The sequence below is a fragment of the Malus domestica genome, chromosome 12 (genome assembly GCF_042453785.1).
Source record: "Malus domestica chromosome 12, GDT2T_hap1".
In the NCBI taxonomy this organism is placed as follows: domain Eukaryota; kingdom Viridiplantae; phylum Streptophyta; class Magnoliopsida; order Rosales; family Rosaceae; genus Malus; species Malus domestica.
The window spans coordinates 27,292,208-27,432,448 of NC_091672.1; the positions used below are offsets into that span (position 1 = coordinate 27,292,208).

Below are 140,241 nucleotides of genomic sequence, written 5' to 3' on the forward strand. Positions count from 1 at the left end.
GGTATCATAAGCATACTCTCAATGAGTTCCTCTGCCTCCTTGAGCATACCGCACGTCCCAAAGGATCAACCGTGCATCCGTAATGCTTAACATTTGCGTTCTTTCGTGTCCTTGGACCATAGAATCAATATGTCGACCCCCTCATCTACTGACCCCATGTTTCGACAAGCTCCAAGAACTCCCATAAAGGTTATCTCATCATCTCTGAAAATGTTTCAAGTGGCTTCTCCACCAAGCCATTCATCGCCAACCCAAGAATAAGAGCATTCCAAGAAGAAACTCCCCTTTCTGCAGTCCCCTCGAAAACTTCCAATGCGTTTTCCACGCACCCACATTTCATGTACATGTTTAAGGGTTGTACCCAAAAAGGCATTGATCTTAAGGCCATATTTCCCTATGTAAGAAAGTTTAAATAACCTGCTATGAAATGATAATACGTGATAGATTTGTAACATCCTAAATTTGGAATATTTGTAGTGTTTTATATCAATAATACAAAGATATATGTTAATTTTGTTTTCATATGCTCGCATTATTTACACGAGATGCCAATATGTCAGACAAGTTATTATCCCAAGAAAAAATGCTAACAAGATTTTCTTAAAAACGAAAATTCTTTATAAATTCGCTAATACTTCACAATTTATCGTGAATTTTTATGTCAATATATACCAATATATGAGCTGGCAGAAACACTACTTATAGACTCTCGTATCGCAAAATTGGCACGATATAGGAAGCTGAAAGTGAAAAGGCTTGACACTGACCATTTTCCTACTCTTTGAAATTAAGCATCAACCCAGAGGACCCCAGAAGAATGCCTCGGAAACGCAGAGACAAACCCGATCCGAATTTCGACACGCGATCCCCCGGCAAGAAACGGGCGGTTCCTCTGGAAGAAAATGGAGGAGAGGTCAGAAAATCTTTTCAGTTCTGGATTTTTTTTTTTTTCTTTTGTGGAGTTATTTTCTAGGCTATGCTGCATGCTGGTATCATCTGTTTGGGTTGAAAGAAAATGGCCCAAATAATGTAATTTCCTTTTATTTGTTGGAAATTTAGTTACAACTCAAATTTCTTGTTTCCTTCTTTCATTGTTCTGGAGTTTTTAATTTTATTTTTTGTATTTGTATCTTGAAGTTTGAGTGTATGATTTTTCAGTGTTTTCATTGATCAATTGTAAAAAGTAAAAGATGAAAAATTGAAGCAAAATGTATGTATATATAGCTAGAAATAAGTGGGATTCGGGTTCTTGAGCTCTAGTTTGATCAAATGTGGTAATGTGTGGGTAAAAGATTGCAAGGGATTTCTTGAATTGTGATCACTGAGTAGCAGTGTAGCACCCAAGCACCATGCACCCGATTTCGAATCTTCCTCCTGTGGATTAAGAATAGACTAGTTTAAAGTATTGCTTTGTCAAAAAGAAGAAGAATTGAGGTTTCGATTATTTGCTACATTAAAAACATTTCGTCTTAATAAAACGGCAAGTGGTGTCTAGAGGTTTTAAGATTTGAAGCTTCAGTGCATCAATTTGGATGGTTATGAGTCGAAAGAGTAAATAGAATGATAAAAGTTTCGTTCTTTGGTGGATTTTCGATGCCAATTTTGGTCTGCTAGCCTTTGGCTGTAAAGAGTGTCGATTTTATGGGGGACGTTCTTTTTACTGGTGGCCGTTTTCTATCTCATTTGTGTTTAGTTCACAATTGACGTGTTAAGATTTTTGAATTGCAGAAAGTGCCAATTGTAACTCACGAGAAATTTACCAAGGGAATGCTGGTTGAGGTTTGCAGTGATGAAGATGGTTTCCTTGGTGCTTGGTTTGCTGCAACCATAGTGGAAGCGGTGGGGAATGACAAGTTCCTCATTGAGTACCAGAGCCTGAGGACTGAAGATAATTCAGCATTTCTGAGAGAAGAGATTGATACCCTGCACATACGACCTAATCCGCCGGAAACTGCTTTTGAGCATTTCAGTTTGCTTCAAGAGGTTGATGCTTTGTACAATGATGGCTGGTGGGTGGGTGTGATCTCGAAAGTTCTTAGTGGCTCAAGGTACATAGTCTACTTCAGGAGCACCTATGAAGAAATCGAATTTCAGCAATCTGAGTTGAGGCTTCATCAGGACTGGATTGGTGGAAAATGGGTTATGCCTTCTCGGGTATGAATCTATCCCTATCTATTTTCAGCCAATACTCTTATTGCCGAGAGAAACTTACATTGAAGATGCTACTCTAGCGGCATCTGAAGCCAATCAGCACTTCTTCCCATTTTAACCTTCCTACATGACAATGTGTGATTGCTTGAGATACTGCCTTAGTAGCATCCCCATTCCATGGAAGATCTTCTCCTTATTGATACCAGAGTTTTACGTTGTTTGGTTGTTTAATGGGTTGTCTGCAGAACTGAATCCTGGCCTCAGTGGCCTGGCAACTGAGCTGCACGGACACTCCAATATACTGCCATGTCAAGTGTCGGGCATGCAGAAGGACACAACTCAAGTAGGATACAGAAAAATATGTGTCCGACATGCCACATGGAGTGTCCTAGTTTGTAGAAATTTTCTGTGTCTTCGTGTTGTGTCGTGTCATATCCTGTTTTTGTGCAACTTAACCAGCCAAGCCATGTGCAATGTTCTTGACATTGAAGTATTAAGTAGAAGTTTTACCACTTCCCAATATGTAGGGGAAATAGTAATATAGATCATAAAACTTGGATATTCTTTAGAATCTAATTAGTTTCTCAAGTTCTTTCCTAACCGTTTTACATGAGATCCACTTTATTGGAGAGTCCATGTGGATCCTCCCTTCTCTTGTGGAGTAGAATTTCCTGCACCTAGAGATGTCACGTTAGCGGTATCACAAGCTAATTGCACTGCCATGTGGTTTGACTCTCACATGACAGTGCATGATTCGGTTAGGAAACTACCGCCGTGGCATCCCAGGTGTATGTACGTTTCTCACCCTCATGTAAATCAGTAAGAGATTTGGGAAAATGGTTGAATTCTACTTCTGTAGCATCTTCCAAAACACTTTTACCAACCTGAAAATTATAAGAAAGTGAAGGCACATGTCCACAGTTATCACACTACATTTTTAGCTAAACAAACTGTGGTCCAGGTCTCAAAGTTTTGCTCCTATACTACTCATTTTTTTCAAGGAAAGTGTATTGTTACTGAAAAATAGAAGGAAATGCATGATATTTAAAAGCTTAACTTCTATAAGCGTGCATGAAAGTTGGTTCAAACTTACCCTATCATTCGATGTTTCAAGCTAAGTGATGCATCACAGCCCTGTTTCCATTATGTAAATCATATTGATCCCCCTTTTTGCTAAACTTGGAGCCCTTTACCTAAATATCAATATTTAAGAGATGCAGCTCCACCTGCCACCCGAAAACTACTCCATCTTTCATGGGTGCGGTTTCAGCATCGAATGCTGATGATAGTAATGGCTGACTATGAGCACGGTCAAATATATCTATTTGTCGTTGGATCTTTGACTAATTGTTGGCTGATTGTGTATTCTTGACAGGCTTTAAAGACTAATCACTGATTAGGGGTGAAAACGAAAGATTTCCCGAGACCAGTTGGAGAATCAGCTACTAAATGGTTCCTTGGTGGTTGATTGCATTCCATCTCAAGACCTGGACTTGTTATATATGGTAGTGGAGGTTAGGTTTCCTGTCTTATGCCTTAACATTTGTAATATCTAGTGATCATTTTGCCTCAAAAAAGTTAATCTTAGACCTTCTAATCAAGCAACCTTGAACTTACTCTAATCAATCGACCTTGAACTTGTGAAACCATAGTCGGAACTGTAAAATATTTTTACCGGCTATCGGAATTTGGCAGAATGTATTTTCCGTTTACCGGATCAGTTGTTCTAGCTTTGTTTTTTGCATATGAGAACGGCTTGGTGTTGCCTCCTTGTTGTTTTTATTACAAGCAGTATTACTACTATAAGTTGCACTAAGAGGAGCGGGGAGAGTTTGAAACTGGGATGCAATAGGTGGAAGAGGAATGACTTATCCGAATGCGTTATCCACCAAGACAATCCACGACTTGTTGCGTCCTTGTCTTTAACTTTTGTGGCAAGTGTAGAGTCGGTCGGAACTTTATTTTGGATGAGTCCTGGTATCCCCGCACGTAGGCGATGACTAATCCCTCGAGCCGGGTCGGACCCCATTCGGAGGGCAATGCTGAATTCTCCATTCACAAGACTCGAACTCAAGCTCTTGCTTAAGAGGAACAAGCTCATTACCACTTGAACCACCAAGCATTGGCAGTCGGTTGGAACTTTCCTTTATTGTGGTTACATGCATGTCTGCCTATGAATTTATTGAACTGCAATTTGTTACCAGGCATTGAATGGGTAACTGGTTAAAGGTAAAGTGGTTTTTTATTTTTTATTTTATTTTTTCGCAAAAGGTAAAGTGGTTAAGTCAACAGAATTAGTCCTCGCAGTCTTTTTGCAAGCAGTCTCTACTTAGGAAAGTTTTCACTTTAGTGGTTGTTAACTTAAACTTTTGATTGAAGGTCGCAAGGTATTTATGCTAACTAATTTGCAAAACAACAACAAAATCTTCTCTCACTAAGTAAGGTCAGTTATATGCATCTTAAAACACTATAGCACTCTATTTTGGATCAAGTATTCCGTTAACTCCAAGTTCTCATATCTTTTCTTAAAGTCTCTTTCCAAGTCTTCTTAGGTTTTCTTCTACCCTTTTTAACTTGACCTCCGTGTCATAGTTGCATCTTTTAACCGGAGCATATGTAGATCTTCAATTCACATGTCCACCCAACCCCTTTAATTAATTAGCAAAAGACTTAATAAAAGATGTATACTTGTGCTTGATTATAAAGGAGCAGGTTGTTGGGCATGGAATAAATAGAGATAGGCAGGGAAAAAAGAGTAATAGTATTTATACATTGTTTTTATATCACATTTGTATACCATCTTAGGTGCCATCTGATGTGGATGACCACATCATTTGAAAAATTTGCAAAACCCAAGGAAATGAAAGAGCAAGACTCCTCGTATACTACAATCATAATTTAATTAACTAGTTTTTCTTAATTATTAATTTATTAAATAATAAACTAAATTTAAAAATCTGATTAATTCAAATGATGTGGCTGTCCACATCAAATGTCACCCATGAAAATGTGGTACAAAAACATGATATGAATAGCATTATTCGGAAAAAAAAAAATAAGTACGGAAATTATTTCTCTACCTTAAAAGTGACTTAGCCATAAAGTTGAAGCAATAGGCGTTTATTTTCAAGATTTCTTTCATAAATACCAATAATAAAAAGGAAAGAAATAGAACCAATAACTGGAGAGGTCAATTGACAAAAACACCGTTATCTTTGTGCGTGGTGAGGTCAATTGATGAAAGAGAGAGCGTCGCAACTCGCAAGGCGTCGGTTGATCAGTTAATCAAAGCAGTGACGTCGGTTGATCAAAACAGGGCGTCGTGAGATGAGTTGATCAAAACAGTATGCGTTGTAAGGTCAGTTGATTAAAACAGTACATCACCTAGATTGCAAGTATAATTTAAATAAATTAGAACAATTTAAAATATCGTATTAAAACACTAAAACTTCATGTGATCATACTAAATAAAACAAAGAAATTGTTCATAGAAAAACACTAAATTTTATTTCATTACTAGTAAAAGGACTTTCATGCAAACAAGAACAACATAACCACAACAAAAAATGCAAGAAACCCTACAAATCCCAAAGACCCAAAAGCCTTCCCATTCAGCTACAAATTCTTGCACCCATAATCTTCCGCCTCATCCCTCAAACCTCCACAACTCCCTTGGCCTCCTCCTTCACCTCCTTCTTCTCCTTCCCGTCCTTCCCACAAGCACTTTCCTCAACCTCAAAAGCACTTACAGGAAAAGTCCTAAACAAACCAGAAGGGGTCTTGAAGGTGATCTTCCCAGTTGGAGGGTCATCAGTGTAAATGTCACTCAGCTGCACCCAAATCAAAAGCTCCTTGGTCTTCACCCCTGTCAGCTTCTTGATCTTGCCCTTCTCAACAACGGCCGTGACCTCAGGGGCATAACTGACCAACTTCCCAATCTTCTCAAACTTGTGGGTGCAGCTCTTCTTTTGCTTGAGCCACACAAAGCCGGTTTCTCTCACGATCCCGCACTCCTCGATGTCTTTGAGGGGCAGAAGGCCATTGGGGAGGCAGATTTCTGAGAGAAGCTCCTTTGATTTCTGTTGGCAGATTTCATCTCCATGGTAGAGCTCGTCTGCCTTGGACTTGATCTCTGCTGTGATGAGAGAAGACATTTTGGTTTTTTGATCTGCTTCTTTTCAATTTCTGGAGGTTTTTTTATTTTTTATTTTTTGTTGGGTTTTTTTGGGTTTTCTGGGAAGTGGAAAATGTGTGGGTGGGGATGTTGAAGAGGGAAGTGATGGGGTTTATGTAGTTGTGGAGTAGATACTTTGCCCTTGTAGGGGGTTTAAATTACCAAAATACCATTGGACTTTCGCCCCTGTATGTCTTCAATATTTGCAAGATGTGCCATTTTGTTGTTGGGGCAAATTGCAGATCAGTAGTCCACACGTTTGTTATGCGTTCAATTCATAGCGCTGGTGAATCATACGATAATGACAAAGGCATACTGAAATGACTGAATTTTTTATGTTAATTCTTTACAAATATTTTGGTAAATGTTCATGTATACTATAACGGGGTAATCATGTCAATTAAGTATCAAACTAACAACTATAATTTGTTTACTTATTTCAGATGTGTATGTCACGATTGAGTACCATTTTGATTATTGATGAATCTTGCAATCACAAAATAAGTGGGCCTCACATTAAATCCTATTATCACGTACATGAACAACCAAATATCAAATCACGGAGAAAATGTATATCTCACATCTGAACAATCAGGTATCAGTCCAATTCATAATGTCTTGACATTTCTAGAAAAGAAAGGTGGCTCTCAAAAAAATGTCGACTCCCAGAGACAATTATCACCAAACCAAAAGATGATTGAGTTGAATTAAGACAAACCCAACTGAATTCAATAAACATGGGCAGCCTGTAATTTGGGTGAAAGTTAGGGCCATTGAAGACCTCATGATGCAAACGTTTACGGTACGGTTCGGAGGACCTACGGCGAAATTACTAACAAATCTCCACGTGCGTTGTGGATGGGGAACGATAACCTACACCACCTCACCTATATTCCCCTTAACTCACCGCCCCTCACCCCCACCTCCTTCTACTTCAATTTTGCTGCTACCTCCCAACTAACCAATTCCTCACTTGACATGTAAAGAGCTAGGGATTATTATATACAACAAAAATTGAGGGAAGAAATGTAATAGTTTGAGAAGTGCTTTTAGATAAAATGTTTTCAAGTTTTAGAAGCACTTAATGTGCTTTCTGCAAGAAGTGGATTAACTTACTCTTTTACTAAGATTGGTTTCAAAACCATTTTCTTTAAAAGTGTTTTCAGTCATTTAAAAGCACTTTCTGAACGAGCCCGTAGTTTACATGCATCTACTAATATAGCACATCTCATATATCAATTATTTTTCAATATAAAAAATTAAAAACATAGGCATTTAGAAAATGAAGTTACAATCTTAAGGAATTTGAACTTACGAATTTTTTTCAATATTGGGATATAAATTTTCTTAAATTAATTTTTTGTTGAGCAGGAAATTCGAATTTAGATTCAGAGAGGTAAAACACATTAGCTATAATCAACCTGGATATGCTCACGTTTGACACTGGACTAAGAATTAGTTGGTGACGATCCAAAAATGAGGCAACTTAGAAAGTGAAGTTTACAGTCTATTCCATGAGGAAAAGGTCTGCAAATTCCACATTTTGTAAAATTATTACTTAAACAAAACTTTGGAGAAACTTGTAAACTTGGTTTACCCAAAATGGTCAATGCCCCATCTCTATACATTTTCTTAGCCTACACGGTTTCTTCCTTTAAGTTAAATCACAGCCTAGGATGTTCCAATGATATGAGTTAAGTTTTCTTAATTTGTAAGATTTTATTTTTGGAAGTTTTGGCATACTTTGTAATTTCGAATTTGTTTCGCGTTACATTTTGTTTCAAGCACACATTTTTGCTATTTTGACGAGAGTTAGTTCAAACTTCAAAGCCAATAGTTGTTCGGGAAAAAAACAAACGAACAAACAAATCTTGTTTCTAGCTTGACTACAAGAGAAATGTAAATGATATTGTGTAATATATTACGGAGAGTGTTATTCACATACCTATTTTTACCTCTCATATTCACTTGTTAATTTTTTGCGATTGATTTTTTTTGCATAGAAAAGTCGGGTCCAAGGAAGTCGATAGACAAAAATAGAAAATGTACTCTACTAAATTTTTAGAAGTTTAGAGGAAGATTGGCTACTCTCCCTAGTCACTACCACCGCTAGAGTATAACCATAATCTCAAGCCGGAAAAAATGCATTTTACTAGTTGGTTATTATTTTATAACTCAATCATGTTGGATCCATGAACCTGCTGTTGTGAAGTGCATGAGTTAAAAATCACATCAAGAAAATGTTATCATCATTCACGGAAAGTTTGGTAAAGATAACGTTTTTCTTTTTTTTAATGTCAAAACATTTATACTTTAAATTGAATATTTTTTAAATATTTTTTAGAAATAAAGACAATTTTATCGGATGTCCCCGAAGTTACAGATTTTTAGTGTCCCTATAACAAGGGGTGGAATAATATATGTAATTATACAATTAGAGATACACTTAAAAAAAAAAATTTCTCCAATTTTATAATAACAAGTAGCATACCATTCCGTATTCCGAGCACACTGAAAAATCTCTCAGTCGAAGGGACTAGAAATGAGGACAATGGAGAAGAAATTTTTTAATATGGACTGATTGCGTATAATCATGGTCTCACAACATAAATTAGCCCTCATCATCTAACTTGCACTAACTTTCCAGTAAATAATAAGAATTACTAGTAAATTTGAGCGTATCCAAATTAGCTAGAGTAACAGACGACATATCCACTTGTACTCAAGTTTTATCCCTTTCCTCTCTACCTATGCCTTGTAAAGGGCGAACCAAAGCCAATAAAGCTTCCCATTTTACAAGAATCATGAGAGAAAAAAGTGTTTATCGTCCACAACCTTACTCTTACTTTGAAATCATTGTTTCATAATTTAGATTAAATTTAAATATCCCTATCTGAAAAACACCTAGTGCAACCATCAATGGAGCATAAAAGTCTAAAAGTCGTACTCAGTGCACAAGCATAAAAGTCTAAAAGTCTAAAGCCCAAACTATATTATAGTTGACTGTAGTACTCAAGCATTTAAATGCACATTGAATGAATTGGACAATTGCCTTGAATCAATGGACTTTTCAGTTGGTCAACTCCTCCAAGCAACTTTTATTAAAAACGAGTGGGACATAAAGATTTGGGATTAGGTTTGGCATGTGCCATAAAGATTTATGCATTGAATTCCAACAGAGACAATATATAGCTGGTAGCATTATTGGTTCAAGCAAATGTAAATTACGCGAGTTGGTTAGGGCAATACGTTCGTCATCTTACACACAAGTTTGAATTCTTTGCTCTTCAATAAATTAGAGTAGTTTAAAATATCACTTTGTCATCAGCAAAAATACGAGCGCACGTCAAAGTTATTACGGAGAGGAGCAACTGTCATCATTAGCAGTTTGGAAGCAAAACTTGCTTTGTAGACTAAATGGATACAATACGATCTACAACGCCGTCTACGAATGAAGTATGGACATAATAACATACGCCGTACGTTGAATCAGCCAATGTTTATACATTCTTGGCAATGACATACAGAAATGATAGTAACAGAACGAAACGGAAACATATGTAGATTAAAAGTTTCGATACACAACAATTAAGTTATAAGCTCCTTGCATTTGAAACGAGATGAATGTCTCGGAAAGCGCCTTACGAGTGAATTCCTCCCGTCTGTATTGGCTTTGTTTGATTTACAAGGGAACATCAACTGGATGAAGCTCCCTCGGCAATGTGGTTCTCCATTACACTTCCATGGGGAAAGTTGTTTAGCAAGGATTCAATATGTTTAACTTCTTTCGGCATTGACCCAGTCAGAACCTGCCATGCACAAAAATGTCGTACTTGTTATGGATTTACATGTGCTCGAAGTGAATCGGATCGCCAATCAATAATTACTGCATTGTTAACCTCGAACAAACCGGAGGATAAACACGGGGAAGGGCTAGGAATATGATAATCCACCCTCCTATTTCTCTAGCAAGTACAAAAAGATCGAAGATAGAGAATGTCTGCAGCTACTTGGAAGACAACTATGGCAAAGAGACAGAATCCTCTCAGAAAGGCCTCGGTCATAGACAATGGTTATAATATATACCTCCTAACTAATCCCTCTACGAAATCATAATCCAATTCATATGGCTACTCAAAGAGGCATTAATAAAACAGAAAATCAAGAAAATAGGACAATCAAACGAGACTAGGGGATCCGATATTACCCAGATTATTAACATTAAATAGAAATCATAACAAGTTAAAAATTAATGCAGTTACCAATTTCTCTTCTTAATCGAACGACAAAGATCAGCTTACTAGAATCAAACCAAATAAGGAAAAAAAATCAATGCCATATTGAATACCAAGACCCTACTGCATAAAGATGAAATATGGTTCATGCAAACAATTTGAGTTCAGTCATGGTGAAATTCAAAGCTGCAAACATTAAGGATAACACTAGCATGAATTTTAGATCATGTAAGCCTCAGAATGACCATATAGTGCATCGGAACCTATTAAAAGTTATACCTCATAACCCGTGTCTGTAATGAGGACCTCATCCTCAATCCTTATCCCGATGCCTCGGTACCTGCATCATATATCTACAATAAATCAATTTGTGTATGATAACATTTAAAGCATGAAGGTTGGAAGACATGGTAACATGATAAATTCCCCATGTATGACGTGAGTGAAAAGCTTCACATTCCAATTCACCACTGCAGAGCAGTAGAGCAGAAAAGTTAAACAAATGTATGATTTTTGCGCACTGAGCTTGTCCGATTAACAACTTTTTCTGGGATGGACTGGTCAATTGAACCTCTTTGAGATCAACTGCTTGTTCATTGTGTATAAGTGGAACTCATGGGCCTAACTTGTAAGGAATCTGATTTTTAGCATTTAAAAGTTGGAAAAAGCAATTGTTTTGTCGACAAAAGTATGCCCAAAAATACCACTCAGGACAGTTAGAAGACAATGGGATGTAGATTCCTGGTTCAATTGTTATGACCTGCAAAAACAAAACAATTTGGTCAAAAATAGAAAACAAAAATTTATGTTTACAATGAATGACTCATTCAATTTGCAAATATTTAGCCGTAGCTTTTGTGCATACAATTGGAGAAAGGCACTCTTAACCTCAATTTTTGCATGCACATGCACACGAGATTACAGTAGTAAATACAATACCATCACACAAACAATTTGAGAAACTAAGAAGGAAGAGAAGTTCTTGTTCTTAAATAAGGGAGAGAACTTACAACGCCTGGCTTCAACGGACGGTCATAACCAACCGTAGAACAATCATGGACATCCATTCCTAGATAGTGGCCTGGACAACAGAAGAGAAAATTTATCATCAAAAAATGTTTTGGTGGCACATATCATCATGATTGACCACCTTAAACCTTGACAACTTAAATTACTTGAAATATCTTTGTTCGGAACTTAGGATCTAAAATAATGTTATATACCAAGTTGGTTGTACGTAACATCTTGACTAGCCAATTCAGAGTTAGACAAATGAAGAACGTATCTTCATTCATGCCCTATAGCAAAACAACAAACTGAAATTTCTATTTAGCAATGAAGGGAGAAACCTATGGAAGTTGGATTCAGCTGATGGTAGGAACTGATTCTAGAATCTTTCAGAATTCCAATCTCCTTGAGTCCTTTTTGAAGCATTTCAACCTACACATGAGAGAGTGATTGCAGCAAGATAAGGGTCTTGTTGATTATGTGAGGGTGCAATAAATAGATATTTCAGGTGAAATAAACAGACAAAGAACAGCTTCACTCAAAGGAACATACTGAAAAGTTGTGTATTTCTCGAATGCTAGCACCAGGTTTGCAAAGCTCCACACATGTCTTGTTTGTTTGCAGAATAAGATCATAGAGCTCTTCCTGAAATATAGACCGAACCTTTCATGGATAAGCTTCATTAATCAATAATATGCTACAATGCAATAACAGAACTAAAAAATAAGATAAAGTTGAAGAGTTCAAATACAATCTAAGAAGATAAACTGAAAGCTGTGGCCAAGTTTTGGCTCCTACTCATAAGACATCGGTGGAAAAATAGTTTGATGTTGTGTTCAAGGAGATGGATATAAACAATATTAGATCTTCTATACCAGCAACTGTTTGATCTATAGCATATCTCTGTTCTAAAGAGATGGACAAAAATGATGGCAAACAATAAAATATGCACAAGTAGCCTAACTGGGTGGGTTTGAATTCTTAGTGTGCAGCTCCTGCAAGATTATATCTAAATATAAGACATGTGACTGTTTAAGTGAAACAAACTTTGTAACAGCATTAACAGATGTTCCACAATGTCCTGGACAAGCTAGAAGCATTTAGCCACCATTACCTGAGCTGAAGAGAAGCTGCCATAGGGTGGCCAGGTGCGAGTAAGATCACTGACATAACCATGAAGCTCGCAACCAACATCCATCAAGACAAGTTCCCCATCTTTTATCTGCAAAAGATTGTATACACCTTTGTATGAATAAATGGTTATGGTCTACACAAAATAAATAATATTTCTGCTCTTAACGTTATATATTGTGACCACAAAAAGTAGATAGTAGATTCGATATTTAGCTCACTTTCTGATCATTCCGAGCATAATGTATTACACTAGCATTGGGCCCGCCACCAACCACAGGATTGAATCTGGTAACAGAGAAAGAAATCATAAATCCTTACGATATTTGAAGGACACTGAAGAACATCTATCAAACAATAGCATCAAAATCTAAATTTCGATTTCAATCTTTTGTCATTCCCCCACACATTTTCAAGTGTAAAAAGTGGATATAATCAATAAATTACATTTTTCATGTCCGATCATCCAGAAAGGGAAAAAGCTTACGCCATTCTCTGGGCACCCCTCATTTTGCATTCATATTCAATCTTAGCTGCTAGCCTACCCTCATAAGGGTGTGTCTTTGAGTGAAACATTGTCTGCAGTAGAGCCTGTCCAAGACCAATATATATCGGTAAATATAAGTCAGGGAATAAGCCAATGGACATTAAATTTTAACCTTATTCAGAGATATCGAACAATTGTGAACTTGTTCAAAAGCTACGACATGAGTTACAAGTAGAACTTTTAAACTCCAACTGTAATACCCCAACTGAGTTCATAGATACAGGATCGTGCAATGATTTATGATACTGTAGGAGATATGGGCTCATGAAATGAATAGCAATACAATAGATTTGGAAGTACTTGGCAAGCAATTGATGCTGACTCTCTCATTAACTTAAGCTCTGCCGGTGACTTTATTAACCGTAACTCATGGGTGAAAACCGAAGAATCTTTCACTTTTCCAGAGTAAGCTGCTTTCTGAAATGGATCCAATTCCATATATGTTGGTACAGCCATCTGCACATTGTGGAACATTTCGGACGATCCCTTCATAATATCTGGCAGGATCTGCAGTCAGTAAAAGAAAACGCAATGTATATATAATGATAGCATGCCTAAGAAAGGAAGTCCAGTGCCTGTTACACCACCACTTTTGAAAAAAATAAGATTGTTTTCACGCATAACAAGGTTGGAGGACAGTTTAAGGGCATAAATACTTGTCATCCCACAAATGCCCAGCAATTAGAAGTTCAAATTTTAAAAATTAATTCAGGATGGAGTTGTTCTGGTTAAACAAGTTAACATTTTAGTACAGCTACGACAATGTTATATTCATTTTTATCAGTGGCACTATTTTCATTATAACAATACTGATTATATGAAATCTCTATGTAGTTGATTTTAAGAAATATTACAAAAGGGGTATGGTTAATCCTGACTGTTACAGAAATGAATACAAGTATATTTTCAATAAGTTATTCGGCTGCACTCAAATTCTTTGTTATTAATTGGAGTATTTCTTCAATTTTCAAATTGTCAGAGTATTCAACTCACCTGCCGTAATCTGTTCATTGGGTATGCTTTATCAGCCTTGAATACTTCCAGTGCTGCACGAACTCCCGCAACTTCCCCTTGCCAAATAACGTCCTAACCAAAGAAAAACCCAAAAAAAAATAAATTGTTTATTGAATTTATCTATAGCTTAATCATTGTAAAATAGGTAGCAGCAACTACCAAACTATATACGCAAATTGCAGCCTTGCCAAATGACAACTTTCTCAGCCACTCTACAAGAACAGTAGCAACATCATACATGCATTTTTCAGAATAACATTTCAAATTAAAAATTCTTCCTTGAACACCAAAACTAAAATAAAGATACTAATTGATGTGTGATTATTATTCTAACAACATGTCTCAAGTTGCTACTTTTTTCGTAAGCATATCAAATTTCAAGTCTTTTTCTTATAAGTGTCTGGAACCGCTACTCTATATGACGATAATAACAGAAATGTGAAGCCACCACAATTGAAACCATGTAAGATAGAACATAGTGTTAAATATTATCAAAGGCTGGGCATACATGAGTCGTTGCTTCTGGCATGAACATGCAAAAACCGCATTCACGACCCAAAACTGCCACTCCACCGGGCTGTTGGCAGCCAGTAATATACAAATAATCAGCATCTTGACGATAGGTATAAGGCACGACATCAGTCATCATCTTTACAGGGGCAGCTGCAAAAATGGCCAAACCCTTCTCCGGGAGCACATCCAACAACTTTTTTCTTCTCAATTCGTATTCCTCCGAAGTTATCCCAGGTGTAATCTCTCCTTCCACCAACAACTGTAATTCCATACAACATTTATAACCAAATAATGTATATCGAACAATGAATGCTACGATGAACAGGCGTGAAGAATCAGCAGTACCTGTGGATGAGATGCAGCAGTTGGCTGTCCAACATCAACAATTTTCTTCGTTGAATATGCGCGGCGTCCAATCGCCTGTAAACCCGAATCATAAAACACAAATGCAGCATTACTTCACTTTTATTAATTCAAACGATCATTTGAGCAACACCCACATGGAAATTTCGATACAAAAGATTACGAAAACCAAAAAAAAACAGCAGAACCATATGAATTAAGTTAAAGAACCCATTTTTATCATCAAAATTCAATAAAATTTAGGCCTTCGAATCACCATTTCATAATCTTCAACTGAACAAAAATTGGATGATTTGGATTCAAATTGACAATTTGAGAAGTACCCATTTGATAATTCAGCTTGAAAAATCAAATAAAAAAATTAAAATACAAATTAAATACAAAACAGAAGTGTTTGATTGTATTGAAAGTGGAAGGTAAAGTACCTGTTTCAGTGGCATCCTCTGCAGAAGTCTTCCTAAAACAATCCTCATTCTTTTTTTTTTTCTTTTGTCAAACCTTAAACCCCACAAAAATCAAAAGGTGGAGTATTTTGTTTGTTTGGATTGAAGATGCAAAAATCCTCGTGCTTCAGAATTCAGAATTCCTCCGTATTAGGGTTTAAGATTTTCAGAGAAGTTTGGGGGTTTAAGGGAAGATGCTTAAATGACCAAAATACCCCTGCATTTTGGAGCTTCATCTTTCCTACCATTTGGGCCTTATTTGTTCAATGGACCATTTGGGCCTTTTGAACAAGGTTTTCGGGCACAATTTTTTTTTGTCTGTACTCTCCTTTTGTTTTAGTCTGTTATTTTTTTTTTATTCCTGTAATTTAATAAATTAAATGAAAAAATAAATATAAACATGTGGGGAAAAGAGAGAGTAGAAAATCGAAATCACTGCTCTTCCGAGGTTAATAGATTTTAGAAAGCCATTACGCTTGATTTTGCATCTAGTTTTATGTTAACTTCAATTTCATATCGTTTTTTAAATTTTCTTATGTCTTACTGTATCTTTTTTGTCTTTGAGTTTTTGACTCATACTTGCGTTTTTTATATTTAAAAGAAAAATTATTCTTACGATATTTTCGGTGTGACGTAACAGTTGGCAATAAAATATTCAAGGTGAAAGGGGAAATTAAATATAAAAAATAATGAAACTTACTAGAAGGATTGACTTTGGGATATAAGTAGGGACAACAAGATATGCAATCAGAGAGAGAGACAGGATGCTTTGTTTTTGTTTAATATAAAAAGATAAACCATAATCTTATCTTAATTGCCCAAAGTAATATATAGCACTTTTCCTTTATTTTTGTTTAAAGAATGCATGCACAAAGCGCATAATTAGTCGCTCTAATTACATTAATTAACGACCCAATAAGTCATTAGTTTTCTTTAAGGTCAAGTCCAGCTCAACTTTGCTTTTTTTTTTTTAATACATCCATATTTTTACACTAAGGGGAGAGAGAGAGAGATTGGTTAAACCACACAATGGACAACCTAATTCTGTATCGAATTCACCATCTACAAGATTTAAACTAAAGACATCTCATTTATAAATAAAGAGGAATACCACCAAATTATAATTCTGAATTACTCCACTCCACGTTAAGTCGCATTTATTCGTCGAATTTGAGTTCTGTTCCAAAATTGAGATGAGAAGACATATGTCACAAGGAAGTGAATTTGGTATGTTTCAATATGGGGAAAAATCAAGATAAGAAGACAAATGTCACAAGAAAGTGAATTTGGTATGTTTCAATACGGGGATAATAAAGACCGAGACTATTGACTAGTTTGTTCATTCATCGAACTTGGAAATATGGTGATTAGCGTTACAAACTGTACCGTATACCAACTAGTTCCTTCGTTTTTCGAATTTAAAATTAAGACGAATAGTGTTACAAACAGAAACATACACCAAACGGTTCACTCATGTATCGAACTTGTAACTAGGGCAATTAGCGTTACAAACCATATTAAGCAAGCTAACAAATGAAGATAATAACAATATAACAAGTGATGCATACAACATCCCGTCGTAACACATTTGACATACACACCATACAAACCATATCAAATATGATCTCTCTAATATTTTTCTTGTCTCTAATATTTTTCTTTTCACGCATCTTGAGACTTCCAATTAAATGGCAAGGAGTAAAACAATGCAAAACTTGATATGCACAAAAGTCTAATTCATTAAGCTGGAGTAATGAAAGGTCAATACACCATAATCAAAAGAAATTAAATTAAGGGAACAAAACAAAACACTAATAACCAAAATTAATTAAAAAACCATATTAATATTAAGTCATACAGACAACAGAGATACGTCATCGTGCACATCACCGCCCACGTGTCACATGATGGTTCGTCAAAGTCAAACGGATCTCTACCCACACTCACATGACCTTCCACGACTCCAAGGTGGGAAAGCTCGCAAACGAGTCAAAACCTAATCCCCCAGACGCAACGCCACCGCTAGAAGCCACGTCGACGCCACCCGTCCCGCCAAACGACACTGGGCTAGACCCGGTCAACGTCGTGTTGGGCCCATGCCACGGCCCAGTAGCTATCCTCGTCGAAGTGGGCCCCATCAGCTGCTGCTCATGATTGTGATGATCCAAAAGATAGGCCGACGTATCGAGTGTCGGCATGCAGACGCCAACCCCTCCGGGCAACAGGCTACCGGGTCTGTGTGGCTCCGGCTTCAGAACCGACTGCATAGTGACCTGTCCGTTACCGAATCTGACTCCGGTCACCTGTTGCACCATCTGTCGGAAGTTGCTCGGGTCCGCCGTGATGAAAGTCGTCTGGGACCGTTTCGACGCGCGCGACTTCCGTTTCGAAACCTTACCACCGCCATTCGCCACCGGAATCACGCTTCTCTGCTGCTTTTTCAGCGGTGCGGCCACGGACTCGAGGTCGTCCGAGCCGGAAAGTCCAGAAACGGTGGGGGTGGGTGCTGTCTCGGGTGTTTGGAAGATGGTGTTGAGAAACGGCATGAACAAATCGTCAGAGGAAAAATCGAGCAGCTCCGGGTTGCTGGAGATGGACTTCTGGAGGGCCATGGTGAAAGTTTTGGTGTCGCGAGCGAAGGCGTCGGAGATCCAGGAGTCCGCGAAGGTGTTGGGCCTCAAAGCCCACGGCTCCATCATGCTCGCCACGTCTTCCGACGACGCCATTAAAGCAGCTCAATCAACTCAAATTCTCCAAAAAAAATCGATATTTTGGGAAATTGGGTTGTTGTGATATCAATCGGATTTCAAGATAATATTTTGAAAAATTGGAATTTGGGGAAATGGGTTTCCGCAAGGGATGAGCGGGGAGGAAAGTGAAGTGTACTACGGGAATTGACTGATTGGGAAGAATTGGGGGGTTCTTATCGTTGATTAAGTAAGCAGAGGAGAGAGAGAGAGAGAGAGAGAGAGAGAGAGAGAGAGAGAGAGAGACTGTGTGGAGGTGGCGCTGGTGGCCCTGGAAGTGTTGAGAGGAGTAGTGAGGAAGAAGACGAGTGCATAAATAGGGCGGTGCGGGGAGAATTAAAAGGAGGAAGAAAACGCGTTGTTTGCGGTGACACGCGTCGTCTTATCCGTACGTATTTTTTATATATATAAACAAACAAGCTGCTGCTGCTGCTGCTCACCTTATAATTGAATAATAATTAAATTTATTTCAAATTTGCTCCCTCAACTTAAATGATATTTTCGTTTTGATCCTTTTGTTTTTAAAAGTTTCTAAAGCACGATTATAATGACGTTAGTTACAGAAGCTGACAATACTAGTGGTAGGCATCCTTCAAGACTTTTTTTTTTGTTGAAGAGAATCACAATGTCAAATATAGTGGCAACGGACTTTTTTCTTAACACTAAATAAAACATAGATTTTAATATTTTACCAACTATGAAGATATTATAAAAACGGAGATGTGTCGGTGGAAGAAGATGAACTACAATTTTTAGTTGATATTTGATAATGAGTTTCGTGAATTAGAGAAACATTGAAACCACCTTTCAATATTTCAATCATATCATTTGACCCTATCGCTTGTACTCAATTTTCCAAGGTAAAAATTAATATTATGTTCCATCAATTTCAATTGATGACGAAAAATAATAGCTCCGAACCAAAACGACCAATTTAAGTTGGTTGTTTTGTTAGTCCCTTAGACAAATAAACTTCAGTCAAGTAGTTGAATTATCGAAATTCTCTTCGCAAGATACTAATGTGTTAATTTGTCAACTCTCGTAACGAAAGTCATACCCTATCGTTCTTGATAGATTAATAACTTCACGGTCAAATTGAGACGAAAGAAAGTTGGACGACCAAAGTGAAATAAAGCACAAACGTTTAGGGGGAAAATAGAAAACTAACCCTAATAATTAGAAAAGCTTAGGGAAACGGTGGCTGCTAAATAACTCAACCATGGTTGTGGCTGTGGGTTGACTGGTCAGTGGTCCAGGTGGTGACTGCCCATTGGAAGGGAATCCTCAAGCAGTGAGATAGACAGAGAGAGAGAGAGAGAGAGAGAGCGTAGAGAATCTCTCTATCTTCAGAGACTGACGGTGCAGCCGCGTCATGCTGATCAACTTAACGCGTAAGCTCGTTTCCCAATTTTTTTCAATTTGTTTCCTTTCGATTGTTATTTCTTAAAAATTCTGCCCATTTCACTTTAACCTTTAGAACTCGTTTGGGAAGTATCGGATGCTTCTTTTAAAAAGTATTATTTTTAGTATTTTAAAAATATTTTCGATCATTTTAAAGGCATTTTAAAACAAGTTAATGATGTTTGATAGATTAGTTTGCTCGTGATGAAAACCCGAGGTCTTTATCGACACATATACAAGTGTTCAAGAGAAAAACGAGTGTTTGAAAATCACGTCTTACATCAAATGTGTAATGGGCCAACATTTAGAACCCTACTAAAAGAACCAACAACACACACGAAGGCCTATTAAAGCCCAACTTCATGCAAAAGAACAATTTCCATTAATTTGTCGCTTGAATTTGCTTCTATTCTAAGAAAATGATAATTCAAAGCATTTGAAGGGAGATGAATTGATTTTCAAATATTATTTTTAGTTTCTACTCACGCCTCTTTATTTCTACATGTCGAATTGAATAACTAAAAAGAAAACAACAAACATAATCAAAGAAAATAATATTTGATGCAAATTACATGAAGTCAAAGAAGAATACATTTCATGTAAATTACATGCAGTCACTTCATCTTACTACCTATGAAGAGAGTATGAATTGTGACTATATATTAATCTATTTCAATTGATTTATTGTTCTCCAATTATATGTATGGTAGTACTCTACTTGATTTGACTTAGGTATTGGAGTAAACTAATTTTTATTTTCAGTGTTTTTTATAGTGGCATTCGGATAACTTTCCCACCAAACCTTGCCTATGAGTCACAATGTTTGCTTCTCTCTAACCATACTAAAACGGACATGAGGAATGAAATGCGAAAAAATGTCATAATTGAGTTTCCCTAAAAAACAGCCGAAGCGTAGCCACGTGCAACTCATGGAACAACAGGTAGCGTTCTTTGCTGCAATAACTTCAACATAAAGGGGATGATTACTCCCACTTGATGCCCAGCAACAGCCGCCATAAACCTATAATTCTTACTACAGAGTTGAAGTTATTATATAATGGATTGGTTCAAATCCTATAGGTAAGGAATTCATTCTACTATTAATCCTATAATTGAGGGATTATGTGCATTTACATATTTATAACAATTTATAATTTTAGGGGTATATTGGTATGAAAATAAAAATATGCTGATGTGTAATCCTAGTTATTGGACATATTTCAAATAACTGGACTATTCGTGCCTCACAAAATTGGATCTATATCAAGTTTTTTTTTTTTTTTTTTTTCTACTCAGTACGTTGGTGGACAATTACAGGCCTAACGACAATCTTACAAAGGTCTATTCTTCTTGAACTCTACCGTTAAATTGGACAAGGATAGCAACAACCGCAGTTTATCTTCCTCTTCCAACAACAGAGTCGTCACTTGAATTATGATCATCTATGAAGAAAGATTTAAAACATCATCGCACACAACAACAAAGAACATAAGGCATGCCCTGAAAATAATAATCCATGACGAAGATTATAACCTATAATTCTGGAGGATTAAGAAAGATGCTGAAAATTTAAATGGCATTACACTCACTCCAATTTAGCCGTATCAGAACCAAAATTATTATCTTCTTGAGTACCAACCGATGGAATCAAGATTCACGTTGAATTCGGCGAATTAGATCGTATCAGGATTGGCTCTGACAATGGTATTTCAACTTCGGAAGTATTGTCGGAAATCGAACTCTTTAATTTTTTTTTTTTTTCATGCATTGAATCAAACTCTTTAATTTTTTTTTTTTTCATGCCTACTTTAGGCTGCCACCGGTGCTTATTTGAAATGAGCATGCAAAATAGAAATGTGAATGAAGTGTTTCTAAAATAAAAAATAAAAAAAAAACTAGAAAGAAAGAAGAAAATAGAGGAATCTTTTGAATTAAGAAAGGTTTTTTTAGCCAAAATGGTCTCTGAGATTTGCATAACTCATCACTTTGATTTCTGAGATTTGAAATCAATAGAAGTGGTCCTTGAGTTTGTCCACCATCAAGCATTTTGGTTATTCCTTGAAAAATTATGTAAAATAATGACCAAATGACAAGAATACCCTCAATTTGATAAACAATGGGCCAAAATGATTTGACAAAATTTGAGGGTGTTTTTGTCATTTTATCTTTTATTTAATGGAGATTTTTTGAGGAATGACCAATTATGGTGGACAAATTCATGGACCACTTCCGTTGATTTCAAACCTCAGGGACAAAAGTGAGGAGTTATGTAAATCTCATGAATTATTTTGGCTAAAAAGCCATTAAGAAATGATATGTCGCATATAACCAATTCCACCATGCATTGCTAGTTCATTGTCTTGTGACGACGGCGACAATGTCCTCTGGGTTTCTGATATGGATGTAAAAATGTCAACAAGAACAAAGAGAGAGGCAGGTCAATATGAGTTAATTGATTTCGAACTTAATATATGTAAGAAGACCTGGTTTTTACATTTCTTCACCCCTCACACTTATGGGTCTTCCGTAGCTCTTTGCAAAACAACAATACAAACAATTTGTCACTTGACACGCACAACAGTTCTAAGCAAATGACAATTCAAAGTGATTGTCGCTCGGCGCATGACTGTCGTGCCCGCTGCGAGCTTTGGACGCTAAAGGTCGTTTGTCTCGGCGCATGACTGTCGTGCCCGCTGCGAGCTTTGGATTGCTGCCGGTACTATAGAGGATCAAATGGATTCTCTCCCATTTTCCATTCGAGGCGAGGGCTTAGCATCTGAATTTTGTAAATACTCTCACGACCTTTCGATCTTGTTGCATTTTGTCTTCGAAATTTTCAAATTGAATTTTGCTAAGAAGACGAGGACGCTTTTGATTCGGAAGCCAATCTCCCCTTCTCTCTCTCTCTCTCTCTCTCTCTAATGAAGACATTGATCAGGAGCAGGAGCCATCTTGTTTTGAGCATTGGAAGGATAAAGATGGCCAAGTTCAACTTCACTGCTAATTTCCGACTACTATGCAGTTCCATTAATTGAGGAAATATTGAAAATTTGGACCGTTGGGTTGGAAAGATGTAGGGGAGTCTGATTCTGCGAGAGATTAAAGGGAGGGTTTTGGGGAAATTGGAGGGTTTTAACTTTTAGGGAAGAAGAAGGAAAAGAGATGTGGTGGCGATTACGGAGACACAGGAGGGTGGAAGAGGAAGATAACCAATTTTCAAAGTCATACACATCAACAATGTTATAGGTTGCCTGACGGAGTGTCTGGCGTTAGTTGTTAAAAGGTGCTTCCAACATGTAATTTTAGAGAGTGATTCTCTCCATATCGCAGAGAGGTTTTTCAGTGTGATCAGTATACGGGATGGTATACCATATGTCATTATACAAATGGTAAGATATGTGTGCTAAAAAGTTAATAATTTAAAAAATAAAATTTCTCACCACTCATATTAAAGCACATAATATACCATTTTTTTCCGTCACAGTTAAAAATTTATCTATATCGCTACTACTTTGCAGGAGCATTCGATTAATAGATCTCTCATTGGATGGCCCATCGCCTTGCTCGGTCTCGGTTCGAGGAACCCCCGACATGCTGGCAGACTTATTTGAAGACGGGTTGTAATGCCTTTTGTTATTTTGTTGTTTGTCTGGTTGTTTCTGTTGTGATGGGACGAGGCACCCGGCCGTATTCCTCCCTCCCTCCCTCCCTCCCTCCCTCTTCATTGCTAATTTCCGACTACTATGCAGTTCCATTGATCTATGCACTTCCAACCCCCTCCCTCCCTCTCTCCCTCTTCATTGTTAATTTCCGACTACTATGCGGGTTCCATTGATCTATGCACTTCTAATTGATTGATGATGACGACGAATGTTCTTGATTAGCATATCAGTTTTGAACATAAGCAGGCATTGTGCAAAGATTGTCATCATCTTTTCACCCAAGAGATTATCCCTGATGCTAATTGGTTAAAAAAAAGAAGGGCAATTGCAAGCTATTCCAAGACCAGTAAGTACAATTAAGCACAAACCAAACACAAAGTCCAGAGACGCTGATGATATAACGATAACAAATTAGTATCTATCCATCTGCCAGCCACGGATGACGACAGAACAGGTCTGAGCTTATTCAAAGACAGACTCACATGACATATGAACAGACAAATACGTAGTGGCTAGTGCTGAAGCTACTCAAAGAGAGTGCATAGGAAATTAATTACCGATCCACAGTCCCCGAAGACTAGGGTCTGGTCTGCGCCCAAGAGTAATCTTACGTCCATATTCCATTCCATTCTTCACCGAACACGCACCATTCACGTGGTGGCCTTCCACTCCACAACGAGTACATGCAAGTCGAACAGCACGCTTTCGTTGATGCCTGCAGTCGTCGCCAATGGCAGAACAAAACTGACACATTATAACAAAGCCCTTGCCAACAGTATCTACGTTCCACGGGAGCCACCTCAAATACGGGCAATTTGCCCTATAATGGGAACCCGCAGCACCACAGCAACATTCACAATAAGGATTAGCAGCCTTTTCTTCTCCTTGTTTTGCAAGACAGTGTGAACGGGGAGAGTCTTGAACAGCTTTTACTTGTTTCTTCTCATCTGTACATTTGTTTGAGGAAATTAATGCACGTATTAGTAGTATATACATATAAAGCCATCTGGATTGATCACGCACTTAACTAAAGACCCTTAATTACTGGTATGTATTATCGATCATTCTCATTCAAATCATCAATGCTTCACGTTCAATTACGTCCAATTCCTTCTGGATTAATTGGTAAGGAGGATAACAAAGCCCCGCATATGCATGCCATACGGATACTCCCAACGAAACGAATTTTGTTGTTCCTTCCACCTCACAAACCCTAACCCTAAAACAAAGTCTAAAAGCGTGGATGCCGAGATGAGTCCGGATCTCACCTCGTAGCTTCCGCTGTTGGGCTGGATTCTTCTTATGCCTGGATCCGCGGAGGTTCCTGGCCTCGAATCTGGCTTTGAATCGGCGTTTCATTGGTTTGCCCGTGGCTGAGAGAGAGAGAAAGTGATAGAGAGAGGGTTTCATCGCTTTGTTGGGGAGAGAGACAAGTATGGGGCTTGGGGACTGTGAAGGTCAAGGTTCGGCCATACTCTTCCTTTTTGTACTTTTTCATGTGATTTGACCATGCTACCCTTCGTATAAATACTCTGTTACATACTTTTTTGGTCCGAAATAACTGTTATATTGTTGAGGCATTTTAGTGCGTATACCAAGTAACCTGACCAACCCATCCAATATGAGTTGGATTGAGTTCTAAGCACTACAAATTTATTTTCGGTAAAAAATTCGACTACCAGTCACTTAGTAAAATGTTCTGGTAGTATTTCTCTTCACCTTGTAGTAAAAGATCTTAGATTTTAATCTCGTGAATGATGAATTTAATACCAAATTAAGTTATTCATTGTGTGACTTAGTCGAACTCACTTTCTCCTTAATATAAAAATATTGATGTACTCCACAAAAAATAAAAAAATAAAAATCTCGACTACCCGTCCACTAAGTGGGTTATGTTATGTAGAATTATTATTAACCCTATTGAAGCTTGCCCAACAGACACTAATTCGTAAACATACATACATATTAGATAGATATTGTTTAGACTCGAAATTGCACCTTCGGCCTGTGCAATTAAAGGTCGTTGAGTGAACATAACTTCTAATCGTCGGATAGAAAAGTGAAGATAATTTTGTTATTGTTAAATGATAATATTAGGGTTTTTATCATAATAATTATTTGATATAAATTATCTTGACATCTTCTTAAACGAGATAAATAAGATGTGAATTATATCCCCAAGCAAGCAATACAGTTCAAATTGATTTGGGATGTCTGGTGTGTGGACATGTGGATTGGATCAATTTGGTTTTTTTTTTTTTTTTTTTGGAGAATTGGATCAGTTTGGTTTGGCAGACAGATTCAAGTGGTATGCTGCAAACTGATATTAAGTTGATATTGGAATGTTGTTTATTTGCAGACGTCACTTGGAAGCTACTAATAGGGCTAGATTTTGAACTGATTATTATCCATTTAAAATATGGTGATAATTAGTACAAATGAGTTTGAAATTCATTTAGATAGCCATCAGGATGCATGCATGGATGGGTTAAAGGTGATGAAATTACTGTGATGTGATAAGCCTATGATTTGATGGTTTTGGGTAATGATGAGATAAGAAACCTAGGTAGGCTAGGCTTTTTTGCATGGTGATGGGTGTTGTCATATGAGTTTGAAGCGATAAGAATTGATGATGGGATTACAATATGCATGCCGTGTGAAAGGGTATTTCGAGATTTCAAAGGGACACCTGTTGTTCCTTTTGTAAAAGTCTATCGGCATAAGGAGAATAGGGAGATATTTGCCGAAATATATTAAAGATAATATCAGTTATTGTTTTTGGGAATATATTCGGAAAAGGTCTCTATTGGATTGGCGATCAAGGAGACTTGCTGTAAATACAAAGATGCAAATAACAAAAAAGGATCCATTCAAATTAACAAACAAATTACCCTGCGTACATCTTCTCAACAACCCTGAGATTTTATCCTTCTTCCCCTTTATTCCCGCCAATACATCTTCAGTTTGGATATATAGCATTGTAAAGGCAACCGACGACATCTTCAGTTTGAATAAACATCATTAGAGTCGTAGAATCAATCGATTGAGAAGCACATTCAGTTTGGATAAACATCACTGCTTCGAGACTAACTGGTTATTTATCCAAATCTCGGTCAACAAGGATTTCCGAGTCTTTATTGGTAGAGGTCCTTATTGAACTGATTATTATCCATTTAAAATATGGAATTTTAACGAAAAGCTCGGTACTGTGCACTTTAACGAAAAAACCATATTTTTATACTAAAAAGTCAATCTTAGTACTATTTACTTTACCCTTTATTTTGTCATTATCGTTAAAATTCAAAAATTTTAAACATTTTCATTAGTTTTCTTTTTAACATATGGTGATAAAAAAAAAGGTCGTACCCAGTGCACAAGGCTCCCGCTTTACGCAGGGTCTGGGAGAGGTGAATGTCGGCTAGTCTTACCTCCATTTATGGTGATAATTAGTAAAAATTCATTTAGACAGCCATCAGGATGCATACATTGATGGGTTAAAGGTGATGGAGTTATGATGATGTGATAAGACTAGGATTTGATGGTATTGGGTAATGATGAGATAAGAAACCTAGGTGGGCTAGGCTTTTTTGCATGGTGATGGGTGTTGTCAGATGAGTTTAAAGTGATAAGAATTGATGGTGGGATTACAGTATGCATGCTGTGTGAAAGGGTACGTCGAGATTTCAAAGGGACACCTGTTGTTCCTCTTGTAAAAGTCTACCGGCATAAGGAGACTAGGGAGATTTTTTCCCAAATATATTAAAGATAATATCAGTTATTGGGAATATATTCGGAAAATGTATCTCCTGGATTGGCGATCTAGGAGACTTGCTATAAATATAAAGCTGCAAGTAATAAAAAAGGACCCCCTCAAAATCAACCTACAAATTGTCCTACTCAAAGTTTCTCAACAACCCTGAGATTTTATCTTTCTTCCCACCAACACATCTTCAGTTTGGATAAACAGTACTATGAAGCCAACCAGTGACATCTTCAGTTTGGATAAACATCATTGGAGCCGTAGAATCAGCTGACCGATGAGCATCTTCAGTTTGGATAAACAACATTGCTTCGAGACCGACTGACTATTTATCCAAATCTCAATCAACAAGGATTTCTGAGTTATTGTTGGTAGAGGTCATCTCATCAGCCTTTTTGGCGAAGTGAGATGTTACCAGGTTACTACATTCGACACATTGAAAGACGAATTGAAATCGAACTTCGCATAACTAGCAACCTTGTCTTCAAGGCCAAGACATATTTTTTCCTTGGTTGTAGTAGCAAGATCGAGAAGTCAGTAGCGTGCCCAACGCAACATCAACACATTCTACTCCCCGGCCGAGTTGCCACGCCCCACACACAATTGAATGATGCAGTTAGCTTAATAGTTACTCGGTATGTGCGCCACGTATTCATGGTAGTTTTTAGGGTCAACAGATATATATATATAGAATTTAACAACTAGATCCTTTTCCTAGGGATCCTAATGATTCCGTGATCATGACCGTTCATTGTATATCGTGCGGTCAGTTTTCGTTAGATACTATTTATATTTAATTTCAAATTTCAAATTTTGAAATGATTTATGACCGTACAATAAACGATGAACAATCACGATCACGGGAACCCTATAATCCCTTGCCGAATCCTTTTCCTTAAATATATGTGTACTAGATTTTTTTATTCATATGGTCCAATATTCTAGTTGATAGGGTATTGAGCTTCTAAACATACTATGGATTCAAAACTCCTCATTTCATAAATTATTGTAATAGTTTTAAATCATTTTCAAAATTTCCAGTTAGCTCAAAAGTCACATTCTTTATCAAACAATTTTGAAAGAAAAAAAAAAGTGATCGACAAAACATCGGTCTAGGGGAAATGACCTGTATACACACGCATCTGGGAACTATAGTTGGGACCTGAGAGTGTGATTGTCTCGTCAAGGAAGTAAATAACCTGACATGTGCTTTCAAAAAGGAGGAGGATTCTCTTCCCTTATATTCTCATTCATTTCCTTCATTTTCTCTCACACATATTATTTTTTATCTTACTATCTTTATAAAAAAAAATCAACATAAGATGTTGATGTAGCTAAATCGTAACCGTTCAAATAGAAGGGGAAAGAAAGGGAGAGATTAGGAGATGAGGGAATCTCCTTCTTCAAAGAGTCCGACTACGAGGCGAAAAGATAACACTGCATACTTCGTTTGTAGCACTTTGACATGCTGCTGGGATATCCAATTCAAAGAATGGCAGAAAATTAACTCTAGTTTTATGCTCGATTTGAGATATTCATGTTCTTAAGATTCTGGAGTTTTATCTCAGGTCGCTGTATGTCAAAAACATTCATAAACAAAACCTATATCATATAGCCTTTGTTCTTCGCCCGCCCGGATTGGCTTCCGGATCAAAAGTGTCCAGTCCTAGTCTTATTTACCGGCAGTCCCCCCGGGCAGGGCCTAGCAGTTAAAGACTTATCTTCGTGGAAAGGATAGTTCATTCGGATCAGGACCAGGAGCCAGCATTGGAAGGAAAAGGATAGGCCAAGATCGATTTCATTGCCAATTTCTGGCTACCATGCACCACGATCAATCAATGATGATAAATGTTCTTGATTAGATCTAGTTTTGTTGACAAATTCCACCCAAGAGAATAATACCAGAACACTGAAAGTTCTTGCTTAATTAGTCCAAGAAGGCATTTTGAGCGAGCCCAACCAACCGGGACCGGCTAAGACCTACAGAGACATTTCACATGACTGCAGGCTAAGCCCTACAAGCATATGTCAAACGACGCTTCACTCAGTGCGGCTTAGAAGGTTCACCATTTAATGTTGGTAATTAAGTAATTGCCAAAAAAGAGCCAACGTTAGCTATTCCAAGACCGGTAAGTACAATTAAGCACAAACCAAACCCAATTAGTATCTATCCATCCACCAGGCATGAACGACGACGCATCAAATCAGACATATGAACAGACAAGTACGTGCTTGCTAGTGCTGAAGTTACTCAAAGAAAAAGACAGGAAATTAAGCAACCACCGTGAATGACTTGACAACGACGATGTCCCTAGACGCTGCCTGCAGCTAATTTCCTACGTCTCAATTCCATTTTTTCCTTGAATCAGCATTCACCGTGCGAGTTGTCACCGATCACTCCACAACGAAAACACGTAGGTTTATGAGCACGCTTTCGTTCATGCCTGCACTCGTTATCAATGGAACCACAATGCAAACACAGTATAACAAAGCCCTTGCCAACACTTTTTACTGTCCGTGGGAGTTGCAGAAGATACGGGCAGCTTACACTATAATGGGGACCCCCGGCATCACCACCGCAACATTCACACTCAGGAATTTCTTCTTCTTTCTTTTTTTCCAAGACCGTGTGGACAGAGAGAGTCTTGAACAACCCTTACCTCTTTCTTCTCATCTGTAAATGTGTTTGAGGGAATTAACGCACAAATAGTTAATAGTATATATATCCATACATAAGTTATCTGGATCGACCACGTACTTAAATAAAGACCCTTAATTACTAATTTGTATTCTCGATCAATCTCATCCAAATCATCAAATACTTACTACAGCGCGCTTCTTATTCACTTATTCCTTTGATTTAGTCTGGGTTGATTTGTGAGGAGGATAACAAAGGCCAGCATATGCATGCCAAACTTGAAATTAATACCCCCCCCAACTAAACGAATTTTGTTGAGAATTAGAATTCTACCAGGTAAGATACCCCGGCCAAACAGACAATTAAATTACTACTCAATCAATCTTTCTATATTTCCTTATACCGAAAACTAGTTACAAACGGAGATAGCCAAATTAAGCTGCAAATTCGAAATTATGAATATTCTTCCTTACACCTCACAAACCCTAAACCTAAAACAAAATCCAAAAGCATGCAAATATACCAAAGACGATCCAGATCTCACCTCGAAGCTTCAGCAGTTGGGCTGGATTCTTCCTATCCCGGGATCCTGACCCGGATCCGCGGAGGGTCCTGGCCACGGATCTGGTTCTGGCTTTGGATCGGCTTTTCATGGGAAAGAGAGCGAGAGAGAGTGAGAGTTTCATGGGTTTGGTGGGGAGAGGGGGATACAGAGACGAGGTTGGCGATAGACTATAGTAAGTAACGTAGATAGGGTTAAGGTTCGGCCAATTCTTCTCCAACATAGTAGCTTATTCATACCATGTTTTTATACAAAAAAAGGAAGGAGAAATACTCCTCGTATATTATAATTATCATTTAATTAACTAGTTTTTCCTAATTATTAGTTTATTAAATATGAACTAAATTTAAAAATCTAATTAATTCAAATAGTATGGCTATCCAAATCAAATGTCACTTAAAATGGTATGAAAATATGGTACAAAAACATGATATGAATCGTATTACTCTTAACTTTTTCATATTATTACACCCTTATATACCTTTTTTTTGTCCGAAAATACACTGTTATACACTGTCCACTGACCATGCTGCCCTTCATATAAATACATTGTGGGACCTAAAAACATGTTAAGTCTATGTGTTTGTTTCTTGTTTATTTTTTCCAATATTTTTAAGGTTTAAATGGAATGTTTGAGGGGAAGTCTAGAAAGCATTGGGAAGGTTTCAACTTTCAATAGAACAATCATGGGAACTGATTTTTGTAAAACTGTGCTTCAACCCATGCGCGCTCAACTTTGTTTATTTTTAGCTTTTGGATTGAATAAAACAACTGGATTATCAGAGGACAAAAAAAAAACATGGATATAGAATGACAAACAGAGTCGGGGTTTAGTTATTGAATGCAACCCTAGTCATCATTGTTACGCCTAAAATAAAGGGTTTCACACGAGCTCCCATTTTGTGGTTATGCAGCGGGCTTTTGCAGCGGTTACATAAGATTCTTAATTTTCTTGGAGGCATAACTAGTGTCAAGCCATGTAAGCACTTTGATGGTCTGTTTGGATTTTCTCAGCGAGCGGCAATGGCAACTGCTGTAATTCATGCCTTAAAAAAGGAGACTGTTAAAAGCCGGTAAAATGGAGTTTAGATTTGTGATTCTGTGCTCCGGTTTGGGCTCACGAAACTAACCAAGTCTGAGGAGGAGGAGTAATACTAACATATTTGGCAGTGGAGCATGGCAAGGACAGGTAGATTGCAAACCAAGCAAGCGTAGAGCTTGCTTCTTTATTGGACACGACTCCGGTCATATCATCCACACTCGTCCTCCTTACACTGACCGGATTAAGGACTTTCTTGGCAGCTTTCTCTAAACGGAAGACAAACGACCTTTAGAGTCCAGAGCTCAATTTCTACGGATAAGGATCTTGACAACCATGAATCTCTCGACTTCGCAGTGGTTAAGCTTAAAAGAGATGTTAATGGCAGTACTAGTACTACTGATAGGTAGGAAGGTACTGAATCTTATTCGATCATGAAGAAAGATGAGCGGAAAAAAGATACAAAAATGGTTGTGTTAATATTAGTGCTGAGTGCTAGCCAGAAAGTTATCGAATCATCCATGACCAAGAAGCAGTCGGAGTTTGGAGCCACAAGGCAACATGTCAAGATCAAGTTCAGAAACTTTCAACTTTTCAAAATCCCAACTGCAAATGCAAGATGTGCAAGAACTTATGTTCAAAAGAGATTAAGATTATGGACCTTACCCTGTCTCCAAGGCAGCTGAGGTGAGGGCTCAGCATCTGAAGAGAGTCTCAGTCTCCATTTGTTGTGGTTCCTGCAGTACATTATAGGCTGATGCCATTTCACGCCTGATTCCTCCAGTACATTATAGGAGGACGCCATGTCTGAGGAAATTCTTCCCTTGTATACTAACTTTTTCATGTTCTTTGACCATGCTGCCCTTCGTATAATTACACCCTTATATACCTATTTTTTATCCAAAAATACACTGTTATACACTGTCCTTTGACCATGCTGCCCTTCATATAAATACATTGTGGGTCCCAAAAACATGTTAGTCTATGGCTTAGTTAAGCATCGCACAAAATGCTTCACAAAATTTTTATTCAACTCACTTCAAGTCAAGCCAATTCAATTTAGAGCAACTCCACCCTTAAAAATTGAGTTGGCCCAAAGTCCCTTTAATCGACCTAAATGAATAGTAATTGACTTCAATAAACAATAATTAGCCAAATGCATTTCAACTCCTTAAAAATGAGCTAGCCCAAGGTCTAGTCAATTCGTATTAAAATATATATTTTAAATAATAAAAATAATTATATTTTTAATTTTGGATTGGATTTTTAACCAATCTTGTCATGTCACGTGTTATTATCCGAAAGTACTATTTTTGTGGATAGATTTTCGATCAGATTTTAAACCAATCACATCGCGAAATTTTAACTAATCTTGTCATGCCACGTGTCATTATCCAAAAGTATTATTTTTGTGGATAGATTTACAATAAGATTTTGAATCAATCTTGTCGTAGATTTTTAACCAATCTTGTCATGCCACGTGTTATAATCCGAAAGTACTATTTTTGTGGATAGCTTTCAGATAAGATTTTGAGCCAATCTCATCGCAGATTTTTAACCAATCTTGTCATGCAATGTGTCATTATCTGAAAGCACTATTTTTGTAGATAGATTTTCGATAATATTTTGAACAAATCTCGTTACGCCACGTGTCACTATCTGTTTATAATCCTTTATAATAGATTCGATAAAATTTTCAACCAATCACGTAGTCTCACGTGACATTATCCACAACCTCATTCTTTCTTTTTTTTGTTCATATAAACCCCACATTCATCCTAATTCATACACTAAACTCAAACTAGTTCATATTCTTTCTTCATCGTTTTTAAATCTTGAGTTTTTGCAGTGTGTTCTTCAAGAAGATTGTATGAAATCGATGAACAACAGCGCACCCCCAAATGGTCAACCTTTCTTGCTGAAACCATGGCCAGAGCAAAATATTCTACCTAAAACCATCACAAACTCAACCATTTTTTCTTTTTTCTACCTTCGATAACTTCAGAAACCTCCTCCATTCTGATTTATGTCCTCCATTCCTCTCCCGCCCCATTTCCAGATGGCGACTCCGACGAAGAAAGAGGGTCTCCTATCTATTGTGAGATCGGTCTCCACCGTTTCCACCAAGAGACAGGTACGAATTTTCCAAGCTGAAATTCCATCTGTTCTTGATACTTTGGGTGAGCGACTCGTTCTTTAAATCTCTTTCTTTTTACTCCTCCGACTCACACACGCACACAAAAAACCACATGCATAAACTTGGATGTTCAAACAAAAGTTGGATGAATACGACATGGGACGATATTTAAGGATGCTTTTACATCTAGTAAGATTTGCCGCGCAAACAACCAAAAATTACGATTTTTGGGTTGGTTCTTATTGGATCTGGTCGAGGACGGTTGGGCTTGATAGTTAATCGATCATTAATCACCTCTTAATCATCTATTAAGGGCGGGGATGTTTTTGTAATTTCAGATATTTAAATACTATAAACAGGAAAATAAATAAATATGTGATGAGGGGATCCATCAATGTTTGTTTACATTTGGTAAAATTTGTAAAATTTTGGGGTTTCACTTCCGTGTTATGGAGAAATTGTTTTTGTGTGCCAAAAATACAGTTAAGTACACCAAATTTCATAACATCATTAGTTAAAAAATTTCATTTTTAAAATTTTAATCAATTGTATTGTTATACTAAATTTATGTGCCTTATTTGGATATCATCATTTTACTAAATTGACAAATATGGCCAAGGGCATAACCGAAAGAGTTGCTGTGTGGTGGGACTATTTAACCAGACAGTGTTTATTAATTTTATTTTCTATTTTGCTAATTAAATTAAGGGAACTTTCACAAAAAACTTCTGGTACTGTTTACTTTAACAAAAAACCATATTTTTACACTAAAAAGTCAATCATAGTACTATTCCTTCAGTCCGTTGAGGTTTCAGTAAAGGCTTTAATTACGATATCATCAGTAGCTCTACCTGCATCTCCAAGTGCATCGACATGAGTTTTGTTATGCGCTCATCACCCACACTTGGTCGAAACTACAAACGGAGATGCAGTTTAGAAGGTAAATCTTCATCTTTATCTTTTGTTATTTGAAAAAAAAGAAGAAGGTGTTTTTCATTATGTTGCTTGGTTTAGCAGGTTTTTCTGTATCTCCTTTCTAATCTGAAAGCACTTGGCCCAAAAAAAATATAATAAGGCAATTGTTTCTCTTCTTTTTTAAAAAAAATTAAAAATGGAAACACAAGAACGGATTTAAGAAGCAAGTTATTTTATGAACAAACTTGAAGTTCATAGAAACCTATTTTCTTCTTGTTGTTGGGAAGGAATTAGTTATGAGGGGTAAGACCTTCAATAGGTCTTGGATGATTACATGTCAACCAGCATTCCTGCTGAACTTGACGATTAAGAAAACCAAGGTACTTGAAGATTACTTCTCTTCCAAGTTCCATGCAAGGCTCATAAAATTCTTGAAACTTATAAGGGAATTGCGTCAATAAAGTTTTTGGTTATGTTTACACTACAAGAAAAGTGGGCTAAGAACACAATTGATCTGTGTCCTTTTCATTTTCATTGAGCACCAATACATATCTGTGCGTTTTGAGTATCATTGAACACAAAACTATTTTATATGTGCCCTCTAAGCAAAAGGAACACCGGCGTGTGCCAAAAATGAAGTGTATTTGTGCCTACTTGCATGTGTCACCCTTAAATGTCAGAAATGAGATTTGTTTATTAATTTACTAAAGCACAATAAAAGTTTTCGTGCTCTCCAATGTAATATATTTAAATTAAAAGTAGGCCTTCATGTCCTTTGGTTTTACTTTTTCCCATTCTCAATTCTTTACATTTAGTTCACGCCTTTCCTCTCTCTCTCTCTCTCTCTCTCTCTCTCTCTCTTCTCTTAGAGCTGGTTTGGTATTGCTGTGCTTTGAAAAAAAACTGCTTGAGAATAAGCGGCTGTGAAATAAATCAGCAAAGTGTTTAGTAAATTTTTTTGTAAAAGTGATTTTGGAAAAAAAAAGCAGTCTAATAGTGGGTCTTTTCATTAAAGAAGCACTGTAGCTCCGTGTGCTTTGAAAAAAAGCCAGTTTTCCAAAGCTGCAAATAACAGCTTCAGCTTTTTCCTTTGATTTCAGCTTATTCTCACAGCAGCTTCCAAAATAAGCCTTTTTTTTTCAGTTTACCAAACACCTAAAATCCTCACAATTTTTTTTCATGGGTGTTTTTTTTTTAATCACCTCACTCCCAAACTAGGTCTTAAACTTAACTCCTTGTCCTCCGGACCTCCTCAGCAATCTTCCTCTCTCCCCCATTCGCTCTCTCCCTCCTCTTTCACGCAACAAAGCCTCTGTTCACCCGTCACCAACGACCGTCTAATTATACCTCCAGAATCCTCTTGTCGTCCTCTTTCCAACTCCCAAGTTTGTTTCTCCAAATTCTTAGCCGAATTTCCTCAATTTCAGATCTAAGCAACGGAGATCGTGGGCTTTCCTGCCAATTTCCGGCAAAGGCTGCCGGAATTGGACCTCGATGCAAGAGGTAAAAATGATCTCTCTTTCCCCCTCTCTCATCTATCCTTCTCCCTACTTTCATCTTCTGCTCTGCCTCCCTCAGACTCTCTTTCTCTCACCTCTGTCTCTCTCTCCGACTCCCTTTCTCTCTCTACCTTCCCAGATTCGGTCCGTCTCTCTTCCTTTTCCCGATCTGGTGGTTTTTGATGAACCAATCCAAAGCATAACTCCCAGATTCGGTCCATCTTTATTTTCTACTTTCCCAAATCCTAGATTCGGTCTCTCTCTAATTCTCTCTTATTTGATTTGATTTTCAAAAAATATATAGATCTATTTGATTTTCTTTCCTACTATTGTCTTCTTCAAGCTACATTGATCCGGATTTGATGAAGGAGAATCTTCGAGTCAGAAAGATGTGGGCAAGCAAAAAAGGAGGGCCACCGGAGGCCACCCTAGAAACCACCATTGACATCTTCACCATCGAGGTAAATTCTCCTTTTTCCCAAACTTTCCCTTCAATTTTCTTTCACTTTCTCAGTAACCAAACGGACAATTCAATCCATAAAGTTTGTATCTTTGACATTATTTGTGTTTTCAAATCGTTAAAAATAGTAGCTTTATTACAAACGTTCGCCGAGGACTTGCAAGAACTTCATGGGGCTCGCTCGCAGAGGATATTACTCATCCAGGTTTCATATTTTCTGCTTTTGTAGTGTATTTAATTATTATTATATATATATATATATATATATATATATATATATATTACTGACGGTTAAATTGGAATTGGGGTAGGATTTCATAGGGCAAGGTGGTGATCCCACTGGGGCAGGAAAGGGTGGCGAATCCATTTATGGGTGAAAAAAAATTCCCTTGAATTTCCCATAATGTATTGAAATTTGCCTTTTTTTTTTACCCCCGATTTTAATTAGATTTGAGAACCATAGTGAAGAACTTGTTTTGTATAATGGGTTTTAGGGGAAAGTTTGAGGACGAGATAAAACAAGAGTTGAAGCATATTGGAGCTGGCATCTTATCGATGGCGAATGCTGGTCCAAATACAAATGGAAGCCAGTTCTTTTTCATGTTGGCACCGTGCCCATCATTGGATGGTATGCTAACTTTTACCCAGTAATGTTAAGACTCTTTTTTACAACGTTGTACCAAATCTCTCATTCTTATTCCCATGTGCATGTCCATGTGTAGACCTTTTTGTAGCTTTCTAAGTTTGGGTTTTTCTTGATGTGTGCTTACGTGGTTTGGGATTACTTTCCTTTGCAAGCCTGGGTATTATATAAAGCTTTGCGCTTTTAGATTAAGGTGAAGTTTGATTATATCTTATAGTTAATTCTGATGCCCATCGCAAGGTGTATAATTTTTTTCCATTACACTTCTGTGTTCTATCTATTAAACTCCAGACCAACTACTAATCTCCTACAACAACAACAACAACAAAGCCTTTTCCCACTAAGTGGGGTCGGCTATATGAATCCTAGAACGCCATTGCGCTCGATTTTGTGTCATATCCTCCGTTAGATCCAAGTACTCTAAGTCTTTTCTTAGAGTCTCTTCCAAAGTTTTCCTAGGTCTTCCTCTACCCCTTCGGCCCTGAACCTCTGTCCCGTAGTCACAATCTTCGAACCGGAGCGTCAGTCGGCCTTCTTTGCACATGTCCAAATCACCGGAGCTGATTTTCTCTCATCTTTCCTACAATTTCGGCTACTCCTACTTTACCTCGGATATCCTCATTCCCAATCTTATCCTTTCTCGTGTGCCCACACATCCCACGAAGCCTCCTCATCTCCGCTACACCCATTTTGTGTACGTGTTGATGTTTCATCATCCAACATTCTGTGCCATACAACATCGCTGGCCTTATTGCCGTCCTATAAAATTTTCCCTTGAGCTTCAGTGGCCTACGACGGTCACACAACACGCCGGATGCACTCTTTCCATCCAGCTCGTATTTTATGGTTGAAATCTCCATCTAATTCTCCGTTCTCTTGCAAGATAGATCCTAGGTAGCGAAAACGGTCGCTTTTTGTGATCTTCGCTAGATTGCTCCAGTCATTAGTGTGGATAAGTATATAAATGGATAGAGATAGGAAAGCAAACACAAGATGTACGTGGTTCACCCAGATTGGCTACGTCCACGGAATAGAAGAGTTCTCATTAATTGTGAAGGGTTTACACAAGTACATAGGTTCAAGCTCTCCTTTAGTGAGTACAAGTGAATGATTTAGTACAAATGACATTAGGAAATATTGTGGAAGAATGATCTCGTAATCACGAAACTTCTAAGTATCGGAGTGTGGTGTCGTCTTGACTTGCCTTATCTGTCTCATAGGTAGATGTGGCATCTTCTCTTCTGCATCTTTCTTTCTTTAGTTATTTACATTTGAAAGAGTGAGAATTATATTATAGGGACTTTGGATTCTATTTTTATGTCCTAATTTGTGTGAGGATTGCTTGCCATCCATATAAGAATGTTATTAAAGTGTCAGGCAAAAGTCTTTATGTTTGAATCACAAACAAGTGCGTGTATACATAGCAGAATTACACCAATTAATCTGTGGGAGGAAGGATATACAACAGCTCATGAGATAAAAGATAAAGAATCATAATTTGAAAATTTGGAAGCCACTACATACTCATTTCTTGTTGCTCTGTGTAAATTTTGAAGGGTCTGACACTGAGGCACTCAAGCAACATTTTGGAAAGAAAATTTTGGAACTAGAAGATGAGAAAAGAACTGTGCAGGTTCACTTAAAACCTTAATATTTGATGTTCTTATTCTTGAGAGAACCGATATTCACTTAAACCTTTATAATTTTAGTTTTATTTTAGTTGGGGATAGAATATGTAAAATTATAGTTGTTTTTATATATAATGGTTGTGAATATCTTTGTAAATTGTAATATTATAGATGCTTGTGGTTGTGGGCTGTTTTAATTTTATGAAAAAATAATTTTTTGTTTAGCCTCAAATCTCAATTTGTAGGTGATTTGGGTTTTTAAATATTTTTTTAAATAGTTGACATATTGGGCACAATAACAATAAATGTGCTAACATGGGTGGTAGCAGTCACTTGACAACTTTGTCAGAATTGGGCACAAAATGACCTTTATTTGTGCTTACACTTTTCAACACAGCATACCTTATTGTGCCATTTGACAAATGGTGACGCCCATAGAGGGCACAGACAATATTTTAGTTGCTGCATTGTTGCTATTGGTCTATGGGCACAATTGTTGGTGCTTTTTGGCCTCAAAGGGCACAGATCATTTATTGTGCACAGTGGTCATTTTTGTTGTGGTGTTAACGAGTCGTGACGGTTATGTTTCCTTTCCCTCATTTACTGGTAAAAACTATCCGCTCATATTGATTTTTTATGCCTTCCTACGCTAATTTTCATCTATTGTGGCATAGTGAAATCACGTACGATAGCATTCTTAGCTGATTGGATTCGTCTCTTGCTTTTCAGAGGCTACAAAAATATATGCATGCACGTAATTTTGACATCATGAGCATCATTTTGGCTGATTTGGAGAATTTGTTCAAGGTAAACCAACTATTTCTTTCTTTTTTTGTTCATTTCAGTGGATGGATTTAATCTTTGTTCATTAAGAATCACGAGATGGATAGAGATAGATCGATTTTTTGCTTTAGTACATCCTGCATTGGTGATTGTTGCTCTATCAGTTGATAAAATCTCCATACAAACTGCAGTCAAGCAAAAAACGTGTTCCAAAGATGCATGAACTTGAAGTATACTATTGTTTGTGACATTCACACATACATTGGGATCAAAAGTAAACAAAAACCACAAATCAAATAGCTTTCAATTTGGGAACCATGGTCCATGTAATTTCAATCCATTCATTTACTGTGATAACAATCCTACGATCTACCGCAAATCCTACTTTTATTTATCCTAATATTAAATCCTATAATCTACCCCAAATCCTACTTTTATTTAACCTAATTTCAAACCTACACTTGAAAATCCAAGTGTCTCATATCTAGTAGTCACTATACTCTATCAGATTGTACACTAAATCTGTTAAGTATTCCTTGACAAATAAAGTTTATGTGCCACTTTCAGCCGCTTTGTTCCTTTCATTATGTGAACTGCTACATAATAGAATCTTAAATCTTTACAGTCATCTGAATCATAAAATCTTGGTGATTCTTCAACCATTTGTAATCTTCTGGACTTAAAAACCTTCTCAAGTTCACTTTTGCCTGTAAATGTCACAATTCGAAGATAAAAGTGTCCTTGGAGATAAGCCAACGCATGACCCATTTAGAGAGAGACTTTCGTGCAATCCTTCATTCACTATAAACAGTCAAAATAAAAATATTTTCTTTTTATTTTTTAACATACGTACATAACCAATATAGTATTACTTGCCAAGAATCATCCTCAAGGATAATATTTCCATTATCCTTTCGGTCAAGGTCAGCAGGTTACACCAAAAATAAAGCAAACCACCAAATCTAAGAGCACCAAATTTTTTATAAGCATCAGTGAAAGTTTAGATTTGAAGAGTCCTAATACCTTTTGAAGTAATCTTTAGGTTTAAAAAATAACATATATCATTTAAATATAAGACAACCATGATGTTATAATTAACAATAAAATATGAGATTTGTTATGTTACCTCTAAACGGAGGACCATAATCTGGATTGTCCAACGCAACAATAAACAAAGTATGAAGGCATTTTCTTTTGCTTGAACCAATTCGACTGCTATTGGGACTTCCTCGAATTGATGGTTATTAGTTCGTCTATCCTTATAATACATTTTTTCATATAAAGAGCCGAGATGCGTTATACCACTGCCCATCAGTTGAAAAAATGTATCTTCTTTTGGGTTATAACGCATCTCGGCTCTTTATATGAAAAAATGTATTATAAGGATAGACAAACTGATAACCATCAGTTGGAGGTAGGCTCAATATCAGTCGAATTGGTTCAAGCATAAGAAGATGCCCTTCATGCTTTGTTTATTGTTGTGTTGGACGATCCGGATTTCGATCCTCCGTTTGGAGGTAACATAACAAATTTAATATTTTACTGTTAATTATAACATCATCATTGTCTTATATTTAAATGATATATATATATATATATGTTTTTTTTTTTTTGAAACCTAAACAATAGCTGAGATTACTTCAGAAGCTACTAACACTCCTCAAATCTACAGTTTCATTGATGCTTATAAAAAAATTGGTGCTCTTACGTTGAGTGGTTTGGAGGACAAAGCTTTATTTTTGGTTTACCCTGCTGACCTTGACCTAAAGGATAATGGAAATATTATCCTTGAGGATGATTCTCTGTAAGTAAATACTATATTGGTTATGTATGTTAAAAAATAAAAAGAAATTATTTTCTTTTTGACTGTCTACGTGAATGTAGGATTGCACGAGAGTCTCTCCCTTTATGTGTTGTCTTATCTCCAAGGACACTTTTATCTTCGAATTGTGATATTTACAGGAAAAAGTGAACTTGAGAAGGTTTTTTTAAGTCCGAAAGATTACAAATGGTTGAAGAATCACCAAGATTTTATGATTAAGATGACTGCAAAGATTTAAGATTGTATTATGTAGCAATTCACACAATGGAAGGAACAAAGCGGCTAAAAGTGGCACGTAAACTATATTTGTCAAGGATTACAACAGATTTTGTCTACAATCTGATAGAGTATAATGACTATTAGATATGAGACACTAGGATTTTAAAGTGTAGGTTTGAAATTAGCTAGGTTAAATAAAAGTAGGATTTGGGATAGATTATAGGATTTAATATAAGGATAAATAAAAGTAGGATTTGCGGTAGATTGTAGGATTGTTATCACAGTGAATGAATGGATTGAAATTACATGAACCATAGTTCCCAAATTGAAAGCCATTTGATTTGTGGATTTTGTTTGCTTTTGATCCAAATGAATGTCATCTGTTCTGTGTTTTTTCCAGTGAGTGCACGTTTTAATGTGGTGTCTGGGCTTAAGGGATTAACTAAACATGTTTTGAGTAATTGTGCATAATGTCGAATCATCAATAACTGCTTTAGTCATTTTAAGTGAGAGGAGGCTGATATATATTTGATTGTTTCTATGCAACGATGGCTGTAACAACCCACGACATCGTACCACTTGAATGTTTCTCATAATCCTCTTTGACATCATGGACACCGTTGTTTGTGACTCCTTTTACCACGATGTCCCCCTGCCTTCTTTAGGTAACCCCAATCCCTATCTTTTTCTGTTTTCTTCAATTGTGTTGTGTTCTCTTGTTAATTCAATTGGGTTGTATTATAATCAAGAAAAGGAGAGCAATTTATCAACTTTCACTGGTTTTATGGAAATTGAAATTTTTGATGTCATGCAATGTTGTACTTAATATTCAGCTAATAACAAGTGGGATTCTGTGTGCAGAATGTCTTTTGAAGAATAAATCAAATGCAAGCACCTGACTGCGTGAACGATTCGATAAGGGAGTTAGTGATGAGGTACACTTGTACTTGGTGATGTAAAATTATGTTTACTAGGACTGCTAAGTGAATCCAATGTGATATCAGTGCATGTTTTTCATCTTTCAGTCAACAACTTTGAACAGAGTTTTAAGATTCAGTTGGTAGTTTGGCTTCTGAGAAGCTTTTGTGAAAATAAATGTTAGAACTCAAGTTAAAGTGTATAGTTTTGTTCAATTTGAAAGGAATTGAACCAAAATTGGACATTTTAAGTATGTATTTTTTGTCCCAGGTATAGCATGTCAATTTGTGTATCACAAAATTATTTTTACCCCAGGTGGAGCTAGCAAGAACATTCTTTAACGATGGAAGGCCTCTAGATTTGGAAGGTTGTTTCTTACTACTTCCCAGCCATGTCAGTGGTCATTTTTGTATGTCAAATACTGCATCACTCGTTAGTTTTTACTTTATTCTTAGCTGTTAGAATGTACTTGAGAATGACTTTTCATTTTGCTTCGTTTTTTCTGCTAATAATCTTGTGTAAACGGTTATTTTTCTTGCTGTATGAAGTTTGGCACTGATAGTGAAGAACAATGGTTTACGAACTGTGGGGTTCTAGTCTGTGAAAACCTTTTGCAGCATAAACTGTTAGCCATTGAAATCTCAATATATCAATATTTTCATGACTCTCAAGTACGTGGTGAATGTGAAACAGTATCCTGTGTTTAATCCGCATTTTCGGGGAACGGTTCAACTTGCAATCACAGTCTTCTGTTAGAGTTAATCATTTGTTTCAAATTCGAAAAGAGCAGGGAAAACGATATACTATTGTAAAATGCTGGTGGTCAAGATTGCAACATGGTATATATCCTGTTGAATGGTCACAACTGCTACGTATGACATAGTTTTTATTATGAATTACATTATCCTGCAAAATGTAGATACGTTGTGCTGATTCCAAAACCATTACCACAGGAATTGTTACTTTCTTATTATCTCCTTTGTTACGTTTGAAATCTTCATCACAAATTGCTTCTGAATGACTTCCAAAATATTGTCAGTTGTATTGATTGGAGAGACTAAAGAACTGAAGTCTCTGCTTTCACATGATTACATTCTCATACAATTTGCTTTTATCTATATGCGCTCTTTCTTTCTGGAATCTGAATCTTACAGGAAAGTATTTCATTTAACTTTGCAGGCCTGAAAATATGAACAGGGAAAGGATACTCCTATGTTAAAGGTGTTAAAGAATTGCTTGATGTATTAAAACATAACAACTACGAGAGATGCATGCCTTCACAAACTATCCCATCTGATGAGATGAAAATTCTACAATCTTTTTCTTTTAAGCGAAGCAATTCATCGTTTTTTAGGAATCCCTTCTTTTCTGAATAGGTCGTACCCAGTGCACAAGACTTCCGCTTTACGCAGGGTCTGGGAGAGGTGAATGTCGGCTAGCCTTACCCCCATTTATGAAGAGGCTGCTCCCAAGTCTCGAACCCGAGACCTACTGCTAATCTAGTTCTATACCCTTGAGAGCATAATGTCATTTGAAATCTGCTCCTTTGAACATTAGTTCTTGCACATCCTGCATTTGCAGTTGGATTCTGAAAAGTTGAAAGTAGAGGTCAATATTTATGCTTCTGAACTTGATCTTGACATGTTGCCTTGTGGCTCCATACTCCGACTGCTTCTTGGTCGTGGATGATTCGATAACTTTCTGGCTCGCACTCAAGACTAATCATTTTTGTATCTTTTTTCCCCTCATCTTTCTTCATGATCGAATAAGATTCAGTAGCTTCCTACCTATCAATAGTACTAGTACTGCCATTAACATCTCCTTTAAGCTTAACCACTGCGAAGCCGAGAGATTCTTGGTTGTCAAGATCCTTATATATATCTGTAGAAATTGAGCTCTGGACTCTAAAGGTCGGTTGTCTTCCATTTAGAGAAAGCTGCCAAGAAAGTCCTTAATCCGGTCAGTGTAAGGAGGACGAGCGTCGATGATATGACCTGTGTCCAATAAAGAAGCAAGCTCTACTTGCTTGGTTTGCAATCTACCTGTCCTTGCCAAGCTCCACTGCAAAATATGTGAGGAGAACTCCTCCTCCAAAGACTTGGTTAGTTTCGTGAGCCCAAACCGGAGCACAGAATCACAAATCTGAACTCCATTTTACCGGCTTTTAACAGTCTCCTTTGTTGGGCATGAATTACAGCAGTTGCCATTGCCGCCTGAGAAAATCCATCAAAGTGCTTACATGGCTTGACACTTGTTATGCCTCCAAGAAAATTCTATTCAAAGTTGAAACCTTCCCAATGCTTTCTAGACTTCCCCTCAAATGTTCCATTTAACCCTTAAAAATATTGGAAAAAATAAACTAGAAACAAACACATAAAGCAGTAGCCATCATTTTAGTTCTAACTCCGCGTAAACACAACAAGAGCGACAATCACATAATCAATCTAATAGACACAATCCAGTGGTAAGGGTGGAGCATACTGAATTTATTCATGAGATCCTCTAGAAGTGGCATTTCAGACGGCCCATGCACCCTCCTTTTTCATGTCAAACTCTGCATGTTGGAGAAGTTAATACCTTTATGATTATGTTGTTTAATTTCTAAGATATTTTAATTAGGGTTTTCTTACTTAATAGACCCAAACTTGGCTTGCCAAACTGTGCTTCATAGGTTATAGGCATTCCAGTCTTTCTTACCATGTGTTATAGAATCATGCTTCCACTAAGTTGAATTGACTTGACTTGAAGTGAGTTGAAAAAAAAATTTGTAAAGCGTTTTGTGTGATGCCTAACTAAGCCATAGACTAACATGTTTTTGGGACCCACTATGTATTTATATGAAGGGCAGCATGGTCAAAGGACAGTGTATAACAGTTTATTTTCGGACAAGAAAAATGGGTATATAAGGGTGTAATTATACGAAGGGCAGCATGGTCAAATAACATGAAAAAGTTAGTACATAAGGAAGAATTGCCCGAACCCTACTCGTCTCTGTACCCCGCTCTCCCAGCAAACCTATGAAACACTCACTCTCTCTCTCTTTCCCATGAAACGCCGATCCAAAGCCAGAACCAGATCCGAGGCCAAGAGCCCCCGCGGATCCGGGAATAGGAAGAAACCAGCCTAACAGTGGAAGCTTCGAGGTGAGATCTGGATTTGTCTTTGGTATGCATGCTTTTGGATTTTGTTTTAGGATGTCTTTTTAGTTTTTTTGTTTTCTTATTATCCATCTTCTTTAAATTCGTAATCTCATCAACTTTTATAAACATTTCCTGTATAAAAACATTTTGCAAAAGGCATAACTTGCCTTATGATTGTTTTGTGAGATCCCATAATAATGAGGACGGATTCAAGGATAACAGGTTACTATCCTTGGGACAGTTAAACTTTATGAGATCAGTGCTCAACCACAAACAACGATATCAAGATGTAATGACATAATTGATTCGGCTTATATTGTGGATAGGGTATCACATGATGTGGAACTTAGTTGTCGAATGACATTTGACCAAATTATTGAGAATGACAATTACTCTCACCAAGGATTTTCGTTACAGATTGCCTCTATAAAGGCTGGGGTATGCAATTTTAAACTTTAAATTTTCCTCTGTTTTCTCTTTAGTTTTATTCATATTTTTTTCTGTAGCAATTATATATATATATATATATATATATTACGCAGAGACCCAAGACATACTATTTGGAGCATTATGTTTTCATGTATCATGTTGTTGGGTGTAAACACCCTCTCTGTAATTGTCCAAGGTGGCCTATTTTCTATGAAAGAAACTGGATGGAATGTTAGCGGCTATGGATTTGGAATCAGACGTGTTGGTGATCTATATGGTAAAGCCATACATGTTGATAGAGAGACTTTGAACCATCAGTTAACGGGCCCAATATAAAAGAAAATGAGGTCATGCATTGACATACTTGCAGGGAGACTATTATATCCGACTTGTGACGTTCAAAGTCTTTCTATCAACATGTATGACTTTACTATATAGATCACCGAGATGTTTGATTCCGAATCCATGACCGCTCCCCATCCGTATGCACATTCCCTCCAGTTTCTTTCATAGAAAATGGATCACTTGGACAAGGGTCTTTACACCAAAAACATGATCTATGAAAACATAATGCTCCAAATAGTATGCCTTGGGTCTCTGCGTAAAATATGTGTTGTGTGTATATATAATTGCTACAGAAAAAAATATATGAATAAAACTAAAGAGAAAATTAAGGAAAATTGAAAGTTTAAAATTGCATACCCCAGCCTCTATAGAGCCAATATGTAACGAAAATCATTGATGAGAGTCGTTATGTGTAATATAATACTTGGCATTCTCAATAATTTGGTCAAACGTCATTCGACCGCTAAGTTCCACATCATGTGATACCCTATCCACGATATAAGCCTAATGAGTCATGTCATTACATCTTGACGTTGAGCACTAATCTCATGAAGTTTAATGGCTGTCCCACGGATGCCACCATGGTAACCTGTTATCCTTGAATCTGTCCCCATTATTATGGCGTCTCGCAAAACAATCATAATGCAAGTTGTGCCTTTTGCGAAATGTTCCTATACAGTAAATGCTTATAAAAGTTGGTAAGATTACGAATTTAAAGAAGATGGACAACAAGAAACCAAAAAAACTAAAAAGAGATCTTAAATAGAGCACATACAGTTTTCAGGCAAGGTCAGCAAAAGTTACTGACATTTTATAGCAAGATCCAAAATATTCATAATTGTCCAACATATTAGGGAGCAAACATCAACAACAAAGAAAGATATCAAAAATGCATATCAAGGTTTCGCTAGTGTTGTTTAATTCAGATTCACTGATCTGGTTAGTTTAGCATCAATAACTAAAACATAATACTAGGAATGAGTTAGAGGAGTGATTTTGTGGCTTAACAGATAACCCTTGGTAAGTTCTAACAATATCTGAGTTTAGGTATCTGACTCAAAAAAACCAAAGGATGAAAATACGATATCGGTGAATAATACAATACAAAACACATGAAACCATCTAACTTGTCAAAATGGATTCTGTTTCTTATTAAATAAACAAATTCTGAACCCAATGCACAACAAGAATTATATAATACTGCTGAATATATCAAGACAAATGCGTGAACAACTTTTCCGGATATCATTTTCTGAAAGTGTATCATGTGAAAAACGATATGGAAGATTTTTCAGGTGCTGCCATAGAGAATGAGCTCAAGTAAACACACCCATCAAAGTTGAGATATATATATAAAAGCAATGACCTTTTCAAACTCCACATAGGTTTGTTCACGTGCAATGGACATCAAAGTGGATAATAAGGAAGCTGCTGCTTGCCATTCAGATTGATTAGTGCTGGATGCCATCATTGTTGGTCGGTTACTAATATTTAGAAGGTCAACAGATTCAACTGCAATGACACCATTGTAATATGTTCTCGAATCTAAAACTATGTTTATCACATATGGCAAAACAATCATAAGTAAATTCCCTCACTCTCTTCGCTTTTCCGATTTGGATTTTTCACAAGAAAAGATAAATTAAAGAAAATCGGTTAAGGTGATTTGAACATGTGATTCGAAGACCTACCGATGCTCTGGTTATAAGATGCGATTATGAGACAAAAGTTTAGGGCAAAACAGGTAAGACCTAGGAAGACTTGATAAAAGACTAAGAAAAGACGTGGAGTACTTGAACTTAACAAAAGACTTGACGCAAAACCGAACTCAGTAGCTTTCCAGGTTTCATACAGCCGACCCACCAACTGGATAATGTTGTGCGGAAGCGTCAAATATGAAACCAATAAGCTATAATAGCAAATACCATCTCTCCCAAAAGCTACACAACATGTAGCAGCAACATCTTTGATTGAGGAATTACTAATAAAAGGGGATTACAAACAAATGGGAAGGAGCATCATTGTTTCAAATGGGAGAGCCGAACACTCTCCCTGGTATGGCTCTCATCTGATGCCGCTCCCCCCAAAACCAAAGGCATAACCAAATGCCTTAATATAAACAAAAAGAACAAACATCATAATTGCCACTCATGTGGCCACATCATAAAGGAAAACCTCCTAATGATGTTCCCACATCATTATGTCCTTCATTCTTTTGTTTTGTTTAATAACCGAAAGGTGATTTGGCTTGTTTTCCACTTGGCCACTAATTTGGCCATTATCCAACAGATAAGGCTTTGTCGTTGTTGAGCTTTTCACAATTGCCCCTAAATTTGAAATATTTTATATTCATAAAATCCCTGAGTTCCTCTGTATACATTTATAGGTGTCCCGTGACTAGAAGGGAAAAAAAATGATATGAGCAAGTAAAAGTTGTAAAGCTAAGGAAATACTTATTCCTGAACAGAAGGCTCAACGAGCAAAACCTGAGAAAATAGAAACAGAACAGTGATGGATTAATATTATTACTATTTAAAAATATCTATTCATTTTTCTATTTATGGCATTTAAATATTTTAAACTGAAAATTACAAAAATGTCTACTCTTAATGAGCGATTAACCGAGACAAACCTCCTGCATTCTGTCCTCCACCTCCGGCCCTGTTTTTCTATGAAGACTTTGACGACAGAGTATCTCCTATCCATAGCTAGGTCAGTCTGCACCCCTCCACAAAGAAATGGTTGTGGATTTTCGAAGATTAAATTCTGTCAGTTATTGGTAATTCGGATGAGTCGACTTGAGCTTTAGTCTTTTTTTTTTTTAGTCGTACAACTCAGACACGTATCATGCATAAACTTGATGTTTAGTGTTCAGTTCGTACAATTAAAAAAAGATATTAAAGTACGAGTCGACTCATCCGAGTTACCAAGAACTAATGGAATAACCTCTCGAAAAACCTGTACCCTTACTTGGTGTAGGGTGAAGATCAACCCAGCAAGCCATCAGAAAATAAGGCTGGAGATCCAAATGGAGGATAGGATGCAGGATGTTTGTCTCGTATTTGATGATCGTTGCAAACACGTACTAAGCGAGAACAGGCGCACAATGTCGTTGAGCTGGGGTAAACACTGTAAGGAATGAAAAGGAAGAAAAACGGTTCAGTTGGTCATTGGTTTAGCTAGGATCTGTTGCGATGGTCATGGTTTTAGCCAGGATCTGTGGGTGTGTGCAGTGGTTAGGGTTTTTGGGGAAGAGAATAAGAAGAAAAAAGGGAGTGAGGAAGAGGTTGGTTTGTGAAATAATGCTCGTGAAACCACACACTTATACTAGACGGAGCCAGTTAGAGCAAATGATTCTTGAACTTTAGTTAAACAACTTAAACTAGACCGCACATTTACACACTAACCAAACTTCAAAATACACACAAACCAAACTTCAAAATACACAGCAAACTTTAAAATATACACCAACCAAATTTCAATGGACAAACTAACCAACCAAACTTCAATACACACACCAACCAAACTTCAATATACAAACCGACCAGCTAAACTTTAATACACGCACCAACCAAACTTCAATATACAAACATCCAACCAAACTTTAATACACCACCAACCAAACTTTAATACACACAACCAACCAAATTTCAATCGTTGGATTTTTTTTTTTTTTTTTTTTTGGCCTTTGGATTTGAAAAAACACATGAAGTTATGAACTATTAGATCAAAATCTAAAGATTGCCCAACAAATAAAATTTGAATCTGGACCATTGATCACCACCTCCAGCTCAGAAATCGAACAGCTCGCAATTCCCTATAATAGTAAAATGTTACCGTTCCGTAACTGCGCCCTATTAATGTTGTTACCAACTGCAGTTTGAAGAACTTCAGCTCGAGCTAACATCAAATAAACCCACCACCATAGGGGTCGTAATCAGCTTTGATTTCGGTTAAGACTCGTCAGTTTTTTCTGGTTATTGCAACGTCCTAATTACTGCTAACGCAGTGTGTTGAAAAAAACTAACAGAACTTTGATTTTTTCTGGTTATTGCTGGAAATGTTTCCTTGTGAATATCTGTGGAAATTGAGGTTGATCAGTCCAAATACTTAAGTCATGTGAAGTTTTCGTTGCATGTGTTCCTCTAGGGTAAGAAAATTAGTTTTGAATTTTATGGTAGGATATAATTCCAGATGTTGATATGATTCATTACTGTGTCCTCATATATTTTCCGACGTTAGATTTTAGGAAATTTTAACGAAAATTTTCCGGTACTGTTCATTTTAACGAAAAATCATATTTTTACACTAAAAAGTCAATCCTGATACTATTCACTTTACCCTTTATTTTGTTATTATCGTTAAAACTCAAAGTTTTCAAAGTTTTTTCATTAGTTTTCCTTAAATTTTAAACTATTACCTGTACTGCACCTTTAGGGTTTGATAAGTGCATCTGATGAACTAAGAGAGCTAGCAGTAACGGGTCTCGGTGTATGCTGCTGATAACTTTTCAAAAATCTGACTGGCGATTATTTGATTGTAACTGCAGGTCATAAATAAAGTGTGGGATCGCGTTGAAACCCTTTTTTCTTTGCTTCAAACGTCATTGGTAAAAGCGTCTATTGGATAACACAGTCTTCTAGTCATGTTTTTCCGAGAAATTTTTTTATAACGAAAATATAAGTGGTATATTACTGTTTTTATGTAAGTGATAAGAAAATTTATTTTTTAAATTATTAACTTTTTAACATACATGTCCCATCATTTATATAATAACACATGAATTGTAGAAAATCAATGGATATTAATTAACGAGAGGTGTGTAAAAAGTAAAATAGGATGTGTGGATAGCATACCCTTATCTTAATTAGCTGGTGTTAGATCGTGCGGTGAGAGATGTACACGTGATAAAACAAGTCTCCAAACACAAAAGGACACGTCAAAAAACAACTAAAAAATTAAAAACTTGAACGAACATAACAAATGAAAACGTGTCCATTATCAATTAGTTTTTCACTCTTTCAGCATATTTTATTGTGGAATGTCAGTGCGTCCAATATGAAAGTAGAGATTTTTCGATGTAACCGACAAACGAATTAATACCTCATGTATTATTATATAACTTATAAAATATATATGTTAAAAAATTAATAATTTAAACAAATAAAATTTCTCACTATTTATATAAAAACATTTATTTCCATCACAATAAAAAATTTCTCCTGCTTGAGTAGGCAAATCATACTGAAAAGTCATGTGACTGAATATTAGGGGGTGTATTCAATTGAGAATGTGAGAGATTTTAATGGATTTATAAATCCATGGATTTTTATGGAGTTTAATTGATTTGTAGAGATTCCATATAAAATTTTGATTCAATTCTCTCGAAATCTCATGGGAAGAGGTGAGATTTGTGGATACTTAAAATACACTACGAAATCTCTCCAATTCCCTCTAATTCTTTAACTTTCTCAAATTCTTTAAAATCAATTTCTAATTGAATACACCTGGAATGTTATACACTACGAAATCTCTCCAATTTCCTCTAAGGATTTTAATAAACTATTTTGAAATTCTAATTGAATACACCTAGAATTTCAGAGAATCACTTAAAATCCTAATTGAATACCCCTGGAATTATTAATTCCCTGAAACTCTCTCAGAATCCTAATTGAATACACCCTCTTAGAGAGGCATTTGTTAATTTTTGTTTTACTTTTTCTTTCTTAACCTTGTATCCAAAGAAGGGAGAGGATCCTCTCCGGACCGAATCCTCTTTCTTCTTCATTTTTCTCTGCAGTCGTTGCTTCCCTGGAGTCGGCGTCGTGCTTCCCCTGAGCCTTCCTCCCCCAAATCCCCACCATCGTCAACAACCAGCCCTCTCTCCCAGGTTGTCTCTCTCCTCTACTTCACGGTGAAGCCTTCACCATCATGAAACCCAACAGTAGGAACCAACACTGTCGCCATCTTCGTACATACTAGATCAACGGCTAGCAATTTTCTTTGGTTTTCAATTATCCCTATATGGCCGAACCTTCTTAACCCTTTACAATCCCCAAGCCCCAACAAAGAAAAAACTCGTCTCTCTCCGCAGCAAAGCCATGAAACCCTCTCTCTCTCTGTCACCCACTGCCATACCCATGAAACGCCGATCCAAAGCCAGATCCGAGGCCAAGAGCCTTCTCGGATCAGGATTCAAGGCCAAGAAGAGCCTCCTCGGATCAGGATTCAAGGCCAAGAGCTTCCCCGGATCCGAATCAGGATCCAGTCATAGGATGAATCCAGCCCAACCGCAAAAACTCCAAGGTGAGATCCGGACTCGTCTAGCATACATGCTTTTAGATTTTAGATTTTGTGATCTTGTGAGGAAGATTACTAGTAATTTCATGGGTTAGGGTTTTGAGTTTGAGGAAAATTGTATAATCTTCCGCGAATCCTATTTTTATTTACCCTAATCTCAAATCCTACAATCTACTGCGAATCCTACTTTTATTTATCTTAATTGCAAATCCTATATGAGATTAAAGTCTCATATCAACATATAAAAATCAATACTCAGAAAGTTCAACCAAATTGTCTATAGTGCTTGTCCATATCTTGAATAGGTAGACTTTGTGTGCCACTTTGACCCGCTTTCTCCCTTTCATTTTCGGCACTGCGATATAGTAAAAGCATAGACCTTCACAATCATTTGTGGCATAAAAAGGTGGTGGTTTTTGAACCATCTGTAACCTTTTGGATTCAAAAACTCGTATAAATTCTTTTTTGTCTTTAAACGTCACAAGTCGGATATAATAGGGTCCCTGATAAAATGCCAATGCATGATCCATATTTCTACATGATCCTTTGACATCCTGCATATTGGGGTAAATAGTTAATTAAAAAGACAATTTTTTTTTTCACTTACATAACAAGTATAGTATGTACATTCTATATACTTGTGAATAATGTCCGCATTATTATACCCGAATCAAGATCTCTGAGCTAAACTAAATATGCAGCTTTGTCCTCACGCCTCCTCAGCATATCTGTATGATATCAAGGCTTTTAAAGATATTAGTAAAGAATTTGATGTCATAGGGATATTCTGAAGAGGCGAGGACAAAGCTGCATATTTAGTTTACCCCAGAGAGCTTAATGGATATAATATTGTGGACATTATTCTCAAAAGTGATTAGATAGAATGTACATACTATACTTGTTATGTAAGTTAAAAAAAGATTGTTTTTTTAATTAACTTTTACCCCAATATGCAGGATCTTAGACGATCATGTAGAAATATGGGGTCATGCGTTGGAGGGAGACTATTATATATGACTTGTGACGTTCAAAGACGAAAAAGAATTTATATGAGTTTTTGAATCCAAAAGGTTACAAAGGGTTAAAAAACCATCACATTTTTATAGCTCAAATGATTGTGAAGGTCTATGCTTTTAATATATCGCAGTGCCAAAAATGAAACGGAGAAAGCGGGTCAAGGTGGCACACAAAGTCTACATGTTCAAGATATGGACAGGCACGGTAGACAATTTGGTTGTACTTTCTGTGTATTGATTATTATAGGTTGATGTGAGACTTTAATCCCAAGTAGGATTTGCAATTAGGATACATAAGTAGGATTCGCGGTAGATTGTAGGATTTGAGATTAGGCCGTTGGATTGTTGTGTTACAAAGAATGAATGGATTGAAATTACATGAACCATGGTTCTCAAATTGAAAGTCATTTGATTTTGTTGTTTTTTTTATTTGCCTTTGATCCAAATGCATGTACGAATTGCATCTGTTTTGTAATGGAGGAGTCAGGTTTGAAATGGCATCAGCCTATATTAGGTCCAAAGGGTGCTGTATTTTTTACTTCAGCAGCTATTAGCAGATTTTTTACTGCATTGCTGGATTCTGTTCAATCCTTTGATTGCAAAAGTAAGTAATATTTACAAAAACCGGAAAGTTCAACATCGTCACTGATGAACACAAAGAAGGAAAACAGCTAGGACGTACCTACGCTGAAGGTAGGCAATGGCACTGCACTTGCTGCTAGTAACAAGGGAGGCGTATATTCTATATTCAATGGTGTATTAGGGTTGGATTCTACTTGCAACACGACTAATTAAACCCGACCTTGTTTGCCATTCTTCATACCCGTGTTTTTTTTTTTTTAATTTTGTCCTCTGATTCTCCGTTTTTTCATTCGATCCAAAAGCTAAAAATAACAAAGGTGAGCGCACATGGGGAGAAGCGGATTTTTACAAAATCAGTTCCCATTAGTGATGGTCTATTGAAAACTTCCCAAATGCTTTCTAGACTTCCCCAAAAACGTTACATTTAACTCTTAAAAACGGTAGAAAAAATAAACACGAAACAAAGATCAACAAATTCAGGATTCTAACAAGTAATGAACAACACAGAAACAAACACACAAGGCAGAAGCCATCATTTTAGTTCTAATTCCGCGTAAACACAAACAAGAGCGACAATTTTCCTTACTAGGAAGTATGGAACCGCAAAATAAAATGGACAGCCGCTTGCAGCCGTAGCACTTCCATCAAATTCGATAGACGAGCCTATGTTCATAACCAACAACCCTGGTTCTTGCCAGTGAGAGAAAAGCAGAATGAGGTTTGGCAATTCATCAAATGGAGGTGAAAAACCTGCACTGCTAGAAACCTAAACCACATTTGTTCATCCAAAATTGAAGCCACCTGGAGGAGGGTTGGGCTGGTTTGCTCCGAAAGTATAACCTTGTTGATTTCCATTTCCATTCCCATTCTCCTGGACTTCCTCGTCTTCCTCGGTCCAATATCTCTCCAAGAGCTTGACAGCCTTCTCGTAAATTTCATGGTTATCATGTGTCTGCAGATTCTCAATCTTATCCGACCCCTCGCATTCATCGATGATTTGTGCATAAAGATTGATCCCACCATTCATTCCCATATTTTTGTCAGCCTCACCCACCTTGAGAATGTTCTCAAGGCCTTCAAGGCACACTGTTACAATCCTTGGATCTGGGCAAATTAGAAGATCGCATAGCGGCTTAATACAACCTTGGGTCACCAAGAATCTGCAAGAAACATTAATCATGATTGTAAAATATTGGAAAAATTAAAAATATAACGGGAGCACAATCGCATAATGAATCTAATAGACATATTCCAGTGGTAAGGGTAGAGCTTACTGAATTTGTTCATGAGATCCTCCAGAAGTGGCATTTGAGATGGCCCACGCAGCCTCCTTTTTTATGTCAAACTCTGCATGTTGGAGAAGTTGCACAAGTGGGAAGATGATACCAGCGTCTATCACAGCCTGTTAAATAGTAACCAATATACAGTAAAATGCAAGGGATGCATCGAGAAAAATCATACGGATCAAATTAATCCTGAAAGAAGCCAAGCTACAGGATCAAGTAAACTTCCTTGCATCAAAAGGTATTAAGCACATGTATACATTTGCAAAGGCCACACAAAACTAATAAAGAAGTATAAGCATTTTCTTTGCAACGTAATGATATAACTTGCAGGAAACAAAATACGTCAAAAGCAAAATAAAAGTGTTACTAAATAACTAATTAAAAATATATCTCTTTCCCTGTGACAACTAGCTATGTTATGTATACTGTATAGAGTGCGGGGACCGTACCTAACAATTCCCCAGCCTATCTACCACTATATAAAAGTTATGCCACACAATCATCTTACTTGTAAAGAAGATTATGCAACACCAGACCAGACATCCACCCAAAACACAAACACTGTAGTATAGAGGATTTAGTGGGTGCCATGCATGGATCAAATGCATGAGATAAGCATTACTTATGTTGCGTTTGGAACTTTGGATTGGTGCTTTTTAAAAGAAAAGATTTGAATGACTTCCCGGACTATATAGTATAAGTATTAGCTTTTATATGAATGCAATCCACATGTTAAAACAGTGTCTGGAACATGGTGAACTTCAAATGCTCAAGAAATAATAAATATATATTTTTCATATTCTCTTTTCAGTTCATGAAGAAAGAGTATCAAATATTTATTTTTATGCTTTTCTTTTAATACTAGATGCATACAATTTAAACTAAGTAATCAAATCCATATCCCTAACTTCAATTACACATCTCTGAAATGTAATTTAGCAGAACTTTATACCTGTATTTGACCTTTATTTCCAGCTGTGATATTTGAAATTGTCCAACAAGCTTCTTTCTTGATGCTCTTTTTGTGATTTTGCTTGAGAAGTTGATTGAGGCAACTGAGAACTTGGTTGTCAATAGCATACTGGAAAACATAAAGGGGGTCAGTTTGTTGCCATATATAAGCGAAGAAAAATTGAGGCATTATATGAAAAATAAAAATTTAAATAAGACTCCCATCCAGCAAGAAGAGCAGATTTCAGAGGATATTAGGCTCTAAAGGGTATATAGCTATTAGTGTTAATACCTGAGTCTGGGCATCATCACCAGTAACAATGTTACCCACTGTCCGAAGAGCAGGTATAAGAACCGTAGGTGATGGATGACTGCCATAAACAAATTGTAGTTACAAAAACACACCCAAGGTGAATATGCCAAAGAACTATTCTGAAGTATATCAATCCATTGAAGACCAATGCCATATGTGAATAGTTTGTAGAGGGTTTAGAGACTTACAGCAAAAGCTCCACAAGCCGCGGGCATACACCTGCGTCAATCACAGCTTGAATTTTGTCATTTGAACCATCAGAGAGATAGGATAGGGCCCAGCAAGCATCTGTCAAGACTTCTTCATCATTCAAGTAAATGAGATGTTTTAGAAATGGCAAGGCAGGCTTCACCTGTAAGAGAACATGCCGATAACCAAGCAGAAAGGGTACTTATTACAGTTATGACAAGGCATCGACCCAAATTATTCTACAAAGGGATACCAGATGACATTTAACACATACGACTGCTGCATCTATAAAGTTTTAACAAAATAGAAGTCTTAAATGAGCCCAAACCTGATCAAATGGGGTTGGTGGTTTTCCACGACAAAAGTTAGATAGAGTCCAAGTAGCATTCCTCATCATGGATAACTTTGAATTTTCATTTAATTGAGCTAGCAATGGCATCAGTGCACCTTGTCCAAGAACAAGATCCCTGCAATTTGGTGAGTCACCAGCAACATTGCCTAGAGCCCACACTGCCTGTTCAGGAAACAAGAAATCAAGGATCGTCACCTAGTAAAGTCGAATAAGTAGAAATATCTGACAAAGGAAGGGAGACTATGAAAATAGAATCATTAAAACTTAGAACCTAACAAAACATATACCAAAATAATGAGCAGGATAATTCATAAAACTTATAGATATTGGAAATATTTCAAGATATGCAAGCCTCAGAATTATTTTGAAAGTCCAGAGACATTTTCCACAGCACACTCAAGTCAATGAAATTTCTGAACCTTGCTATTAACTTATATAGTGAAATTGGAAAATTAATGATATTCAAGACTAAAAAAATTTCAGAAAGTGCAAAGCCTAATTAGCAATGCTCTCAATCTCAGGTCAATGAAACTTGTGAAAGGTAAGGAGAAGGAACCTGCTCCCTGACATCATCACTGCCAGAGCTAAGAAGCTGCACAAACATGGGGACCGCACCATGCTCAATAACGACTCGTGTATGCTCTGATGTTCCTGATGCAACATTGGTCAAAGCCCATGCGGCTTCAAACTGCATATAAAGATGTAAGTCAACGTCAGTGTTTGATTACACCTTTTAAGGATAATTTCACTTAAACAAGAAATAAAGTTTCCATACTTGCAGTTGGGGCAAATCATGTCTTCCAAGAAACTCAACAAACCGAGGGACAGCACCAGCTTTTATAAACTCATCAATAGGAGGGCTGCGCTCTACACAAAAATGAAAAACAAACCTCAAACAGATCTTTTACATATATTGGAAAGAAAATGAACTTGAAGCATTTGATCTGCGCTCATACCAATTGATAATAACTTCCTAAATTGAGTAGTAGCCTCCAATTGCAGTGCAGGATCGTTAGACCATACTCCTTGCACCATTGACGGGATACTTTCCAACTGTTAAACAACACCAACATCAATTAAAGACCAAACCTTTTAATATAAGATAAAATATCAAGAAGAGGAAACGTAAAGAATGAACTTTATCTCATTCAAGATTCTCCTTTTCCCAGACTTCAAACAAAAATGAAACAAACTATATAACTTACTCTAAAGAAATAGGAACATTATCCGATGCCTTAACCGTAAGTGTAAAAGGTTTATTTCAACATAGAGAGCATGAACTGATAACTTCCTGCTTCCAGTTATCTTCTCAACAAACGCATTCATTCAAATGAATTCCAAACACTATGTAGAGTTTTGAGCCATGCTTTTCTCAGATCGAAAAGACTTTCAGATATCATGTATCATTCAGCGCTTTCCAAACTAGTTGTGCTATTCTTTAAAAGCATTGAGAGGACAATACTCAATAATTCAGCACTTCCTTTCACTTTCCCACAGTTTCTCTGTACTCATGCACAACAGAAAAAAAAAATCCAACGAAATCCGAAATAAGCATACAAAGATCGATTAACCCTTACAATCAACTTCTTATTAAACGGTAATTCCCATTTCAATTCCTTACACTTTCTTAGCAACCAAGCATACGCAGATAAACTAACTAATCTCACAACAATTCCAAATAAAGCATAATTCAAATCCCCTAATCACTAATCAAAAAGAACAAAACACAAATTAAAGCTAAGAACTTTCAAACAAAAATCAGCAAAAACACGAAGCAGTACCCTCTTCTCCAAAACGAAGGTGGACTGGGACCCATCAAGCAGCTGCTGCTGGGACTGACTCAATCCTTCCCTCCTTTTCTTGAGCAAACTATCCTCCCGCTTATTCTTCCTGATCTCCACCAAGTTGTCTTCCCTCCTCCGCCGCGCTTCCTCCGCGTCGACCCCCGTCTTATACGATTTCTTCCGCACATCGGCCCTCGTGCCCGGCCGCAGAGACATTGCGTTTCGGATTCGTGGGGTTTTGCTTCGCTTCTGGGTTTCTGTGTTATTGCGCCGGCCGATTGTTCGATGAAATTACTCAGAGGGCCACAGCGAAGCAAAAAGGGAATCGGATTTCGGAGTACGCGTGAGTAGGCGGGAATATAATAGGCGGGTTTGGGGCTTGGCAGGAATCGTATGCAAGTTCGTATATATTCGTATACGACGCGTGTACGGAATCACCAGTCCATTTTTTTTTTTGGAACTTTAACGAAAAGCACTGGTACTGTTCACTTTAACGAAAAACCACATTTTTACACTAAAAAGTCAATCATGGTATTATTCACTTTATCCTTTATTTTGTCCTTGTCATTAAAACTCAAAGTTTTCAAGTCCTTTTCATTAGTTTTCCTTTTTTTTTTTGTTTTTATATTTTTTTTTACGAACAAACGATATTATCTACATTAAGAATTAGGGGAGTGAGCTAAAACCTCATAATGAGCTAGCAATAATATGGTTCAAATTCACATTTGTCGAAAATCGAACCTAATACCGTAGTACTAAGCGCCCAGTCCAATTATAATATAACAATGAAATGTAAAATCTTGTTATCCATTGTATGACGTCAAACTTCACATGTGACACATTATGCTTAAAATAACCATAGGTAGAAGATATCTAGTTTTGATATAGAAGGTATCCCATCACATATTCATAGTAGACTGTCCCCTCTCACCAGTAGCGGAGCCAAGGTGGGGGCAATGGGATTCCTTGACCCCAATAACCTTGTGGCCAAACAACAAGAAGAAGAAGGAGCTAATAAAGTTTGTTTGTGTTTGTTTGATTAGTTTCTTGGGGTTTAGAACTTGACAGAAAAATGGAACAAAGAATGCAGAGATGTTGGATGACTACAAGGCTGTGCAAATTGCATCTGCCATCACTTCATTTAATAAGGAATGTTTGTAAGGTTTGGTGCATTGCCAACTCCCAAAACATTTTTTAAGAGTTTGGGGGACGAGAACTTAAACAAATATTACACCAATTCTCCTCCAGATTTGATCCTAGCCCTTCATTGGGGTTTTAAGCGATCTAATCTGGAGTGTACACTTGTCACTCTCACACACACATACAAAGCATTTAAACTGAAAACTAGCCGTTAGGACTAAACCCTTCTTTTCTTCTTTCTTCTTCGATGCAGCAGCAACTCATCCATTGGAGCTCCACTTGCTGTCGTCGATCCTTGGAACTAGAAGCAGTTTAAGGTCCAACAGGAGCTGCTACTCCATTTGTTAGCCATCACTCCATCAGCGCCTCTTCTCCGACCCTTGCTAAATCTTCCCACCACCGTGAATTTAAGGCCTGGCAGCCTCCAGATCGTCAGACCTGCGTTTTCGGCATGCCCTGTCTCGTAATGGAAGCTCAACTTTTGACCCCATTGTCTTAAATTCCTGGCTCCGCCACTGCCTCTCACCATCCAATTCCGATACTGCATGAGATGACATCATACTTTTGGTTTCCGTAAAACCGGTGGCCCCAAGGAATTCTTCCATGGGAGTTTGGATCGGGTTTGGAGTACCAAACCTCTGCTCTTTCCGCTATATGAAACTAAAGGTACGTGCAAGAATGTTTTTATTTGTCAATCTCTTTTATTTTTATTTTTGAATAAATTATGTTAGGGACGGGCACCTCGGTTGCAGAAGGTGTCAGGACGGGAGGTTATATCGACGGAGAAAGTATGTGCAAGGGATGAAACCTTCGATCGAGCAGGATGCAGACGTGCAATTGAGCAAGATGAAGGGGCAACAAAACTTTGAATTTTCTTTCAACAATAAAATTAGTACAGTGGAATGCAACTTCGGTGCACAAGGTTTTACAAAATTTATAAAAGCCGAATCTGCTCAACCACAATTTACTGCAGTAGGTGAAAAACAGAATTGAATGTAGACAACCAGTGCCAGTTACACCTCAGAGACCATGACTAAGGAAAAGAAATGTAGCTACGATGATTTCATATGCCTCTTCTTGTCTTTGCACTACGCGGCCTGCAAGCAAAACGAAAGATCTTCCCAGATAAATCGAACGGTATGAAAATAAGCTGAAGACGGAATTCAGATTCTACATCAGAAGTTGGAAAGGAAAAAGCACTTTTACCTTGTAAAGACAGAGCCAGCCTATGAGTTGCACTCGCAGACGGGGTTGTCTGTACTGTGGGATTTATGAAAACGTAGTTCATGCACGAGAACCCAAGATTCCTGAAGTCAACGATAAACATACGTGAAACTGTGTCATGCTTATTAAATTGTAGGCATGTATTACAAACAAAAAGAAACCGGATTCAACAACGAGTAGTTGGTTATCATCTTATCTCCCTATTGGTGATGCAATTGCTACTTCTGGTATAATATTTTGTAATATGTTTTTTGACATACTGAAATTCATGAACAAAATACTCTCAAGTCGTATATTGAATCCCAACGATGAGAATTACTTCGCGGTTAAAGTACTAGACATTTCAAGAACTTCCGTAATTGAACAAAAAAATATTGAACCTGAAGAGAGATGTTATGAAATGAGTAAACTGGGATTTGTAGCTCAGAAACCATCCAAATAAGGAGAAAATGTTACTGAAGAAAAAGTGATAGTGTTATCGCTGAGAAAAGTTACAGAATTATATCAACAGAGTGTCAAGACTAAAAGGTCGTACCCAGTGCACAAGGCTCCCGCTTTACGCAGGGTCTGGGAGAGGTGAATGTCGGCTAGCCTTACCCCCATTTATGAAGAGGCTGCTCCCAAGTCTCGAACCCGAGACCTACCGCTCATGTGGATAAAAAAGTTACAGAAGTATATCGAAGTTCGGTATGGGATACCATACCGAAACTAGTATCCCGAATCCCAAACCGAAATTTTTCGGGACGGGAATTTGAAGACCAATCCCAAATCAAATTTTCGGGAATCCGAAATATTTTTGGGATTTCGGGACAAATCGGGAATCCCAAATTGAAATATGAAATTATGAATTGCTCTTCAAATATATAATTCAAGAACACATTCATGAACTAGGAATGTCATTTCATTCACACTACCATTTAATCGAACACCGGCATGCCTGGCTGTTTTTATCATAGTCAAAATTCAAATTAATTAAACCATTTTTGCAATCTTGAGAGACAAAAGAATCAAACCTTCTGAAATCATCAGTCATGGCAGCAGCAATAATAAAATCCAAATGAATATCAAATAGAACATGAAAAATATGCAAGATGTAGGGCATTCCAGGTTGCAAAGCATGAATTAGAAACTACTAGCATCAATTATAAGAGAATAATATATATGTATAAATATATATATATATATATAATAATTAATATTATATATTTTCGGTTTGGTATGGGATTCCTGAAATATTGAGAAGCCAATCCCAAATCCCGTACCAAAATTTCGGAATTGGTTTAGGATAGCATCCCAAAAATTTCGGGAATTTCAGTTTGGGAAATTTTTGGTTTGGGATTGGGATTTTTTCGGTTCGATTCGGGATTTTCGGGATTTTTTTCCACCCTATCGATAGTGGCAAATATATGAATAACGATGCAACAACAACAACAAAGCCTTTTCCAACTAAGTGGTCGGAACACAAATCAAAGTATGGTCCCGGCGATATAGAAAAAAATTTCCATGGCCAAAATCTAAACAGAATTGACTCAGCTTAAGTACAAAATTTAGACCTTATTGTCATGGAAATGTGTCAGCCCAAGAAGAGTAACATAAAAAATCAAAACACGTAGTAACCACAAGCAGAGACAGAATTACCTTGAAAGATTATCACAAAGAAGAAGATAGCGGTTACAACCATTGCCAAAAAGTTGATCTTTGAAGACGAGGTTTTATCAGCTTTCATTCTCTTCAATGCATTCATTCTCTCTCTCCTTGCACGCCGCAACCTCGCACGCTTTGAAATTTCGTTGACCAATTCTATATCAGCTGCATGTAATGCTGGCCCTGTAGGAGGCCGAGGTGGCTTGGGATGCTTCTTAGGGATCTTCTTTTTCTGTTTATCTCCCATTCTATTCTCCACTCCTCCTTCTGTCATTTTCCCCGTGCTACTACCTAACATATCCATATTCTCACCAATACTCGAAACATTCTTGCTTGTGCTTAGTCCATCACTAGCTGCTATTGATCCATCAACATACAAGTATCCACTTCTTGCCCTAGCCATTGTTTTCCTGGGACGCTTACCATCTGAACTTGACTCTTCATGTACTTCTTCATCGGAGCTTTCAGTGTCACCACTTTCCAAGTCAAAATCCAGATCACTTTCTCGAGAACCTAGTTCATCCATTACATACCTAACTTTGGACTTGCCCTCTTAGCCTCTAACACCTCAAAGCAATAAATCTTTGATTCAAACACAGAACAACCTATACAATATTTTCAGCTACGTCCGCTAACCCATTCCTAAGATCAATGACACCTCTTTATAGCCATCAAACCCTTAATCTCAAGCAAGAAACCGTCTTTTCCTACAGTAAGAACTATTCATACATAAAAGCTACAAAATTTGCTTCTGAATTTCCCTAACTAAAGCTTATCCCAAACAGCGAAAAGGGTTTACGACAGTGTCATCAACCTAACCTCAAAAAAGCGCCCATTTGTTCTCATATCCTGGCATTCAACACAAAATACCAAAAATACAAAAAATTAACACAACAAAACTGTCGAATAGCTACGAAATGTTTATCCGATTAAAAATGCAGTTTGTAATAAGTTATACACAAACAATAATCATATTTCAATAACCCTATAACCTTCATGGTTTGTTTGGCACCCGAGAAAAAGCAAGAAAACAAAAGCAATTTATGCAATTTTAACTCACATTTTCTGATTGTAAGGATTGAGAACATAAAATCCAACTCGCACTTAATAATACACTTCTCGATTGGGTTGCCCAATTCTCCATTTCAATCCAAGTAAAGAGAAAGACAATGCGGATTGTAATTTTCCCAAAGCTTGTTAATTTCTTCGTTTATTCAGCATTTTCTCGGTAACCAAACACAACCCAGATTTGAAAAGGCATGATCGGAATCGTAATGGTATGAAAGCACGTACCTTGCGGCTGCAGAGCGAAGGATGGAGGAAGGAGAGAGAGGCAGGCAGGCAGCCGAGATCTTAATTTGGGCTATTTCGAAAATATTGAAAAACTTTGGGGTTATTATGGAATGATGTCGTAGGACCACAGCAGTGCCCTTATAGACGACATACCGTATCTGTTTCTATTTTTGGCCAGATTCTTTCATTTGTTGCTCTTTTTGGTACAAAAGTCAATGAGAAATGATTTTTTACCGTTATCTATAGTAGGTTATTGATGTTAATTGAAGAATTCTATAGCTAGATAAATGTTGAGGAAAATTTCTCAAAGTGAGATTCTTCATAAATTCTTTGTCATCTTATATTTTTTATATAATATTTTATAATGTTGATACTAAAATGGACGTTAAACTGAAGTCTATAAAGATTCTCATTTTTGAGAGATTTCCTTTAGCTTGTAATTGGCAAAGTTATTCTTAGAACAAGATGCCTTATATACCTGTCATTATCGGTAGTATTAAAAAGTTATTCGTATTACATTATCGATTGTATTAAAAAGTTATTGATGCTACTTTGGGTATAAAATATTGATGATATCGGTAGTCCAAAAACATGGAAATTTCGATGGAAATATCGGGATATTATCGATATCGATAAAAAGTGAATAAAAACCAAGGAAATTGTAAGAAAAACTTAGAAATTTTTATTGAAACTTTGCAGGATGTTTATTTAGTCAATTATCTATTAGTTTATCACAAAAAATTGGAAGGAAATGCATTGCATGATGGATTTAACTAATTTAAGTTGATTATATAGCGAGCTGGCAAACATTGTGAGTGTAGAAAATATGTAGTAATTAATGAAAGAAGTTTAAACACACCATAATCATTTATATATAATGAATTAGTACAATATTTTACACTTTATACATTGCATGGTAAGACACATGAGTGACTTATTACCATATAGAGTTCCTATCAAGGTCTAAAATATCGATGATATCGGAAATATCGGTAGTCCAAAAACATGGAAATTTTGATGGAAATATCGGGATAATATCGATATTTTAGACCTAGAGATAGTCATTGAAAATGAAAAGAACAAAAGCGAATTAAATAAACAAGTTTAAGAAGGGTGTAGTCAAACTAAGATTTTAAAGGATTTTAAAAGTGATATATTTGATAGGATTTAAGAGGATTTAAGACTCCTACAAAATTCATATGGATTTTAAAGAATTTGAACGAATTTAGTTTGTAGATTTTGGTGGATTGTGGTGAATTTTTATATAATTTTTTTATTGAAAAAAAGAAAAGAAAAATATTTCCCCTTTCCCTACTGTACTCAATAGTCACTTTATCCCCTCCATTTTCGTACTCGAGATTTCGAATTGAACTTCACAACCGCTTATATAAGAAAAACGAGAATAACTTACATGACACGAGTACATTGTCACATGGTGTCTCATGCCAAAGAAATAAGGGCATGGGAACAGAAACTTACATATCTTTATTTTATTGGCACAAAACGTTACTGTGTCGGTGTACTCATATCATATAAATTATTCTCAAGAAAAACAGAGGATCACTTGTTGAATGTGGTGAGCGCCTTTCGACCTTTGCCCTATTGGATGGATATTGATTCTTTGTGCAGGTGGAACTTGATGAACGAAAAGTTATGTATACAAGTTTGAAGTCAAGTGTACTACAGATGAACTGCAATGTCTAACAATTGTGACTGAATTCTAATTAAACTATATCCTTGATAACATCAGAACAATATTAGCCTCAAAATTATTTTCAAATATTTATCATCAGAAAGGGGACGATTGTTAGTAAAGCAATTAATGAAAATCCATTCCAGAAAATATTAAAGAAATTCAGATTTACATTCCAAAGTTTCACGCGATCCTCTCACAAGAAGTGCATGAGGCAAAAAAAAAAAAAAAAGTGCTATAATCACTAATCAAACAAGAAACAAAAACGAAGATCTTTTGGGGGAGGATTGGTGCCTTGTACGCCATCATTGCTGAAAAGCTAATCTCGCTTAATCTTTCTTCTTTTGAAAAAAAAAATGAACATGATTGAACTAAATTTAACTCATGAGAAATCATTCATCAAAGCATAAACACAGTAAAACAAAATCCCTATACTTCAACATATGCATTGTGGTGAAGAAGTAGAAGTAGAATGTTTAAAGTATTCCCAAGAGCTTGTTCCCAATAAGAAAGGAAGCATAAACATCATGAATTGCATACTTGACCTCCTCCTCGGAAAAAACTACTTTGCCACTCCAACTAGGTTCCCGAGAACTAGAAGCCCCAACACCACTCCCCTCTGCCCCTAGTGGTGTCCGTGGCTTAATATCCAAGCCAACTTCACCTCCCAATACTACCACCTGACTGCACATTTCAAGATTGGGCTTCTTCAAAACCCTAGCTACCAAATGACCCAACTCTACCCCTGCCTTGCATATAAAAAAGTTCCTACTATAAAGCTTCACCTTTGATCTCATTGCTACACCTACAAAACAGATGGTGTCATCAGAGAGAAGTAGCATGAGTTCTTTACAATAATGCAAGGGTTTACCGTCATTCAAAATCGCTGGGATAATCAAGCAGTGATTTCCAGCACAAAGAAGCAACTGGTAGACGTCTCGGTTATATTGATCAACCTTAAAATCAAGTCCCATAACACGACGTTTTTCCATAAAACTCATCAGCTCTGATATTTTTCCAGCGATCAAACGAACATCCGTGACAACACTTACCTTGACTTTGACACCATGAACTGTGACTTCATAGTTACCCATCTTCTCCAGGAAATGGTAAGGTATCATGATGAACTGTATATTGTGTTCCTAAGTAGAACTTATAAATCCCGAAGTGGAAAATTAGTTGGGAAGATGTCAGAATAATTTGACCTTTAAAAATCAAGGAAAAGATGGAGTCCTAGCCTACTATAGTAGGCTTCTCCTCCCTACGATTATCTTATTAGAATATTTGTAGGAAGCAAACATAATTTCCCAATTTTAATATAAGTGAGTAATTAAGGATCAATTTCCAATTGCAATAGTATATAAACTAGGACATCCAAACCTCTTTCAATAAGACTTTTCCAAACCAACTTGAAATCAAACATCTACGGATGCAATTCAAATTATAGAATCAAAGAACTACTAATGCAAACATAATGCAGAGGATTCAAATATTACTGATATCCAATTTGCATAATCAACATTGTGATCAAATTGACAAAGCCAACTCAAAATAATTTGCTTCCATTTATCTCGCCGAACTTAACAACAATAATGTTAAGCTTCAGTTAACAACAAATTTTGTTAACTTTCAAATTACTCCAACACAATGAGTAATAAAGTAATAATTCAACCACTTGCTTAATCAAACCACAATATGATTCATAAGCATCAAAATAAATTATAACTTCACAAGACATGAACCAACTTGCGAAACAAAACCAAAATTGTTTGCCCCACTCATCCATGCCAAACTCAGTATTAACAATTAATACTTCGTTCCAATTATCTCATTACTCAAACATAATGAATAACATGATCATCATTCAACCAGTTGCTTACACAAAAATCTTTAAAAAAAATCCGTAAGCAACACCATACATAATTATATTACAATTCCACCAAATGCCTTGTCAAATCAAAAACGATTTTAAAGCATGACAAGAATTATAATTTAAAACTAATAGCTGACTTAAATACCCTTAGACTTATGCTCACATTCAAACATATGATTCTCCCACTTGAGCATAAGTTGAAAGTATTGCACAACTGAAAAAGAATTCAGATATATAAACCAATTGGTTCCCAATTTGTCACCAAGATAATAATGCATAATCTAAAAAAAAAAAAGTCTCATTCCTTTGGGGAAAACTTATCTCACATAAACCCAAAATGACCAATTTCTAGTATGATCAAAATCAGAAAATCAAACACAACATTTTTGCACTCAGTTTGATCTTAACTGGTTCATTATCCATCAAAGAAGATCAACCAAACTTTTTTATAATGTCTAGATCATATCACAATAATGTCTTGATTAACACAAGATAATCAAGACCACTACTTCTTCTGCAAAACTCAAAATACATCTTCATGCTAGGTTAGTTTTACAAAAAGATAGAATACTCATGAATCAAATATATGTATTCTGTTCACAACTATGTGAATACCAATTCAATTATCTTTATAGTGAGTTCAAGTAAGAAGAATTCATCATAAATTTAGCTTCAAAGAAAATGGCAAATCCAGATTTCACATATCCTGAATAAATCCAAAAATTAATCGAACTGACACAACATATCTTGCAATTTGCGATTCCAAACGAAATAGTGGAAGCAAACATCATAACTTTAAAAACCAAAGAAGATGAAGTCATAATCAACTTCAATATTAAGTTTCTCCTCTTTACCAGATACACAATGTTCAACCAAACAATGGACCTTCAGTTCAATAATGAGTTTTTTTTTTCCCTTGTGATAGCGATGATCACTATTTTTATAGGCAAACAATCTTTACGAATATCCTATTAGCATCCTTGTAAGAAACAAACATTGTCTCCAATTTTAACATAAATGAGTAATTTAGGATCAATTTCCAATTCTAAACCTCTTTCAATAAGACATTTCAAACCAATTTGAACCCAAACATCCGGCCAAAATATTCCTACATTTATGCTCATATTCTACAGGAGTAATGCTAGAGAGACCAAAATTTTAAACTAAATTTGCAAACAAAATGATGTGATTGTAGATAATTGAATCATCAATTAAGTGTTGATTAGCGTGCTTATTTTTTATTGATGACACATTATGTAGTTTGCAAATTTAGCTTAAATTTTTGGTTCATGTAGCATTATTCTTGTAACAAAGACACATGCAAGGAGGGGCGGATACCCCCAAAACCCTATGGAAGCCTGAAGAAACACTTGTGATCGATCTTTGGGATCCTCCAACAATTTAGGCAGGTGCAGAGGGACGGATCTATTAAGGGCCATGGGTGGCCTTAGACCACTCAGAAGCCGGGATAATCTCTATGAGGACCTTAGAGGATCACCCAAGTCTGGACGGAGCTAGAAATTTCTTCTATTGGGGCAACCAGAAAATCAACTAAGAAAACCTTATTATAGTATGGCTTATACCTAATATGATAATAGGGATGATTTCAAATGATGATGCATCACAATTCCAATGTTACAAAAATTTCAATGTAGTAGTGGAAAGTGGCAAAGTGATAAGAAAAATATTAATACATGATCATGCGAGAGAGGTTTTTCAGTTTGAATCACAGAACAAGAGCATTTTTGCTCATATAATATTTAATATGGAGTATATGTAATATGAAGGTATGTTGGGTATTATAATATATTTTCTTCAAAGATAACGCGTGTGTATTGTATAATTGTAGTCTACAACTTAACAAACGAATCACTTGAGTGGGAACATATGCCCCTAGTGAGCCTTCATTGGCTCCGTCCATGAGTCTGGGCATGTGCAATGGTGGAGCCAGGAATTATTTGGTGGGTGGGCTAAACTAAAATTATTACTACGAGATCAAATGGTTACATTTTTTTGTTACTTGCATAAAGTTACACAATAACAAGCTTGAAATCAATAATTTAAAGTAAGAAATTTAAATCTGAATAAAGCAAGTTTTCAACTAGATTTAACAAAGAAAACATTTAAAGTTGCAACTTATAATAGAAAGAAATAGACATCATCAATCTTGTCATAACAACCTAACAAATAAAAGGAAAAAAAAATACATATTCAAGTTGTGCCCTTCGATCCTTAATAGAATTGAAATCATTTGTTATTATCTGAATCAATCTTTTCGACAAGCTCTTTTTCAATGTAAACAACCATTGAATCTGCTAGAAATTCACTCTCCATCTTGTTGCGAAGTCTTATTTTAATAAGATTCATTGCTGAAAAAGCTCGTTCAATAGTTGTTGTGGAAACGATAAGAATCAATACAAGTCGAATTAACCTATCAATCAAATAATACCTTTCTTACTTCTTTGTTTCAATTGAATTTTTAAAGTACAAACTCTTAAAATTCAAACAATAAACAAATAAAATTATCAAAACTTAAGAATAAATTGATAAAAAACTTACCTATTGATGAGAAATATCAATAAACTTTCTCAATTGTATGCTCGGTTTATATGAACTGCAGACGAAACTCTCTGAAAAGTGAAAAATCGGCCACTGTTGTACCCCCTCCCAAAAAGCCGAAATAATAAAGTATTAAAACCTAGGAAACCTAAAATAATAAAATATTAAAACTTACTTTTTAAAACTGGATGACTATTCCTAAGAAACCTAAACTAATCAAATATAAAAACCTATGTACTCCCTAGAAAACCTAGGAAACGTGTGTTAGTAACTTTAACAGAGTAATTAATTTTTTACTGTATTGATTGAAGTAAACAATTTATTTAATATTTATTAATTCTTGCTTTTTCTGAAAGTAGCCATAGTTTTCAGAACTTTTACTTATGGGGGGTATAACAATTAAAAACAATAAAATAGTTTAAATTATTAGTATTTTTAACCTCAAACAACTAAAACTCTTTCTATACTACAGCCCACCGTAACCTTGTTACTGCCTCTGCCGTTGGGCGTATGGTAGAGGAGAAGAAGAGCAGAGCTGCAGAGTGTTTTGGTATTCTGCAAACTAGAAGGAAGAAAGAGGAAGAATACTTTTTTTTTTTTTTTTCAAATGACTTAGGAAAACTGTGCGTTTGATGTATGGTTTGAAAACACCCTCTAAGTACAACGGTGCGTTCAATACAACGTTCTTTAATATATAGTTTTTGTAATTTTTTTATTATAAAAAATGGTTCAACTTTCAAACAGAGTCAGAACTTTTCCAATTCCATTTCTAACTCCTAATTGACTAATCCCATTCTCCAGTCACCTCTCAACCCAACCGAAGGACACCCACCATCACCACTCTAGTCTCCTCCCTAGTCTTCACAAACTAAATAGTTCAATTCCAATTTTAGATAATTTTAATTATATTCTGGATATTTTCGCTCTAGTTGACAATAAATCTATAATGAAATATTTTTGGGTGTGACACTTCGTCGTGGATAAATTTCGTCTTTGTAATTTGTATTTTCATCTAATATTTGTTTGAATTTTTATATTGGGACCATCCAATCTTAAAATCATGCATCTGCCATTAGGTGCAATGGAGAGGCTTTTTGCCTCCAGAGATGTGCAGGCAACAATGCTTATAACGAAGAAGAAGAGGTTTCGCAACCTTCCAACTTTAAACCCAAGTTGCCCTATCCCCCACCACCATTTACCGTTCTAACGCCTTTAGCTGCCTAATTTTATTTCTTCCAAATTCACATAAGTTTTTAATCCTAGACTCTATTCCCAACTCCCAATTGATAATATATATGTTACATTAACAAATTTTATCTTTGTAGATTCACTAATTGCTTTATTTTTCTAAGGAAAATTTGTTAGTTTTATTACCTTTGAGATTAATCTTGATTTATTCAATGAACCAAATTTAATAGAAAATAATGATATGAAACTAATTGAAATTATAAATCCACCATTGCATGCAAGAAGGTGTAATATATTATCCGTAGGCCGAGTTCGGTTTATACTTCGCATAGAGAAAAAAAAACAGTGCGCCTCGAAAACCCAAATTCCCATGCAAAAGTCCAAACACAAATCTGTGTCTCACAAGCCCACAGGCAAAACCCAAATTCCCGGGTTTCCACGGCATGACTTCAATAAGTTATATAGGAAAGCAGCATGAGTATGTACATCTGTTAATGTAGTCGTAGTTTCATCTAAGATAATATTAGAAAGACTAAATTTGTAAATGAAATTTACAAATTAAATAATGTGTCACTAATAGAAATGAATAAGTTTATCAACGCTTAAGTAATAATCCAATTATCAACTTCCATGTCATTTAGTTTACAAAATTTAGTTTACAAATTAATTCTCTCTAGCATAACTCATTTGATCTGATACAAAATCCGTCTTCTTGCCCCAATTAAGCTGTATCTCACTCAATTACTAAACCGTCGTCAGTAATTTTAGCATCAATGTCACTTGGAGATTGAAACTTTCAATTTTGGGAATAGTAAAAGGAGATTGAAACTTGAGACCGAGAGAAATATTACTAGACAAAAGCTAATTAAAAGCTAACTAGTTAAGTGGGATCATCTGTCTTGGATGTTTTGTTCGTTGCCCTATTGGAATCGGACAACTATTGTGACATTTTAACTTAGGCCTTATGTAGTAATTTAGGCGAGTTTAATTCCTTTATTTAAGAATCTGCACTTTAAATTTTTATTTCTATAAAACTATTGCTATAATGATGCGAATTTGATAGAAGTGAGCTCTATCTTTTAATTAAGAAACTCATTTATTTTTCTTTTTCCTTACTAATCATGATTTTTCATTTTAAACTGACCTTTAGTTATTTGTCAAGAACTTGCTATAAATTTACATGAAAAAGCAGACAAACAGTAGTTTAGCATTGAATATCGTTGGAGAAAAAAGAATGATTGGTATGATTGTAGTGTTGTTGGAAAAGAAAGAGACATAAGCCCCCATTTTCATGCCTAAAAGCTCTGCGATCGAACTGATTAAAGCATGCCTTTTAGGGCTTCTTGCCAATAAGGTGGGAAGCATAATCATCATGAATTGCATACTTGATCAGTTACTCAGTTAAAGCTTTGGCATTCCAATCAGGAACAATGCAACTTCCACTTGAGACCAATTCTTCTGCATTTAAAATAGGTGTGGTCTCTCAGTGGACTCAATAAGTGATTGACACGTATTTATTATCCTGACTTTTCTTAGTTTTGTTGCCATAAATTTAATGTGTCTTATTGGGACCATAGAGAGGCCACACTTATTTTGAATGTAGAAGATTTGATCTCCTTCCACCTGGGGCTGTGCCTGCAGCAGCTGGCTTAATATTAAAACCAACTTCACTTGCCAACTTCGCTAATCCACATTTTACGAAATTGGGTTTCTTCACTACCTTAGTCAAGCTTCTCGTCGAGAAAATTTTCAATATACTAGGAACACGATCTGATACACCAAATATTATAATACAAGTGGTTAGATACTTACAAAAAATAAAAATTTCAACCACAAAGTTTTATTGTTTTGAAATGAATTTTACGTATCCCTGCCAACTACGAGTATATTTTCTCTCACCATGGCATCACCATCGTATTGGCACAAACATGAGTGTGATTTGATCAATTCACTACACAAGTGGGACACATGAAGATACTATTTTCAAAGTATTCAAGCAAGAAATGAAAAACTTGAATTCCAAAATGATGGGATTATGAGCAACTTAATGGTAGGTATTATATTGCTCAAGAACAAAATTATCAATTCCAATACTCTCTAAAGTGATCAGATTAGAAGGGTGAAGTTCATTCATATCTAATCCAATACAAATATAAAAAGCATTCACCTTTACTTTTAACATGCCTTACCAAACGAGATCAACGTTTCCTTGGTAAAGGATCATGTTCCGAAAGTGCTTTTAACTTTTTTTCGTGTATAAAGTATCATTACTATGAAGAGCTAGCAAAAATCTGAATGCCATACAAAATATACAAAACCCCAATCCTCATATTGCAAATGCACGATCCAAAAATGAATCCTAAAACATTACCAATGTTTTGATGTCATGTAAAAACCAAAACATTCAATTTTGGAACTTCTACAAATCTTTGATCCCGTGTTGAATGTGATTTCAGCCCTGCCTCAATCGATCTGTATTGTTTCTTTTGCTAGAACTTCTGTTTAAAAATGAAATAAAATAGTGGATTAAGTGATATTAAGTTGTCCGACTAGGATGACTGACGATGTAGGACGCAGAGCATCTACCTCAAACCCCACCCAAAACGAAAGGGTTCTACACTGGTTGAGCTGGAACTTGCTATCGAAACAAAATAATAGATGTAACAGTACAAATCATAAGTTGGAGAAGCCTACTCATTTCCTGCGCACAGCCCTAAGCAAGAGGTAATCAGCACCCAAATGAAAAAGGCCAACCACCTGTGTGAAGCTCAGAAAAATTCCTGAGCAACACTACTGGAAACGGTAGACACCAAGGAGAACGTGGTGGTATTGGAAACACCCAAGCCAATGAGAACACCGGAACTCTACACACGAACTCCACAGAGAACATGGTTGAAAATCGAAGCAAGGAAGGGCCAGGAAGAGGAAAACCTACGGGGGTTGAGGAATTGGATAGGCCGAATTGAAAATTTGGGAGAACCAACAGTACATGCAGGGAGAGCAGAAGGAGAAGAGGGAGAAGACAACCCAGCAACCGACCCCAGCCGAAGCTAGGACCGGTGCCACCGGAAGTGCTTAAAACTGAAGATCTCACATAATCAGTGAGGAAGACTCTATGATCGACGGTGGTCGGAGAATCGGCTGGTTGGAAGCTCCTCGAATCTGCGGCAGAGAATGTGGTAGATGCTTATCGGATATTCTTTCATTTTTGGGCCCTTGGGCTTTGTTATGTTTATGTTTTTTTTGTTTTTAAGCCATTTTTTGTTGTTTATACGTGTTGTTGGGCCTTTGTTCAGTTGTACGTAATGTGTGTTTGTTTGAATAAATTCTCTTCCTTGACCAAAAAACAAAAAAAAAAAAAGTTGAGCTAGAAAATATATAAAACAAAACCATTAAAGCTCTCTCAAAGGTTCTTATTCCTTTGTATCATAATCTCATTATTGCAAATAGGACCGGTGCATATAGATAACCTTGCTAAGCAAGCATGGAAAAATTAAAGCATGCCCAAAATCTTGTTCCCAACAAGATAGGAACCATAAACATCATGAACTGCATTCTTGATCTCTTCCTTGCCAAAAACTTCGGAATTCAAGTCGGGAAAGGCCCCAGTCAAGGGCTTAACATCAACACCAATTTCATCTGCCAACTCATATAGTCCTTTCTTTTCAAGACTCGGTTTCTTCAGTACCATAGCCGCCAAGTAACCCAATTCAACTGCCGTATTCTGTATCATACATGTCAGTGCAGAAGTGCTAGAACAGCTAATATAGCGACTAATATTCATGCCCACGAAGCAGTTACTCTGATCAAAAAGAAGTCTTCCGAGTCCAGATTGAGAAACATCTTTTCGGTAAGAATAATTGAGCAACTCATCAAGCCTTGGGATAATCGAGCAACGACTGTCGGTACAAACAAGAAACATTTTGGCTATAGACATGGAAAACTCGAGTTCAATCCCCATAACTCGGTTCCTTTGCTGCTGCGACTTCAACCATAATATTTTCTCATCAACCAAACGAGCATTTCCCGGCTACACTTACCGTTACCTTAACTCCGTGAACTTGAACTTCGTATGGACGCATTTTTGATAGTATGCGATAAGGGATCATTTTGAAATAAACAACAAAAAAAAAAAAAAAAATCAACAGTGACGTTAAGAAAAGATGCATGTTCGTATATATATAGCTAGGCTGAGACCCTTGAGTTTAATTGGTGGATTTATTGGAACTTATTTTGTTACATGGTATGGGGCGAAATTGATGGGACTTAAACTGGTGACGCAGAATAATTAGATGATCATATGGATTTATTAAAATTTAATTACATAATGAATTTGATATGTACAGAATACTGGAAAGACACTCAAAATTCCAGTCTTTTTTTATGCGCCTATCCTTTCATATGAACGTCTATCATACGCAGTCTTACCCTTACTTTGCAAAAATGATGTTTTCACTACTCAAACCTGTGACCTTTCGGTCACAAAAGAACAAACTTTCCGTTGCGCCATGACTCACCCTCTTTTGTATGAAATGATAATTTTGATTAGCTTGATTGAGTCTTGATATCAAATCCCACACAAGTTTTTTATGATCATGTTAATCCAGACCATTCCTATCCTCTTGGTGATGAACGGTAATTAAAGACTCCCTCTCCATATGCATAGGGCAATGGAAAGTCAAACAACAACAACAACAAAGCCTTTTCCCACTAAGTGGGGTCGGCTATATGAATCCTAGAACGCCATTGCGCTCGGTTTTGTGTCATGTCCTCCGTTAGATCCAAGTACTCTAAGTCTTTTCTTAGAGTCTCTTCCAAAGTTTTCCTAGGTCTTCCTCTACCCCTTCGGCCCTAAACCTCTGTCCCGTAGTCACATCTTCGAACCGGAGCGTCAGTCGGCCTTCTTTGCACATGTCCAAATCACCAGAGCCGATTTTCTCTCATCTTTCCTACAATTTCGGCTACTCCTACTGTACCTCGGATATCCTCATTCCCAATTTTATCCTTTCTCGTGTGCCCACACATCCCACGAAGCATCCTCATCTCCGCTACACCCATTTTGTGTACGTGTTGATGCTTCACCACCCAACATTCTCTGCCATACAACATCGCTGGCCTTATTGCCGTCCTATAAAATTTTCCCTTGAGCTTCAGTGGCCTACGACGGTCACACAACACGCCGGATGCACTCTTTCCATCCAGCTCATATTCTATGGTTGAGATCTCCATCTAATTCTCCGTTCTCTTGCAAGATAGATCATAGGTAACGAAAACGGTCGCTTTTTGTGATCTTCGCTAGATTGCTCCGGTCATTAGTGTGGATAAGTAAATAAATGGATAGAGATAGGAAAGCAAACACAAGATGTACGTGGTTCACCCAGATTGGCTACGTCCACGGAATAGAAGAGTTCTCATTAATTGTGAAGGGTTTACACAAGTACATAGGTTCAAGCTCTCCTTTAGTGAGTACGAGTGAATGATTTAGTACAAATGACATTAGGAAATATTGTGGGAGAATGATCTCGTAATCACGAAACTTCTAAGTATCGGAGTGTGGTGTCGTCTTGACTTGCCTTATCTGTCTCATAGGTAGATGTGGCATCTTCTCTGGAAGTACTCTTCCTCCATCCAGGGGTGGTATCTTTAACTGGTGGAGATGCACAAGGTAATGTATCAATTTCACTTGAAGCTTACTTGTAGTTTCAGGCTTGGTCAAGCGCGATACAAACCATGTAGTAGGAGTCCCCCAAGTCGCCGAGCTAGGGGGTCTGCTGAAAGAGGTGACAGACAAGGTAAGCAATCAGAGCTCCGACTGATTGTTCACCTTCTCCCCATCTTGCAGCAGCATGAAGGATAAAGAGAAGAAAAATGAGAAGATATGATATGAGATACTTTTGCTTTTGAAGAAGTAACTTTCCACAGGCTTATTCTTGAACTGAGCTGGAGGGTTTTCTGGTTTCCTCCAGAGTATAAGGCCGACTGAAGAATTTGAGGGTCAAAACAAGTCCATCAAATCTAGAGTACGTTCCACCCTGCTGATATGGGATACTTTTGCTTTTGACAGAGTAATGGATGTATCGGCACGTGTGCTGTTACGCTTGTCTCCACATGCTTCCTTGTATCCTTCGCACTTGCCCTATCTGTTCCTCAAGCAGATGCGGAATCTTCCCTGGAAACATAAGATGTTGAAGATGAGTACTCGAGAGCAATGCCAGGTAAGTAATCAGGTAAGGGGTTCCAGGCAGTCAGTTCCTGGCTGGAAGCTTGATTCCAAGTGCTGACTGATTGCTCTCTTTCTCCTTGTCTTGCAGGTAAAAACAAGGCCAAAAGAAAAAACAGGAAAAAAGCATGATATGGGATACTCTTGCTTTTAACCCTGATGATATGAGATATTCTTGCTCTAGTATAGCTTGTTTGCAGAGGTATTATCGGGGGGAAAGAAAGCTGAATATTTCAAAAGGCTTTGTTGGGAGTGCCCTCTCAGATATGATGAAGGGTTGAGCATTTTTGCAGGTCTGCCTGTCCGTTGGGGATGGAGGTCGACATATATAGGAGTCTCCCTAACAACAAGTAGTAATGCTATTCCTTTACCCTGCTTGGTCATAGCACGGTAGTGGGAGCTGCCAGTTTCACATGTTTTAACTCTGTCAGAGCACTTTGAAAAAGTGGTCTGTGGTATCTGGCTCTCGAGATTCAGAGAACGATGCCTCTTCGATTTTTGAGAAAGCAATCATGTTGGGGGTCTGACTCTCGTGATTCGGAGAGCAGTGTCTCTTCGATTTTTGAGGAAGTAATCATGTTGGGAGTCTGGCTCTCGAGATTCGGAGGGCGGTGCCTCTTCGATTTTGGAGCAAGCAATCTTGTTGGGAGTGTTGTCTCGAATGTGAGTAAAGGTTGGACATGTTTGCTGGTCTACCTTGCCACGAAGCACAAAGGTTGACACATAGGGACTTTCCAATTATCCAGCAATGGTACTGTTCCTTTACCCTCTCTTCGATTTTGAGAAAGTAGTCATGTTGGGAGTCTGGCTCTCGAGATTCGGAGGACGGTGCCTCTTCGATTTTGGAGCAAGCAATCTTGTTGGGACTGTTTTCTCGAATGTGAGTAAAGGTTGGGCATGTTTGCTAGTCTACCTTGCCACGAAGCACAGAGGTTGACACACAGGGACTTTCCAATTATCCAGCAGTGGTACTGTTCCTTTACCCTTGTGGGTAATAATATGGTAGCTAGACCTTCAAAATTTATGGGTCTAAACTTTGTTAGTGCTGTTTCTTTGCTATTCTTTTACCTTTCTTGGTCAGAGCGATGTAGTGGGAGCTGCAAGCTTCACGTGCTCAACTTTGGCAGAGAACTTTGGCAAAGTGATCTGTGGTACCCATGAGTTATTGTTGCGTGTGGGAAGTGGGTGATTGAACAGTAAGATTCATGTGCTTTCTACTTCACCAGAAGTCTTCGACAGAATGCCCATAATTTCTGCAAAGCTGAGTGTGCGTGTGACAGGTGCTGACAAGGCTAGAAAAGTAGGTGCCTCTTTGATTTCTGAGATCGGCCCTCGTGGTCTCTGAGCAGCCCAGCTTTTGAGAAAGCGAGCGCCTCTTCGATTGATTCGGAGAACGGTGCCTCACCGATTTTTGAGAAAGCAATCATGCTGGGGGTCTGGCTCTCGAGATTCGGGGAGCAGTGTCTCTTCGATTTTTGAGAAAGTAATCATGTTGGGAGAGTGGCTCTCGAGATTCGGAGGGCGGTGCCTCTTCGATTTTGGAGCAAGCAATCTTGTTGGGAGTGTTTTCTCGAATGTGAGTAAAGGTTGGGCATGTTTGCTAGTCTACCTTGCCACGAAGCACAGAGGTTGACACACAGGGACTTTCCAATTATCCAGCAATGGTACTGTTCCTTTACCCTCTCTTCGATTTTTAAGAAAGTAGTCATGTTGGGAGTCTGGCTCTTTAGATTCGGAGGACGGTGCCTCTTCGATTTTGGAGCAAGCAATCTTATTGGGAGTGTTTTCTCGAATGTGAGTAAAGGTTGGGCATGTTTGCTAGTCTACCTTGCCACGAAGCACAGAGGTTGACATACATGGACTTTCCAATTATCCAGCAGTGGTACTGTTCCTTTACCCTTGTGGGTAATAATATGGTAGCTAGACCTTCAAAATTTATGGGTCTAAACTTTGTTAGTGCTGTTTCTTTGCTATTCTTTTACCCTTCTTGGTCAGAGCGATGTAGTGGGAGCTGCAAGCTTCACGTGCTCAACTTTGGCAGAGAACTTTGGCAAAGTTATCTGTGGTACCCATGAGCTATTGTTGCGTGTGGGAAGTGGGTGATTGAACAGTAAGATTCATGTGTTTTCTACTTCCCCAGAAGTCTTTGACAGAATGCCCATAATTTCCGCAAAGCTGAGTGTGCGTGTGACAGGTGCTGACAAGGCTGGAAAAGTAGGTGCCGCTTCGATTTCTGAGATCGGCCCTCGTGGTCTCTAGGGAGCCCAGCTTTTGAGAAAGCGAGCGCCTCTTCGATTTCTGAGATCGGCCTTCGTGGTCTTTGAGCAGCCCAACTTTTGAGAAAGCAAACGGCTCTTCGATTTCTGAGATCAACCCTCGTGATCTCTAAGCAGCCCAACTTTTGAGAAAGCAAACGCCTCTTCGATTTCTGAGCAGGCGCCTCTTTGATTTCTGAAGCTCCGTCGAGTGCAGATTTTTATAAGGGCTAGCATTAAGTTCCAAAGCACACTTGAATCTCCACCAGTAGAAGCTTCATTCTTGCACTTCTAAGATCTTGATTTGTCCGACCTCTTCTCTCTTCAACACCTTTGAAAATGTCTGGCCCCTCCGACCGTCGTTTTGACTTGAACCTTGTTGAAGAGGCAGCCCCGCCTTCTCCAGACAACATATGGCGCCTATCCTTCGTCTCCCCAACTGGTCCTCTTACCGTTGGGGATTCCGTGATGAAGAATGATATGACCGCTGCGGTGGTGGCCAGGAACCTTCTCACTCCCAAAGATAACAGACTACTTTCCAAACGGTCTGATGAGTTAGCTGTTAAGGATTCGCTGGCTCTCAGTGTTCAGAGTGCAGGTTCTGTGTCTAATATGGCACAACGCCTATTTGCTCGAACCCGCCAAGTTGAATCATTGGCGGCTGAAGTGATGAGTCTCAAACAGGAGATTAGAGGGCTCAAGCATGAGAATAAACAGTTGCACCGGCTCGCACATGACTATGCTACAAACATGAAGAGGAAGCTTGACCAGATGAAGGAAACTTATGGTCAGGTTTTACTTGATCATCAGAGATTTGTGGGTTTGTTCCAAAGGCATTTATTGCCTTCGTCTTCTGGGGCTGTACCACGTAATGAAGCTCCAAATGATCAACCTCTGATGCCTCCTCCTTCTAGGGTTCTGTCCAGTACTGAGGCTCCAAATGATCCCCCTCCGGTGCCTTCTCTTTCTGGGGCTCTACCGACTGCTGAGACTTCTCCTAAGCAACCTTTGTGAAGGCTCCCTCTTGTGTGTTTATTTTGACTCATGTATATGTACATATTTGTAGCTTATCGGGGATATCAATAAATAAGCTTTCCTTCATTTCAACGTATTGTGTTAAATACACCAAAGCCTTCTTCGCTAAGTTCTTTGAATTTTCTTTTGTTGAAGCTTGTATGTTGAAGCTTTCTGAGTGGAGCATGTAGGTTGGGGTAGTGTTCCCATAATTTCCCGAGTGAGGAAAACTTCTTGGTTTGAGACTTGGAAAATCCAAGTCACTGAGTGGGATCGGCTATATGAATCTTAGAACGTCATTGTGCTCGATCCTGTGTCATGTCCTTCGTTAGATCCAAGTACTCTAAGTCTTTTCTTAAAGTCTCTTCCAAAGTTTTCCTAGGTCTTCCTCTACCCCTTCGGCCCTGAACCTCTATCCCATAGTCGCATCTTCTAATCGGAGCGTCAGTAGGCCTTCTTTGCACATGTCCAAACCACCGTAACCGATTTTCTCTCATCTTTCCTTCAATTTCGGCTACTCCTACTTTACCCCGGATATCCTCATTCCTAATCTTATCCTTTCTCGTGTGCCCACACATCCAACGAAGCATCCTCATCTCCGCTACACCCATTTTGTGTACGTGTTGATGTTTCACCGCCCAACATTCTGTGCCATACAGCATTGCCGGCCTTATTGCCGTCCTATAAAATTTTCCCTTGAGCTTCAGTGGCATACGGCGGTCACACAACACGCCGGATGCACTCTTCCACTTCATCCATCCAGCTTGTATTCTATGGTTGAGATCTCCATCTAATTCTCCGTTCTTTTGCAATTAATCTGGAGTTTGAAAAACGTAATAATTAACATTTTCCGCCATTTTTGGAATGCAAGAAAGAATGTGCATAAAATGAATTCAAGAAATGGATTAATTTTTATTATTAATCCAACAATGCACAAAACGTTACATTAAATTATTTCAATTTAGTAATCTAAACCAGTCTAGCTTAATCTCTAAATTTAGTCCAGTGCAACCAACCAAAGTACAAATCATAAGTTGTAGAAGAGAGAGAATATATAAAACAAAACCGCATTAAAGCAATGCAAAAGGTTCTTATTCCTTTTTCTCATGATCTGATTATTGGAAATAGGACTGGTGCATACAGATAGATTATCTTGCAAAAAAAGCAAGTATGAAAAAATTAAAGCATCCCCAGAACCTTGTTCGCAACAAGACAAGAAGCATGAACATCATGAACAGCATTCTTGATCTCTTCCTCGGTAAAAACTTCGGAATTCGTGTCGGGAAAAGCCCCAGTCAATGGCTTAACATCAACACCAATTTCACCTGCCAACTCATATAGTCCTTTCTTTTGGAGACTCGGTTTCTTCAGTACCATAGCTGCCAAGTAACCCAATTCAACTGCCGTATTCTTTATCATATATGTCACTGCAGATGCAGAAGTACCAATACAGCTAACATAGCTACTAATATTTGTGCCGACGAAACAGTCACTCCGATCAGAAAGAAGCCTTCCGAGTCCAGATTGAGAAACATCTGTTGGGTAAGAACGCAGTAGCAACTCATCAAGCCTTGGGATAATCAAGCAACGACTGTCAGTACAAACAAGCAACATTTTGGGTTTTAGAGGTATGATAGAAAACTTAAGTTCAATCCCCAGAACTCGGTTACTATGCTGCTGCGACTTCAACCATAATATTTTTTCATCAATCAAACGAGCATTTCCGGACACTACACTTACCGTTACTTTAACACCGTGAACTTCAACTTCGTAGGGACGCATTTTTGATAGGATATGATAAGGGATCATTTTGAAAAGAAAAGAAAAAAAACCAACAGTAGGACGTAAACAAAAAAATGCATGTTTGTATATATATAGGCTGAGACCCTTGAGTTTAATTCGTGGATTTATTGGAACTTATTATGTTACATGGTATCGGGACGAAATTGATGGGACTTAACTGGTGACATCGAGTAATTTGATGATCATATGAATTTATTAAAACTTAATTACATAATGAATTTGATATGTATAGAATACTGGAAAGACACCCTAAGATTCTAGTCTTTTTTTATGCCTATCCTTTCATATGAAATGAAAAAAATGGCGAACACAAGCCAACAAGGTGCCCTGCTTTGTGAGGGTTGGGAGTGAATGTCCATCGTAGGCAGCCTTACCCTTGCTTTGCAAAAAGAATGTTTTCACGACTCAAACCCGTGACATTTCGGTCACAAAAGAGTAAATTTTCCGTTGCGCCAAGGCTCGCCCTTTTTCTTATGAAATGAAAATCACTTAAATAATTTTGATTAGCTTGATTGAGTCTTGATATCAAATCCCACATAGGTTTTTGATGATCATGTTAATCCAGACCATTCCTATCCTCTTAGTAATGAATGGTAATTAAAGACTCCTTTTCCATATGCATAGGGCAATGGAAAGTCAGATTAAGAAAAAAATACATTGTATTAATCTGGAGTTTGAAAAATGTAATAGTTAACGTTTTCGCCATTTTTGGAATGCAAGAATGTGCATGAAATGAATTCAAGAAATGCAATTTTGACAAAACCAACTCATGTGTCTTTGCAACTAGTAAGCGTCCAACAGATTAAAAAGTTTGGAGGCGAGAATTACAGATGCATACACCCATTTTTCATCTTAATTAGTTAAAGTCAATCAGTCTCTGAAGGAGTTTCTAGGTGATGATTTATATGAATCCAGACCATTTCTCCTCATGGCAACATCTTTGGCGAGGGAAAGTAGTCAAGGTCTTAATTGATGCTGACGTTAAATTGATTGGTTGTATGTGATGATGTTAACACCTTGAGTTGAACTTGTGATCCCAAGATCCCTACCTTAAACAGTATTTAGGGCCCGTGTTTTAGTAGAATGTAGAAATTGAAACCTTCGACTTTGGAACAACCTGTAGAAAATCTGATACACAAGGTTATACAAAACCTTTCATCTCTACGGTAATTAAGAAAATTCAAACTTGAGTGTAAAGGGAGAGCACAATCCTCTGATCAACTGGCCTAATTCGCATATGCTCCATGGACATACTAATCCACAATGGAACATGGTAACACTAAAACAACAACGTTCACTGGCTTTGAAAGACTTCGTTTTCTCCCTTTTGTACAAGTTTATGAAAATCGACTAACAAAACATTAATCAAGAAGTAAAACAAAAGGCTAAAAAAGTCAACAGTATAGCAGTAATATTGCCAGTACAACATTAACGAACATCTGTTAAAGGCCGAAAATTTAGAAATCTAAACAAGTTGCCCCTGTAGACCTATAAGTTTCAGTAATACTGCGCATAAACAACATCTGAAATATATCAAAAGAGCTTTCTGAATTGTTCACTTTATTTCTCTAAGGGAAATGGTAGCATTGGAAAACCTCATGCCTTTTTCTAACTTCGTCTTAACTTCCTTCAAGATATGGGGTGAGTAAAACTTTCTCCAATTGACCTTGGAGCACACTCGAGTATATATACCTTGATAATTCAATTCCGTCAATTATACACATGATATTCTTCTTAAAAGAGAGACCATTGCTGGGACTATCTCGTCGCGAAAGCTCCTAGTATGGATACGCAGCCTATCTAGGCGTATGATTGAGTGGCAAGATTACCTTCTTTGAATAAAGCCAGAACCTGCAATGTTTTAAAGGAAAAATCTATAGATAGCATATACAAATATAAAATTTTATTGATTTTGGTGACGAGACAACCCTTTTTGCTACCTATGATGTTCCTTAAATTTCATGGAAGCTCTCTTTTATTGCTCCTGCCATGAGGGCAGGATGTTTCACAAAAGTCTTGAAAGGGTTAAGTAATTCAAGAGGAGGGAGGGGCTGGGTGGAGTTGCGTGAGTTATTAGGATTGTTAGGCTTATATGGAAAAAGTGGTGTTTAGACATCTTTTCTAACACGAAAGTTTCTTGAACCCGCCACTAACAATAGTTTAGGAGGTTGAAACACGCGTGCATACTTCTTGCTTCTGGGTATATTGATCCGAAGCTCGAGTATGGTACATGCGCCGATTTTCTTCTCTACCATGATGACTCAATTGATTTAGGCTGGTTTGGTATTGCTGTGCTTTGAAAAAAAGCTGCTGTGAGAATAAGCGGCTGTTCTGTGAGAATAAGCGGCTGTGAAATAAATCAGCAGAGTGTTTGGTAAACTTTTTTGTAAAAGTGCTTTTGGAAAAAAAAAACAGTCTGATAGTGGGTCTTTTCATTAAAGGAGCACTGTAGTTCTGTGTGCTTTGAAAAAAAGCCAGTTTTCCAAAGCTACAAATTGCAGCTTCAGCTTTTTCCTTTGATTTCAGCTTATTCTCACAGCAGCTTCCAAAATAAGCCATTTTTTTTAAGTTTACCAAACACCAAAAACACTCCCAGCTTTTTTTCATAAGAGTTTTTTTTTAAATCACCTCAACCCCAAACTGGTGCTTAATGTGGGCATTGCTCTTTCTTTTGTCCTTTCCTCCGATTTTTGCCGTATCACTAGTGATTAATAACATTTACCTTTTGAGTCCTTATGCCAACCAAGACCCTTTTTTAATCTGAAATGCCAACCAAGTCCTAAATCAGCAATTAATGGTTGGGAACAAGTGAAGCATCAGAGCACAGCAAAACCCTAGAGGTCCTTTTCTTTTGCCACCAAGAACCCACATGCGGCAAAATAACAAAAGGGTCCCCAGAAACTTTGGTAATGTGATATATATTTTTAAAATTTTAATATTATTAAGAGAATTTCTTTAACGTAGATAATATTTTTTTGTTAGAAAAAAATTATTAAAAGAAGGAAAAAAAGTTTAAAATTATTACAATAATTAAGAAGATAAAGAAATTTGAATCCAGAATGCAAGTACAAAAATCCAATACTATATTCACTAAGATATTAAACCTCATGCGATAATGTGATAATTGATATTAATAGTCAACTTTGTCACAATATAAGGAATCAGAAGATTAGAGATGGAAATGCATGTGTGTGCTCATAGGTTGTGCCACGAGTTGCCAATTGTCTAATTTTGCGGAGAGCACCACAAAACAAAGTGGCTGCAGTGCACCTGCAGCTGCAGGGTCCCCTGCCAAACAAAGGCTTGTTTGACACACATTTTGGCTTTGGGGCAAAACTCCAAGAGCGACAAATGTTGTCGGGGCCTTTCTTTATTGGGTGGTTGTTGGACTTTGACAACTCCAAAGTGCTTCCTCTAATTTGTCGTCTAAGCTCACTTACGTGGTGTTGGCAAATCCCTAGCTTACTTATATGTTCTCTTTCTCTTGTGTGGACAAATTGCAATTAGGTTTAACTTAAGGGTGGGCATCGTCATATTAGCTAGAACGCAAGTTTTGTATTCTATACATTCGGGTTTAAATTCTTCTCTCGCAGTAGAGTTGAATTAAAAACAGAACATCATTTGTATTAAAAAAAACATTTGAGAGTTAAGTAGGAATTTAGTAGGTGAAGGCATTGTGTGTAACACTTTGGTGTGAGCAAAAAGGAAGAGAAACACATGCTTGTTGGTGTTAGAAAATCTACAAATGTGAGTTTTCATATAAACCAAGACGAACAAGAGGAGATGAATCAACACAAATACATAGAACAATAATTTGACTGCTCTAACCAATGAAAATGGAACACTATCTATCATTTTGCTTATGCACGAAAAACACATGGAGCTATATATTAAATTTTTTGAAGAAATAAACACACGACGATAATCTCATCACATTATATGGTTAATGTTGAAAATTGAGGACAATCTCATGAATGGAATGAATTTAAACTTTCTTACATAGTTATTTTTTAATATTATTACAAGCGATATTACTATTTAAACTTTCATGTAGTTTAAAATAGCTTAACTCTGCAATCTACAACAAAATTAACTTACGAAAAACATGACAAAAATTACATTTGTGAAAAGTAAATATCAAATGTTATGAAATTGAAGGGATATGTATATGTCAAATATGTGACCTGATCAAAATCTGTCGATCAATCGATAGAAACCAGAAGGATGAAGAATATGAGAAAAATAATGTACAAGAATATGCGGGCATTATTTGATGATTTGGTCCAATGGTGACATGTCACTTGGCACATTCACTATCCATGTCAGAATAAGGTACCCAAACCAGAAAACGACATGTTGCATGCCAAGTTGGAACAGGTGTAGCAATTTAAACGGAAAACCCGAATTTGAAGGCTATTTCTCGGCGAGGAGGATTATCTTCCATCCTAATCTCTCTCTCATTCCCTCATCTCCTATTTGAACGGTTACGGTTTAACCACGCCAACATCTTATATTAAATTTTTTATAGAGACAATCAGACAAAAAAACAATATGTGAGAGGAGGGGAGGAAAAGGGATGAGAATAGAAGGGGAGAAAATCCTACTCCATTTCTCGAACCTCCGCACACCCTCCTGAGCTTAAATTTCTTTGGACCATTTGAGAGACTAGCTATCATAAAATTACACGTTTGATATTATATCTCTTATCAATAGCACATTTTTCCATTCGTACATTCTCTTTTAGTCATATATATATATATATATATATATATATTTGCACAATCTGGGATGAGATATATTTGTACCATACTTAGGGTCTCCGTATTTAGATCTCGTATAAATACTCGGGGAACTTAAATGTAATTATGTAATAAATGAATGGGCAAATATGTAATAAGTGAGGAGCCCTTATTCTATAAAAGGACCCCTCACTCTTCTCATTGGGGGAGGCCAATTCTTAGGCCATGGGAAAGAGCTCTCTCACCCTCAGAAGCGCTCACCCTCTCATCCTCTCACAAACAGAGAAATACAATATCAGTGTGGACGTAGCCCAAACATTGGGGTGAACCACGATACATCTTGTGTTATTTATTTTCTTGCAGATTCACGGTCGGATTTACGTTGTTTCAAGACCCCTCCAGTTTTGTGCATCAACATTTGGCGTCGTTTGTGGGAAACGACACGAAAAGCTATGTCAGTTCTCTTTTATTTTTTTCATCTCGCCACCATGGAAACTTCACAACCTCCACCGTGAATATGCAGAAACCCAAAAAACCAAGGCTTTTCCAGAAAACCTTCGCAGACTCCCTCTTTACTCATAATCTCTCTCTCTGAGACATCTTTTCACTCTCTCTCCTCGGAGCGCTTCTCAGCCTCTAAATTTCCCCACTCATATATTTTTTCCTCTCTGTTCTTTCTTACTTGACCACCCACCCCACTAAACGACCAAGATTCCAAGCTCCAGGACGCCCAGGAAATTCGGCGCCTCATAAAGACCTCGCAGCGATGTCGGCGCTAGCTCTCTGACCCGGTGGGCTCACTTGTGTCCATGCTCCGCCTTCGTGACTCGCCCGAGTCCCACGAGTCGGCCCTACTCGCCCTCAGTGGCGACGACGATAGCGGTGGAGCTGTGGGTTTTGGTTGTGCGAATGACTTCCTTTTCCTAGAATTCAAATCCATGGAATTGGTCTTCCCGTTTGGATACTGCTCAGAAATCGTCGATTCCTCTCAGGAATTGGGGAGTTCACTCCGATCCTGCAACAGAGCACACATTTTTCCTGCATACTCGTCTGAGATCTGAATGCCTTAATTGGCGGACTGCTCAAAACCCACTTAAGCTCACCCGAGAAAACAGCTCCAGGAGAAGTGGAATCGGATGGCAGAATCCGAGGCTGGAAGACCCGAAAACAGAGAGATTTTCCAAGGATGTTTTGCAGAAATACCTTAATCTGATCAAACCTCTGTACTCGAAGGTTTCCAGAAAGTCTACTGAGAAGGTGAAATCTTCTTTATATTCACCGACGACGTCACCGGTGATGCCGATATTCTCTATGTATTCGCCCAAAAATGACAAATAGGGGGACTTTCTGGCGGGATTTAGAGTTGTCTCTAAGAACTTGGGGAATAGCAAGTCGGCCACGGCGATGGGAAGATGAACTCTGGTGCTTTCTGATGTTTTCTCAATTTTATTGGCTGTATTCTTGACTTTTTCTTGCCACGATTTCCCTTGCTTTTCAGAGGCTGCTAATGGTAGAAAATTAAAGATAGTGAGAGAGAGAGAGAAAGGGGAAGAGGAAGTTCGGAAAAGCAAGAGAGATTGAGATGAATGGAGGCTTCACAAACTCCACTCTCTTCATGATCTCACTGTCGATGGATTTCCTGGCCTTGTATCCTTCTCAAAATAGTACCTTATTCCCAACAATATAACATCCCTCATCATCCAAAGACTCCCAGATCTTGGATCCATATCGGAGGTGCTCGGAAATCTCTCCTTGCTTCACAAATTGGTCATCAGAGAGTGTGATAAGCTCCAATATTTGCCAAAGAAGGGGTTGCCAACAACGCTTTGTCACCTATCAATTCATCGCTGCCCTATTCTGCTGCATCGATGGCTGCAATTGAGAGCTCGACTAGGAGGTTCTATGGGTTGCAGTACCACCCAGAAGTGCTCAGTCGCGACCCATTCCCTGCATCTTCTTTACAGGGTGGTAGCAAATCATTTTCTAAGAAAGCAAAAGTGGAATAAAGAAAAAAGAGGAAAGCACTTGGATAAGTATATTGACCTTTTACAGTTGGAGTACACTAGCTGGTGTTTAGATCTCATGTTGTATACTGACCTTTCATCATGCATATTCCCATTTTGAAAAACCTATCTGGAGAACATGCAAAAGTATCAAGGTATAAGAGACCATACCTGCTGACCAAACTTGCCTTCACGTGAAGGTTTCCTCCAACAGCTGGACCGCTGAGGTTGATGTGAAGGAAGAAATCTTGATGTCGCCAAGTTCCAGCAGTTCTTTTTTGAATGATGTAATTTATTTTTCTTATCTTTCAGAGACATCTATATACACCCTCATTAGAAGGTAATCGTAAAAAAAATGAAAAGAAAAAAAAAAGGCAAGCCCAAAATAATGGGCTGGAATGTTATGTGGAGAGCCAAGGCCCATATGTCCAAAAGAGCCAGGCCATCTATTATCACCAACCAGGTGATCAAAAGTACGCCCAATGCTACAAAAAATTATTCGGCAGTCTGCCGCTATTATCACCAACCAGGTGATCAAAAGTACGCCCAGTACTCCAAAATTATTCGGCAACGTGCTGCTATTATCACCAACGGGTTGATCAAAAGTACGTCCAGTACTCCAAAATTATACATGAGCATCACTCATGTCAATCATACATAAACATTCATGAGCATCACTCATGTCAATTATACATAAACATTCATGAACATCATTCATGTCAACATTCATGAGCATCACTCATGTCAACATCCATGAGCATCACTCATGTCAAACAGCTTCGAAAACCTCATTTACAGAGCTCCAGCTTCAAAAAGCTTCATTTACAAAAGCTCCAGCTTCAAAACTTCACTTGTAAAGCCTCACCTACAAAGCTTCAGTGCAGGGTATACAAATACCGCATCCGAACAACCGCCACTTCGGCCCATACATGGATTCAATTTGAAGTCTCCAGCTAACAGACTCTATTGACCGAAGACTTAGGGGACTACATTATGTACCATATATTGGGCCTCATGAAAAATACTTGGGGGACTTAGCCCATTATTTATGTACTGAAGAGCAAGCCCTTATTTTATAAAAGGGACTCCCTCACCTTCATTAGAGAGCATCGTCGCCAGCTGAGCAACCGCCTCGCTGCAAGCATCACTCATAACCCATCACTTATGTATTGAGGAGCGAGCCTTTATTCTATAAAATGGACTCCCTCACCATCATTAGAGAGCATCGTCGCTAGCTGAGCAACCGTCTTGCCGTGAGCATCAACTCTAACCCATCATTCATGTATTGATGAGCGAGCTCTTATTCTATAAAAGGGACTCCCTCACATTCAACGCCACAAGCCGAGCCAACCAAGGCAACATAAGCCACAAACCGAGCAGTCTCGCAACATATGCTACTTCTAGTTAAGCATCATTTTACTTTGAGCACCGCTTCATATCAAGTATCAGGTCAAGACGACATCTAGTTACTTCGGCTCACACATGGACTGAATTTGAAATCTCCAGCCAAAAGACTCTCTTGACTGAAGACTTGGGGGACTACTGTTTGTACCATACTTAGGGCCTCCGTATTTAGATCTAGTATAAATACTTGGGGACTCAAATGTAATTATGTAATAAATAAAGGGGCAAATATGTAATAAGTGAGGAGCCCTTATTTTATAAAATGACCCCTCACTCTCCTCATTGGAGGAGGCCAATTATTAGGCCATGGGAAAGAGCTCTCTCACCCTTAAAAGCGCTCACCCTCTCATCCTCTCACAAACAGAGAAATACAATATCAGTGTGGACGTAGTCCAAACATTGGGGTGAACCACGATACATCTTGTGTTATTTACTTTCTTGCAAATTCATGGTCGGATTTACGTTGTTCCAAGACCCCTCCGGTTTTGTGCATCAACAAGATAGTTTCCAAAAAAAAAAAACAAAAACAAAAATCTGGGATGAGATATATCTTAAAGTCTTAATGAATTGCAGTGATGCAAACTAGCTAGAGGAAGACGAGAATAAATTGAATTTAGGTGAGGGTTATACTATTTGTTTTGATACAAGCGATATTCTAAACTATTCTAAGTAGAAGGAGGAGAGGATCTAAACTCGGGTGCATAAAGAGAAGCACTTCCGTTCAAATCAATGTGACTATGCCACTTTGTTTCGGAGTGTTATATTCGTATCATAAAGTATACTTTAATGTTTCACTTTTAAATTTAGGGAATCAAGAGGACGTGCAAGAGTTGGAATTGTGAGGAGGTGCTAAATAATCCACACTAGAACTATAAACTAATAGTCCATTTGATAACTATTTTAGTTATCATTTAAAAAAAAAATTAAATAAGTCAAAATCAAAATGAAGCCAAATTTTGTAAACTCAAACAGATACCAAATAATTTCTCAGTCTTTTGATTTTTTAAAAGTGAAAACGAATAATTATCAAAATTAAGCTACTCACATTGCATTTTCCATTTTTCAGTTTCTTTGTCTGTTCCTCGTAACGTAGTTTTCACGTACGAAAAGATGTGCAACTATTTCATGTATATCTCGTGTGGTAGACCCATATGACTCAAAATAATAACGAAAATAACAAAAGGAAAGAAAGGATAGGTTTTAAAAGAAGGCACATGGAAGCATGTGAGTATATGGTGTGTGTTTGATATGAAGAAATAAATGGGGGAACAAAAAGCACACAAATAATGTGGATCCGTAAAACGTACATAGCATGCATTGGCAAAGCTTACAAAAACACAAAATATGTGGTCCTTGATTCGGAAAACCCTTTCGATCTCTATACAGACAACTTGATAGGGATGCCACTCAGCCATCTCCCCCCTCATGTCTCCATTCACAACCTGACACCTGTCCCGAATGACGTAGCCAAACTTGATAAGGTCTCCCAAATAGGAATTTGAAATGCCTAAGACCTAGTTTGGTACTGAGGTAATTCTGAAAAAAACTGGTATAAAAAAAAGGTAAACATTCAACTTCAGTTTTTTTTCACAGTTTTGGATGAAAAAAAGCCAAAAACAAGAAGTTGCAAAACCCAACTTTGAAAAACTAGCTTTTTTTCACATCTGTTTTACATAAAAGTTTACCAAACATTATAATACTACTTTTTTTTTTTCAAAAGCATTTTTACAAAAAGTTTTTCAAACACTCTGCTGCTTTATTTCACAGCTGTTTATTCTCACAGTACAGCAGAAGCAGTTTTTTTTCAAAACACGACAATACCAAACCAGCCCTAAGAGTGACATTTGGTGATAGGACATGCCCTATAAAACCTTGTTCTAGACCACAATGTTTATATAAATATTTTATGGCAAGCTTCTTTTATTTCTAGCCGACGTATCACAGGTTGCACTGGCCTTGTTCCCAGGTGCTTTCATGTGCTTGATAAAAAAACTCGTAGTTGTAAAATATTGGACTTAAAGTTGATATAGTTGAGGCTTTTGATACTTTATATTGGTCTTTTTTTTTGCGAGTGCTTTATAATTTTGGTTTCTCCACTTTTCTTGTGGACTGATGTCTACTATGGTAGCAAAAATCAACGGCTGCAATTTTAACGAATTTGTACCTACAAAACAAGTAAATACTTTTGACCAAAGACTAAAGCTACACGTGCCCACGAGGCAGGGGTGTGTTTTTTGCCAATGAATCTCCGATTCCAAAGTCAGTTTCTCTAAAAAGATAGAGTTTAGGACTTGATTGCGTAACAAGAGCTTACCAAATTTGGTGAAGAATGAGGTAATTATAGAGCATAGGGTCGACCACATGTGTATGGTTTTCATTGATATGTGCGGCATTCGATTGGCCAAGGTCAGTCATCCATAGGATGGATGAGGAAAGAAACATTCCAAAGATAATAATATCTTGGGATTATCTTGTAACATCCCTGATTGGAATATGATTGTGATTCCGTGTTTGATGGTGTTAATCTTAAGCATAAAGATAAGATTTAGTAATTAAATTATTAATCATATCTTTAATACCTTTGACTTTTCTCCTTGCTAGAAGAGCTTAATGAGGTTGTAATCAGATGCTCAAGCCTTTTAAGATGTTGAACTGTGTGGATTAAATGTGGGCCTTACCAATTTAATAGGCGCATTCTCGTCTTTAGCAAGTAAAAGTTCACGTGTCAGCTTCAGGATTTTCGGATTATTGTTTGCTCCACATCCACTTTTTTAAGGTCTACTAAATTTTCCGTTTTAATTAGCTCGGCTCACTAAGTCAATTTATGCTCCAAGAGGTTGTATTTCTCCTTCTCATGTAATGTATGCGGGTGATAAGGTCACTTTGCATAATTTACAAAGTTCTTCTATAACTATAGTTAGTGCCCTGGTCAATTTATCAATAAGGGATACAAGTATTTTTTATTTGGGTTCTACTTCAAGGGATCGTAAATTGTGGTTAAGCACTTCTTGGGGTTCAAAGAAAGTAAAGTACCATTTGTTTACTTAGGAATTACTATCTTCTATGGCAAGCCTAGGGGGTGTCGCCATTTGTTTTCTTAGAAATTACTATCTTTTATAATTTCATATATTTTTTTCTTGTCTTTTAATGGATAAGATTTATGTCCTCCTTAGTAAGTATAACCTTTTTTTTTATAACAATAAAATTTTCCTTATATCGTCGATGTTTCCTAAAAAAGAAATTCAATCTCCCATACTAAAATTTGAATGCTTGTGGATCAATATTTTTTAAGTGCCCTTTATGTGGATGCAAATTTTCTCCTCCTCGATCTTGGACGATTTTGCACCTACAAAACAACTAGCATCTTAGGTTAAGGCCAAAAGCCTCACGCGCCTACGATGAATGGGGGGGCTTTGGCCGAAGAACCTCCAATGCCAAAGTTAGAATTTTAGAGAGAAACAGTGTTTAGAGTATTTGGGATTTTTTGAGAGAATTAGAATGAATATTTGGTGAAAATAGGAGCCTATTTATAGGGCTAGGTTGGTTCACTTTAGAGAGGAAATGTGGCCGGCCACTAAGTAGGGTTTTTAGGTTTTATTTTGGTTTAATTAGTCAATTAATTGGCTAATTAAACATAAAAGGAAATGTTTTGGTAGTTATGGAATTAATTGGCTAATAAAAGGGAAGAAATGGTGAAAAAAGGTAGAAAAAGTGATGGATTAGGTTTTGAATGGGGATAGCCGGCCCTTTAGTATTTTTAGGTGTGAATGGGTGTTTTAATTGATAATTAAGGGATTGATTAGGTAATTAATCCCTTAATTAATCAATTTTTAGGGAATATGAAAGATGTTTGTACCATACTTGACCAATCCCGAAACTACTGAGTACCGGTCAACGTTATACCGTCAAGGACCGAGAAGAGTTTCCCTCCAACCAAGAGGCCAATCACAGCGCGACACGTGTCGACATCAGAAGCCAATCATAGCGCGACATGTATCAACATCAGAAGCCAATCACAATACGACATGTGTCAATGTCAGAATGAAACTAGAAACTCTCTTCTATAAATAGAGATCATTCTCTCACAATATTTTCTAATGTCATTTGTACTAAATCATTCACTAGTACTCACTAAATGAGAGCTTAAACCTATGTACTTGTGTAAACCCTTCACAATTAATGAGAACTCCTCTACTCCGTGGACGTAACTAATCTGGGTGAACCACGTACATCTTGTGTTTACTTCCATGTCCCTATCCATTTACATACTTATTCACACTAGTGACCGGAGCAATCTAGTAAAGGTCACAAACTTAACATTTTCTGTTGTACCAAAGTCCTCACTGATTTTGTGCATCAACAAAAGAAAAATATTATTTAGCTAATTGATTAGATAAATAATAATATATAGAATAAATTAGGTTTTAGGAATTACCTTATAGAAAGGATTTTATGAAACATGCTTTAAATTGTTACCTATTTTGGGCACTTTTGATTTGGTTGAGAATGATTGTCCGCCACTCGCGCATAAGAATCTCGGTATGCCTCAAGGGTATTTTTGTCCTTTTTAACCCAAAAATCCACGTGTCGCCTTGTGATTATTTTTAGCTCCACACTTTAATTATAGGGCATGTCCCATTTGCTTAAAATAGCATGTGAAGTTTTGTTCTGGACGCACATGCATGCATTTGAGATTAGGGTTTGGACTCGTTGGAGGGTCAGTGCCCTTGGAATATTTGTAGGGTCCCTGAGGCACATGATGTGCGGCTGTTTCTTGTAAGACCAAGTTGGCTAACAATTCTGTGGCAGTGGGGCTATTTTTTTTTACGCCCCCCCCCGACCACATCCTCCTCATGCGCGATTTCATATCTCATAAATATCCAAAATCGCCAGAGAATCCCCTCCCAACCTTCAAATTTCATTTTCAAATCTGGTTGCTATTATTTTTCATTACTGACTAATGACTATTGAGGAGGACAGTACAAATAGTAGTATTCGGATCAGATGCATGCATTATGGATGACCATGCAAGAAAATGGTTATTTATTTATTTCGTTTTGAGGTTGGTTTCAATTTATCTTCTAAATTATTGGAGTGTACGTACATAAAGGAATGCTCTTACTGACCGAGCTACAAATTATTTGCTTGAAGAGTGATGCTATTTTGATCACATTTCTGACCACCTCTCTATTCCATGTGAATTTCACATATACAAATGGAGTTCACTTCTGTTAAATAAGTGGTTAACAAGGTAATCAGTAAATGCAGTACAAGTAGCTTATTCTTGCTTGAAGTAAAAGATTTATAAGTTAATGAGATGACCTGGTAATTTTTAGCACAACCCAATAACCCGACACAAAAATTACAGATTTTTGATCAATCCATTAACGATTCGGGTTGTTATTGGGTCGCCTGTTAATAACTCGTTAACGAGTCGAGTCGTTATCGAGTCACCCGTTAAGAAACCGATAAGATATTGTTTTCCAGATTTAGACATTATGCATGACAATTTCTTGCATGACCCCTTAACCCAACATGAAACGAAATGATCCAATAAAGAATCGGATCGTTTTCAGGCACTTGAAACTTGAAAATAACCCGTTAAGATAATGAGATTTGAAACGACACGACTCGTTAAGATAACATATATGACAAGAAAACAACACTAACATGACAAACACAATATGAAAATCTTGAGTGCCATACAATACAAGGGATAAGCTGCAGGTTCATTTTTGTATGGCAGGTCCATTTTTGTATGGCAATCAGGGTGAGTAACATTGCAAAAGTTTTGGAAGAGATTAAGCATATATGGTCTCTAATCTAGTAATCTCCATCATTCATGTGGTGGGCCTTAAGGGAAAGGACATAATTGACCACAACAGTTAAGAGTGTAACTGATTAATTGTACTTAACTCCAATATGAGAATGCATACATGGTCAGATACATTCTGAAGTGGAGTAGAATTCAGTAAGGAGGAGTGAACCGATTTCAGTTCATCATTTGGATACAAACTTACAACAAGACCAATTTTTTGCTTCCAAACAAGCCAAACTTACCATTTTGCCATTTTCATAGAAATCAAAAGTAAGGTAAATTTTGATAAATTTTTTGTTTTCTTAGATGTTGCTGTAACTAATAGTTCTACTTTTCAAACTTTGATTTTATATAGTTGACATTAAACGGGAGCAAGGTTTCAAACTTGAGTGCAAAGAAAGAGCACATTGCTTCAGTCAATTTAACAAAATTCAAGTCTGCTTTCAACTTTGACTTAAAAAATAAGTTGATTAATTTCTCATTTTGGGAAAGATCGACCCAAAATGAATTAGACCTTGAAATTGTTTTCTTTTATCCAAACGAATTTAAACTACATAGAAGAAAATTCGCAGTACCAGAAATTACCATTTGCCCAGCGAACTATATTTTGTTGGCCAAAGTAACTTTATTTGATGAAATGAAATAATTGGTAGGACAAACATAGTCAACACTTTGGTTTTTTCAAAAATATTTGCCCAACGAATATATTTCGACGGGCAAATTTTTAATCGTTGGGCAAAGACTATTCGCTCAACAGAGTTATATAATTTGTTGAGCAAGCATTTGAGCGACTGACATTGCCCGACGACATTTTTCGTCATATGAATAGGCAACAAAATTTTATTTTGCCTAACAAAATTATTTCATCTAGAAAGAGATTTTTTGTTTGTAGTGTCGACTTATAATTGCACAAGAAATCACACTGCTCTAAGTACGGAAATTTAGCCCTTATATTATTTGCTTAGCTTCAAAGTAAAGTAGGGAATATTAATAAACGTAGTATCATAGGTCTTAATCGCACTTAAGAGCTAATCACTTTCCCTTTATGGCTTTTGTTTCTGCATAGAAAACTTTAGATTTGGTTTAGGCGAGATTTAAACGCAAAGACTAACCACACTTCTTCTGTTGACGCCTTTATGTAGGTTTAAGCTAATGGATTATTATATCATTTGTTGTTGAACTGCGAATGTGAACAATTGATCAATTCAATTTTTGCTGAATGCATAATAGAATAGTGGGATGTGCGAGAACCGAAAATTGAGAGGAATTTACGAGAATTGAGAGAAATTAGAGAGAAAAATGGATTTCTAGTTAGCACTACCCTCTATAATATTCATTGATAATCTGATAACAGTTGTGTAGCAAAATCAAAACAGCTATGTGAATAATTATGGTTAAATTGTTCAAAGTTTATTTTAATACAAACGATAATCTACACTAATTTATATTAAAAGCGACTAGTTATTTAAAGTTCAAGTAAAATCAGGCATGATCCCGAAGTATCTAAGAAAAATTTCTTTTTCTTTTTACTTAAAAAAAGAGAGTATCATTTCTTTTCTTTTCTTTTTACAACGAGAGTATCATTTCTTTTGAGATCGAAATCGTTTTTTACATTAAAAAATACTTTCCATGCGGTTGCTCAATAAAAAAAAATGTAATTATTTTCGAATGCTAATAACAATTCTAAAAATAAAAAATTAAAGCCGGAGACACTCTGTTTAATTAACAGTCTGTCGATAAATGGGAATCAATTAGGTGGAATACTCCATCAACTCAATAAATTAGAGATTAAAAAATAAAAAGAAAAAGAAAAATGATAGCAGGAAATGAAGAAAAGAAAAAGCTACCTATACAATAAAATACACGAAATAACTTTCATAAGATTAAAATATTTATAAAAATTACAAAAGAAAAAAAAAACACCTGGCACAATAAGCCTAGGCGGGCGACTCTCAGCGTCAACTCGAAGAGTTGCCACTCGAGCCGGAGCGGTTCACCGGTGAACCAGAAAGTAACTCGGCGAGAGCCGCCATGGCTCTGACCTGCATCTCCAAAGCTGCTATATAATCGGTAGTTTCTTCTAGAAGGTTCGGCAACGACGTCTTCCGGCAGCCGGGAACCAATTGGCTCAGAACCCGAACCTTTTTCTGCACAGCCGGTAACTTCCTCCTCTCTCTCCTAAACTCCGTTTTCTTCAACCGGTTGTCCCCTGTTACCCTCGCCCTTCTCCGCTTGTGAAGCGTTTTGCTCAGCCTCATTCGACTTGTTAGGATCGCCCTGCTCCACAGAGTCGTCCCCTTCGCCACCGTTGCCAGAACTCGGTCTGCCGCTTCCTTCACGTCTCTCCCGCCGCCCGATACCTTAGCCACTGCCGCCGACGATGATGTAGCCGATCTCTGTCGCACCTGACGAAGCGCTTCCCCGAGCTTCGTCGAGTAGATCCGTTGCTCCGTCTCTGATCTCCATCGAACTCCGGTTTTTGAGCTCCGATTCCGATCCTCTTCCACGACTCCGGTTTTTCTCCGCTTTTTTCTGCTCGACTCTATCGACGACGCGTCGAGACTTCCGTCAAGGTTTGAGATCATCGACGCCGCCATGGAAGAAGATATCCGAAATATGTTGAGAAAGCAATTCAACAATCGCCGATATATATATATATATATATATATGTATGTATGTATGTATGTATGTATGTGTATATACACACACCTGCAAATATAACATACAAAACGATTGTTATTACGTTGCAAACAAGATGAGCAAATCACATATGTGTATATATATACATATACATGTAGGATTGTATGTAGATATACCTGATAAAAGAGAGAGAGGAGTTTCGATTTGTTTGTTTGGGTGGAGGTTTTTAGAGAGAGGAGGAGAGAGGAGAGGGGGGAATGGGAATGGGAATGGGGAGGCTGGGGAAAGAGGGGAGAGTGAATATAAAAGCCGTTCACGGGAACCACGCGTCGTTACCTTAATCACATTTATTGGCGCTCTTACACCTTTTTCCCTCCACCTTTATATCCTTTTTCTCATTTTTATTAAGAATATTTCATTTTGCTTTGGTTGGCCAAAGCTTTCATATTTGGTATTTATTTTTCTTAGGCTTAATTGAATTAATAGTCTCGTGGTGATAGGATAGTTAGATGATGGTCAATTAAGATTTAAATTACTGTGGTGCGACCTGTTAGGATAAGACCCAAAATTAAAAGTTATGTCAATTATTGGTTAATTACTAGCACTTGAGTTTCACGTACTAACAATTAATGGAGAGTTGGCGAAACTTTAATTTTGGACCTAAATCCTAACCAACTTCACCACAAAGATTTAAATTAAATTTTATCATAAAATCTATCTTCCAACTTTTATATCACCACAAGAACTAATAATCCAATTAAACATTTTTCTTATTTTAGTAATTTAACACGCGTCTGTAAAACAAAGTTTTATTATTTAATGACTAGTGTGATTAATATTATATTCAGGTGGTCGTCCATCTAACCAAAAATCCACTAACCTTTTGTTCTTCATAGAAGTCTATGTATGAGATTTCCCAGCTATTCTTTTCTTATTTTGGTTTACTTGGATTTACAGCTCTAGTAGGAGAGCACTTACACACGATAAGTTTACCCTCGCAGATATAACTGAAGTTAGATTACCGTCATTCACGGGTCATGATCAGAATATCTCTCAAACAGGATGAGAACGACGCAGACTCGAATGAAACTGAAAATACATGTGAGGATGTGAATTTAAAAGCATTTCACATTGGTGAAAGAAGAAATTTGTAAAGACTCATAAGAGATTGAACTACTTCCCATATTGTTAATTGGTTTTATGGTAGAATCTCAACTTTCTTCATGGCATCAAAGTTGGTCGTTCTATGTGTGAAGTCTAACGGCCATATGCGCTCTATGTCACCCAATTTATGTTGTTTACATGTATGGCAAATGAGCAGTTATGAGACGTTGGGATGAATTAGCGTAACATTAAAGTTTGATTAAAAAATAATAGACCACTAGTAGTAGTAGTAAAGAACAAAAGAGAGCCTCGCATGGAACATGCTAGTGATTGAGAGCATGTGCAATCGGACAATTTTTGTTGTATTAATTTTTATATTAATGGATACGACATTTCATTGCGTGTGTTACACAAAATTCACTTTATCAATGTTCATAAAGCCTTGTGAACAAAGATAAGAAAAACGATTCCAGCAAATATAATGGGTTTGTAGTTTAACATTCTGTTTGAGATTTTTTTTTGGGACAGCCAAAATTGCTTTGTAACAATCAAAAGCAGTGACGGAGTCATTCATATGTTGGGATTGGCTTTTTAGCCAAAATGTCTCTGAGATTTTCTTAACTTTTCATTTTGGTTATTGAGATTTAAGATTGATAAAAATAGTTTTTGAGATTGTCTATTGTCAATCATTTTGGTCATTCTATGAAAAAATTTCGTTAAATTGAAGAAAATACTAGTTCAAGGGAGGGGTTGGGTTGGTTTGACAAAAATACCCTCAATTTAACAAAGATTTCTCACATAAAAACCAAAGTAAAAAATTATACCAATTTCATATATTATTTTGAATAAAAAGCCATTGGGATTTAAACCACTGTTTTGCCACATGCATGTGATAATATATAAAGGTAATAATGAACATGCAACTTCAGCTAATGGCCCCCCACCCCCCCCCCCCCCCCCCCCTCTCTCTTAACAATCTAGACATGAATAAGTCAGAAAACATGTAGCTTTAATCCATTACTCTCCAATATTGACCTATTTCTTGTACAAAAATTTATATTCCCCCTCCCCCACATCCTCACAATTCTAGTTTTCTCACCGATCAAAAGCAGTTGTTCTTGTATAATTACGTTTGACAAGAATGCTTACAAGTGCTTGGAGCAGAAGTACTTATAAATGCAATCTCAAACTAGCACTAAATAGCGTTCTCCTAAAAAATAAAAATAAAAAATACTAGCACTAAATGGCTGGAAGTATTAGCTCATGCACTCAAGTCATGTATTCTCCCTTCTCCGATATTGCTCATGTATAAAAAAATTAAAAAAAGCTTTTCAGCTAAAAAGATCGCTGAGATTAGTATAATTATTCACTTTGATCTTTGACAATAAAAATTAATGGAAATGGTCTATGAGTTTGTCCACCATAAATTATTTTGGTCATTCGGTGAAAAATTTGTATATATCTTCGTTAAATTGTCACGTAAATGACCAAGTGACCACCTTTTAAAGGGTATTTTTATCAAACCAACTTCTCCACTTGACAAGGATATTGGTAAATTTTTTACGGAATGAATAAAATGATTTACAATAGACAAAATCATAGACCACTTCTATCAATTTTCATTGTGAGAAACAAAAGTGAGGAGTTATGCCTATCTAAAAAACTACTTCAACTAAAAAGCCTAAAAAAAATAAAAAATGAAAGAAATGAAAGATTAATTAGGTCAAGTAAAGCAGATAAACCTTCATTAGGTGCCACTAAAGAGAGATGGGAAGTGTTTGGTGGTATTAATGTTTTGAGTTGTACGTCACCCTGGCAGGTGAAACACATCCTCGTGTCTCTTAACACAGGATGGAAGCATTTCAAACGTGCCACATTTTATTCCAATAATTTACTACCAAAACTGTTACATGTACCTTTTTTTTTTAAAAGGACTAGCTGGTAGCTTCACTACGACAGTCCACTATTTTAAAAGTTGGAAAGACTCACAACATTTCAGTCTCATGGTCACCATTATGTGATTCACTAGCGTCAGGAATTGAATCAGAGACGTGTTATGTAAAATACGGGCGTGAAGTTTGTCTCTAACCACTGAGTCGTAGTAATGTTACATGCACTTTGAAATTTACCAAATCATAGAGTTAAAGCTTCATCAATCCATGGTCCAAATTAAACGAACGCTAGGGCAACTTTTCACCGGAAAATAAGGAGAAAAAAAAACACATGGGTGTGCCTGGTCATCTTGATTCTTGTCTTGCAAGGCCGGTATGACTCTTTTTTGTTATAATATTTGCAATCTTCCACTAAGTCCATTTATTTATCTAATTAGGGTTTTAAAGTTTTGAATGTGTTAAATCAAATAAATAATTCAAGTCCTAACTGATATGGTAGTATTTTATTTGGGGTGATAATCTAGAACATTACACGTTATAACTTGAAATCTATATAGATAAAAAATCTGTTATGTACACAACTGGACATAATTAACGCCGTTCAACTAATATTATATTCATAACACTACTTTTCTCATTTTGATCACGATAAATAATGAGTTAATGCATCATCATTTTTATATTGTTTTGCTATTGATTGAGGTAGATATGATCACAACACAGACGTAACGGTTAAAATCGAACACAATTCAAATTTGAACAAAATAATATATATGAATATCATTTATTTGCAACCAACAAGAGACTATCATATGTTTTTGTCAATTGAAAACTGTCGCTATGTGTCGCATGAACTGATATTTAGGTTGAGATAGTGCAAGAAGTGCATTCACTCCATTTAACCGAGATCCTAAGTTTAATTCTCCACTCTCTAACATTGCTTCCGTAGATACTTGAGAAATATCCATTCACTACTTGAGAAAACATATTGATTTTTATTTATGGAGTTATTTTTTGTGGATTGATGATGTGGAAATAGGTCATTGGCAAAACCCAAATGTGTTGGCTTCCATCAATTGGTTTGGAAGAGGATCCTCTCCTGATCCACTTTGTGGGGATCCTAGGGATTCTCACATCCTAACCGTTCATCGTATATCGTGCAATTAGTTTTTGTTAGGTACTATTTATGTTTAATTTTAAATAAAAAAAGTCAAATGATTTCTGGCCGTACGATACACGATGAATAATTAAAATGTGAGGATCCTTAGGATCCCCATAATTTAGATTCAGGATCCAAATCCAATTGGTTTAACATGGAACAATTGGAATTTGTCCCTTAGCTCAGAACCATTGCAATGATTAGTAGGTAATGCACCAAATAGAAATACGAGAGAGAGAGAGAGATGTGGTTGTTTTGTTGGAGTCATTTTTTAGTGCTAGAAAAACAGTTGTGTACTAAATATCATAGTACAAGTGGTTAAAAAAATAAATAAATAAATAAACTGCTTATATTATAACACGCACAAAATAGAAATATGAGAGAGAGATGTGGTTGTTTTGTTGGAGTCATTTTTTAGTGCGCCAGAAAAACAGTTGTGTACTAAATATCATAGTACAAGTGGTTAAATACAAAAAAAAAAAAATTAACTGCTTATATTATAACACGTGATATATTGTGCCACATTCTTAACACATTGAAAAAAAATCTCTCGTTTTAACGACTCTTTCCATCATCTGAGCCATTATTATGTATTTTTCTATCAGATGATTTGGACCGACCTCCCAATGTAATGTGGCCTTGTTCGATCCACACTCCCTGCCTACCTTACAATTTTATCTTCCAACATGCTCTTTAGGTTTTCCTCTACTAATTTATTTTTCAAAGACCTCATCTACTAATTAATAACAATAATTCCTCCACATTTAATTGATTAGATTATCGTATACCCTAAAATATGTGTAAACACATTAAGGGGCCTGATTTCACAAATTGGAAGATAAACAATTGAAAAAATCAGATCCCTCCTACTAATTACACGCCAGAGAGCTTGTCTCCTTGTATGAGACAGACTTCATTACCAGAAAGTATGGTTTAATTACAATTACTATATAGTATTTGATTCAGTGCACAACACCTGAACCGGAAAATTTTAGAATAAAATAATGCATGTTATACATAATGTGATGACACCGGTTCAGTCTGTCCTTCCGTGTAGGTTTGACAAATGAATCGTGTTTATTGTGTTCGTATTGTTTTTGTGTCATATGCGTTATTTTAACAAGTTCTTAATAGATGATCCAATTATAACCCGATTTGTTAACAGGTCGTGTCGTTTCATGTCGGGTTAACATGTCATGCCCAATGTTTAGACCTGGCAAACAGTAACTTATGGGGTTCTAAACGAGTGACTGATAACAACATGACTTGTTAACGGACTTTTAACGGATGATCCAATAACAATCTGACTCGTTAATAAGTTAACTTAAAATTTGTTATTTTTGCGTCATTTGTGTCGGGTTAACGGATCATGCAAAAAAATTGTCAAAGCTCGTTAAATTGTAATGCAAGTAAGGTAGAAAGATTCTGAGACCATGACTATATATAGCCTTCTCAAGTTTAGCTAAAAACAATCTATCCGAGCATCGAATATAGGACCTCAATTGTAAAAATAACTGTTTTTAACGACTTGAACCATAAGTTCCTTGCGATTTGCTAATTCACTATACAATTTAATTCCTTTGCATCCTCCATAATATTCTTACTTATCCCCTTCTCTAAACTAATTGAAAAATTAGCCGATGCGGTTTCATTTGGTGTTCCCCACTAAATAAAATAATTTGATTGGGACTAAATAACTGAATCTCAAAGATGAAGCAAAAGATCTGTGAGTTGTGACTGCATAAGACAATAAACCCTTGATTGGTTTTGGTGCAGCCTTGCTCCCTAACATGGGTTTTCTTCAATTTATTATTAAAAATGTTTATCATTTAGTTTTTTTAATTATATTTTATCTCATTAATCGGTAATTAAATATGATGTTTTAATTTGACAAGCAAACTATATATCTGTTTGGTTTCGTCTGTCACGGGGGGATGTTTTTCTAAATTGTTAGGTCACTGACTCTGATACAATGTAGTAGCATTTCCAACCTGAATGAAACTTGCAGGTCAAGCCTCCATTTGGTTTCCTAAAACTATTTGTCTTGGGGAAATCATGAAACTTGAAGACTCCAACTTTTTGTCTTGGGGAAATCATGAAACTTGAAAACTACAACTCTTATAGATTAATTAGTAGAGTTCTTTTTGACAACTTTTAATGTTAGTGAAAGACACTTTAAGAATTAACTGTTAAAAAAACCATCACATCTTTAGTCTTATATCCTTAGGCATTGTCTATCGAATCTGAGTAGCTTCGTTTCTACCTCTGATCACCCATTTGGGATTTGGGATCTTGGTAAGAAAGTTCTCAAGTTAAGGCATCTTGGTAAGGAAGTTATGGAGTTAAGGATTGTTCTTGGGTACCTATTAAGACTCATTTAGTTTGATTTCACTTTACATCATCATTACCATTATCATCTCACATCTATGGTGATATCAAATTAAACGGGTCTTAACGAATACTCGTTGATAACCTAATGAGTTGTTTTGCCATCTCTACTTGTGATTGTGACAAGAAGTTATGAGAGTCTTATTTTGTGAAGAAAAATAAAGCCTAATCTGAGGTGCATAATTAAACATTAAGTTCATGTTTGAACCACTAGATTAGGATGAGGTTAGTACAAGTGGGTGCACAGAGCCAATTAGTGCAATGCACTAAATATTCAAAGGACAATAATGTTGGGAAGAAGATAAACATGGAATTTGGTGACAGAAACACGTTTTAAGCTGTCATTTTCTATGTATAATATCAGTAGGGCTTATTTGATATAATTTAATTAAACAAACATGGTCCTAATTAACCGATAACACTATCATCATGATTTGATCATGTCTGAAGAGCTTTTGTCAAAGATTGATTCCAACTAATAATAGTACTTATTTTTCTAGGTACCCACTAAGCAGGTGCCTAGTCCTAATTAAGTGATCAAACTTTCATCATTTGATCAAATGTAGACAGGTGCGCACGGGTGCCTATGTCTTGGTGAGCAAGCCATCCTTTGCTTGTCCCAAGAACCATAATCATGGTGTTTTGTGTTAAACTAATGACAACAATTTACAACCAAGCAAAGGCTAAGACAAATCGCCTCAACCGTTGATTTGCTTGAGTTCAAATGCATCAACGACTGCCTGTCTACCCACAGGGGTCACACACTCATTGATGGTCACGGGCAGATCCATCTTGGGGCAAGGTGGGTCTACTGACCCTCCCTCCAAACCAATTCTCAACAGAAGAGTTGGAGTTGGGTGTTGCCTTTTGAAAATTTGGGACGTCCTTAAAAGTTTCCCTCCAATTGCTTGATGGATTGCCTTTATGAGCACTGGACAGGATAGTTGCTAGTTGCATGACTTTGTATGCATTGCTATGGGCATCTTTTGATAGACTCACTAGAGATATATTGGCATTTGTCGATATGCTTGCTTAAAAGCTATTGACATCAATCGACGTGCTAGCTCGGAAGCTGTTGGCATATGTCGATAGGCGTGCGTGGAATATGACTTGGCAAATGACCTAAGGCCTACCAAGGCTCAAAAAATGCCAATTTGCATGCTATTCCATCCAAAAAAATTTGCACAGTGCCCACGCTATTCTTATTGATCTCTCCAACAATATTCCCTGAATCCGCCACTGTGGATGGTCGGTTGTTTAGTTAGAAGCAAAACCCTTAACAACAATATTGATAATGCTGTACAAGAAGAAACACAATTAGGGATCTCCCTAATTTTTATTACCGTAATTTGGCTATGATCAATGATAATCTCTCCAACTTGAACAAATAAGTACAACGTTTTGGTAACTACAGCTGCCGTGTGTAATTTGGTGTCGTATTTTCACGTGAACAAATGGTTGTAGGAAGAAATTATACAAGATCTGTACAAAATATTGATGTCAGCGCGCATCCGGTAGTTGTAAGCTGCTTGTTGAAGTTTTCGGCTTTACAACGTGTGCCAGTGTTATTTCTTCTGGGTTGGATCCTGGAATTTCCTCGCGAAATGGAACTTCGAATAATAACGATTGGTATAAGCATACCTCATCTTCCTTGCAATAGTAAACCTGCAAGACAAGCAAAGTTTGATTTAGTTCACGATTGTTGAAACAGCTCGTAGAATTCGATCTTTTTGGCAGACATGATTAGTTTGTACGCGAAAAATAAGTGATACCTTGCAATTTATTCTCCCCATTGAAGCTGAGGGAGATGCTCTCTTGAAATGAAGAGTTGCTGATCCTTCGGGACTAAGATATCCATCAACGGGCTCAATGGAAACCGCAGTTTCAGGATCAGTTTCAACGCTAAACTTACTGCGAGCTTCCTGCAGTTAAAATTATGCGTGACAAAAACGGAAAGCCATGCAACGCCGGAGAATTTGATAAATAGATGATAAACCAATGCAAAACAGAACTGCTAAATTGGAAGCTATAAGTATGTGTTCTTTGATATGAAGAGAAGGATGGAGACCTTTGAAAAATGATACCCTTCAGGTACTGATATTTTAATAGACAGGTTGCCCTCGCTCGATGGGCCGCCATCAACTGTAATGGTCTGCGTGTCAGCTGATGATCGCCTTCTGAGGCGTTTCAAAGACTTGGATTTTGCTACGGGAGGCTGAACCCCTTTCAGCTCCAAAGTAAGAAGTTCAGCTTCTTCCCTGTTTAAGTCTAGATATCTGATTAGACTGTTGTTTGTATCAGCTACGAAAATTCTTCCTGTAAAAATTAAGAGAAAAACTTAAACCGCAGCTTGTTACTGATAAGAAAGAATATAATGGAATCTCATATTTACAAGATTCCAATGTAATTTCGAATGATGCTGAATTTTAAGTGGCATGTGCATTTATAAAGAGGCATCACCGTTTTTTGATTCAACGATTCCTGATGGCTCTGAAAGCTGCCAGAAGATAACCGCTTATCAGCAAAATGAATCAATAAGGTGAACCTACTCCCTATTTTCTAGGATAATTTAACTTCCTGGAAGAATATACGTGCTAAATTTCTATACAGCGCATTTTTTACTAACATCTGCACCGTTACCATCCAAAAGAATTCGTTAAATGAAAACCAACATAATTTCGAACCTGAGCTTCTAGAGATGTTCCGTCCTTGAAGCCAGCTTTTCCTGTCCCTGCTACGGTACTCACTCTTTTAGCAGCTGGATCTAGTTTCTTTATCTGGAGTTTGGAAAGAGATAAGTTAATATTTGAACCAAAACTGCTACAAGCTATCACAAAATCTCTCAAGATGAACTTTACGTAAAAATCAAATTGATGCTTTCGACTCAAAAGCACATGTTACATCTCAGAATGGTTACTGTCGGTCATGATCTAACTACCTTGTGATTGTAACTATCTGCTATATAAACTTCACCATTCTTTGCACATAAGACTCCTAGGGGGTGTTGAAGAAGTACTTCAGACCCTATTCCATCGTGGTCACCAAACTGTACAGAATTACGTCATAAGAATATTATACGAATGTGGATGCAGTGGATGAAGAAGGGAAAAACCATTAGCTAAGATCACCTTAAACAAATTTTCCGCAAAATATGGATCACCACCAGCTAGCAATTTCGACCCTCCTGTTTTTAAATCAAGTGCCCTAATGGAGCTACTCTCACTATCAGCAATATATAGCTCCCTGAGATCTACAACCCAAAAAAGAGTTTAGAATCTGCGAAAGGCCGTATAATTTCCTTATATGATGTCAAAAGAAATGAACTGTGGCATAATATTGCAACACATTACCAAGAGATAATGAAATTCCAGAAGGCTGTGCGAACGATGTGCTTGAAGAGCTATGCGAATCACAAAAAAATACAAATAAGAATGAGTGTGTCAAGTCTGTAAGTACTACTATCGGATAAAGGTTCATTATGTCATTGAGCTTCTTCACTTTATCTATTACCTTGATCCATTCAAGTTTCTTTCGTAACCATCACCACTAAATGATCTAGTAGCTCCATCATCTGTACTGTGTTCCCAGATTTGATGTGAGCCAGCCATGGCAATATAAACTTTCTCATTGACTGGATGAAAGCACACGTCCCATGGTGAGTTGAGGAGCTGAAAGAATGTAGCTACAAATTTATTAACAGAGTATCGATGTTAAACCAAGATTCATGGTCCAGTTTAGCTGGTAATCTTGCCTGAGTACTTCCTTTCCCTCCCCCTTGGTAGTCAGAGCCTTTGGTTCCATTTCCAGCAAGAGTACGGACTGTCTCATTAACAAAATCAATCTCCCTACAATAACAGAAGCTAGATTATGACATGATCACTCATAGAATGTCAAAATAATTATAATTTAATGTCGTATGGTAGAAGGGGGGATCAAGCTGGTGAAACAAAACTAGAAATAGTAAAATGAACAAGGGGCCACCATGTACCTCAAAGCATGGTTTTCAGTATCTGCAACATAGAGGAGGTTTTTCCTTGGGTTGTAGGCTAGGCCCTAGTAAAGCACATGACCAAAGGTTATGTGCAACAGCCAATATTCAACATGAAACTTGAGATGAAACAACTCAGAATGCAAGCATGACATGCTCCTAAAGACAGTTTATTTTCTGACCTGAGGCCGATTGAAGGTGGCATCATCGAATGAACCATCACGCAAACCTTCCTCTCCACTACTTCCTATTTGGACAATAAATTTTCCATCTAGGTCGGTTACCACCTGAAATCCATGCACAACAAGATGGTTAGAAAAGAATCCAATACACAATTACACATTGAATTTCTGCTAGCACAAATTAGTGGGAGAGGTCTTAAAATTATTGTCAATAGGAAAGCGAAACGGTTTGGGTACCCCCACTGAACCACAGACATGAGGTATACTCTTCAATTAGGATCTCCACTGAAGAGAACCTATGTCAAGGAGCTCAGAAGCTATATTATGTGAATTTATCAATATATTATCGTACTTTTCTTTACACACACAGAGAGAGAGAGAGAGAGAGAAAGCTTACTATGCGGTTATGATTACTGTCTGAAATGAAGAGCCTATCATTTAGAACATCAATTGCAAGCTTTCCTGGAAACTTTAGCGGGGATGTAACTAAACGAGGATCATTATCTTTCTCCAAATTTAAAGGAATCGGTGCATTGTCCAACATCTTCTTTCTGCCATAAAACAAAAGAGCTGCCTCTACCAAACAGTCAAGATCCTTCCAAAAAAAAATAAAAAGAATACGTTTTATTCATTGACCAATTACTAATGAGAAATCCATCAAATTAAGTGCGAACAGCTTGGAAATACAACAAATATGAAATAACAGTCCTGAAATGAAAGAAAAAAAAATCAAAGTTTGTTATCAGTACCTTGCGGCGACCTTCACCTGACAGTTGTGCAAGGAGCCTACCATTGGGTCCAACAATAGCAAATGTTGGCCAAGAATTGATACCTAGTTCTCGCCATAGATACATATCTCCATCATTGACAACCTGAAACAGTAAAAGGTATAAAAGATATAGCGGTGGATAGACTTCACTATGCAATTAAAGATTAAATAAACAAATTATATCAGAAGTGCAGAATGTTATTTGCCACTACTATGGTTGAGAAGCAGGAAATTCAATCAAACTCATAAATTCTGATCGACAGCATAACCCTGTCCAAAGGCGCTGACATGTTATGCATGGCAACACATTATTCAATATTCATGTTCTCCACTACACATTAAACCAAGATAATAATAGCTTCCGGCTGTAGATAGCAGTTGAAATTACTTTGGCACTTTATAAGCTGAATACATGGCCAAGCACTACCAAAGGACTCAGTCAGAGTACTAGAACACCCAAATAAAATGAGAAATTTATTTCTACATAAGTACAATTCACAAAGCATGAAGCTTACTGGGTGAGTGATGCCATAGCGCAACACTGCATTGCGAATGGCTTCTAAATCCTTCTCATTATCAAACTTTGCAGAATGGACTCCCACAACAGTGAACTGCACAAGAATGAGAACAAACATATCATCAACCCGTGAGGCAATAGTATATAATTCCACCAAGCCAGGTAAACATAATTGAACATTTTGAAATATAAGACTTAATTTATCACAACAAGCAATATGATGAAGGCAGAAGCCTGTAACATAATAAATTTGAGGCGACCGAGAATTGGGAAATTTGAAAGAGAAGGGAAAAAAATATTACCGGCATATCTTTGTATTTTTTCTCCAGAAACTCTAGATCCGGCAGTACATGCATACAGTTTATACAACAATAGGTCCAAAAATCTAGCAGAACAACTTTTCCTTTCAGATCCTGCCAAAAGTAGTTGTCAAAACTAAACCTATGCAGTAAATCTTGGTTTAACCATTTAGAAGTTCAAGCTGTATACAAATTACCCTGCTAAGCGTAATGGGAGCTGTATTCAACCAATCAAGTTTTGCCGGAAATTCTGGCACGATAGGAGCAGTTCCTCTTGCAAAGTAAAAAGACCATTCATTCAAGCAGGCTATACGTGTATTTATGTAAAGTAACAACAATGATATAGGAATATGAATATGAAGACAGCAACAAATACAAATTACATAAAAAAAAGGTTGGGCAGTGAAATCCTTATTTACCTGGTTTCCAGGTCAGATATGTAGTTCACAAATTGTTGGATTCTTTCAGATCTTGATTCACCTACAAAATAATTCACAGATGAAAAGAAATTTGTGACTTTCATTTCAGCTGTATCTAAGAATTCATAAGTATTTGGGAATAGATGGGAAAACAAAATCAAAAGAAAATTTAGCAGATAAAGGAATATACCAACACCAGAGGTGTGACATCAATACCTTCCTTCTGTTTAAGAGATGGCTGGTTAATCCCAAATATCACATTCCAAATAGCTTGAGGTGACGTATATTGCATTGCCTGTGGAGGATCTCAATAGGATGTATAAATTATGGAAGCTAGAAAATAAAGAAGAGGAAAAGATTAAGAATCTAAGATGTCATCTATTAATGTTAATGGTCACTTGAAAATTACTCTCGTCAAGAATTCTCCTCTTTTGAGTTATACCTTCCAGTTTGAGATGGCGAAGGCAAGACAAGACAAAGAAATCCCCAAGCTTCCATATCTCACTATATCTCGCCGAAGAACCCTGCAACCTGTTCATAAATTATTCTGTCGCCTCAAGCTAAGGGGGTGCAATATGCTGTCTGTTTAATCGAAAAATGCAACTGTGTGAAAATTATTCTCATGTTAACAGGTTACACAGCCCAATAACACATGACACACAGATGTGTAAAATAAAATTGGCACAAACATGCCTTAGGCTGTTTCTAGAAGATTGATTGTTGGGTAAAATGTAAAGTTTGATAACTTTGATTAATAGGTTGAAATATACACAATAAAAAAATAGATGCTGCAAAAAAAGAAATAGGTTATTTAATCAAAACAGTACTTCAAATGTTGTAATTAGAGAGTCCTTCTTACCTTCCATCTGAGAAAACCCCACCATTGGAAGCACCAGTTTTCTGTATTAACTCAGAATTTATTTCTGTGACCTTTTCTGTTGTGTTTTGAGATGACATATAAGAAACTTGAGGTCCCTGAATCGTCCCATCTGCAGTGGCGTATCAACATAAGACCTTATGTTCCAGAAGATATAAAAAGTGAAAGATTAGTCTGCACACAAAAATGCTAGGAGAATGGCGTTATAAGCTTATGAGATACTGTCTTAATGGAACAAGAAACCAGACTATAGATTATTTAGATCAAAAGGGTGCATTGAAAATAATTGAGAAGGAGTTTCAATACAGAGGATGCTGCTCACAAGAAAATAGGTCTTATAATATTCCTTAAAAATTGGCACTAGTGTAGCTTTAATATTCTACATTCTTGATGGTACAAAAGGCATTTGAATCATATTCTCAAAACTACATACTATAGCCAGAGCCACCACCGAGAATATCATCAAGGGAAATATTTCCTATTTCTTTTCGGATTAGGGATGGACCAGCAGCCTTCAGCTCCGCCTCTGATAAAGTAGTTTTGACTGCTATGCATCTACAAGTGGCAGAACAAGATTAGCAGTTTGCAAAACTATAATCTGTAGTTCTAAGTATTCAAAAATTAAAACAAATGATTAGTGTAATTGGCACAGGAATAAAAAGAACAGATCCGACTTCATGTGCTGATTCACGTGATTCATTCCCCACAATATATATATATATATATATATATATATATATATATATATATATATTGGATAAAATATGAAACTTTTGCAATTTTACTTCATTTTGGCAGCTTTGGCGGCCTGCACTCCAGCTAATGCATCTTCAATAACAATACACTGCCAAGACATAGGCAGGCATATAACACCATAAGAACATGGAAATGGAAATCGAAACAACCAAACTGAAACACCATAAGAACATGAAAATGACATCTTCAAATTTCTCCTATTTTGCTCAAAAGAAATCTTCTTTTAAAGAAAATGGCAGAATCTTCTGAACCTCACTAGTCGGGACATCCAAGATTTTGGATGCAGCCAAGAAGATATCAGGAGCAGGTTTCAGTTTCTCAAAAGCATCTGCTGACACAATAGCATCAAACCTGAAAAAAAGGACAACAAAATAAATGGAGTGACAAAAATCAGTGATCTACAAAAATGAAAATTGTATATGCTATCCCACAACTATAAACTTGAGAAGCACAGCATATGACCAGATGGGTTTACATTGACAACGGTAGATTTGCAGCAGCTAGGTTTGCATTAACCTTGATTCGATCAGCACTAGATGCAACAGCAACTTTAAGGCCTTTTTCTTTACACTGTTTTATAGCAGAGAATACCATCAAGAATCACTAAATGAAGTAGCAGAACTGTAATATCTTTTCAGTTATGCGTAGTGTCCTCAATACCTGAGTAATAAGTTCAAGGGCACCTGGAAATCCTATTCCAGAATTTGGTTTTGCATACTACAAGAAATAGAACATTTCGTCGCGGTTATTGCAACTTAAATGATTCAAAATTAGTGTTATAAGAAGATAGACTCTAACAAGAATCATTAACCTTATCCAAATATATCTCAAAGAACCTCTTCTTCGCTGCCTCAGGATCGAATCCCTTTACCCCCTTAACGGAAGCAACACCTCCTAAGAAGTTCGCTTCTCCTAGTACATTGATGCAAAACGGAAACCAACTTTAGGAAAAAGAATATCTTTTTCACAACAAAAATGCACATCGATTTTGTTCCAATTAACTCACACAATAGTTAAATAACAACAGGGATCTTAACATCTCCTTAGAAGCGCTGGACGAAATTTGGTTTATGTATTCAAACTGAGTACGAGATAACTTAAATAATTTTAAAATTCCAAATTTGAGGGGAGAATCTACTGTACTTTCGATTACAGATTATTCAACTTGCAACTACAAAATTCACAACCACAATTCTTTGGTTTTCTTTGCAATTTTACCATCCCAAAGTCAAATGTACAAAACAAACACTGTAAGAAATACTTCATGTCAAGAATCCATAGCAGTAAGAAAGAAATATTGAATTTTTACCAGTTCCCATGAATGGCACAAAGTCCTCCACCGTGACCTGCACCCCCATCTCGGCGAAAACGTCGACTGCGGCCAATCGAGACGGCTCTTCGCTGTCGCAGAGAACTCCATCCATGTCAAACAGCACAGCAGACACTTTCCCCCACTCACTTCCCGATGATTCTTGCACATTTTTCTCCTCCACTTTCACACCAGCTTTCACAACCATTTTCTTCGAGAAGTCGAACCGTTTCGGCCTCCACTGGAAGAGTCGGGTCGAGACTGAAATGGGTTTGAATCCTTTCGAGCTGCCGTATAAAGAGCAGAGCTTGGTGGGCTGTGAGAGAGAAGTGGGTGGCGATAGTAGTTTCATGGCCATGGAGGTTTTTGAGTTGAGAGCTCACAGCCAACTGTTCTGTTTGCGTGTGGCGGGGAAGGGGATTTTGTTATGTATTGTAGCATTATGACGCGAATGCCCTTGGTTTTGCATAACTGTACGTGGGAATAAGTATGGGTTTCTGGTCATTTTCCATGGTGATTTAAAGGGATGTCCGACGAGATCGAAATTGTTTTTAGTGGTGGAGAAATTGGATCACATTCAATTTATTATCCACTTCTTCAAGTATCCCCTCATTCACATCTTCGATTTTCTTTTTCTAAAAAAAATAAAAAAATCAATTAAAACGAGAAACTTTGCGAACACTTAATATGGTTACAATCAAATAAAAGAGCAGTTGTAGCGTGCGAAGATAAGCTTACATTAGTTATGACATCAACAACAAAGTTCACTTTCCAATAAATATTCTTATAGGTTAATGTATCTGTAACAAAATTAGCTTCAAGAAAAATATGGCAAAAGAAAAGGTACTGAAATGTGCAAGTTAATCTTTAGATGTTGTGAATAACGTTTGGCGGATTCACAATTAATAGCATCGATAAGAATCTAGGAGTCTCATTCCATCTTCAAGTTCAATTATCCTTTGGACAGAGCAACTTGGGAAGAGGGGTCATGTTATTATCAAACTTTTACATTTTTAACAAGCTACTTTAATAAAATAAAAAAATAAAAATTGAATTTCGAAATAATGAAGTGGTTTTTGACGGGAATCCGTTGTTTGATCTTTGAGCAAAGTAAAGGATGACAAGTTAAACCTAGTAGCGTGAGCTTATGATTAAGTAGGGCATTAAAGTACTCCGTAGCAGTAAAATCAGAGCCAGTTGGGTAAAGGTACTTGAAATCTATTTGCAAACGCCCTATGTTACTTGGGTCAGTAGATCACCCCAATCTCTACGTTTGGGTAGCGAACCAACAAAGGATGGCAAGGAAATCCAAATTTTGAGTTGAAATGTTCATTGAAATCAGCGTAGGAAAAGGCTTTAGGCTTCAACCGATCTTTAATCTCTTGTGTATACATATATTTGCTTTGATCATGAGCCGTAAGACCTCAGTTACCAAAAATCCTTACATGAACACCTTCCATTTCTAAAATGATGATACCGCATCCGGTCCCTAACGATCACATCCCTTTCGTATACTTTTGAGAAGATCTTTACTGCAGAATGGCAATCCTCACAGATCCTCAAGTTCTTCGTGACGCGAATGGCTGTTCCGGGTTTTGTGTTGAGGACTCCGAAAGCAATGGCAAGCTTTTCACTGTGGTACTGCAGTGCAGTTTCCTTCTCCTCCTCTGCAATGTCAAACAAGACTTGTGAGCTACTCGGCGAATAACCCTCCGTCTGCAGCTTCTCTATGATCCTTTCCAGCGTCGAATAGACCTCCTTAGTACTCGGGTGTGATCCGTCTCCCACTTTGAATTCATGAACAATGCCACCAATGTCGACCATGCTAATCCCTCGACTCGTCTTAACCCCTCTCTCCTTCATCAAAGCTCTTACTTTTGCAGCATCATCAAACCTGCCTGCCTTCGCGTAAATGTTCGATAACAACGTGTAGCGACCGCTGTTTTGAGGCTCCAATTCGAGCAAAATCTTTCCTACTCTCTCTCCCATTTCGACATTTCCATGTATCCTGCAAGCGCCTAATAACGCCCCCCAAACTGCTGCATTGGGTTCGATTGGCATCAAGTTTATGAGCTGCTCTGCCTCTTCCAATTTCCCTGCCCTTCCAAACATATCAACCACACACCCGTAGTGCTCCACCTCAGGCTCAATGCCATAAAATCTCTTCATAGAACTGAAGATTTCAAGACCTTTCTCGACAAAACCCGAATGAGCACAAGCATTTAAGGCATTCAAAAATGTAATTCCATTTGGTTCCAACTTACGCATCTGCATCTTGGCGAAAAGCTCAATTGCATCCTCTGCTCGCCCGTGCATAGCAAGCGCTCCAATCATGGCATTCCATGTCGAAATCTCTTTCTGTTTGACATTTTCAAACACCTCCCACGCCATGTCAATCCGCCCGCATTTTGCATACATGTCAAGCAAAGCAGTCCCAAGAACCGCATCCAGTTGAATATTGTTCTTCTTGATGTGAGCATGAATCCATTTTCCTTGATCAAGTGCTCCCACATTAGCACAAGCAGATAGCACACTTGACAACACGAATTTTTTCGGACTAATTAAGTTCTCCTTTTGCATATCATTGAATATTTCCAATGCCTCCTTGTGAAACCCTCCTTGTATGTAGCCATCAATCATAGCACTCCAAGATATCTCGTCCCTTTCGCTCATGCCGTCAAACAACTCCCTCGCCTCTTCAATCCTGCCACACCTAGCAAGACCACTCACCATTGCATTCCAAGAACCGATGTTTTTACTCGGCATATGCTTATAAAACAGTTCTTTAGCTGCCTCCACATCTCCACATTTCATGTAACCATCTATCATCGCGTTCCAACAAACAACATCGTTCGCTTCCCCACCCTCATCGAGCATTATCCTTGCCTCCTCCACGAGCCCAAAAGACGCGTACATTTGAATCCCAGCGCTCCTTATGTGCCCATCTTCACCAAACTGATTTTTAACAACATGCGCGTGGATTTGCAGGCCTTCCTCCACCGCTTGAGCCAACGTGCAGGCTTTGAACAACATGGAATACGTGAACTTATTAGGCCTGGCATTCATATCCACCATCTTACAATAATATGACACACAACTGAATGCCTCATTGTGCTCTAGGCACCCTTTGATCACAATATTCCACACAAACACATTCGGCCTCCACACGCAATCGAAGACCTTCAACGCAAGCCCGAAGTTGTTGCTTGCGTAGCATTTCACGACAGCCCCCGCCACGTAATGGTCTTGGAAGTGGCCTGACCTCAGGGCAACACCATGAGCTTGCTTGAGACGTTGCAGCGAAGTTGCGCATTTCGTGTTTACGATGTGTAAGATTGTTTTCTGGGAGAGCTTGGGGGTGGGAGATTTGATATCTTCTGTGGATTCATTTGGTTTGATGTTGTGAGGAAGATTTGTGGTGCTGGATGTGCTCATCTTTTTGCTCTCATAGGCTGTGCTATCCAGTGTCTTGGCTAGTAGGTGCGGATTGCAGAATGCAGAGTCTTGCTGCGGATAATGTCGTGTCGTTTTGTATCTTTTCTTTTTTGAAGATACGACATGTCGTATTATTACAAGTGACAAAGGTGACAAAACTTTCCAAATCTCTTAGGAATTTGCTAGGGTTTGTTTGTATGCAAGAAATAAAAAAATTTGAAACGTGGTAAAAACAAAAAGAGAAATGTGTTTACCTTCGCAGAAGAGAGGTAGTTCTTCCCTGTTCTGTTATGGTGATGGTGGTTAACTAAATTACTAGGGCTAGTAGGAAACCGGTCGTCTCTCTGTCTATATAAATAGTGTGACAATGAATTGTACTAAAATTTCGATGTCCTAAATTAAACGTAGTCTATTCAAGTTAGAGATCGTAGTTCAGAGATTGTTCTGAAGTTTCTTTACACCAAAGGAAGGGCCTGAGGATACATTTTCGGACCCCGTTTGCAGCTGCCTCACCACCAAAAATATAAAAACTGCCACATTTCCATCAGGGGATCATATTTACAAAATAAACAAGACAAGACCTACTAGGTTATAATTGATGATGACATACAGCATCCGCCCTTCACCGGAATATAAAGCGTCTTCGACTTCAAAGGCAACCCCCGACGGAAACTCTAGACTTCCTTCGTTTGCTTAGTGAACCACATTATCTTCTGGTTAGTTAAGTGGCAGTCCCTATTGAGCGAAGGCTTTTTCTCCCTCTCTGCATTTTGCATGCCCTGGTTTTCCTCATCAGCAGTCACTTCTTGAGCCAGTCGTTTTCCGTTAACCTTCTTACTTGCCTCAATGTATGGCTGCACGGAAAACAAATAAACAAGCGTATAAACATTCGGAGGGAAGACATCGATTTAAGAAAGAATTATCAACAATCAACTTGTATTCTAAAATTCATGCCACTTAAAATTCCCGATGCTTGGTAAATTCTTGATTGTCCGCTAATTGGAAATGGTATTTCAACGCTCTATGTCATGTGTGGAAGTAGTTTAATGCAAAAATTTGAGATTCATGAACCTATCGTTATAGATACTGACTTCATAGTTTGAAAGCTTCAATAATTAACTAAATTAAACATGGACCGTGTACAAGTTGAGTTATTCTACCAGTTTCTCAGTCTCAGAGAAGGATCTCCATGCATTGTCTGCCATGGCTCGGAAATTTTGACCCTTCAGTTTCCCTGCATCAGTACTTTTCAGCCTTTCGCATTCTTTCCTGAGGTAGATATGATAACCACTTTGTGCCCCTCGAGGAGCGCCACAACGCTTTTTCATCTCTTTTCTCTTTGAACTTAGCTGGGGGAATAGTTTCTGTTCTGAAGATGTTGAACCTAATCGAATTTGCAAAACAAGGGGCTCTGAATAAGTTGAATGAATCACGAAATAGCCTATATTTACATTCTTGTTATATCATAAACAAAAGCAATTAACACCATGACCTACTCGGTTCCTTCATAAGTTTGACAACTACTAGATGTACAATTCCAACATCTAATGTTTTAGTTTGCTGAATTTAATCTACCAAGTAAGCAACGGCGACATACCTATCAGTGTTGGTTGAAAGTCCTTTTTGGGCATCTTCTTCTCTGCAAGAGCATTTTCAAGATTCGGTAACATCTGACATGAATTATCACTGCACTGCCCTTCCATTGCTGAGCTATCCCCAATACTATAAATACCATGACCTGAAATTGTTTATCCTAATAAGAAAAATAAAGGCATACTAAAAACATATTCTAAACTTGCATTTCTCTAGAGTTGTTTAATATAAATTTGCGGTCTAGAAGGTTCGGCTAGCTTTCAGAGTAGCTTCTCTACCTAGAGTAGAAGCAGCTTTCGCATGGGGTTCCCTGTAGTAGTAAAGTTGCTCATACTGGTAAAGAAAGAGCGCGTAAAGCTTCAACAGAGGTTGAGGATCCTGCAGATTATCCCCGTCCAATTTTAAGGCGAGTGCAACTTCGCCCCATCTCTCATCAGTGGTAACCTGGAAAGCAGCCATTATAAATCTAATTGATTTCTAGTCCTGTAACTTCATTCCTTCCAAATTTAGGGTGAAATGTTGAAAACCCCTTCATCTAATAAATGATTCCGTAACTGCATAATAACACAATGCTAAGCACTTCAACAGTTCATGTTCTCTTCTAAACCACCAAGAGATTCTAATTTCAAACCGGATCAATCCCAACTGTGTAAGTTCACAACTTCAGATAAACAATATACCATGACTCAAAATCAACACAATCAAAGTAACCAAATTATTAGTCCCGAACTCGAACGATACAAGTAACAAAATTATTTACATGTTCATGGACTCTTTCACTAAAGAATAAACTTAGAGGCAGAAAATGTGATTACAAACCTGAATAAACCCTCCTCTTGCAGTAACTTCTTTGTAAAACAGATGCAAGTCCAATGTTGATTGTCTGAGATCAAAACTGCACATAGCAAGAAAGATATATACATATAAGCTGCCTATATATCCTACATGCAACTTCTGATTTTTGAATTACAAGGTTTCACTTTGCTGTTTTTTTTTTTCTTTTTTTTTTTGACCTTTCCCACGAGTTTATCCAAACCAAACAAAGCCTATATGATATGAACAAAACCCATCACAAGAATCATTGTTTTCTGACACATTTCGAAATCAAAGAGGGAGAAAAACAGAGAAACAATGAAACCCCAGAAGCCAAAAAGCCTCAACATCAGAGAAAACTCACAGGAGGTTCAGCCCAGATGAGTTATGCAACTTGTTGAGTCTCTGATAGAAGCTTTCACTTCCAGAGTTCTCCAGCAAGCTCTTCCCATCAGCCTCAGAAATTGTCACATTGGAATCCATGTTCTGTGTCTCGCTCTCAGTCTTCATGTTTGCTCACAGAGAGAGAGAGAGAGAGAGAGAGAGAGAGAGCTCTTTCACTTCATTGACTTCACTCTGCTCCCCTTCAACATTTGTCATCCCCAAAACTAAAGCCAGATGTCTACATACACACATGTAGATTATGCGCGTGTGGATGTAAAATGGATTAATTAACTTGTGGGTTTACTGGTAACCGAGATTTGTTTTGAGTATTATCATCGTAAATTAAATGCTTACAAACTTGTTTAAAAAGGGCACTATTCATTTGATAAACAATAAACATGTAATAAATTCATGACATAAGAGAATTTCTCGTTAGCACTTAAGCCCGATTGTGATAGCCGAAATTATCGCAGAGACTGGAGCGTTTTTTATCCGAAAACTGAGTTTCATTTAGTTTTAGTTTGCAACGCTTGTCATGTTAGGGCCAACAACGATGTTTTGACGTGCCATAATGCGAGAGTTAATGTGTCATGCCATGCATTTTTCTAACACTTTGACGCTCTAACCCTAGCATTGTGGCATGCCAAAACATCGTTGTTTGCCCCAACACTAGCCTTGCTTCTAAATTATTCCGAAATAGTAGGCAAAGTGTTGGCAAAAAGCATGTAAAAAAAAAAAAGGCTCCCAAGCCTTAAATAATTTTTTTGGAAATTACTACAACATAGTAGACAATTATATATGAAGATCACTGATTGAGCTGAAAATTTACAAAGATTATTACCGATAATAACGCGTGTAAATTTTCAGCTTAAATAATGAACGTGTTCTTACCGGTAAGAACACGTGTAAATCCTTAGCTCTACTAATGAATGTGTTTTAACCGGTCACCAAAGTTTCAAAATTCGAGGGTAAGCTCTCTTTCTCGTGCATTCATCGGTTCATTACGCGGTGCATTTTCTCTGTGCCGAAACCAACTTTGTCCTTTGAAACGTTCATCAACTGTCGATCATTCTCCATGCCTCTAAGAAGCATCTTCTCTTCAGTGAAAGATTGTTTAGAAATACAATGCAAGAAAAGTAGCGTGAAACAAAAGATGATATAGCAAAATACCTTTCTTTACACTAAGGGTCTGAGGATACATTTTCGAACCCCGTTTGGCGTTTGCAGCCGGCTCACCACCAAAAATATAAAGGCTAGACTACCACACATTTCCATCCAGAGGGAACGCATTTACAAAATATACACGAAAAGACCGACAAGATTGTAACATATCTATGAAATGTTCAAGATCCACCTTCCCCGGAATATAAAGAGTTTCCGATTTCAAAAACAACCCCACCTGAATTCTTGAGCCCTTGGGTGAACCACATTACTTACTCCAGTCGATCCCTTCTAGGAGACTTTCTTGAAAATTCACTGCTTGATTTTGAACACAGGATTTTTCTGTATCAGATTGCAATGCCGCGCGGCAGTTCCCGTTGTGTGAATGTGAAGGCTTCTTCCCTCTTTCTGCATTTTGCATGCCATGGTTTTCCTCATCAGCCGTCATTTCTTGAGCCGCTCTTTTTTCATTAACCCTCTTACTTGCCTCAATATATGGCTGCAAGGAAAGCAAATAAATACATACCGACATTCAGAGGAAGGATGTTAGTTGCAGAAAGAGAGGAATAATCAGCCTGTATTTTCTAAGTCATGCCGCTTAACATTGTCCACTTGATAAATTACTGATCGTCCTTGAAGCACGGTAAAAAAAAGGTCGTACCCAGTGCACAAGGCTATTAGGAAAAAATTATTTTTATAAGTTCAACACTATCCGTCGTATGAGAGGATTAGTTTAATATAAAAATTTGGGAATCAAATGCATAAGTTCTTGTTAACTTTGCTTCCAGACTCGGTTTAAGCAAATAAACTTTCCAATTATATTGGATCCGAACATAACGAGAGCGTATAAGATACTGATTTCACAGTTTGAAAGCTTTAAGGGAATGGGGCTGATTGATTTAAAATACCATACCACAAAGCATGTAAAAACGAATGCAACAAAATGGCTAAACATTAACGGAGACTATGTACAAGTTGAGTAATTCTACCTGTTTCTCACTCTCAGAGAGGCACCTCCATGCCTTGACGGCCAAGTCTAAGATCCTTTGACCCTTAAGTTGCTCTGAAGCAGAATTTTTCAACCGCTCGCATTCTTTCCTGAGGAAGATAGTATAAGCACTTTGTGTCCCTCGTGGAAAACCACGACGTCTTTTCATCTCTTTCTTCTGTGAGTGCAGCTGGGGGAACTGCTTCTGTTCTGCAGATGTAGAACCTAATCAAATTCCAACATGTAATTTTTAGTTTTCTGATTCACAATTTTTGTATCACAAAGAAAACAATCGGTCCCACAACCTCCTCTGTTCCTTCAGAAGTTTTGATAACCACTAAATGTACAACTGAAACATGTAAGGTTTCAGTTTGCGGAATTCAATCAACCAAGTAAGCAACGGCGACATACCTATCAATGTTGGTTGCCAATTCATCTCCTTCGCCACCTTCTTCTCCACAAGAGCATTTTCAAGATTCAGTAACATCTGGGATGAATTGTCCCTACACTTCCTTTCAATTGCTGAGACATCCCCAGTATTATAAAAAGCATGACCTGTGACATATTATCCTAATCAGAAAAATAAAGGCAATAAAAACATATAGAAAACATGCATTTCTCTTGATCTTGTCTGATATAAAAATAGGCTCGAGAACGATTGGCTAGCTTTCGGAGTACTCTACCTAGAGTAAAAGCAGCTTTCACATGAGGTTCCCTGTAGTAGTAAAGTTTTTCATACTGGTAGAGAATGTGTACATAAAGGTTTAAGAGAGGTTGAGGATCCTGCAGATTGTCCCCATCCAATTTTAAGGCGAGTGCAACTTCGCCCCATCTCTCATCAGCGGTAACCTGGAAAGTAACCGTTATATGTCTAATTAATATCTTGTCCTGCAACTTCATCCCTTCAAATTTTAAGGTGAAAAGTTGGAAAATACTTCATCTAATAAATGATTTGTAACTGTGAACGCGCTGTTAAGCACTTCAACAATCTCTCCTAAACCACCAAGACATTCTAATTTCAAACTAGATAATCCCGATTGTGCAAGTTCAGAACTTCAGAAAATTTATCATTCCATGACTCAAAATCAACACAACCAAAGTAACCAAATGAATTATTAGTCCCTTTTGGAACATCGATACAACTAACAAAATGATTAACATGGTTATCGTCTAATCGACTTCGTTTTCACTACATAAACAAGAAAGAATCATCAATGATTGGAAACAAACTACCTGAATAAACCCTCCTCTTGCAGTAACTTCTTTGTAACACAAATGCAAGTCCAGCATGGATTGTCTGAGATCAAAACTGCACAATGCAAGAAAGACACCGATTTTCACATACAAACACACCAATCAGAGATCGCCAACTGGGAACAGGTTAAAATATCTGTACCAGTATTTACCATTCCAATCACATAAGTTTCTCAAATACCAAACATTGCATGCATGCATGTATACATACATACATATACATATATGTGCTTGTGTGTGTGCGAACAAAACCCATCATAAAAATCCTTGCTTGAACCCACTTGAGCAAATAATATAAGAAAAACAGAGAAAAAAAAAAGAAAACCTATAAGTCTCTGACTAGCCTTTGTATCAAAAATTAAGCCCCAAAATTCAAAAATTAGCAAAACTCACACAAGGTTGATCCCAGATGAGTTATGCAGCTTAATAAGTCTCTGATAGAAGCTCTCAATCTCCGAGTTCTCCAGCAAGCTCTTCCCATCAGACTCAGAAACTGTCACATTGGAATTCATGTTTTGTTTCTCGCTCTCAGTAGTTTCCATGTTCAGAGACAGAGGAGAGAGAGTTTTGCTTGAATGGCTTCACTCCACTCCGCTTCTACATTTGTAATCCCGAAAAGAGAAGCCAGATGTCGACATATAGACATGCAGATTATGCGCATGTTGCTGCTAAATGGATTAACTTGTGTGTTTACACGTATCCTCCCACTACTACTGTGGTTACCAAGGCCTTTTCTATCTCAAACTAGGAGGAGGATTGTCTGCCCTCCTAGTTTCAATGCTCTTCCATGCCCTCCTGTTTTGTGTGGTCACGGTTAAGCCACATTATTATTTTATATTATTTTTTTATAGATATAATAAGACAAAAATAAATAGTAATATAAAATATTAACGTGGCTTAACCGTGACCACACAATCAGGAGGGCATGGAAGGGCACTGAAACTAGGAGGGCAGACAATCCTCCTCCCTCAAACTAACCTTTGTTTCACTTATGCTAACAATATTCTTTTAAAAGTGGGATTCGAATTTTCCAGCTATTTATATTTTTTATATTATATTTTATAATATTATTATGAGAATTAACAATATACTGTGAAGTAGCAGAAAAATCTATCTTTAAGAAAATTTCCTTAACATTTCTCTTCCAATTAATTATGTGTACCTCAATTATGAGCCACAACTTTTCGAGTGAATAAATATTATCTGTAACAAGAACACTAGTTACATCGTGTACGATTAAATATGTAACAATATTTTTATATGGTTCATACATGTAAATTAATGGCCTCAATTGTTAGGCACAAGAAACTTTTTAGTGTGTTAGAAATATGAACTAGTAAATTAAGTGTCGTAATATTAACTACTTGAAAATTAAGTAATATGCCAATAATACGAGCTGATAAACTAAATAGTTAAATTTTTTTCAATATGTAACTATTTGTATTATAATATTTAATGTGTCGAAAATAAAAACGGGCACACTTCAAAGATTTATCATCGGGGGTAGAGAGTGACTGCAGACCGTGTAATACATTATACATCTACCAAAGCAGCTTTCCATCGTCCTCCATCTAAACGAAACAAAAATTCATGCAGTTACCAACAAGTTCCTTTTTACAAAACCCAAGAGGCACTAATCACGAGTGAAATGAATAAAAAAGTGAATGTGGACGCAACCAAAAGATACTCATCCAGTTACCAAAAAGTCCCGTACGCTTAAATAATAAATAAAGTAATGAAAAATGTTTGAAAATTTTGAATTTTAAAGATAAGGACTAAATAAAAGGTAAAAAGAATAGTATCATGTTTGACTTTTTAGTGTAAAAATATAATTTTTCGTTAAAATAAACAGTATCACGAGTTTTTCGTTAAAACTCCCTTAAATAATTCATATGCTCGTACTTTGTGTTTTGATTATCCAAACTAAGAAGATTTAACAAAATAACAAGCAGCTAGCTTAGGCCATCTCCAACCGAGGGCTGGCTAGAGGGCTCGTTTGAGCCCTCTGGCCCTCCAAGATTCCCCAAGATATTAATATTTTAATGAACAGTACAGGGCCATATTTGCCTCCATCTCCAACCTAGGGTCAGAGGGCCAAAGGGCTCGTTTTAGCCCTGTCACAAAAAACCGTCTCCAACCGAGGGCCAAAGGGCCATAGGGCCAAACATAATTTATTATTTAAAAACTACAATTTAATGTTGTATAAATGGCCTAGGAAGTTATACGAAAAAAATAGAATTGAAAAAAAATATAAAACAAATTTTGTGAAATAGAAGTTATAGGAAAAAAAATATGAAAAAAAATTTGATTCATATGAAAAGGAAAAAAAAAAAAGGAAAAAAAGAAGTTTAAATTCATTAAAAAAAAAAAGTTTAAATTCATTAAAAAAAAAAAAAAAAAAGAGAGGCCTAATAATCCAACGGCTACTAGCCGTTACATTAAAAAACATTTCAAACTATTAGTGTCGGTTATAACCGACACTAATAGTAGAACTATTTAAAAAAAAAAAGCTCTTTAATGCTGTCGGTTTTAACCGACAGCAATAGGAAACATTAAAAAAAAAAAAAGCCAGCCCTCCAGCCCTCTCTGATCCCGTGGGGCCCTTCCAGATTCCAGAGCCCTCTGGCCTAGCCCTCGGTTGAAGATGGCCTTATGTGTATGGCAGTAAAACCACATCCCTTCAGTTTCAGCACAGTAGCACCGCACAAGGAACTTCGAAAATAAAACTGAAAAATCTCAACTAACACAAAGTGTGAGGATTATTAACTATTAACTAATCCAATTTTTATTAGGTTAACTAGATGCATGAGAGTAAGAAATCACCAGAATGCACCAGCAATCTATAACAAATTCATAAACCCAAAACAAAAACACCAACGTTCACCAAAAAATTAATGAAAAATTAATGAAAATGACTTAAAAACTTTAAGTTTTAACGATAAAAATAAAATAAAAGGTAAAATAAATAGTACCAATATTTACTTTTTAGTATAAAAATGTGGTTTTTCGTTAAAGTGAACAGTACAGGAAGTTTTTTGTTAAAATGAACAAGCAACTACAAATCAACGAACACAGACACGCATTTATATATTTAAAAAAAAAACACGAGGCAATATCCATCTCACTAATGAAACGCTGCAAAAATTGGCAGGGAAGCCTTAAATTTCCAACGGCTAGTACGGCAATGGATAATTGCGTAATGGCATTATATGTATTTATTTTTCTACCAAACTCAACATCCATCAGTATATTTGTGCACAATCTGATATTGAAAAAGAGGCAAGAATCCGATTATAAAAATGAAACAAAATATTTGGCAAGAAATCCTATCTGTTCCCGTATTGAAGGGATTGAAGATTATTTTGCAAAGAAAAAAAGGGATTGAAGATTTCATGTCATCAGCCTCCTGACCGTATATACACAATTGAACGACTGCAACCACTACCGGGGTTGGAACTAAAACTGCATAGTCTGGATTGTAGTAAGTTCAACGTGATTTCTCTTTCTATTCGAAGATTAGGTGAGAAAAACAATTATAGCTGAACCGTCTATGAGAGTTAAATATGAGACATTGCACTTATAAGTGAAAATAAATATTATCAAACTATAGTACTAGTGGCAACTGAAATGAAAACTTAAAACATGGTATATTACTGAAAATCTGACTGGATAATTTTCTTGTATTACACTAATTGATTAGAGTATGGCCCAAATTGCGAGAAGGACTTATACATATAATGAGAATCGTCATCATGTCATCTCAAGCCAATAATGTACTATCATGTATGTTGAGAAAAACTTACTATGACACAATATTATTATCGACAAGATAGTGGCGATCTACTTATTAAAAATCTTCCCACAGGTATATTGTTGGAATCACAAAATTGAACTTTTGAGTGTAATCGGACTAAGAAATTAGTTAACAAAAATGATCAAGAAAAAACGTTCAAGTGTGAAATCTACATCAATGCCATGCAAGACACTACTGGTGCAACTAATTAGCCAGCTGCCAAGTAATCTGACTCTGTTCTTGTACAATGTAGCACGTAATTAATTAAGGGGAGGATTAAGCACCTACCATATTAATCCCAATTATTTTTGAAGATTTCGTAGATGAATCGTTGACATTTGTTCACCTCACCGTTGACATCCATTTTTTTCCAAACACCAGTAGATTCGGTAGCCTGAATCTAATCTGCCACCCAAATATAATTCCTTTAGTGTATTGCAGTCGAACATTTTTTTACCCTATATAAGATGATGAAACTCACCATCTTCATCTGTCAAGAACAGTGTCTTATATTCTCAATATTGTTAGCAATATGCAGTTTCTAATTATATCTTCAACATTGGCTCTCTTCTTTTTATTGGGTGCAGTGGATTTAAGGTATGTCCCAGGGATCTATAATCTTCAAGACAATGTTATAAGTACCATCATAGTCGATCCGAATGGCCTAGGAAATTTTACCTCGGTGCAACAAGCCATTGATTCCGTAGCACCAAATAACACTGCGTGGACTCGAATTCACATCAACTACGGTATCTACACGTAAGTAAACTATCATCTCAAAGTTCAGTACAGTTTTTGTTTCTAATCTGTAGTATTAATTCATTGCTCTAATCCGCTAGCTACTTTTATGTATGTAGTGAAAAAGTTCAGATCGCAGTAGACAAACCATACATCTATATTGAAGGAGACTCTGATCGCCAACCTGTGATCCAATATGCGGACGGTGGAAGTATTCTCACTAGTCCTACATTTAAAGCACGTGCAGATAATTTTGTGGCACGAAATATAATCTTCAAGGTTAAATATCAAGCCTAGCTTAAACTTATAATATTTTAATTGTACCACACATAAAGGTCGCTAACCACCAGTTGGGCCGTTATGCCCTACAAACTTGAGGGCTTGGGGTGGAGTTGTGACAAATCTCACACACTTATTTTCACATATATACAAGCAATCGTTTTAATGTCTTGGGTAGTTAGTTGCAAATCAATATTATACGGCTCGGCTTATCTTGGATATGTAACTCTTCAACATTACTTACATATTTTGGTTATAATTAATTCATAATTGTGTTAAAAAAAAATTTGTCTTTAACAGAATACATACGATAATATTGGTACTGACCTATTGGATGCCAATGGAAAAAGGAAGACCACTACATGGGCAGTTGCCCTAGATGTATCTGGAGATAAAGCAAGTTTTTATCACTGTAGCTTTTCTAGCTTGCAAGACACATTGAGTGATGCCAAAGGTCGTCACTATTTCTACGATTGCACCATTGAAGGACTTATAGACTTCATTTGGGGCCATGGCCAATCAATTTATGAGGTGATTAAAACCTGAATCCTTTCATTAACTAATTAAAGCTCTTTATTTTCCTCATGATCTTTTGATTAATTAACCTTAAATATTAATTGTTTGCAGAAATGCACACTAATTTCACGAACGGACGTAATAGGGGGAACTGCCTATATTACAGCCAATGGTCGAGGTGGAGCAGACGACCCCTCTGGGTTTGTATTCAAAGATTGCCATATTACTGGAAGTGGCCCTGCTAATCTGGGAAGGGCATATGGGACTCATTCAAGAGTATTGTTTTACCGGACAGATATGGACAATATTATCACCCCACAGGGTTGGGGTAATCCATGGAATGCAGGCCATGAGTAAGTTGTAATCCTTTTTCATTCTCCCAGTCGATTTTCTGAATGATAATATTACAATATAACTGGACTTCGAGTTAGGCTAGTTGGCCAGTCAATGAGCCACGTCTAAACCCTAGACCCTATCTACAAAAAAACCCTAAGCTATGGAATGTGGGAACTGAATTAGGTTAGTTGGTGTTGCTCATCTATATCTAAGGTCGATTTCTCCAATCCGTCGATTATGGTTGTTTAGAATATCGATTTGTCTAGAGGCTAGGCTAAGCCACTTTGGTTAGAGTGAATGTGCTCCTCTCTATGTACCCGAGTTTGAATCTCTTCTCTCGAAATTTAAATTAATATACAACAGAATATCATTTGTATAAAAATAGGGGGTGTAATCAATTTAAGGGGTGTAGTCAATTTAGATTTCAGAGGATTTTAATGGATTTTTTTAAGTGACAAATTTCAAAGGATTTCAATAGATTCTACAATTCCATATGGATTTTGACAAATTATTATGGATTTCTATTATAGATTTGTATGGATTTCTCTTTTGACTCCTACAACATAAATTCTTTTATTAATGCACAATCTGAAAAAGACATAAACATATATATATATATATATATATATATATATATATTGATATGGAAATATAAACCAATCAAATATGTCTTTTCTTTCCCTTTCACATTTGAATTGTGATTTCTTTACGAAAAATAATTTTAACTAATCATAACAAGTAGTGCTTCTTAAATCAAATGTCTCAAAATTAACCATTTTTCCTCAAGAATTGATTAGTTCATAATGTGTTATTCAGTCTAAGTACAGTTACCAATATAAATAGGCTTTGGAAGATGTTTGCACCCTTACACTAACATGATTACACAAAAAAGAACAGAAAGCTTGAATTGGCAATAAGACTCTTAGTAGTAATTTCCAAGAGTTCAATTAACATGGTAAAAAATTAACACATTCAAATAGAACGCATAATCATTACAAGAACTGCTAGTAGCTATTAACACTTCCCATCAAAGCATTACAAGAAATACTATTACACATTCCAAAATAAAGGAAATAAAAAATTCAAAAAATTCAAGTTTGCAACTGGGGAGATGATAGATGAACGTGAAAAGAAATCAGGTTGGCAGGTTCTATGTCTGAAAGAAAATGGAGAGTGAGAAAGAAAGATCGAGTTGTCGAATGGAAAGAAAGAAAGAACGAGGGGGTTGAAAAGAAATCCTAAGGGTGAAGGTAGGATTTTGTTATGCTTATAATCACTTCTCAAATCCTACAAAATCTCTTATTGAAAGAAATCCTTCAAAATCTATGAATTTTTTAATACCAATAGATTTGCATGGGCTCTATAAAAATCTTTTAAAATCTCAGTTGATTACATCATGATTCTAAAGTCTTTTAAAATCCTTTAATTGACTACCCCTGTATTTGAATGAATTTTTTTATAGATTTGCATGGGCTCTATAAAAATCTTTTAAAATCTTAGTTGACTACATCATGATTCTAAAGTCTTTTAAAATCCTTTAAGATCCTCATTTGACTACACCCCCTAAATAAATAAAATCACAATTTAGTGAATTACTTTTGACATATGGAACTGCAGGGGTACAATTGAGTTTGCTGAGGTGGAATGCAAAGGAGATGGAGCAAACAGGGAACACCGTATCAACTGGGAGAAGAACCAAACGGCTCAGGAAGTGAGGATTTTAACAGATACAGCTTCTTTCATAAACCAAGATGGATGGCTAGAAAAGCACCCAAATTAATCACTTTAATAAAATCCTTCGAGCAAATTAAAATTAGGGTGATTTTGTATTAATCCATAAAAAAACTACAATATTAATAATGTATCAACAATATTTATTTTAATTATAACAAGATCAATCATGTATTGTGATACTCAAATTCAAAATAAACGAAATTATCGAAATTATCACTACTGCTAGCAGCCACGATAACTAACACCTCCTTTCTCATATTTTCTATATTTAGAAATAGGTCAATACAGATTCAAAATTGCATTGCAACTTTTGTTACGTAGAATCTGTAAATTTAGGTTATGCGTTACATAATCTGATTTATTATCGTCGAATTAAGGAAATTTATTATTCAAATGGTCTATAAAAAGTTACAATATTAGATGTGAATAGTCAAACATACACGACATTGTATGGTTTGAAACGATAGCAAAACCAGAAAGTTAACTTGTAACCCCTCCTTACCATGAACTCATGGTTGATAGGGTCTCAACGATCTCACATTCATTCCTCCAGAGTGGAGAGAGATAGAAGGATAAAAGCGTCATGTTCTATAATGACTGAAAGTCCACATGGCATTCATCGTTAACATATGTCTAATTAATAAAAATAAGCCGTTGATTAGGCCTAAAACAAAAATAGGTCATTAATATATACATGGCTAATTGGTAAAAAAAAATATTGATTTTTAGCTAAATAACATTTAAAATTAAAGGCCCTTGTATTGTTAATGAATTAATTCTTCTTATGTCTCATTACTTTATTCTTCTGTACCAAGTACTGTATTCCATGTGGTTTATCGAATTTTATCCAATTTTTTTTAGCATGAACTGAAGGAGGACGACCTACCATCTTGCAAATCAGAATTTACTTTTTACATCAATTTCCACTAATGAAAAGATAAGATAGATGAATAATTCATATAAATTAATATCTCGCAAATCAGAATTTACTTTTTACATCAATTTCCACTAATGAGTAGGATTTATCAAATTTTTATAATTAATAACATTTTTTTTCCAAATATAATTAATAACATTAGAAATCCTAACTTTTTTCCTCTCAAATCTTAGACAGGATTATTTCATATACCAAACTCACTTGGATTTTTTATTCAACTTGCAAGTGATGAAAGTGGAATGGGATTAATTTTTTATAGACTTCTCGAATGAGTAATTTACAATTGAAAATGTCAAATTTTATATCCCAATAAAATGAGATTTCCTTGTTACTTTTTAAGCATTATCGAAAACAGAAAAGAAATTTTCTACTTCCCAACCCTGTGAAAACAAGGGAATTATTCCGCATTTCATGTGCAAAATGCAACCCTAATTTCACCGATATCTTTTAAAAAAAATCAAAACATGCTAGGCTAATAAGTGGTAAGAAGCAAGTTGTGGACAATTAGCATCATTAATAGTAGGTCGTTTTCCTATTTTTGAAATCTCAATCGAGAACTTAAAAACACATGACATCTAATCATTGTTGTAAAATTCATGATGTGATAAGTAATGAGTTGACGACTCATCTTTGTATTAACCTTAAAAAACTTAAAACACATAAAACTAAGACTTCTTGAGGAGAGAGAGATTTTTATATGTAAACAAAATACAAGCCAGATTTTATGGTGTTGTTTAAGCTTTGGAAAATCAGACTTCCAACCCAACCCCCACAAAAAAAAAAAAAAAACCCTAAGATTTGAATGAATTCACCTAAAATACACATAAAGTCCATGATACTCCATTAAACTCCACAAATTTTATAAACTCTTTAAAATCCTTTAAAATCTCAATAGAATACATCCCTCTAAATTGAGACATAATAAAAAAAATTTAGTATCTCTTCACTTATATCATGACACGCAATGTACTAGCTCGTGTTTTGGATACACTAAGGAATCTCGAAGGCAAATCCTTCTTCTATTTATTTTTTGTCAAAAAAAAAAATCCTTCTTTTATTAGTTGCTTCATATTCCAAATGCTTACGTGTAAAATTGGATATCCATCATGACAAGGTGTCCATTTATTTGTCCACGTAGACACTCATGGCCCGCAATCCTCAACCCTACACACCTTCAAAGTTCAGACTCTTTTCACCCATGAAATTTTAGAGCCACAAAAGATGAGACGTATAGAAATACCACTTTGAACTGTCCGCCAAGCGGGACTCAGGAAACACCATACATGGATAAGGCCATGTAACCAAGCTAAAACCCACAGAAAATATGCCCCAGAAAATAATTGAAATGGTCAGTTTTATATCACCAAATCCCTCTCTTTCCATTTACTCACAAAAATTCCACCCCTAAAATCCTAATTTTTATTCATAGTTCATGGAGTCTGAGAGGAACCAATCTGGGATTGTCAACAATTCTGCAAGGCAAACTCAAAACATCAGAAAAATCTTGATTTATCTGCACCAAGTTCCTCTCTTTTGAATTACAACCCTACAACACAGAAACAATTAACCCCAAAAAACCAAACTTTAAGATTCTTGAGGTTGCCCTCTGGGATTCTCTGAGCAAACTGAGAAACTGAGCAAAAGGGTAGCTTAGTTGTGGAGTCTGCATGAGTGGGCAAGAACCCAACTGGGATTTGAAGCTTTGGAGCCAGCAGAATCAATGGCTTTGGGTTGCGGTTGCGGGGTTACTCTCTCACAGTATTATCTCTCCAATTCATCTACTAGCTTATTTTCTGCTTGCCGTGCTTCTGTTTTATCGAGGCAACCAAGGCCTTCCTCTCGAATTCGCTATCGAATCGATTCTCGCAGGTGGTTGGGTTTGAGGCACCTATCTGTGGGCTCTCAGAGGTGAGCTTTGTGCTTTGTGTTTGTATGTCTTTTGGTTTTGCTGAGAAAGTGAAAGAAAATGGAAGAATGTTATGGAATTTTGAAAGTTTTTACTTCAATTGGTAGTCAAAGTTGTAATCAAGTTAATGACAAGCTTGTTTGATTGATAAATAGTGAAGGAAAATGGGATGAAAAGGGAAAATAAGATAAACTAGAAGGGCAGAAAGTTTGAATTTTGGATTGTTATATCTTAGTGGGAAGTTTGAATTTTGGATTGTTATATCTTAGTGGGACTTGTATTTAATGGTATCTATCAAGGTTCTTTTTATGTTTGCATAAAATAAATTTTTGGATACCTTTTAAGAGTTGAGTTCAAAAATTCTAAAGCAATAGCAATATTGTAGTAAAAAAACACTTTGAATCTTGAATTGTCAGTAACTAGTTAGAGGAAAGTAAGTGAAAAAAAATCTAACCATGGATCATGACTTGACAGAACTACGGAAATGTGTTTATTAACCCCGTTACTTTTCCTGCTCCTTGGATAGCAGATTCGACAGTTTTAGTTCAAGGTGCTCAATAACCAACACCGATGCACACTTCAGCCACGTGGCTACTGACAATGAGGTCCAGGAGGAATCATCCATTGCAGAGCCTGGTTGCTCTAGTTGCTCGGTCCCAATTGTTGATATGCTGGACACTGAATCTTTGAGTTTACTAACTGAAGATACTTATGTAGATTGTCTTTTGACGACACTGCCAGTAAGTTACATGATGGTCTATGAACCTTTTCTTTTTCGTTTTCATTACCACTTCAGTACTGCATTACAGTTAGGTCTTGTCAGATTTATCATGCCATTTTTTACCTTTGTTTAGGTTTTATCAAAAGAGGAGCAACATACACTTGCAGCTACTCCAGCCCATCCAATGGGATTATATGGTAAGTGCCTTCCTTCAATGGTCCAAGTAAAGCATGGTGATGTGTCCTTCCTAAGCTGTCTTTGATGTGTCATTTGAATTATAAAATAGTTGATGTGAATGATTTGGAATCCTTGTGGTGATTTCTGACCCGACGGGCATAATTTTTCAGCTTTTTATGCTAGTTGTCTAGCTGGAAATTTAGTGGAGCAATTTTGGAATTTCGCTTGGCCCTCTGCTATCGCATTGATATATCCAAGCCTTCTACCGGTGGCGTTCATAGGTTTCTTTAGTAAGGTTGCCATTGAGATAAATTAAGTAATAGGAAAAAGCAGTAGGAAACTACACTTCCTAACTAGATCAAATTCATTTTAAACAGCTTGCGATAATTGCTGGAGGCCCCTTAGTTGGCACACTTATGGATCATTTCCCCAGAGTACCTGCGTGTAACTGTCTTAATATTATCCAGGTGAGTAGTTTGATTTGCATTGCACCCAAAGATGTGTGCAGGATGAATATCCTAAACTTCTGTGTTCTAACTGTTTTCTTTCTCTCAGGCAGCTGCTCAGTTGTTATCTGCAGCGATGATAATCCATGCGCATTGTGTTCCTCCTTCTGCGTCATCCCTTCTTCACCGCCCTTGGTTCATTGTACTTGTACTAGCTGGGGCTGTAGAGAGGCTATCTGGTGTCGCATTGGGGGTCGCTATGGAGCGTGATTGGGTGGTGCTGGTACTGCTATTTTGACATTTCGTTACGATACATACACGTGCACGCACATAGTTTTATCTTTCCAAGTTATCTTTGGCCTAAACTAGAATTCCCACGTAAACAGTTGGCAGGAGTGAACAGGCCTATTGCGCTTGCCCAAGCAAATGCTGTTCTTTATCGAATTGATCTTCTTTGTGAGGTATTTTCTAATCTTATGAAAAAAATTTCTTTAATGATAACGCGTGGATTTTTCATATGATGTCAATGGTGACATATGTGCCCATTTATTTGAAATTTAATATGCAAATATTCCTTAGATTTAAACAAATTTTCAGCATGTGGTTATGGTTATTGTACATAATATTCAGATTAAATCTGGTAGATGATAATTTAGGTCAAAACTTAAAATAAAAAGGATGACAATGTTTAGGGAAGCTTGAGGAGATTTATAACTTTGTATTAATTACAGATTGCTGGTGCATCCCTATTTGGCATTCTTCTATCAAAGTATGACCCAGTAACATGCTTGAAATTTTCGGGAGGTTTGATGGTGTGGTCGTTGCCTTTTGCCGTAATTTCTCTTCTCCTTACTCTGTTTCAATGTTTTGCTTGAAAAATGCTCTTTTATTATTGACTAGGAATTTCCATTCCTCAGATTGTTCTCACATGTTTGACCAACAAGCTTTCTAGCGGGGTTCTTGACCGCCCAAAATGTTCGCAAACTTGTTGTAGAACATCCACTGAAGTATCTCTGTTTGATACCAACGACATAGGTAAATTTGGTACTTCTATCTTTATACAAATAAGTCTGACCACCGGTTTTGTAACTGCAAGATACTTCTGATACTGTCCTAAGTTCCTAACTGGTTCTGTTTAATCAGTGGATAAAGGTGTGGCAGCTATTAAACTTGGATGGAAGGAGTACATGCAGCAACCAGTTCTTCCTGCTAGCCTAGCATATGTGCTGCTCTATTTTAATGTTGTACTCACTCCAGGCAGTTTGATGACAGCATTTTTAACGCAAAGTGGTACTTGTCATGCCCTTTCGGCTTATATTTTTTGGTTGGAAGTTTGTTGCCTTTTACATGCATTTTATGAAAGACCTTCGTTTTCAATAAATTCAAGGTACAGGTTCTGAAAGCACCGAATGGCTCAGTTAAAACAGGCTCTAATCAACATGCATTTAGGAGTAAACATTATTCATCAGGGGGAGGAAATACATGGATGGGAAAATAAGGAAGTTCGGCCAAGAGAGTTGGACCCAATAGCACACCACCCTGAAATATTCCCAATTAATGCACGTGCTAATAACAATAAATTTCATTTGTGATGAGAAAAGGTTTTCAAGCACAACATCTAGTAGTCACTGACCCTGCTGATTCATGCATATTGTTTATTACATCTACAGTGTCGGCAAAACAAGGAGATCGCTTAAATCATGCTTTAGTGTGAATACGACTTCATCATCGATTTTCTTATAGACATTTATATGCCTCTTATGCTGTGGCTATATAAATATTTTGTAAGCCCAATTCTAACTCCAAGATACTGTGACATTGTTCAACAGGTCTAAATCCATCTATTATTGGGGGTTTTAGTGGACTATGTGCTTTTATGGGTGTTGCAGCGACATTTGTGTCTGCAAGCCTCGTCAGGCGACTTGGCATCTTAAAGGTTGGCTAATTTGCATAATTATCATCACATTATAGTCTGTCTATATCTAATGGAGCTTCTTTTCCAGGCAGGAGCAGCTGGATTAATATTTCAAGCTTCACTTCTCACCGTTGCTGTTGCTGTTTATTGTAGTGGATCTTCCTCCCAGCAGAGGCCCCTTCTATTCTTCTTGTGTTTGATTGTAAGAATTTATCATTCTTGTTTTTTCTAAACAAGGTTTGGGATTTGGATGATAGTTACGTATGAGCTGCTAAGAAAATCAAGTAGTGATTTGATTAGAAATGGGACTTATGATATTAGGTTGGATCTTAGAGCATGACGATGGATTCTTTTCAGAATTGTTGATTCTTAGATTGCTTTGCTAAATCTGTAAATTTGAGTAATGTTGAGGTTTCTTATTCTGAGGAGATTTCAGTAGTGACTGCCGCCTGCATCGACTAGTCATCAAAGTAAACGTTTCATTTGTATTAGCAGATGCTCCACTTGCAATTATATGTACTAGAAAGAATATTGGAGAACAAAGAATATTGGGGAACAAGTGCGTTTTGTTGTGCTTTTTGGACATTTTATTGTATCTTTATTTTTGTGTACCTTTTTATATGCAGGTATTATCAAGGCTGGGGCACATGTCATACGATGTTGTGGCAGCACAGATTCTTCAAACTGGGATTCCATCGTCCAAAGCAAATATTATCGGCACAACAGAAGTTGCTGTTGCTAGTCTGGCAGAGTTTACAATGTTGGGAATTGCAATAATCGCCAATGACGTGTCACATTTTGGCTTTCTAGCAGTTCTATCACTCCTATCAGTGGTTGGGGCGGCGTGGATGTTCTGCCGATGGTTGTTGAATCCAACAGATGAGCAAAGAAGTCTTTTCTCTTTCGATGCTCGGTGTCAATAATTTGATGTAAGTTCTTTTTACTCGTTTGAGTCCATTAATTCTTATACATTTTACATGTCTGCCAAATCTGAATGAACTATCTTAATTGCATTATCTGCAGTTTTACTTTCTGTGGCCCTGGTGCAAAGGCTGTTCTACGTTATTCAGAATCAAGATATAGCACTACCTTTTACAATGCCCATGTTTTTCTATCAATAGTACAGTGAGGTATATTTTGTCGCTCATGGTCGCAGTTCATGTGTTTTATTGGCTGTAGTGTAGAATCTGTAACGCGCCTTTGAATAATATCTTTGTTCATACGTTTTATTGGTCGCAGTTCATGCGCTTATATAGCTACAGCTGGCTCAACTTTGTACATACATTTTGAAACATTTGTAAAGCATTGAATTTATTCAAAATCTTTGTTCCCTGGCAATCATGCTTTATTCGAAGTGCGAACTGAATTCCTTCACAGGGTTGCCGAAATATTGCTGTGAATCGTATTCCATTTTTTCCTCCTGAGGTTCCCTCATTCATGGTAACTTTGCATCTTGTTCCCCTGGTGCATCATAGCTTTCTCATTAAAGCCATGAAGGCAGTAAAAAAGCAGAGAAAAAAAGCACCAAAAGTTGAGAAATTAGCCATCTTTTTGGTGTGAGCACACAAAGGTGAAAAGTTGTGGATTTTGTACCAATAATTTCAAACGGGCTACTGCAATTGGTTTGTACTACTTTATCTTGGTCATACAAAAACTAGCTCCTAGATTCCTTGCACGTTTCTTTTGGCCTCGTTGGCACATACTGTTGCAATTGGTGGAGGGATGGATTTGACATATCGTATATTGAGGGAGGATGTGAGACAGAGAGGACATATTCCGGCTACACTTAAGATTTTGCCCACTAAGCGAGTGTTTGTAAACCGCATCCCTCGAAAAACACATAAATG

At 37.0% G+C, this 140,241-nt stretch overlaps 15 protein-coding genes and 4 long non-coding RNA genes across 39 annotated transcripts; 5 read left to right on the forward strand and 14 right to left on the reverse strand.

Annotated features, from left to right (window-relative positions):
- Positions 1-706: 706 nt before the first annotated feature.
- LOC103413939 (protein AGENET DOMAIN (AGD)-CONTAINING P1-like) lies at positions 707-3,920 on the forward strand. The gene is made up of 3 exons (XM_070809487.1): positions 707-913; positions 1,729-2,154; positions 3,527-3,920. The coding sequence occupies exons 1-3, from the start codon at positions 818-820 to the stop codon at positions 3,545-3,547; spliced, it is 543 nt and encodes a 180-aa protein (XP_070665588.1). The 5' UTR covers positions 707-817; the 3' UTR covers positions 3,548-3,920.
- Positions 3,921-5,632: 1,712 nt separating this feature from the next.
- Positions 5,633-6,645, reverse strand: LOC139189984 (uncharacterized). The gene has a single exon (XM_070809488.1). It carries the CDS (start codon positions 6,303-6,305, stop codon positions 5,805-5,807), a length of 501 nt encoding a protein of 166 aa, XP_070665589.1. The 5' UTR covers positions 6,306-6,645; the 3' UTR covers positions 5,633-5,804.
- Positions 6,646-9,712: 3,067 nt separating this feature from the next.
- Positions 9,713-15,779, reverse strand: LOC139189985 (intermediate cleaving peptidase 55, mitochondrial-like). Of its 2 annotated transcripts, none has more exons than XM_070809489.1 (14): positions 15,562-15,779; positions 15,119-15,193; positions 14,769-15,032; positions 14,240-14,332; positions 13,547-13,753; positions 13,187-13,290; positions 12,921-12,987; positions 12,683-12,790; positions 12,121-12,213; positions 11,910-12,000; positions 11,571-11,641; positions 11,265-11,320; positions 10,840-10,900; positions 9,713-10,134 (listed from the first exon to the last, which is right to left on the reverse strand). In XM_070809489.1, the coding sequence occupies exons 1-14, from the start codon at positions 15,607-15,609 to the stop codon at positions 10,021-10,023; spliced, it is 1,452 nt and encodes a 483-aa protein (XP_070665590.1). In that variant the 5' UTR covers positions 15,610-15,779; the 3' UTR covers positions 9,713-10,020. The 2 variants fall into 2 exon arrangements, with proteins under 2 accessions (XP_070665590.1, XP_070665591.1); XM_070809490.1 differs by having other exon boundaries at positions 13,547-13,702; positions 15,562-15,755.
- Positions 15,780-17,300: 1,521 nt separating this feature from the next.
- On the reverse strand, positions 17,301-18,736 carry LOC103433862 (calmodulin-binding protein 25-like). Its single transcript, XM_008372148.4, has one exon. The coding sequence runs from the start codon at positions 18,303-18,305 to the stop codon at positions 17,523-17,525; it is 783 nt and encodes a 260-aa protein (XP_008370370.3). The 5' UTR covers positions 18,306-18,736; the 3' UTR covers positions 17,301-17,522.
- Positions 18,737-23,675: 4,939 nt separating this feature from the next.
- Positions 23,676-24,822, reverse strand: LOC139190101 (uncharacterized). Its single transcript, XR_011574090.1, has 2 exons — positions 24,658-24,822; positions 23,676-24,336 (listed from the first exon to the last, which is right to left on the reverse strand). It is a non-coding gene; the product is annotated as an uncharacterized lncRNA (long non-coding RNA).
- Positions 24,823-29,240: 4,418 nt separating this feature from the next.
- LOC108170927 (uncharacterized) lies at positions 29,241-30,552 on the reverse strand. Of its 2 annotated transcripts, XR_011574251.1 has the most exons (3): positions 30,332-30,552; positions 29,698-29,823; positions 29,241-29,593 (listed from the first exon to the last, which is right to left on the reverse strand). It is a non-coding gene; the product is annotated as an uncharacterized lncRNA (long non-coding RNA). The 2 variants fall into 2 exon arrangements; XR_001787398.3 differs by lacking the exon at positions 29,241-29,593 and having other exon boundaries at positions 29,621-29,823; positions 30,332-30,484.
- Positions 30,553-35,683: 5,131 nt separating this feature from the next.
- Positions 35,684-44,025, forward strand: LOC103413940 (peptidyl-prolyl cis-trans isomerase CYP18-2-like). Of its 13 annotated transcripts, XR_011573881.1 has the most exons (9): positions 35,695-36,400; positions 36,531-36,604; positions 36,894-37,027; positions 38,599-38,675; positions 39,400-39,477; positions 42,356-42,429; positions 42,728-42,779; positions 43,592-43,633; positions 43,789-44,025. XR_011573881.1 is itself a non-coding variant. In XM_070809492.1 (6 exons), the coding sequence occupies exons 1-6, from the start codon at positions 36,302-36,304 to the stop codon at positions 42,365-42,367; spliced, it is 474 nt and encodes a 157-aa protein (XP_070665593.1). In that variant the 5' UTR covers positions 35,695-36,301; the 3' UTR covers positions 42,368-42,669. The 13 variants fall into 13 exon arrangements, 1 of the variants encoding a protein (XP_070665593.1); XR_011573888.1 differs by lacking the exons at positions 38,599-38,675; positions 43,592-43,633; positions 43,789-44,025 and adding an exon at positions 36,711-36,772 and having other exon boundaries at positions 35,692-35,943; positions 36,283-36,400; positions 36,528-36,604; positions 42,728-42,995; XR_011573880.1 differs by lacking the exon at positions 43,789-44,025 and having other exon boundaries at positions 43,592-43,742.
- Positions 44,026-45,399: 1,374 nt separating this feature from the next.
- LOC103450844 (uncharacterized) lies at positions 45,400-47,923 on the forward strand. The gene is made up of 2 exons (XR_531611.4): positions 45,400-45,555; positions 47,622-47,923. It is a non-coding gene; the product is annotated as an uncharacterized lncRNA (long non-coding RNA).
- A 731-nt stretch (positions 47,924-48,654) lies between these two features.
- On the reverse strand, positions 48,655-49,602 carry LOC139189986 (uncharacterized). 2 transcript variants are annotated; one of them, XR_011573892.1, is made up of 2 exons: positions 49,413-49,602; positions 48,655-48,812 (listed from the first exon to the last, which is right to left on the reverse strand). It is a non-coding gene; the product is annotated as an uncharacterized lncRNA (long non-coding RNA). The 2 variants fall into 2 exon arrangements; XR_011573891.1 differs by lacking the exon at positions 49,413-49,602 and adding an exon at positions 48,959-49,146.
- A 5,089-nt stretch (positions 49,603-54,691) lies between these two features.
- Positions 54,692-59,581, reverse strand: LOC103450843 (importin subunit alpha-4). Its single transcript, XM_008390245.4, has 10 exons — positions 59,097-59,581; positions 58,272-58,368; positions 58,091-58,182; positions 57,872-58,003; positions 57,292-57,477; positions 56,963-57,126; positions 56,754-56,832; positions 56,463-56,591; positions 55,499-55,626; positions 54,692-55,384 (listed from the first exon to the last, which is right to left on the reverse strand). Exons 1-10 carry the CDS (start codon positions 59,313-59,315, stop codon positions 55,006-55,008), a joined length of 1,605 nt encoding a protein of 534 aa, XP_008388467.2. The 5' UTR covers positions 59,316-59,581; the 3' UTR covers positions 54,692-55,005.
- Positions 59,582-61,086: 1,505 nt separating this feature from the next.
- Positions 61,087-64,516, reverse strand: LOC103450841 (uncharacterized). 5 transcript variants are annotated; one of them, XR_001791734.3, is made up of 4 exons: positions 64,401-64,516; positions 63,102-63,956; positions 61,446-61,546; positions 61,087-61,336 (listed from the first exon to the last, which is right to left on the reverse strand). XR_001791734.3 is itself a non-coding variant. In XM_017336442.3 (3 exons), the coding sequence occupies exons 2-3, from the start codon at positions 63,631-63,633 to the stop codon at positions 61,524-61,526; spliced, it is 555 nt and encodes a 184-aa protein (XP_017191931.2). In that variant the 5' UTR covers positions 63,634-63,956; positions 64,401-64,516; the 3' UTR covers positions 61,087-61,523. The 5 variants fall into 5 exon arrangements, 2 of the variants coding, with proteins under 2 accessions (XP_017191931.2, XP_070665592.1); XR_001791736.3 differs by having other exon boundaries at positions 63,102-63,921; positions 64,401-64,512; XR_001791737.3 differs by having other exon boundaries at positions 63,102-63,921; positions 64,168-64,476.
- Positions 64,517-66,569: 2,053 nt separating this feature from the next.
- Positions 66,570-67,187, reverse strand: LOC114820037 (uncharacterized). The gene has a single exon (XM_029089909.1). It carries the CDS (start codon positions 67,185-67,187, stop codon positions 66,570-66,572), a length of 618 nt encoding a protein of 205 aa, XP_028945742.1.
- A 31,642-nt stretch (positions 67,188-98,829) lies between these two features.
- LOC103413941 (transcription factor bHLH149-like) lies at positions 98,830-100,033 on the reverse strand. The gene is made up of 2 exons (XM_008352372.4): positions 99,786-100,033; positions 98,830-99,678 (listed from the first exon to the last, which is right to left on the reverse strand). Exon 2 carries the CDS (start codon positions 99,564-99,566, stop codon positions 98,928-98,930), a length of 639 nt encoding a protein of 212 aa, XP_008350594.2. The 5' UTR covers positions 99,567-99,678; positions 99,786-100,033; the 3' UTR covers positions 98,830-98,927.
- A 7,428-nt stretch (positions 100,034-107,461) lies between these two features.
- On the reverse strand, positions 107,462-115,815 carry LOC103450849 (protein SUPPRESSOR OF QUENCHING 1, chloroplastic). Its single transcript, XM_008390248.4, has 28 exons — positions 115,269-115,815; positions 114,771-114,871; positions 114,620-114,676; positions 114,435-114,529; positions 114,211-114,310; positions 113,989-114,047; positions 113,637-113,758; positions 113,186-113,315; positions 112,769-112,850; positions 112,543-112,621; positions 112,327-112,387; positions 112,105-112,180; positions 111,911-112,021; positions 111,607-111,702; positions 111,072-111,194; positions 110,720-110,917; positions 110,323-110,427; positions 110,141-110,205; positions 109,904-109,997; positions 109,663-109,820; positions 109,503-109,552; positions 109,281-109,402; positions 109,091-109,198; positions 108,837-108,929; positions 108,613-108,649; positions 108,221-108,468; positions 107,925-108,074; positions 107,462-107,817 (listed from the first exon to the last, which is right to left on the reverse strand). The coding sequence occupies exons 1-28, from the start codon at positions 115,624-115,626 to the stop codon at positions 107,653-107,655; spliced, it is 3,243 nt and encodes a 1,080-aa protein (XP_008388470.2). The 5' UTR covers positions 115,627-115,815; the 3' UTR covers positions 107,462-107,652.
- A 766-nt stretch (positions 115,816-116,581) lies between these two features.
- LOC103450848 (pentatricopeptide repeat-containing protein At5g66520-like) lies at positions 116,582-118,764 on the reverse strand. Its single transcript, XM_008390247.4, has one exon. The coding sequence runs from the start codon at positions 118,701-118,703 to the stop codon at positions 116,697-116,699; it is 2,007 nt and encodes a 668-aa protein (XP_008388469.2). The 5' UTR covers positions 118,704-118,764; the 3' UTR covers positions 116,582-116,696.
- Positions 118,765-119,075: 311 nt separating this feature from the next.
- Positions 119,076-121,752, reverse strand: LOC103450846 (putative high mobility group B protein 11). Its single transcript, XM_008390246.4, has 6 exons — positions 121,474-121,752; positions 121,116-121,191; positions 120,575-120,740; positions 120,301-120,441; positions 119,864-120,087; positions 119,076-119,557 (listed from the first exon to the last, which is right to left on the reverse strand). The coding sequence occupies exons 1-6, from the start codon at positions 121,617-121,619 to the stop codon at positions 119,378-119,380; spliced, it is 933 nt and encodes a 310-aa protein (XP_008388468.2). The 5' UTR covers positions 121,620-121,752; the 3' UTR covers positions 119,076-119,377.
- Positions 121,753-122,630: 878 nt separating this feature from the next.
- On the reverse strand, positions 122,631-125,503 carry LOC103451284 (putative high mobility group B protein 11). Its single transcript, XM_008390705.4, has 6 exons — positions 125,290-125,503; positions 124,876-124,951; positions 124,326-124,491; positions 124,054-124,197; positions 123,644-123,867; positions 122,631-123,153 (listed from the first exon to the last, which is right to left on the reverse strand). The coding sequence occupies exons 1-6, from the start codon at positions 125,436-125,438 to the stop codon at positions 122,923-122,925; spliced, it is 990 nt and encodes a 329-aa protein (XP_008388927.3). The 5' UTR covers positions 125,439-125,503; the 3' UTR covers positions 122,631-122,922.
- A 3,718-nt stretch (positions 125,504-129,221) lies between these two features.
- On the forward strand, positions 129,222-132,338 carry LOC103451286 (probable pectinesterase 55). The gene is made up of 5 exons (XM_008390707.2): positions 129,222-129,448; positions 129,547-129,706; positions 130,007-130,237; positions 130,334-130,575; positions 132,176-132,338. Exons 1-5 carry the CDS (start codon positions 129,222-129,224, stop codon positions 132,336-132,338), a joined length of 1,023 nt encoding a protein of 340 aa, XP_008388929.2.
- A 2,099-nt stretch (positions 132,339-134,437) lies between these two features.
- On the forward strand, positions 134,438-139,732 carry LOC103450852 (solute carrier family 40 member 3, chloroplastic-like). Of its 2 annotated transcripts, none has more exons than XM_008390254.4 (14): positions 134,438-135,137; positions 135,665-135,875; positions 135,990-136,053; positions 136,204-136,328; positions 136,411-136,500; positions 136,589-136,762; positions 136,866-136,940; positions 137,211-137,312; positions 137,397-137,514; positions 137,623-137,769; positions 138,309-138,415; positions 138,483-138,596; positions 139,021-139,323; positions 139,418-139,732. In XM_008390254.4, the coding sequence occupies exons 1-13, from the start codon at positions 134,950-134,952 to the stop codon at positions 139,315-139,317; spliced, it is 1,812 nt and encodes a 603-aa protein (XP_008388476.2). In that variant the 5' UTR covers positions 134,438-134,949; the 3' UTR covers positions 139,318-139,323; positions 139,418-139,732. The 2 variants fall into 2 exon arrangements, with proteins under 2 accessions (XP_008388476.2, XP_017192038.2); XM_017336549.3 differs by having other exon boundaries at positions 134,464-135,137; positions 135,662-135,875.
- The last annotated feature ends 509 nt before the right edge of the window (positions 139,733-140,241 follow it).

Bases quoted from the DNA above. Each gene is read 5' to 3' on its own strand.
- LOC103450848 (XM_008390247.4), bottom strand. From the start codon at position 118,703: ATGAGCACATCCAGCACCACAAATCTTCCTCACAACATCAAACCAAAT.
- LOC103451286 (XM_008390707.2), top strand. From the start codon at position 129,222: ATGCAGTTTCTAATTATATCTTCAACATTGGCTCTCTTCTTTTTATTG. The intron at 129,449-129,546 runs GTAAGTAAACTA...TTATGTATGTAG, and splicing joins ATCAACTACGGTATCTACAC to TGAAAAAGTTCAGATCGCAG. The intron at 130,576-132,175 runs GTAAGTTGTAAT...ATGGAACTGCAG, and splicing joins CCATGGAATGCAGGCCATGA to GGGTACAATTGAGTTTGCTG.
- LOC103450846 (XM_008390246.4), bottom strand. From the start codon at position 121,619: ATGAAGACTGAGAGCGAGACACAGAACATGGATTCCAATGTGACAATT. The intron at 120,442-120,574 runs GTAGAGAAGCTA...AAACAATTTCAG, and splicing joins GAAAGCTGCTTCTACTCTAG to GTCATGGTATTTATAGTATT. The intron at 119,558-119,863 runs GTAGAATAACTC...TTTTCCGTGCAG, and splicing joins TCTCTGAGACTGAGAAACTG to CCATACATTGAGGCAAGTAA.
- LOC103450843 (XM_008390245.4), bottom strand. From the start codon at position 59,315: ATGTCTCTGCGGCCGGGCACGAGGGCCGATGTGCGGAAGAAATCGTAT. The intron at 57,127-57,291 runs GTTTGGGCTCAT...GTTCTCTTACAG, and splicing joins CACCAACCCCATTTGATCAG to GTGAAGCCTGCCTTGCCATT. The intron at 56,592-56,753 runs GTATTAACACTA...TATGTTTTCCAG, and splicing joins GTGATGATGCCCAGACTCAG to TATGCTATTGACAACCAAGT.
- LOC139189984 (XM_070809488.1), bottom strand. From the start codon at position 6,305: ATGTCTTCTCTCATCACAGCAGAGATCAAGTCCAAGGCAGACGAGCTC.
- LOC103433862 (XM_008372148.4), bottom strand. From the start codon at position 18,305: ATGGCGTCGTCGGAAGACGTGGCGAGCATGATGGAGCCGTGGGCTTTG.
- LOC103413940 (XM_070809492.1), top strand. From the start codon at position 36,302: ATGAAGGAGAATCTTCGAGTCAGAAAGATGTGGGCAAGCAAAAAAGGA. The intron at 36,605-36,893 runs GTTTCATATTTT...AATGGGTTTTAG, and splicing joins AGAGGATATTACTCATCCAG to GGGAAAGTTTGAGGACGAGA. The intron at 38,676-39,399 runs GTTCACTTAAAA...CTTGCTTTTCAG, and splicing joins ATGAGAAAAGAACTGTGCAG to AGGCTACAAAAATATATGCA.
- LOC103450841 (XM_017336442.3), bottom strand. From the start codon at position 63,633: ATGGATGAACTAGGTTCTCGAGAAAGTGATCTGGATTTTGACTTGGAA. The intron at 61,547-63,101 runs GTAATTCTGTCT...CGTTGACTTCAG, and splicing joins CTTTGTGATAATCTTTCAAG to GAATCTTGGGTTCTCGTGCA.
- LOC103413939 (XM_070809487.1), top strand. From the start codon at position 818: ATGCCTCGGAAACGCAGAGACAAACCCGATCCGAATTTCGACACGCGA. The intron at 914-1,728 runs GTCAGAAAATCT...TTTGAATTGCAG, and splicing joins TGGAAGAAAATGGAGGAGAG to AAAGTGCCAATTGTAACTCA. The intron at 2,155-3,526 runs GTATGAATCTAT...TATTCTTGACAG, and splicing joins AATGGGTTATGCCTTCTCGG to GCTTTAAAGACTAATCACTG.
- LOC103450849 (XM_008390248.4), bottom strand. From the start codon at position 115,626: ATGGCCATGAAACTACTATCGCCACCCACTTCTCTCTCACAGCCCACC. The intron at 113,316-113,636 runs GTATGTAGTTTT...ACGCCACTGCAG, and splicing joins CGGTGGTGGCTCTGGCTATA to ATGGGACGATTCAGGGACCT. The intron at 109,199-109,280 runs GTGATCTTAGCT...AATTCTGTACAG, and splicing joins TTGCGGAAAATTTGTTTAAG to TTTGGTGACCACGATGGAAT.
- LOC103450852 (XM_017336549.3), top strand. From the start codon at position 134,950: ATGGCTTTGGGTTGCGGTTGCGGGGTTACTCTCTCACAGTATTATCTC. The intron at 136,763-136,865 runs GTACTGCTATTT...CCACGTAAACAG, and splicing joins AGCGTGATTGGGTGGTGCTG to TTGGCAGGAGTGAACAGGCC. The intron at 137,313-137,396 runs GTAATTTCTCTT...TCCATTCCTCAG, and splicing joins TGTGGTCGTTGCCTTTTGCC to ATTGTTCTCACATGTTTGAC.
- LOC114820037 (XM_029089909.1), bottom strand. From the start codon at position 67,187: ATGGGTAACTATGAAGTCACAGTTCATGGTGTCAAAGTCAAGGTAAGT.
- LOC103451284 (XM_008390705.4), bottom strand. From the start codon at position 125,438: ATGGAAACTACTGAGAGCGAGAAACAAAACATGAATTCCAATGTGACA. The intron at 124,952-125,289 runs GTGAGTTTTGCT...TGCATTGTGCAG, and splicing joins TCATCTGGGATCAACCTTGT to TTTTGATCTCAGACAATCCA. The intron at 123,868-124,053 runs GTATGTCGCCGT...GAATTTGATTAG, and splicing joins TTGGCAACCAACATTGATAG to GTTCTACATCTGCAGAACAG.
- LOC103413941 (XM_008352372.4), bottom strand. From the start codon at position 99,566: ATGGCGGCGTCGATGATCTCAAACCTTGACGGAAGTCTCGACGCGTCG.
- LOC139189985 (XM_070809489.1), bottom strand. From the start codon at position 15,609: ATGAGGATTGTTTTAGGAAGACTTCTGCAGAGGATGCCACTGAAACAG. The intron at 12,791-12,920 runs GTGAGCTAAATA...AATCTTTTGCAG, and splicing joins ATGCTCGGAATGATCAGAAA to ATAAAAGATGGGGAACTTGT. The intron at 10,135-10,839 runs GTATAACTTTTA...TGTGCATGGCAG, and splicing joins TTACAGACACGGGTTATGAG to GTTCTGACTGGGTCAATGCC.